The sequence below is a fragment of the Manduca sexta genome, chromosome 21 (genome assembly GCF_014839805.1).
Source record: "Manduca sexta isolate Smith_Timp_Sample1 chromosome 21, JHU_Msex_v1.0, whole genome shotgun sequence".
Lineage (NCBI taxonomy): Eukaryota > Metazoa > Arthropoda > Insecta > Lepidoptera > Sphingidae > Manduca > Manduca sexta.
The window spans coordinates 96,047-240,225 of NC_051135.1; the positions used below are offsets into that span (position 1 = coordinate 96,047).

General features: G+C 35.5%; 4 protein-coding genes and 1 long non-coding RNA gene across 7 annotated transcripts in view; 3 read left to right on the forward strand and 2 right to left on the reverse strand.

Moving 5' to 3' along the window:
* Window positions 1-8,740: 8,740 nt before the first annotated feature.
* On the forward strand, window positions 8,741-15,378 carry LOC115447639 (scolexin B-like). The gene is made up of 6 exons (XM_030174808.2): window positions 8,741-8,914; window positions 11,691-11,829; window positions 13,083-13,233; window positions 13,851-14,003; window positions 14,337-14,474; window positions 15,066-15,378. Exons 1-6 carry the CDS (start codon window positions 8,803-8,805, stop codon window positions 15,222-15,224), a joined length of 852 nt encoding a protein of 283 aa, XP_030030668.2. The 5' UTR covers window positions 8,741-8,802; the 3' UTR covers window positions 15,225-15,378.
* Window positions 15,379-23,704: 8,326 nt separating this feature from the next.
* On the reverse strand, window positions 23,705-35,048 carry LOC115447647 (scolexin B). Its single transcript, XM_030174819.2, has 6 exons — window positions 34,799-35,048; window positions 30,539-30,674; window positions 25,684-25,834; window positions 25,315-25,467; window positions 24,816-24,953; window positions 23,705-24,229 (listed from the first exon to the last, which is right to left on the reverse strand). The coding sequence occupies exons 1-6, from the start codon at window positions 34,908-34,910 to the stop codon at window positions 24,071-24,073; spliced, it is 849 nt and encodes a 282-aa protein (XP_030030679.2). The 5' UTR covers window positions 34,911-35,048; the 3' UTR covers window positions 23,705-24,070.
* A 4,665-nt stretch (window positions 35,049-39,713) lies between these two features.
* On the reverse strand, window positions 39,714-101,718 carry LOC115447709 (progestin and adipoQ receptor family member 4). Its single transcript, XM_037441065.1, has 6 exons — window positions 101,028-101,718; window positions 86,275-86,496; window positions 52,661-52,764; window positions 52,065-52,202; window positions 45,418-45,558; window positions 39,714-44,459 (listed from the first exon to the last, which is right to left on the reverse strand). Exons 1-6 carry the CDS (start codon window positions 101,395-101,397, stop codon window positions 44,394-44,396), a joined length of 1,041 nt encoding a protein of 346 aa, XP_037296962.1. The 5' UTR covers window positions 101,398-101,718; the 3' UTR covers window positions 39,714-44,393.
* A 3,012-nt stretch (window positions 101,719-104,730) lies between these two features.
* On the forward strand, window positions 104,731-109,743 carry LOC115447896. The gene is made up of 4 exons (XR_003939051.2): window positions 104,731-105,116; window positions 105,919-105,959; window positions 107,690-107,829; window positions 109,673-109,743. It is a non-coding gene; the product is annotated as an uncharacterized LOC115447896 (long non-coding RNA).
* Window positions 109,744-128,763: 19,020 nt separating this feature from the next.
* Window positions 128,764-144,179, forward strand: part of LOC115447863 (dual specificity protein kinase lkh1) — a 31,212-nt gene continuing 15,796 nt past the window's right edge. For 2 of the 3 annotated variants that reach the window (XM_030175124.2, XM_030175115.2), the window contains exon 1: window positions 138,730-141,079. In XM_030175124.2, the coding sequence (XP_030030984.2) occupies window positions 139,151-141,079 (1,929 nt within the window). In that variant the 5' untranslated portion in view covers window positions 138,730-139,150. The other variant, XM_030175140.2, reaches the window with a different exon arrangement.

Sequence of the window (144,179 nt, forward strand, 5' to 3'; positions counted from 1 at the left end):
GTTCTTGCAGAGGTATACGACACTTGACAGGTGGTAAAAATTTACTAATCTTAGGCGGCTTAAAATAAGTTTTAATGGAATCACGCTTCAGGATATAGCCAATCTGGTGATTATATTCATTCATTTTGATGCAATCTTGTATTCGTAAGCTCGTGAGGAGAAATTAAACATCAAATCTGACCATTTTTTCGTTGTCAGGTAATTGTAGGTGACAACCTAAATGAGCGTATACAAGTTCAGCTTGTAAATGTGGCAACAAACCATCCTTTAACTCACTTGAGGCAGCTCTCAGAGTTGTTATTCCTCTACCTCTTTTTACAATTTCCCCAAGACCAGAAACGATTTTTCCGGAAGATGAACCCAATTTTTCTCACATTATACAGATATGCTCACCAGTAATGCTGCTGGTCGTTGGTTGATCCGTTACTCGAAAACTAGAATAGAAAACAATTAAATATTCCCATGATGGATTTATTGCATTTTAGCTATGATTAATTGTCATTTACTTTAGTCAATCATATAGTAATGAAATTGAATTTATAATTATATTACTTTCCAAACAATATAATAAAAATCACTTTGTAAAATAACCTTTGTTTATGAAACTTGCGTAGAAATATGTAAGGGTTTTCAAGTTGCTCCGATTAAAAAACAGCTTTGATAATATTTTAAAATTTCAACAAAATCACAGAATTTTACTATTCATGCACACAATATCTACTGGACACCTCACTTATAACTGAACTAGCCAGAAAAAATGCATATAGTAGTGCGCAGTCTAAGCAGCACTTACCATGCTCCCCTACACGTTTAACTCCCTGCTCAAGGTCCCTACGACCCTTCAAATAAACCCCATACTATACGAAATGTTGGAAAGATGTTTGTCTTTATCTAATTAGGTAAAATTTTACGTATAACTAAAAAAATATATATAATTTCATACAAAATATTATGCTTTCATATTTTTTTTATATACATTGAAAAAATTTATTGCCCAATATAATATTGGTAGAAGTTGCAATTTAGAGCATAAAAAACAATATCCCGTAGGTTATATAAAAATTCGTTCAGCCCCTGAGAGATCCGAGGTCGAAACCCCCGGGCACTGCACTAAATGTGTTTTATTTTATATAAATAATAATGTTATTCTGTGACAATAAAGAAAATAATACTAATTACTTATTTCGTTTATTAACTCGTAAGAACAAATCCACATCCTTTCTTTATACAAAAACATGTTGCGCTGACCCCACATGGGTGTGACGTATTGGCAGATGGTAGAAGAAGTTACTTCCTTCCTTATTCTGATGTATAACCAATATTACTGTAAAGTTTCATCCAAATCCGTTCAGTAGTTTTTTCGTGAAAGAGGAACAAACAAACATAAATCTGTCCTTACAAACTTTAGAATACATATAAGTAGGAAGTATTATGAATTTTCGACGTCACCCAACGCGGGTGAACACAGCAGACATGCACTGCGCCTGCGCTTACGTATATCCCTCTCTTTTAACCATTTGTTTTTGTTGTAAGTAATTGGTATATATGTTCTGAGTTATTTATAAAATTAAGTAAAAAGATGTGTCATTAACACGAGTGTTTATTTCAAAGTAAATATTGTTGTAAATATGGTATATGTTCTTAGTAATTAAATAAAGTTAGTAAAAAGATGTTATTGACACGAGTGTTTATTTCGGACTAAAGAGAAGTAACTATGGCAAACAAAATACAATTAGTTCTACAATAGAACATATAAAAAATAATAAGTCACGACGAAGGTTACAATCTCCAACAGCCGCCCTTAATCGCAGTTGTGACAGAAACAAAACAAATAAAATAATTAAGTTTCTAAACCTAAGTTAACTACACATCGTTTGTGTGCTAGAGGTCCGAGGGCCTTCGTTAGTACATCAGCAGGCATATCGTTACTTTTTATATATTCTAACTTAACAATATTATTAGATACCTTTTCCCTAATAAAGTGAAACCTAGTATCTATATGCTTCGTCCTGCTGTGGTGTACAGGATTTCGAACAAGATTAATGGCACTTTGGCTGTCAGAAGCTAAGTTAACTGAACAAAGTATACCTGTTATCTCGTATATAAACCGACGTAAGTAACACGCTTCCTTCGTGGCAGACGCTAATGCCATATATTCTGACTCGGCCGAACTTAACGCAACAGTAGGTTGCTTCTTGGATTCCCAAGATACTGGACCTCCACTTAACTTGTAAACATAACCGGTGTATGACCTTCTGTCGATTGGACAGTTTGCCCAGTCTGCGTCACAAAAACCTTTAAATGGTTCTTCATTCTTATGACTTGACCGTCCGTTCTTCTTGCCATATTATTTTAAACTAATGGAGTATCCACGGTCTTACACTCCTTCATATTAAACTTTTCTAATATAGAAAGAATATAATTCAGAGATCTTTTAATGAAAAATATCTCGACAAATCTTCTCAAAAATTCAAATTCTTGACAGTGTCAAATGTCAAATTAGATTTAAAGAAGACTATTATGTCATCAACAAAATTCCCAATATTACAAGTTCTTTACCAAAAAGTTTAGTATACACACAAGGTTCGGAAGGAGTTCCTATGAAACCTATTTTAGAAAGCGTTTCATTTAACTTTTTATTCCAAGCTCGCGGTGCCTGTTTAAGACCGTAAAGAGATTTCTTCAATAAACAAACTTTGTTTTCTTTACCCTTTTGAATAAAACCAAGAGGTTGCTCCATGAAAACTTCTTCTTCTAAATCTCCGTTAAGGAAAGCTGTATCGACATCTAAGTGCTTCATTCTCAACTTCATATCTGCAGCTATCGCAAACAACGTGCGGAGGGAAGAATGACGAATCACTGGTGCGAACGTCTCCTTGTAGTCTACACTTTCAACTTGATGAAAACCTTTGACGACGAGTCTCGCTTTATACTTGGTAATATTACCATAAGCATCCCTTTTAATTTTGTAAATCCATTTACATGGTATAACCTTTTGTTAGGTCTATCTACTAAATTCCATGTATGGAGTTTCCTTAAGGAACTATACTCATCAACCATAGCATGTTGCCACTTATGAGCATCATCGGCATGAGTAGCTTCGTAATATGTCGTAGGTTCATTAGAATCTACCATTGACGTATTGTAAGCTTTATAAAAATTTGTTGCTTTTCTATCTCTGGAAGGGTATCTGCGCTCAGGGTGCGATTCCTGTTCCAAATTCGCTGTCACTTCTTCCACACTAGGCAGCCTTAAGTCAATGAGAGACTCTCGCTGTTCCAGAGTCACTGACTCTTTTGTACTTTCTAGATTTACTGGTAAAGTTGCTTCAGCCGCCGGGCTGATATTCTCATCACAGTCATAGAATTGACAGTCATGATCAAACTCAGACTCAATCTCTTATTGCTCATCAAATAACAATATAGATTCTGACTGTGCGACAGATTGCTTCTGCTTTAGCGCTGTAAAGCAATTTTCGAAAAGGTTGCATCTCTGGATATAATAACTTTTCGTGGGTTAGCAGGATCCCTAAAAATATAAGTGCCTGGATTTTCAGAATAACCGACGAAAATTGCTTCCTGTGCCTTGACATCTAATTTCTTCCTGTGACACGAAGGTATATGGACTAGAGCTCTACAACCAAATACTTTTAGATGGCTAAGATCACCTTTTCGTCCATACCATTTGTCATAAGGAATTTGTCCACCTAAGGCTCGATGAGGAGACCTATTCTTAAGGTAAATGGCAACTTGGAATGCATCTTCCCAGAATGCTTTCGGTAGTGAACTTTCAGCTAGCAACGTTCTTGCCTTTTCTGTAACCGAACGATGGGTGCGTTCCGCTACTCCAACTTGCTGAGGACTATAAGGCGTCGTTGTTTGATGTTCAATACCTTTTGAAGCAAGATAATCAACAAACTCTTTATTCACGAACTCCTTACCTCCATCAGTCCTAATTGCTTTAATTGTTTTATCTAACTGATTTTCAACAAAACATTGAAACACACAAAATATATCTTTGACTTCTGTTTTAGAAGAAATAAAATAAGTAAACACTTTTCGCGTACAATCGTCTACTATTGTCAACATATATCTATTTCCTTGAAAAGAAGTTGTAGACACCGGTCCCATCAAATCCATATGGATCAGTTCCAAAGGGGAAGTAGCCCTATTAAACGCTAACCTTTTGAAAGGTTTTCTTGCTTGTTTACCTTCCACGCAAGCGATACAACTAGTTTTATCTACTCCTGTATACTTTATACCTACCTTGTGATTTTTCAGTTGGTTCATGCCTATACGACACAAATGTCCTAACCTCTTATGCCATATTTGATAACTATCCTGACAACCAGAGTGCACATCTTGTGTCAAAAAAATTATCTGCCACATTCTCGGAAACATTTACAGTACCATCTAAAACGTACAGTCCACCACAGGGCGAGGCATGAGCAACAGATTCACCTGTAAAATTAAAAGTATCAGATTTATAAAAGTTACATCCATTTTATCAAAAACACAAATAAAACCCTTTTCAACAGTTTTATATACAGATAACAAACTAGCTTTCAAATCTGGTATATAAGCAACATCACTAATATTGTTGACCACGTTCTCGGGCGTGTTTATTGAAATATTTCCAATTCCGCAGCACTTAATCTGTTCTCCATTTGCGACAGTAACAGCACCTTGATTCTGTATCGAGATATTCTGAAACCAGTCCCGTCTAGAAGTCATGTGTCTAGTACAACCTGAATCTACATAAATTATGTCCTTTCTTGGGTTTCCAGAAGTATTAAGATTTGTAAATATCGTATCATTGGTATTTACCGCATTGCCTTTCTCCTTCTTGTTTCTCTGTGGACAGTCTGGTCTCTTATGTCCAGGTGTCTTGCACTCATAACAAACTATATTCTTCTTCATTGACTTAGGCTTCTTCTTCGCATGAAAAACAGAGTCTAATGACGTAGCCACATCTTTGGACATTTCATTAAGCAGTTTTGTTTTCACCAACTCTGTAGTCACGTCTACATTGCAATTTTCTAAAGCCATAATGAGAGGTTCATACCTTGGAGTTAGACCTCCCAAAAGTATTGCAGCAATAGACTTGTCCTCTATGACTACATCAATATCCGCAAGATCCTGTGCGGTTGACATAACTGCGTTAATATATAGTTCAATATTTTTGAACTCTGATAGACTCAACCTGTACAGTCTACGCTCCAAAAATAATCTTCGTCCTATTCCCTTATCTTCAAAGGCTTTTTGCAAACAAGTCCATGCCTCAGATGCAGTTTTCGCACATCTTATATGGGTTATCGCTGCACCTTCTACTGATAAGCATATCTTTGCTAATGCCTTTGCGTCTTTGCGTACCTTTGTAGAGGCATGGGTTGTGTCTCCATCTCGGTATCCACTAATTGTTTCCCATAAATCCTCATGGATAAGGTAATTTCGCATCTTGAACTTCCAAGTCGGATATCCATCTTTTATCCTCAAACAAGGAAATGGAAAAGATGTGATCGACGCAGGGGAATTTTCACACTCGAAACATCTCCAGATTCATGTGACATTTTCAGACTATTACTATTTCCTAGTCACACAAAAATATATACAACTTTATTTTACTAAATAACGTGAAAAAACTAAGAACTAAGCGTTCGTGCTGATAACGTGTTGTAAATATGGTATATGTTCTTAGTAATTAAATAAAGTTAGTAAAAAGATGTTATTGACATGAGTGTTTATTTCGGACTAAAGAGAAGTAACTATGGCAAACAAAATACAATTAGTTCTAAAAATAGAACATATAAAAAATAATAAGTCACGACGAAGGTTACAATCTCCAACAAATATGTAACTAGGCAAACAACAAAACAACAATATTCAAATATTTACAAAAATAAAACACATAAAAAAAATATTGGTCACAACAAAGGTTACATTCTACAACAGCCGCCATAAATCGAAGTTGTGGCCAAAAAAATAATTAAGTTTCTAAACCTAAGTTACCTGCACATCGCTTGTGTGCTAGAGGTCCAAGAGCCTTCGCAAGGAAATCCGCAGGCATATCGCTGCTTTTATATATTCCAACTTAACAACATTATTAGATACCTTCTCCCTAATAAAGTAAAACATGGTATCTATACGCTTCGTTCTGCTGTGGTGTACCGGATTTCGAACGAACTTCATGGCACTTTGGCTGTCAGAAGCTAAGTGTTAACTGAACAAAGTTTACCTGTTATCTCGAAAAAATCGACGTAAGTAACACGCTTCCTTCGTGGCAGACGCTAATGCCATGTATTCTGCTTCGGCCGAACTTAACGCAACAGTAGGTTGCTTCTTGGACTCCCATGAAACTGGACCTCCATTTAACTTGTTAATATAACCGGTGTATGACCTTCTGTCGATTAGACAGTTTGCCCAGTCTGCGCCACTAATGATGTAATACAATTAAAAGATATATTAATATTATTAAAATCTATTATTATAATAATATTTTAACGTATTGACTACAGTGCCAAAATAATGAAATTTATACGAAAGCAGAACGCCAGTGCGGCTGACACATAAGAGGTGGGATAAGTATGAAATAATCCGTGAGTATTTAAAAAAAAAAACACTTATGTTCTCCACCAATGCACATATATTATTGAGATAAAAATTCCACCGACTGCCTCGGTAGCGTAGTTAAACTGCAAGCGCGGTACGGCAGCGCTCTGAGGTCCTGGGTTCGAACTTGAAAACCAGGGTCGAGCAAAGTGGTATTTAGGTTTTTCTGCTCAGTATCAGTTCGGTGTCTGGAATTTGTGCCCGAAATGGCAATAGGCTCGCCCCCTATCACATAATAGATCAGATCACACTTGGCGAGAAGTGCGTGCCCTGGTTTCGCCTCTGCATACCCCTTCGGTGCCTAGCCATGCCCGGTGAGCATCTGCGTCATGCGAAATGTTGCCACGCCGTGGATGCAACCGCAATACCTATAGAGCCACAAACGTTTAATAATATGGTGTTCTACATTGTTATTCCGAGCAGTCGCGGAGTTTTTTTCGTCTAATGCACACACACACTAACAACGTTTATTGCCGAAGGTGTAGGCAGAGGCTCAACTGGTGACCCACTCACCGCCGTGTGTATTGCGTCCCATAGTGGCATAGGGGGCCAGCCTTTCGCCATATCGGGGATAAGGGCCATACAACTTAATTCTAAGATAATTTGTTGTTTTATTAGCCACGATTTTTTTAAGTTATAAATACCAGTTTACTTCACGTCATCAATTAATATTAACAAATTTCCTTAGGTACTATGGTACAGAAGATCGTTCATAAGTGCTAGGTGCCAGTGGCGAAGGGTTAAATTTCTTAAAAGGTAACCCGAGGCAAATCAGTGGCCCGAGTTAACATATCGCGGGCAATTTCTTGGAAACCAAAATCTAAATTTAATCTTAGTTTATATTCATAGATTGAAAAAAAAACCGTAAACAATTCGTCCATTAACCACAAATATGGGTATTAATTGTGATAAGAGCAACAAAAATATTAAAATTATAATCACAATACCTAACTGTGACTATCTGTTTATTCTCAGAATATAACTTTGTAAATGTAATTTCCCCAAAGACATAGGCATCACGTTCGTGAAACAGATCAACAGTTTAAGAGTACCTACTTGATATACTTATATCAATTTAAATTATCAACAAAGGTTATTTTGGTAGTGGAATTTCTAGGAAAATAAATACAAGGTGCGCCATCTAAAGTTATTTAAACGTTGTCTAAAATAACCAATCGATATCGATTATATTAACAAACAACAGGCTAATGGCCGATAGATTATTCTCCAAAAAGTTAATATTATGTTCTAAAATTATAATTTACTTGTTAAATATAAAAATTCCTACTTATGAAACTCGCGCAAAGCTATGCTTAGTTACATTTTGACTAATCTCCTCTTTAAACTAAGAACCAGTGATGTTTTGACAGCTATTTAAGCAATACCTAACCATGTTTCTTAATGCTAAAACAAGTTTATAAGTAAGACTGATATTGTATAATAACACCCAAAACGTAAAAGGGAAACCGATAGTAATCGGGTTGTATGGACGCTTCGCCACTAGTAGGTACCAATATCAAAGTATACCTACATATTGTATAGAATACAGATGCATACATCTAAATATAAAATACTACAGCTTTTTCCTCGAGGAATATAAGCCCCTCCTGCCTATGCATTCCTATTTTTTTATGTGAGCAAAAAAGAAGGTCCCTGATTGGAACAAATTTGTAGGGAACATGTTTAAAATAAAATGTTCTCAGGGACTCGAGTTCTCTGGGGTAACTCGGGTATATAAAACGTCGCTCATAGAATTTCCAGAACACTGGCCTTATTTGTGACCCGCCCTCTGTTTAAAACTTTGACACCCCTTGGCCGCTGATGCCCCTGAGTCGCGACCTATAAAGTTTAAGGCCTATTCACTTAAATCCAACACTAATATTGTCTGACGTAATTGTAAGAACAACTAAAAAGACAACACACAATACTTGGCGGATTTAATAACCGAATTGCCAGTTGCCCCTACACAAATTTGATATTGAGTAATTACCTAGTGATGGGTATAAAATAAACGTCCTGTATATCTGTGTATAATCTGCGGGTAGTACTCGTTAACGGCTGCGATTAACAATTACAGGAAAGAGATGATAAGAAAATTTACGAAAACATTACCTCTTTGTAGATTACCTCTAGGTCGCATAATCAATTTGTGGTTCATATATAGTGCAGTGGGGTGGTTTGTTGCGGTACTACAATGTTCAGCTCGAAGCAGTCGGTTGTGTTGGCGGTTGCGGCGGTGCTCTTCGGGTGCGCGTGCGCAGCGCCCAATCCTGGCGCCAACGACATACAACTTAATCAAAAATTAAGTGAGTCGATATAAACTTAATATATGTATAATATTATGTTTCACATAATTAATCTAGTGAATGACTTCTAAAACGATTAACTACTAAGTTTTGCAAGAAAATAACTTACAAAGTTTTTTTTAAACAAAGGCTTTTTCTTATTTGACTGTCACTTGCAAAATCAAAATAACAAATAATAAAATTTTGAGAATGTAGTTATGCAACGTCCCGAACCATCCATAGCTATCCGACGTCACGAAGTGCCCATTCTGGACTCAGAAGTTGACTCTGCATTTTCGGTCTCAATTCATAGAATAAGCCCACACAATGCCTTGTACTCATTAGCACCTTTGTAATGTGTAAGAATAATTATTAATTAAAATGTAGCCTTTGCATCGGCAACACGTTCTTTTATTTTAATTCACCCGAATAAAAGTTTGACTGGCGCAGCCGATAGGATCGTTTCGTATAGGCTGTACCGTCGTTCGTTGCGTCTAGGTGTCTATATCCACCTGCTAAACGCGAATACGCGGTGCGAATAGCTGAGGAACGATCCGTGAACCAAACACTTTGGTCGGAAGAATCGAGTATGTTCCACTTACTGTTGTTCCTTATTATTATCTCCTGTATTTTTCAATAAACAGGGTTTAACATTATATTAAATTCATCGTTATTTTTGAGATCGGACATCTCTCATAATAACGTGTCTGGTACTAATTCAGTAACATGACCAAGTATCTTATCTAATTCTAATACATAGAGTACAAATAGAGTTCTTAATTCCAATTTATTTTATTGCATAATTAAATTTACAGAAAATTGTGTTACATATTATATTTGATTAAAATAATTAAATATTGAAATATTTTTATTTCTTTTTGCAAAATTAAGTTTTTGTAGATTTTTATATTTTACACTTTTATATTATAATTTTAATTAATATTAATATATGTATGATTTAATATTTTAATGAACTGTGTTCTTGTGTTTGTATTTTGTGTTTTATCGTGTGCATAAGTGATTTATTTTTCATATTGGCATATCTAAATTTGTTGCGTACTCACTACTCAATTAAAATGAAGCATGCAAATAATGTTCCGCTACCGGAGTCCGAGGTTCAAATCGCGCAAGTCATTCCTATTCCAAAGGAAATGCTTCAACTTATGCCATTTTTTTAACGGTGATAGGCGTAAATTATATTTATTTTTTTAAGAAATGTAGAGACATATTTATTACTACATCAAAACTTACAAAAAATAAGACTTGATCATACTAATAACGAAGATGCACTTAAATATGATTGACTTATAATTGAACTTGACGAAAATGAAATAATTATATTCAAAAGTTCACTCTGATTTCGCAAATAATTGCCATTTTTATTATACAACTGATACTCTAAATACAAATTCTGTTTTACTAGAGGCATACGTGAATGTCCTTGAATCTGCGCTAAAAGAGTTAGCTTCTCGACAAAAATTTAGGAAATAAATGCTTTAACTTTTAGTAAGGTATCAGTGCTACATCAGGCTATAGTCTCATCTACAGAATTGACGTATCATTTAAGATCAATAGCAGAAAATAAATAACTCGGTCAAATTAGAAGAAACTATTGCTATTCAGTCGTAACTGTCCGACTGTTGGGCACGGGCCTCCTCTACTACGAGAGGGATTAGGCCTTAGTCCACCACGCTGGCCTAGTGCGAATTGGTAGACTTCACACACCCTCGAAAGTTCTATAGAGAACTTCTCAGGTATGCAGGTTTCCTCACGATGTTTTCCTTCACCGTTAAAGCAAGCGATAATTCACAAAGAATACACACATATTTTTTTAGAAAAATCAGAGGTGCGTGCCCTTGGGATTTGAACCTGCGGACATTCGTCTCGGCAGTCCGTTCCACAACCAACTAGGTTATCGCCGCTTATCTGACAGCTTATACCTACATATCTGAATGCAATTTGCAGACGAAATCGTAACACGCAGTTCTAGCATACAGTGGTTGGTATTGTACTAGGTACATAGGTACCTTGTTTTTTATTATTTATAATGTATAGTATACTCCTATATACGTACAAGTATTTTTTGCTACTATAAATGCGAAAATCTGCTACAAGGTCTACTACACTTATAGAAAAGGTTTTGTACCGGAAAAAACTACTTACTTACTTATTTCCAAACATATTACAATATTGAATAGAGTTGTAAGTTACATATGTCAATTATTTGGGAATCCATCTACCTATTAACTATTTACAGTGGCATAAAATGCATCAACGCAAAAATATTGTTTCCGTACTGCCTTTTGCCACCACTACATATCTCTCGTGTGTAGAGAAAATAAATATTAGCCAAGTAAAATATCCCGGAAACAAGGTTATAAGCATTCCTCATGTTATATTGTTTTAAAAACTTGTCACATTGCCTGTAGTTTTCAGTTATGAACTTATAGACAGATTAATGAAATGAAATTAGCGCAAAGAAATCCGTTAAGTTTTATTTCAACATCGAATTAATTATTATACTTATGCTGGGTTTCGTACTGTACAGACCACAACTCTACAGCGAAGTTGCTTTAAGCTAAATTTACACCTATATCAAAGAATATTCTGAGACGGTATTAATTACTTTAATTAAAATATTATATCTAACAACAAAGGAACATACGCGAAACATGCAAAGACAAAATGTTTAACGGTATAAAGTCACGCAAGTTTTATACTCCGGCTTGCGTAGTATACACTGCCGCTTCTAGGAAATTTGATATCACTTTCATTTTACATAAAACTTTGTTTGTAGGTATCGAAGCTAAGGGGGCAAAGCAGCCAATTGATACGAGGGCAGTCAACGAACGGTATCCATACGCAGTTCGGAGTTTCGGAGGCTTCTGCGGAGGAACCATTATCAGTCCCACCTGGATCCTGACCGCCGGCCACTGGTACGTTCTCTTCTAATTTCAAGCTCTCATTAGTCTTAGGTATAGGCAAACATTTTCCTACCTTGAAAACTACGCAATGTTGTGGTGAGATATGGATTCTATTTCTTGTACTGATGACATTTACTTTAAAAAGGAAAAACAAAACTGGTGTCCCTCAACCGGGTTTTTATCTTCATGGTCCGGCTATCGTTCATGTGTGGGATATGGACGTAATCTCTATCAGATATGCCCACACGTCATTAACCGAGAACGTGTCACTATAATAGTTTACACTATAATAGTGTAAATTTGGATCTCTTCTCGCAAGTTGTAACCAAGTTTTCCTCATAGATATATCAGTTGGCACTTGATTCCACAATTTGTTCGGCGTTTTTACACTAGTATTCTTCGTTTCAGGAACAACACACTAATGATAAGGATGGTAGCTCATTTTAATTGTAATAATTTCCTCTTTTTCCTAAACGCTGTGCATAGGCACAGCGTTGTTAATTGATGTTTACTATCGAGACGACGTCAATAACGTGGCCTTTAGCGTTTTCGTTTATTTACGCGGGAAAATTTAACATGTAATATTTACATGTATTTTAAGTAATTAATTATATTAATTTTGTCGAGTTCAACTTATAAACAATGCAAGTGAAATATTGTGTTATGATTTTGTGTTTCAACTTAGTTTTATATATTTTGATGAAAAGTAAATAATGTTTATTTGTACGTACTGTCCTACATGTATCTAAGTAATTATTTTGTTTAATTTTCGATTCATACGAAGATTATTACGACTGTTCTATACTAAATTCTTTTTAAAGTTGTAGGATTAGTTTTCAGTGGTCAAACAAGCGTCTCAAACGTCTGGTTAACGAGGAAACATCATTGACTTATTAACCAAGTACTATATATAAAAATCAGCTTTTATACTATAATGTAAATAAAATTATAATTTCATGAACATTAAGGGTGTCTAGCAAGGGATTGCCACTATGTTAAGTGTCTGTCAATGAATAACGTGATTTTTAATAATTTTCTGAAGGTAATACCAAAAAATCTCACTTTATAATTTGACGAAACTAGATCGGTATTTAACACACCTTTAGTACCAGCCAAAGCCACTGTAACTCAAACTTCATAATAGCCCATCGTTCTTACCTGTGTTGGGAGCATGCGCTGACAAACTTTCAGCTTTTATAAAATAACGAAGGTCGGGGTTCACGGGCTCTTGCTCTATATGAATAAGAATTATAATATAATTGCAGCTCGATACTCTATGCGGGGAGCGGCCTACCGGCCGGCACCAACATTACCGAGGTATCTAGCTTGTACCGCTTCCCCAAGCGGCTCGTCATACACCCGCTCTTCTCCATAGGACCCTTCTGGCTCAACGCTACGGAGTTCAACTTCAAACAGGTATGCTTATTTATCTCAATAAATAATATTTACTTAAATACTTGCCTGCTGCAAGAAATTAGTAAGTAGATGGATGGAACCAATTAAAAATTATCATTGATCAAGGCATTATGGTACCTACTGTTTGGCAAACTTAAAGAATTTAATTTAAAAACCGGATTTTCCTTTCCTGTTCATCGACGAACATGAGCGCAGAGGGAACCAGTGTCCTAGTCTGAAAAAAAATAACGGTTTCTGTTTACTTATTTCATACTGCACAGGTTTGATATTTGTGGTCGTTTTAAAAATTATAGTAGCAATAGGCTGACTCAAAATCTCGTGGGCACCACGTAATTTTGGAGTGGGCATGGACCCCAATCTATATAAGCCTATGTAAGACTGAGAGTGTTAACAAAGAATGATATATTTCTTTAAGTAAATTTTTACTTTAAATTACACTCTTAATATGAGGGAAACTAATGTTGAATAAATTAGTTTCCCTCATATTGAAAGTAGGTAGGAAATTAATGATTACCTATGATAATGAATATATTAAAAAAATAACCGCGCAGAAGCGCAGTTTTCAGTTGAACTTTTCATAAAATATATTAACACAAAGAAACCTAAATTAATTCTAGGTGGCTGCACGATGGGACTTCTTGTTGATAGAACTGGAGGAACCGCTGCCGTTGGACGGCAAGATCCTGGCGGCTGCGAAGCTCGACGACCAGCCCGACCTCCCCGCAGGCCTCGACGTGGGCTATCCGAGCTACAGCACCGACACCTACGCGGTTTGTTATTTCTTTATACTATTTGATGCCTGAATTTTTTATTTGTAATCTTACTTATATTTTGCTAATTTCATAATCATGTATTGACAAACGCTATTCTCGCCTCCTTATGCTGGCAACTAAGATTTGTAGACAGGGACCCACCATTTAGCCCAGAATTAGCATAGCTGTGTAATGGCCAAACCCATTAATAATTATAAGAATTTGGGCATGCTTTTTTTAGCAGTAACACATTTAGGCTCAGTAAAAATGTCATTAAGTACAAGAAATACACAATTATCTGCCCTTTTATTTCATAATCCCATTGTATACGAATATATAATATATTTCAAGGTCACGACACTAAGTGAGCTGCACGGAAAGGACCTTTCGGTTCAATCTAACGAGGTGTGCTCGAAGCTAGACCAGTTCAAGGCGGAGGACATGTTGTGCGCCAAGGGACGTCCACCGCGATACGACTTCGCCTGCATCGTGAGTACATACAAACGATACCTAGCTTTATTCGAACCACGGCACAATACGAACGCGTTCGATATTGACAAAACAAAGTCCTTAAGTACACAACAGTCACGCAGTACATTAGTACAATAGTCCCGATCCCACTTAAAATAGAAGACTTGCATCGTTATTATTGATAACGAAAATTAGGAATGCATTAAAGTCTTTCAAAATCCAGACCATGAACATTATTGTCGTATTGCACATTTGTTTCGGGGCGAGGATCTGGGCTTTTTAGCCGGCTAACAGAGGCTTCGTCGCTGAGGCTACGGTATAGGATTGCAGCGGTAGACTCTTAACAAAATAATGCTTTAGCTACAAAGTTACTATGATGTGTATTTTGTATCACCTTTCTCAGTAGGCACTCTTGCGTAAATTTTAGGATTTGATTTAGCAGATTTTCTTGTAAGCTTGTGTCTACATGATAATGGTACCAAGCGACAATTCATTAGACTTATAACATAAACATTGTTCAGTACACTAATTTAATGTCACCTTTAATTTAAAGACATTTATTTTTTCTGTTCAACTACACCCAATTAAATGAATCTTGTCAACTTGCAGGGCGACAATGGCAGTGGGTTAGTAGACAACAATGGTCGCCTGGTCGGCGTGATGTCGTGGGCCGAGAACGACGCTTTCGAGTGCCGCAACGGCAACCTGGTGGTCTTCTCGCGAGTGTCCAGCGTACGCGAGTGGATCCGACAAGTCACCAACATATAATAGACCATACCGTTGTCAATTTGGACTGTAGTGTATAGATAATAAATATAGATGCGCGTACTGGTGTGACGTACGGAAGTGGAGAGTTGGGTGCGACAGCTCACCGCTCACTCCACTCCCGGCCGCCGCGCGAGTAGCAGTGTCAGTGATTGCACCGGAATTGTTTTATTAAGTCCCTACAAAGTGAACACAACAAGTGGCGACCCTGTCAGGATCTAAAATTACAAGGGTACGGAAATTAATATGAGAGCTAAATCAATAAACAGGACATTGTTTTCTTGCGCTATCCGTAGCCACTATAAAATGTGGGGGGTGTGTGAATGTGCAACTCATATACCTGCCCTTTTTATAATATTGGTGACTAAGTATAGATATTTACTTCAATATTAAAATGATTCTGTAAAATTGATTGGTACCTATAATAGTAACGATAATTAAATGCTATAGATGTATCAGCAATTCCTCGTTGTTGTCAAAAAAAGTGCAGGATAAATTGGCAATATAAATAGTGAGTTATTACTGGTCATTCGGTTATCATTTTTGGTTTTGCTCAGGTAAGTATTGTTTTAATATTCGTTGGACAGACAGGTGCTTGCAGTTCTGGGTAAATTCGAACGATTAGATTACTCAACAAATATGAAGAAACGGACACCTACATATATTGCTTATTCTTTTTTATGTATATTAGTTATAAAGAAAAATAGTAATAGTCACAAAGCCTCTGTGTTTTCCTAATATTTCCTTACCAACGTGAATTGCTTACTTTTGATAACAACAACGGCGGTTAATGCTGGATGTCGAGAGGTATCCCGGTCAGACGGTACCGAAATAAAATAAAGATTTTATACGAAAACTTTCGAGAGACGAATACCAATTTGGGCTAGGAGCTAAAAATGTAACAATACTTACAAAGTTCCAAGAAGTAGTTCTGTGGGACTGAAACGGTACCTATACGATTCTTAGAGGTAGTTCTATGGCATTAGAACGATACCTACAAAATTCTTATAGGTAGTTCTATGGAATTAGAGCGGTACATATAAAGCCAAATAATTTGCTTACAGGTAGTTCCGAAATCATGTCACAAATACCGCCGATGGAGTCCTTAGACTGTTAAGGCTATCCAGCTTCGATTGGATTACGCTGGGAAAAGTGATAGCGAGGTTTAGATCTGTACCTCACGACCACAAGTGTCACAACAGCGAAGGCAAAAAGAATACCACATACCACGTTAACATTCTACGTGGTAGAATGTTAACGTGGTATGGTACGTAGGTGTGGAACCCACCGTAATTGAGAAAGTCCAGAGCTTTTTGGGTCTAGTAAACTATGTAGGTAAATGGATCTCTAATCTAGCGACATGGACTGAGCCATTGCGCGAGCAGTTGAAATTAAAACTAAGCAGAGGTGAGGATATCACGCCGCACAGGCGTGGTAACCAAAGGGAAGCATTTAAATTGTCAAAAAACGCCATGCCCCAAATAAGATCATTAGGGTAATACGATCCAGATGATAGGACTCAAGTTTTTGCTGATGCCAGTCCAGTCGGGTTAGGGCCCGTTTTCGTGCAACATGGCTCGTGTGGGCCACGAATAATTCACGGCATACGGCAACAAGAGCCTAGCGGACCGTGAAAAATGTTATTGTCAGACTGAGAAAGAGGCTTTTGCGCTATTCTGGGCGGTAGAACATTTCGATATATACTTATTTGGTTGGGAAAGATAGTTTCGAGTTAATTAGTGATCAAAAACCACTGACTATATTCGGCCCGAAATCGAAACCATGTGCCCGGATTGAACAATGGGTTTTACGCTTGCAGTCATATAGTTTTAGAATAGTGTACAGTCCGGGGAAAATATCGCCGATTCATTGTCTCGATTAAGTTGTGATACCCGACTACCACAGGCGTATGATGACGAAAATGATATCAATTTAGTAATTGATCAGTCGCGCCCTGTGGCAATTTCTTTAAGTGAACTTAAATAGGCTTGCGAGGGAGACCGTGAATTAGAATCAGTTAGAAATGGGGTTTATAATAATAATTGAAATCAAATTGTCAACAATTACAAGATCTTTGTGCATGAACTTTGTTTTCAAAATAATTTACTTTTACGTTGTAATAAAATTGTGATTCCTTTTATTTTAAGACCAAAAGTACTAGCAGCAGCTCATGAAGGTTACCTTGGTGTCGTTGCTATGAAAACGTGTCTACGTACGGATGTTTGGTGGCCAAAAATTTATACGGACGCAGAACGATATGTAAGATCTTGTAAAGGTTGTTGTACTCTGGTATCCGCACCTAATCCTCCCAACCCTATGCGCAGACGACAACTGCCAATTCAACCTTGGATTGATGTTGCCGTTGATTACCTCGGCCCGTTCCCGAGTAGCCATTACCTCATTGTAGTCATAGACTGTTTTAGTCGTTATATCGGCGTTCAAAATGACATTGAGCATTAGTCCGACAGTGGGTGTCATGGAGTATGAGACTTTCCCGCCCTCACACCCACCACTTCAACTCCTGTAAGCCAGGATCAGCAGGGGCACGCATTTTATGACACCGAGCAGTGAAGCTCGGCGAGCCTCAGGGAAAACTAATATGTCATTATCCCGCAACGAAATTAATCAAATAGAAGGATAGGGAGGAATTGGAAATATTAATTGTCCACTTCCTTCCATAGCAATGCGGGTGACAAAATAATGATCTGAGGAGGCGTTTTAACCTCACGAATAAGGACGTTTACAACTAGATAAGCTAGGTATAAATCACCACTGATAAAATTAAAAGAAAGGGTCCTATCACATGAGCTGTTAGATTTGATTAGAATAGGCACGGAAAAAAACGCCGGAAAGCACGGAAATTAAGTCTAGTCTCTACATGGTCCAAGTAACAAGCCCAGATGTTATTTGAATACTGTTTAACATGATGTTGCGCTCTTCATGCCAGAGACTACACTCCCAAAGTACGTGATGAGCAGACTGTTCAACCTCGTAACCAGGTGAGAGCAAGGGCACGCAGGAGAATCAACCACCCTAAATGGGAACAGTTTACCGTTAAAATTACCATGGCTGGTAAGAAATTGCGATACACACTGATCTATTCTTAGCCAAGTTTTAGTTAGGCGATCGCGAACGCACGGAACGTTAATTTATATAAATAACGCCCTTTCGAAGACAAGTCCACCTACATTGCCATTCATTTGATAACTCATTGTGTACATCAGCGTGCGGTTTAAATAGTCTATTGATTCTTAAGAGCTCGCGAGACGTAAGAAACTTTTTATCCATATCCTCTCTGGTTGAGTAATACACAGCGGCGCGACGCTGTACCTCCAAATCGACAGGGAGTACACCCCACGAGGACCTGCAAAGCTTCTGTACTAACAGTTCTATACGCCTTGCACAAGAATATCAACGCCAATCGTTGACTCTGGACCAGTTTCCTGCGCACAGCACCGATAATTGCCTCATCGGTCCATACAGGTGATCCGTATGTAATGCAAGCTAAGTAAGTCGCCCATAAATGATTTTGAGCGTAGTGAAAGACAGTCCCCACGTAGAAGTCGATATCCTTGTCAAGGCGTAAAAGTTACGTTTTGATTTTTCCCCACGTTTTTATATGCTCCAGAAAGGAAAAAAATCTTTCTAAAATCAAACCTAGATAACAAACCGATTCTTTCCTTTTTACAACAATATTATTGAATTTAATTAGTGGCGGTGATTTTAATATACCTTTTAAAAGCAGTTGGAACGTTTTGTGAGGTGCGAATGTAAGTAATGCGATTTCTTTCACCCCATTCAGATATTACGTATCCGCCAAACTTTCAAGCCCCGATCTACTATTAGACTCTATTAGTAAGAGACCGGCATCCGCATATCCGGTTAAAGTGCGTCCTACAGGTAAGGGAATTGAAAGAAAATCATCGAAGCTCAAATTCCATAAATAACGATTTACATGCGTGGCCGAGTTTCAGTTTGGATGTTCCGTACGAGAAGTATGAGTAAATTAGGGAATATATATTCCTATAGCATCCTCGTATTTTTAACTTAAGAAGTATTATAGGCCACCAAGCATTGTCGAAGGCATCGGAGATGTCTAGGAAGATACCGAGTACATATTTATGTTCCGATGTACTTACTGTTCTTCACTACTTACTGTTTCTTCTCTTACTTCTAACCGATATTGTTGCGTCTGTAATCAACCTACCTATGGTAAATCCGAATTGATTTTTGTGAAATACTGGTCCGCCCGGTGGCAGACGAGGGACTATGAGGCGTTCTAGATGTTTTCCTAAAGACTGTAATAACGTATTAGGCTATATGACTTGAGATCATCGGGAGCCTTGTCGTCACTTTTAGGTATTATTCGAATGAAACCGGAGCGCCATATTCGCTGGAATATACCTTCAGCAATACATCGGTTACGGACAGACAGTAACGACATTCCGGTTGATTTAGATGCTTGTTTAATCATCTTGTTAGACACTTTATCCTCGCCGGAGGCTTTGTTTAACGGCAGAGATGCAACAATGGTAATAATAATAAAAAATAATAATATCAGCCCTGTATTATATACTTGCCCACTGCTGAGCACGGGCTTCCTCTACTACTGAGAGGGTTTAGGCCTTAGCCCACCACGCTGGCCTAGGGCTGGTTGGTAGACTTCACACACCTTAGAAATTCCTATAGACAACTTCTCAGATGTGCAGGTTTCCTCACGATGTTTTCCTTCACCGTTAAAGCGAACGATAAATTCACAAAGAATACACACATGATTTTAGAAAAATCAGAAGTGTGTGCCCTTGGGATTTGAACCTGCGGACATTCGTCTTGGCAGTCCGTTCCACGCCCAACTAGGCTATCGCCGCTTACAATGGTAATAAATTCATCAAATGTCGTAAGGTTTGAGACTGGAGAGTTTGGCAAGTCCTCGGCCCACATTCTTATTTGGTTGTGATAATTGTTGTCATAATGTCATCGGGTATAAGCGAGAGTAACAGAGCTTCCTTAGTCTCAATACCAGTCGTATAGCTATTATTAAATTTAATATTATCATGTCGTGTGTGTCATGGAGTAGGCATTGCGATAGCAATATCATACTCATTTATAATTAACAGGACAGTCCGCATAACACAGAACATTACAAGGTATGGTCACGATGCTGTTATCTTTCGTTTCCTATCATCCTGGCTTATCCTTACTCATAAATGCGAAGGTGATTTAATCATAGTTGGTTTTGTTCTCATATTAAGACATAACCAACACGTACATACATTAAACATACCTATTTTTAACCGACTTCAAAAAAAAGAAGCTCTCAATTCGTCTGTATTTTTTTTATGTTTGTTACCTCAGAACTCTTGATTGGGTAAACCGATTTTGATGATTCTTATTTTATTTGAAGGCTGGTGCTTCCCGTGTGGTCTGATATAAATTTCATTGTTGTTGGACCCTTAATTTCGTGGAAAAGTTTTTTGACAAAAAGTTTTTTATTTTTTATTAGTGCGTCATAGCCGCACGTGTTATATTAACTTTTCGCCACTAAACCCCATACAGGCGAAAACATATCGTAGAGCATACAGAATGCTATTTTTCAATTACACATCATGTCGCGTTTATGAAAAGTGTTTACGTTTAGAGCTTGTTGTGACAACACGCGTGAATGGTGACTTATCGCAAGTGGCATAGGGAATCAACGTCATGTACTGCTTATTTTTTAATGACTTTTGTTGTATGTTTTAGAGGACGCAATTTTATTTTTTTTAAGTGTAGGGGGGGTCATTCTAAAGCTAAAACCAAGTTTGTGGGGTCGCCACCCTTGTCCCACGGCCGCCATCTTGAAAATAGGGGTTGAAATGGTTTTTACGATGTATCTCTTAAACTATTTATCTGACAAAAAAAATGTATAAACACTTTTGTTGCAAATTAAATTCTCTACAACTTTGGTTTAGTAACTTTTGTCGTAGAACTATAAATAAAAAGTTATAAGCGAAAATGTAAAGAAATTCAATGTTAAGCAATGTCCATTGCAACGTTATCAGAACGTGTGTTTATAAGGTTCATAATACTCTTTTTGTACTCATTAATACCCAAATACCCAAGGGACAATTAGGGAACAAAAGAACATCTGCCTGCTATTATTATTATTATTTCTAACCTCTCTTATTGTAAGAATAGCTGATAATATTGTGTTGAAGTTGTCGTTCAACTTATATCTTTTAGTTGTGCTACATATTTCTGTACGTGCGAATGTATTTTTATTCTGTTTTTAATTCTGCAGACGATTTCGAATGATTTTAGACACGATTTTAACTTTAGTGAAAACTACTTCTTTTTTTATTAGCATTTTGACTTTTAAAAGACTTTTAAAAGTCCAAATGCTAATGAAAAACTTACTTAGGACAACTTCAACACAATATTATCAGCTATTCTTACAATAAGAGAGGTTAGAAATAATAATAATAATAGCAGGCAGATGTTCTTTTGTTCCCTAATAGTCCCTTGGGTATTTGGGTATTAATGAGTACAAAAAAAGTATTATGAACCTTATAAACACACGTTCTGATGACGTTGCAATGGACATTGCTTAACATTGAAATTCTTAACATTTTCGCTTATAACTTTTTTATTTATAGTTTTACGACAAAAGTTTCTAAACCAAAGTTGTAGAGAATTTAATTTGCAACAAAAAATGTTTATACATTTTTTTTGTCACATAAATAGTTTAAGAGATACATCGTAAAAATCATTTCAACCCCTATTTTCAAGATGGCGGCCGTGGGACAAGGGTGGCGACCCCACAAACTTGGTTTTAGCTTTAGACTGACCCCCCCTACACTTCAAAAAAATAAAATTGCGTCCTCTAAAAAACGCAACCCCAAATGTAACTTTTCAATGGACTATAGGGAATCAACGTCATGTACTGCTTAATTTTTAATGACTTTTGTTGTATGTTTTGTTAGGTTACTGACTAATATTGGTCTTTGGTTGAACATAATCAGATAAAGATGATGTTAATAATGAATGATTTTCTTCTATTTTGCTGCTTTAATTTATTTAAGTTATTCTTCTATAAAAGTCAATAAATTTTCAGAAATATACACAATATTTTTTTGTTTTATATCATTAACTTTTAATTAGTATACCTATTATTTAATAAAAATAATTTTAACAAAAAATTAAACCGCCTTCAAAACCCACTCAAAACCAAAAAATAATTTCCCATAACAGGTACATATATATTGGATACCAATTTTGGAGTCGGTGCCTAATTAAAATTGTTGGTTAGCTATATTTGTTGCATAGTCCATCTATGAGCTAAATTTCTTTCAAATCAATTAAAAGGAGTAGGTTTGCGTTTGCTACTATCAAACATACACAGTGAAAGGTGTAATACCAAGCACATGTTTGGTGTTTCATCTTTTTATTTCCTTTTTTTTCGAGGCAGGGAGTGTAATACGCCCACATTTGACCAGCTATATATAACAGGGGAAGAATTTGAGTAGTGTACAGTTCACAAATTTAAATATATCCTTAATAGCTTCCATTTGCTGTGCTGCGGTGATGTGTTCATCTCCGGTGACGATCTGACTTGCTGACTTTGTACGCTGACAGCACATTTTTTTTCGCATGTTCGTTAATGTATTTATCTAGCTTAACTAGCAATTTTAATTAGGCACCGACTCCAAAATTGGTATCCAATATATATCTGTTATGGGAAATTATTTTTTGGTTTTGAGTGGGTTTTGAAGGCGGTTTAATTCTTTGTTAAAATTATTTTTATTTTTTGCTTTTTTGTGTTAGTAAAAAATAGACCGTCTCGATGGCGTAGTTGTGTTTCGCTCGCGATACGACTATCGCACTGAGGAGTTACACCCCTGAGTACCACTGAAAAGGGGAAAAGATGTGATGCTATATATATGTATGTAAGAAGAAGATTCAAGCAAACCTAACGCAAAAGCACAACTGATATATTTGGCTCACAGGACAACTATCGCGCTGTGGTGTGGTATATGTATGCATGTAAGAAGTAGAGTCAACTAAACTCAACCCAAAGACAACTGATATGTTTCACACACAGTACGACTATCGCGCTAAAATGTTACGCCTCTGCCTACCCCTGACACTCGGAAAGATGTTATGTTATGTATAAGTATGTGAGAAGTACACTCAACCAAACTCAATGCAAAAACATAACTAAAAACGTCATAGGAAAGCTAAATTCGCGATTTCGTTTTCTTGGACGACATAATTATTCTAGTTTATTTAGTTTTAAAGGCAAACTATTGAAGAGATGTTGAAAAAAATTTTATGGGAACAATTTGGAGAGATATTCTTTCGAATAAAAAAAAAAAATTCCAAATCGGTTCATAAATGAGCGAGTTCTGAGGTAACAAACATACAAAAAAAAATTATAAAAATAATTCACGTCGAATTGATAACCTCCTCCTTTTTTTGAAGTCGGTTAACAAAAAGACAACACAAGTGTTTATTTCATTTTTTATTCATTTTGATTTTGAATGGTTTATGATACTACGTTCTTTCTGTTCTGTTTGTACACATTTTATCACAACCGTATTAACACTAAAAATATATTTGTACTTTTATATACAAATTGTCTATAAATTACTGACATTGTTAAGTACGTAACAACACTGACGAGAAATCAATAAATGTTACTAAACTTAAAGGAAAACAAAGTATTGCTTGTGAAGTGATGAGATGACTAGTAATGGTAAACAACGTGGGCGAAACGAAACTGATCTCATTTACTTCTAAAACAATAAATAGATTTTGGTATCTCGTTCGCCCACTAGTTAACATCGATCGCCCAAAATGACGATGGTACATTATATGTTGGTGACTTGTCGGATCCACTCGCGTACGCTGGACACTCGCGAGAAGACCACCAGGTTGCCGTTGCGGCACTCGAAAGCGTCGTTCTCTACCCACGACGCCACACCGACTAGGCGACCATTGTTGTCTACTAGCCCACTGCCACTGTCGCCCTGCAATTTGACAACATTCATTTAATTGGGTGTAGTTGAACAGAAAAACAAAATGTCTTTAAATGAAAGTTGACATTAAATTAGTGTACCTAACAATGTTTGTGTTATAAGTCTAATGAAGTGTCGCTTGATACCATTATTGTGTAGCACAAGCTTACAAGGAAATCTGCTAAATAAAGCTTAAAATTTATTTAAGAGTCCTGCTCAGACTTTGGTGGTATAAAACAAATGACAGTAACTTTGTAGCAAAGCATTATTTTGTTAAGAGTCTACCGCTGCAATGCTATACCGTAGCCTCAGCGATGAAGCCTCTGTTAACCGGCTATAAAGTCCAGATCCTCGCCCCGAAACAAATGTGCAATACGACAATAATGTTCAGGGTCTGGATTTTGAAAGATCTAATTCATTTCTAATTTTTTTTATTAATAATAACGATGTAAGTCTTCTATTTTCAGGGGTATTGGGACTAGTGTGCTAATGTATTGCGTGATTGTTGAGTATATAGGATTATTTTCCCGTCAAAATCGAACGTGTTCGTATTGTACCGTGGCACGAATAAGGCGAGGCATCGTTTGTATGTACTCACGTTACAGGCGGAGTCGTATCGTGGCGGACGTCCCTTGGCGCACAACATGTCCTTCGCCTCGAACTGCTCTAGCTTCGAGCACACTTCGTTAGATTGAACCGAAAGCTCCATTGCATGCATCTCGCTTCGCATCGTGCCCTAGAAATATAAATTATGAAATAAAGGGTACCGATAATTGTGTATTTCTTGTACTTAATGTAATTTTTACTGAGCCTAAATGTGTCACTGCTAGAAAAAAGCATGCCCAATTTATATAATTGGGTTTTGCCATTAAATAGCTATGCTCATTTTAAGCTGAATGATACCTATCATTAGGGACCTCCCTGTCTACAAATTTTAGTTGCTAGCATTAGGAGGCGAGAATAGCCTTTATCCATGATTTAAGAATCGTGTATACTTCAATGTAAGAAACATTGAAGTATACACGAGTGCAAAGTGAGTAACGTAAGATTACAAATAAAGAATTCATGCAATAATTTGTATATAGAAATAAACCAACCCCATGGTGGTCGGTGCCGTAGCCCGCATAGCCCACGTCGAGGCCTGCGGGGAGGTCGGGCTGGTCGTCGAGCTTCGCAGCCGCCATGATCTTGCCGTCCAACGGCAGCGGTTCCTCCAGTTCCGCCAACAAGAAGTCCCATCGTGCAGCCACCTAGAAATTATTTAGGTTTCTTTATGTTAATATACTTATTTTATGAAAAGTTCAACTGAAAACTGGAATTTTGCGCAGGAATTTTATTAATCTATTATAAGTAACCACGATAGGGGTATTTTAAAGTAATATTTAACATTGGTTTTATTAAGATATTTACATGCTTGCAGCATGTAAATATTTAAGTGAATATTATTAATTAGAGATAAAGCATACCTGTTTGAGGTTGAACTCTTCGGCGTTGAGCCAGTATGGTCCTACGGAGAAGAGCGGATGTATGATGAGCCGCTTGGTGAAGCGGTACACGCCAGACACGTCGCTGTTGTTGGTGCCGGCCAGGACGCCGCGCCCGTCATTGAATAGTGTGCTGCAATTAAATAATAATTATTATTAGTATGATATATATAAGTTTATGCCTATGGTACAAAGAGTACACAGGTTAAGATAGTGCTACCAAGGTTAGTCGAACTTCGTTGATGACAAGCAGAGTTTTAAGTTCAGGTCTCGGTGTTCACACTCGTTTTGATTTCGAAAACTTGGTGTATGCTGATCACAGGATTTTTAGCTGATAAAGTACCTACACTATAAAATGTGGACATATCTATATAGGTTATAAAGTGTTTGAGAATAAGTACTCAGTACTTCAATTCCCATAATAAAGAAAGGCTATAGCCCCTGCGATAGGTCGTAATATCCCTATATTACGACGTTTTGATTCTTCGAAAACCTTCATCAGGAAGGTTTCTTTTTTCTATGCAAAAGGATTACGAAAGAAAAAATAACATGTTGAAGTAGGTACCTAAATATAATCAATACTAGACTTGAATAATATTGGAATAACATGTTTATTGCCTTGTGAGTTGTGATGTCACCTCGTACGATATGCAGGTTATCATAAATAAAATAAAGTAGGTGTAATGATTAATCCATAACAGTCATTTAAATCTGAATAAAATTAATTTTATGAATCATGGGTATTAAACATTATAAGTCTTGATATTACATGGGCAGTAGGTAACTAATTTCCTAGTGCCAATGGCAGCGAATATCACGTACAGACATTATACAAATTATATCTGATATATTTATTCGTCAGAATTTAATTTTGAAGTTTCCGGGCAATAAAGGCTAAAGCCACAGTTATAATATAGCACAACAATCAATATTTAATCAGCCGGACAATAGGTATAACTGTATGTTTGTCGAAGAGTAAAGATTGCTTTATTGTTAGTTTTCGGGTTGCGGTCGACACGGCATTTTGATTCTGTTCTATAATCAAGGTCAGCCCGATGACATCACTCCGTTGATGTGGGATTTTGAGTAGCATCCACAAGACTATTTGGTTTTTGTAGCTTACTTATTAAGTTTTTATTAATAGTTGCATATACCACCAAAGAGTAAAAATGAGACGCTTGTTTGACCAATGAAAACTAATCCTACATCTTTAAAAGAAATTTTAAATAGAATTGTCATAATAATTTCCGTGTGAATAGAAAACTAAACAAACTAATTACTTATATTACATACTATAAGGACAGTACGTAGAAGTAAACATAATTTACTTTTCATCAAAATATATAAAACAACGTTGCGTTGGACACAAAATCATAACATAATATTTCACTTGCATTGTTTATAAGTTGAACTTGAGCCAAATATAATAATTAAGTCATTGACGTAATTAATTACTTATATTATAAAGGTTATCAATCCGCGGTCACAGGTAATCGACGAGTGATAAGTAATCTTGATCTTGCAGTTAGGTCAAACTTTTTTAATTTGTTAAAAACAATACTTACGTAAACCTACCGACAGAAAATATTGTCGGGTCAGCAGTACAACTGTTTAAATGCTCTTAATAAATACCTCATACAAATACTAGTAAGTAACATTATATACAACCGCTTAAATTTTTTTGCCATTGAAATCATGTTAAAATCAATGGAACTGATTTTTATGATTATGACGAAGCAAACAGTGGGTTTTACAATTTGTAATGTCCTGTGTTCAGAACATTGATTGCGTACACACAACACTTTACGGCTATTAAAAACATGTTTTTGTTATACAACAACATATGCTCGAGGAAAACACCATAAGAGGGAATTATGCATGCACTGACGTAGTCACGGTGCCAGCACGAGATAATGTGTGAGCACCTGCGTTGATGTTTCACGTACGAGCATTGCGTATGAGTATAGTAATGGTATTTTTAAAAATACGAATAGTTTAATTTGAATATTAAATAGCATAAGCATGTTCCTAATAGCATTTACATTTACCAGCACTATATTAGTTATACTAAGGTAACTATTTGAAAATTCTTGGCATTTGCTTTTTAATTCGTAGGCTACCTTGAGAATGGCAAGCAATGAGGGCTAGTGTACCACCGTTTTCGATAGAACGGAAAGATGATAACAGACCTTCCTCGTTGATATGTTGCTGATAAAAAAAACATTACGCTTCTTCGAAAATCGGATAGAAAGACAAGCAAAGATGAACCGCCCAAAGTCTCGTCATTGTTCTATCAGAGATGATGACCAAGGTTCTACGCAGGATTATGCTACTTACATTATAAAATCGCCATGTTAGGCGATGCGGCATTGCTTAAAACGTCATAAATATGGCTTCACAACTCAGTTCAGATTATCTTAAAGATAAAACAAACCTGGTACTTAGGTAACTAAGATTGCTTTTCGAGTTTCGACCGATATGAATTTGAGCTGATTTACTGAGTTAGTCAATAGTAGTACAAGTGTTGGGTGTAGATGACATAAGAATCGCTTTATTTACACAACTAAGTTTATATCGGGTGTTTATTGTGGTTTGTGGTTTTAATTAGGTGCCAATTTCCTGTTGCCAAGGAATAATGTACTTACTTAATTATGTTTTTTCTTTGTATTTTGGATTTGTCATCATACGAGGTCGAACAATGGTTATGGTACTTATTTTGTGCTTATTGTTCTTTACTATCATGTTATCAATGATAACAATGAAAATTATAAATGAATAAAAAACATTTATATTTTTGTAAGTACAAGAAATGCAAAAGGCAAATAGCCGAGATTTAGAGACAGTGTACAATTTGTATGTACACGTATTAATTGGCAGATGTAACTTAACGTGTGCCAAGAAGGAAAAATGCAGCGTCCAGTTCCATGTTTCCTTATCGGAACTACGCGTTTGTATAAAACCGGTCATACTGGTGACATATTATAACGAATGTGATTTTTCCTTGTGACTCAGAGTGGACGGAGCTTTTGTTGCAACAAAGAACGCATTGTCTTAGTCGGAGAACGCGGCCCGAATGTTTCCGATGTCGCCACATACCAGTGACCCATATGGGCGAAGTCAATGACTCGCAGCCCACATAGATTACCTGTCTTAAATCGCGCACCGGTACTATTGTCTCCAAGGAGCCTAGATGTAAACACGCTTTCTCTTACATTGTTAGTGTAGCGGAATCTATTTAGATAAAAGGTATTCCCGTTTGCATTCCGAGAGTGACCTAAGAAGTGAGTTGAATGTCAAGAATGACTAGAAGTAGGTTAGGTTTATCTTAATCGAGTAAAACTAGAGCCACTCGTCAGTTATTGTCTTGAGAACCACATAGCGTCGTGTCATTTAAATAAGCAGTGACTGAGTAACAACTTACTGATAGCACCAGAACTACGGTAGCAAATGTAAGGTTTTTTTTTTAAAGAAAGCTATGGGTTATATTAGTAAGCGGCGATAGCCTAGTTGGTTGTGGAACGGTCTGTCGAGACGAATGTCCGCAGGTTCAAATCCCAAGGGCACACACCTCTGATTTTTCTAAAAAATTATGTGTGTATTCTTTGTGAATTATCACTTGCTTTAACGGTGAAGGAAAACATCGTGAGGAAACCTGCATACCTGAGAAGTTCTCTATAGGAATTTCGATGGTGTGTGAAGTCTACCAATCCGCACTAGGCCAGCGTGGTGGACTAAGGCCTAATCCCTCTCAGTAGTAGAGGAGGTCCGTGCTCAGCAGTGGGCAAGTATTTAATACAGGGCTGAAATTATTATATTATGGGTTATATTTAGACGATTACTATGCCAGGTGAAACAAAGGTCTGCTGTCATTTCAGAACCAGTACAGTTCAGTTTCTAGTGTTTTCAACCGAGTTGTCAATTTGTTTACGATTTATTATTCAATCGAGCGTAAAAACAAGTTTCTTAATACACTTGTGTGTTTTTGTTCTTACTTCCAATGCGACAACTGATTCAAGTAGGTATCTACAGCTCGTACAAAGGTATGCCAGATACGGGTCAGCGAACTACAATCATGGTTTACAACGTTCTCGAAATCACACTATTGATGTCCTTCTAAGAATCTAATTATAAAATCACTAGTCTCTGGTTTTTCAATCAATGATTTTTATATTTTAATAACCAGTAGGTTCCTAAATCAATTCTAATTTTAGACTTTGCGATAACTACAACTAGCTGTATATTGTTATATTACTTTATTTCTGTCATTCTTTTAAAAATAAGTGGTCGAATTGTTGATCAATTCTTACTATAGCTCAAGATGGAAAATTTTGCAATATGGCGTAAAACGAGCCCGATGTCGACGAGTTCTTGTGAAACCGACGTGCAGAATTTTATTCCTTGCAACCTCGCAAATTAAATGCAAATTACGGCTCTGACTGTCTCGTAATCCTTAAGGGTTTTCAACTCAGAACATTGTGTACTTTGATACCTATATAATGAAATTTTATTGATCGTTTTTATGGAGCACATAACGTATAAAATAGGTATGTATATATTTGTATGTGAACCGTTAAACTGTTATAGTGTCACGTTGTCAGTTAATGACGTGTGTGCATGTATATTTGATAGAGATTAGTTTATCCCACAGATGAACGATAGCCCAATCTGGAAAATAAAAATCCTGTTTGGGGACACCACTTTTGTTTTTTCTTTTTAAAGTAAATGTCAGTACAAGAAATGGAATAACAATTTTTACCACAACATGGCGCGGTGTTTTTCTTTTCTGGTCCGGCTATACCTAAGGCTAATGAGTACTTAAAATTAGAACAGAACGTACCAGTGACCGGCGGTCAGGATCCAGGTGGGACTGATAATGGTTCCTCCGCAGGTGCCTCCGAATAGAACTGCATGTGGATACCGTTCGTTGACTGCCCTCGTATCAATTGGCTGCTTTGCCCCCTTGGCATCAACACCTGCAAAAAAAGTCTTATATAAAATAAAAGTGATGTAGAATTTCCTAGAAGCGGAAGTGTATACAACGCAAGCCGGATTATAAAAAACTTGCGTGACTTTATACCGTTAATGTTCGCCAAAATATTTTGTGATTGCATGTTTCGCGTATGTTCCTTTGTTGTTAGATAGAATATTTTAATTAAAATAATTAATACCGTCTCAGATTATTCTTTGATATAAGTGTAAATTTAGCTTAGAATAACTTCGCTGTAGAGTTGTGGTCTGTACAGTACGATTTTGAAATAAAATTCGATGTTGAAATAAAATTTAAGGATTTTTTTCGCGAATGTTATTTATTAAATCTGTCTATAAATTCATAACTGAAAAATACAGGTAATGTGACAAGTTTTTAAAACAATATAACATCTTATGTTTCCGGGATATTTAACTTGGCTAATATTTATTTACACTACACACGATGAGATCACACATAGTGGTAGCAAGAGGCAGTAGGGAAACAATATTTTTGCGTTGATGCTTTTTATGACACTGTAAATAGTTAATAGATAGATGGATTCCGACATAATTGACATATATAATTATATATAATAAGTAAGTCAGTAGGTTTTTCCGGTACAAAACCTTTTCTATAAGTCTTAAACTTTGTAGCAGATTTTCGTATTTATAGTAGTAAAAAATACTTGTACGTATGTAGGAGTATACTACATATTATATATAATAAAAAGCAAGTTACCTATGTACCTAGTAAAATACCAACTACTATATGTTAGAACTGCGCTTTAGAATACTAAGTAAATATGTTAAGATTTCGTTTGCAAATTGGTTTTAAGTAGATATGTAATAATCGTAATAGAACATAGTAAATTATTTTTGTACAACAGAGAGCTTGTTTATATAATATGGTGCCACTAAAATAAAAATAAAGAATGCTGGTGGTGCGTTTATTTTTTTTGCGTAACATTACATGTGACCATACTTTTTAATTTACGTATTTGAAGAAACCTTTGCTTTATAACATTGCATTTGATTTTGTTCATTTTTTTTGTCTACGTATTTCTAAATAGGTAAATAACGTAATTTGTTGACACGTTGTGCATCGTTGTAGGTAAGTATCTAAAAGGTATTATAGTGACTGATTTCAACGAATGAAACCAACTGCATAATCGGTAGTTAATGATGCAGTAATTGCTTTACGATCATTGGGAAAAGGTTATCAACTTATCACAGTAAAAACCTACTGAGTTTTCCACACAATTATTGAAATTACCGTTGTAATGAGACTATTATTGTAATTTCCAGTCACGACATTGTCATTGACGCAGACACAGCTCTTCCGGTTTTTTTTCAGATAAGCCTATTCGTTTCCATACATGCAGATCATTTGATCCCACTACTGCATTCGTTTTATTTCCTAATTTTTAATGTCGTTTTGGTTGGTGCTAAATGTGTCATTTCTTCTAGATCGAGTAGTAGTTGGCCTTTGATATATCGGTGTTTCTCTACCTTGCTCACAATAAGTTTTGTAGTGCATGATTCAGATAGCATATTTGGCGTCCAAATATGCCTACACTTATCAAATCCAACATCAAATTAGTTCCGCAAAGCCTTACCTTCAATAAATGGATCGCGGTTGTCAAGACCAAATGTTATTTGTTTAAATAAATGGTACATTCGTTTCCAAAATAATAGTTTTAGAATAATTGAAATGTGATCTAATTTAAGGCTCAGTTAAGGTGTAAAATTGCCCAATACATGTGTTTATCGCAAGGCACAAGGTGAATCAGTGGCGTACCCGTATTGAAAAATATATAAAATTGTATTTATTCTTTGCTTTCATATTGAAGTTTATATGTTACAATTTAATTAAATAAATTAATCCCACAATACTTGATTATATCTAAAAGAAAGTGTTCTCAGATTTTTCTCATGATTTGCCGGTTGATGTAAAAAATTGTGGTACAATAGATCGAATCGCACAAGAGTCGCATAGGTGCGTCCGCGCTGAGTAATATTTGGCACTAATTAGTAATTATAAAGTTGTAGGTACTGAAAACGGCGCAATTGCATAAATCGTATATTTCATAATCAGGAATATGGATCTGTTGTCCTTATACAATAAAATACGACCCAAAACACCTTAGACTTGTCGCTATTCAACTATCACATACATAATTGCACTTTAATATGTATGCCTGGATTCAGTTAATTCCATAATAGATTCTATTTAAGGGTTTGTAAAGTTAATTAACTGTTTCGGTTATTTTAAACAACTAATATGACTTTGAAATGGCACCAACTATTGTTGAAATATTTAGCTAATACTTAACAAAAAATAATTGATATTGACTAAACAAAATGCAGACCTTTGGGTGCTATCACCTCCTCCCAACTTATTATTTTATTATTATTATTATATAATTCAGTATTTTATTTTGAAAACTATTGATCTGCTTCTAAACAGAAAAATTACCTTCTTCACAGAAATTTTGGACCTGTTCCTGAAGTTTGTCATTACCACGAATCCAACAGGATCATTATTACAGTTTTTCTGTTTTACACGAACAATTTATGCGATGACATTTTCTATCTTATAAGAAATTTTAAGTTTCCCGTCTACCTTTAAATAATATGTCAATATTTATTTACATTATGCGTCACGATGTACAATTCTAAACTCCTCGTCTTTAACTAACTTTTAAATGCCGCTCCGCCCGCGAGAAAGGTTTTTTTGCAGTAATATCTTCCCGGCATAAAAAGTAACTTATAACACTCATGAGTTATATCGCTTCCTATTCGTAAAAAAATCTAAATCGGCTTAGTAGTTCCTAGGATTAGCGCGGTCAAAGAGCCAGACGAACAAACAAACAAACTCTATAGCTTTATATAATAATATAGACATAAAAAAGGAACTTAAATACCGCTATGGGACCGATGATTCATTTTTTCCCTCCTGACTCAAACATTATTCATCTTGTGTTGACAAACACACAAAGCCTAACTGGTAAATTATTTTAAGTAATTAGTAATGAAGTGAGTAATTGATGTTTATTGTGTTTATTTTGTAAAACGCAATTCTCAAAATTGAATTATTCGTTAATTTGTTTATGCCAGTGACTGACGAATAAGAAAAAGCCTTTGTTTATTTACTTTGTAAGTTATGTTTTTGAAGAAACTTTACAGTTTTATGTTATATTTTTTATCCTCTACGCAAAATGGTAACATAAATTAAAAATATTTAGAATTGAATTAGCACTATTACAGTCTTAAAAATAAGATGCAAAAATATTTGTTTATGTATGGTGGTGGGTCATAAATGAGTATACTTCAAGAGATGAGGCAATTTTGACAATTATGATGCGTGATTATAATAACGTTTTTCCTGAGTTCAGGGTTAGGTTCGCCGAATGAATGGCTGGTAAACAAGTTGCGGCGATCACGACGTTTACGTTTTTTGTGGACTGTTAATAAATATCTATAAAGCTAGTCCTTTTGAATGTTGAAATGATGGTATCATTGTAACCTAACATCCGTTTTTAGAATTTATTAGGAATACCTTATAATAATTTATTGTAATATAATTTTGACAGGTATGAGATTAAATTTTATATGTTATAATGATGTTATAACACACTGTAATTTTTGCACGTCATTTGACTAAATATGGTAAGACACTATGTTATAAAACACGCTACCTAATAATGTACCCATATTTGCAAAATAAATAAATTGAATGATTGATTGATAGCGTTAAAACGGTAAGTTGGGTTAGGTGTACAAACATTAACTTAAAAATCAAGTTGCCAAATAAAGCAATTAGAATGGATACATTTCGTTAGTATGCACTTAACCTTCGGCAGGACCGAACTTATCTTTATTTACAATTTTTTAATGAAGTTCACCTGACAAGAATGTTAGATAAGAGTGTTCGTCATTGATAATAAAGAAGACATTTATATTTTATATAAAAACTTACCTTATATTTCCACAATATTTACAAAATACACGCGATTATTATAATAACTATTTACGTATTGATAAAGAAGTCAAATCGTTTTAGAAGTCACGCACTAGATCAATTATGTGAAACATGTATTATACATATAATAAGTTTATATCCACTCACTTAATTTTTGATTAAGTTGTATATCGTTGGCGCCGGGGTCGGGCGCTGCGCACGCGCACGCGACGAGCGCCGCCGCCACCGCTAACACAACCGACTGCTTCGAGCTGAACATTGTAGTACCGCAACAAACCACTCCACTGCACTATATATGAACCACAAATTGATGATGCGGCCATACTTAACTATAAGGACGTAATGTTTTCGTCAATTTTCTTATCACCTCTTTCCTATAATTGTTAATCGCAGCCGTTTAGCGAGTACTACCCGCAGATTATACACAGATATACAGGACGTTTATTAATACCCATCACTAGATAATTACTCAGTATCTAATTTGTGTAGTGGCAACTGGAAATGTTTATCATAATGTTTGTCGAAGATAATTTTAAGGAATGAGTACAAATTTTACGAGACACGTTCTAAATAGATAATGGTTAGAACTGGTGTGGTAACTTTTACATCCTATTGTCATTATAATGCAGTACGTCGGACCGTTACGGAATTGGATATCAGCGTCCATTTCTCTAATATGTTAGAACAATATATTATTTTTTATTTTTAATCATTATCTAAATTTTGACACACATGCTTTGGTTATGTAAGAAAATGATTATTAAATACCATTCTATATTCGATCTCATAGGTCGCATAAGATAAACAGGTCAATGTTGTAAGGTCGAAATACGGTCTTCAATGATATCTGTGAACTGATTCCGCATTCCCTATTCAGTACATTTAGGATTACTCTGCTTACAGGCATTCTAAATTCGATATAAATTAAATACTTTTCTCTCGTTATTCAGAATTAGTTAAATAATCTATTTCAAGTATCCGCGGTTTTTTATCTTTCACTTCTGGAGACATTTACTAGAACAAAATTCTCACTGTACGTACTTACTTGGATAAAAAAGAAGCTAAATGTCTATATAAGTATTGGTATTCAAGAAATGATTGATTGATTCTGATTTTTAATGACGAATCAAGCATGCTCTTGGTCTGATGGTAAGCGATACGAACGTTCGTAAGCAGTAGAAACACCATCCAAAATCTTGTATTACAAAGTATTGTTTGGTATTCCACTCCGCTCGCCATTCAGAGACATGAGATGTTAAGTCTTATTATGTCCAGAAGTTATACTGGCTACAGTGTTCATCACACCGTAAAACGACAGTGACTACACACTGCTACTTGGCAGAAATAGACATTGCGGTGGAATCTACCCAGGCGGACTCTGACATATGAGAGACCTCCCACCAGTGCCTTACCTAAAACAAGCTACCCTACCTGAAACAAGAATTTTGAAAGTATGTAGACTGCCTCCCCGCTCTAGGCCAGCGTGGTTGTCTAAGGTCGAAACCCTCTCAGTAGTAGTTTTTCAAGTTGCCATATTGTAATTTGTCTATATTTTTTAAACGAATCCAAAAATTCCAATAACTAATCAAGCAGAATGAAAAAAAAGGTATTCGTTTCTTACCAGGGATCTATAATAGAGTTAATAGGTTACCCGTTTCCTTAAGAACCTTTTTATTTGGTTTATCCTTTTAGGAGTTAACCCTTATATCCATAAGAGTTTATCTTATAAATAATTAAATAAGAGTAATGTATGAAAAGGTTTATTCCAATAGACTGCTATGTTATGTGTTAGGTGAGGTGTAAATTTGTAGATTTTTATCGCCTCCTTGATCTTGAGGCTCGTGGTTTGGGAAGTTCTAGGTTCGGTTTTGAAATCAGTCAATATTGTGTGTTGTGTTTTTACGTTATCGGAGATTGACGTCAGGCATTATCGATGTTGGATTTCAAGTCAATAGTTCGCGACTTAGAGGCATCAGCGGTATAGGGGTGACATATTGGAAAATAGGAAGGTGGGTCACACCAACTTTCTGAAAATTTTGTGCGCGACATTTTGTGTACCCTCTCTTAGGGCCTTTTATTTTTTTCCTGCACCCTGTTAAACAAAAAAACATGTTCCCTATAAATTTGTTCCAATCAGGGACCTTCTTTTTGCTCACAAAAAAATAGAAATGCATAAGCAGGAGTGGCCTATACTAAGGGAAGGTATAAATCTAGCACCGGGATTTCTGACCATTCGTGAAAATCTGTATTTTTCGGTATTCCGATTCCCTTGGTAGACTAACTTATATTTACGCAAGCTAGGGATATATTTTTACAATTTACTGGTAGTGCGGCGATGTGTCGTATAAATAAAAGATAATATTTTACATGCGGGTACAGTCTTGCGTCAACTGTTTCCCTCAAAATGGTGAACTTGAAAATTATGTGCCCACAGATAATTTCTTGTTTTACGATCTTTTTACATTACCTTATGGGAAATGGCTCTTTGTTATGTACTATTTATAGAAACAGTAAGCTATTAAGTAGTACTAAATGCACACCCAAGTTTCCTCATTGGAATAGGTATCTTTTCTTAGTTATATATAGAAAGTGGATTTTAGTTTTATAAAGTTCTAGTATTGATTTGTTCGCGCTTGGTAAAGGTCCCGTTTAATTGCATCCAAGACACAAGAAAGATAATATGCAATAACTAAGTCCATTTCTATTTGTCTATAATTTTAGAGTATTAATTTTTTTCCTCTAGAGCAGTCTTTCTCAAAGTAGAGGATTACGTCCTCTTGTGAGCACCGAAGGCTATCATGGAGGCGGAAAGGGTCGAAGAAATTTTTCGGCGATAAAGGAATACCACTTTTTCACTCAAAACGGTTCAGTAATTTGGCCGTGAAAGGATTACAAACAAGCTTGAACACACAAACTTTCACAGTTATCATATTAGTAAAGATAGGATATTTAACTTAGAAAAGGGTAAGTGACACGATAGATATATTTAAAATAGAGTATTTATGGAATAGTATAGGGCACTAGAAAATTACTGATTTGCAAAGTGGGCAGTAGACGAAATAAGTTTTGAGATCCTAAGCTCTAGAACAACGACAGACATGAGTCGTTTGATGCGAATAAATATAACTAACTTACTTATGTTACCGCGTTATAATAAGTTTTTCTAAGAATTTTTATATCCTTATACTTTTTTGTAAAAATAATTTTAGTCGTGGTTTAAGTTAACGTAAGACGTAAATTCTACGTAATCGATAATATTAAAAAAGTGAATCACGACATTTCTTGCAGATGTATATTATGTTAGGTTTGCATGTACTTATATTTCTTATATTCTCCTCGAGGAACAAGCTGTAGTATTTTATATTTAGATGTATGCATCTGTATTCTATGTAGGTATACTTTGATATTGGCACCTAATACTTATTAACGATCTTCTGCGCATTAAAAATTTATGATGATGAGTCATATAAGTCATTTTGTAAATTGATGACGTGGAGTAAACTGGTATTTTTAATCAAAAAACGTGGCTTTTAAAACAAGTTATCTTAGAATTGGGTTTTATTGCCCGTATGCCCGATATGGCGATAGGATGGCCCCTATGTCATTATGTCAGTGGAGCCTCTGCCTACACTTTCGGGGATAAACGGTGTTAGTATGTGTGCGTGCGTTCGTGAGTCTGTGTGTGTGAGACACAACGCTGGATAATCAAATAAACGAATTAATTGCCAAATTAAGTTGAAGATAACCTTAGTAAAAACATAATTTGCAGATTTTAGTAAGTTTATAAGTGAGTTGAATTGAAATCTCAGCATCCCCGTCCCCGGAACCCTGAATATGTTTCGAGAGCGGATACGGGGAAGATAAGAGTCATGAGTAAGACTCGCGCTACGGGTCGCCGCGCCGTACGAATGGCAATAGCGACGAGGGAGTGAAAGAAAGTAAAAGAAAGAAACAGTATAACGTGCACATAGTAATAAAAAGAGAATAAAAACATAAAATTAGAAAAATAGATAGAGTAAGACAGATGTACCGGGGAATTGGCAGGATTCGCCCCTGATATGGTTTTAAATTAATCGTGGACCCCCTTCTCGATAAAAGTTATTAAATAGCGTTTTACTAGCCAATATTTTGTAGGATAAACAAATATTTTGAAGGTCGATAAAACTCGGATAAGGTTAATCACCGTTTAAAATTTTTAATATAAAATACGTTTTATTCCAACTGCAATTCACAAAAAAGTTGTATGTCGTGGCATAAAAGTTTTTATTGAATCAGTACGTCATCCATATTGGTTGAAAATTTCCCGATCAGTTCCACTGATTAAGTTACGTTTGTTCTGTGTAAAAACCTTTGACGTATACGTGACCTTTGAATGTAGGTTCTTACTTCTTATGAGTTGATTTACTGTTTACAAATAGATATCCTTTGCAACAACACTGCACTGGTACATGATAACGGACTAGATTATTCCACGAAAAGGAAGTTTTGTCGAGTACTTACCTACCTACCTTCTTTTTTATATAAAACTAAATAAAATGATTAGTTAACCGCTTGCCACATGAAATGCAGTAGTAAAGTCACAATAAATTATTAATTAACTGTAGCTTTATATTGCAGTCGCAGAGTAATGTCATTGGTCGCAATCATCTACCTAATTGGAAGACAGTGCCTGAAAATTATTAGAAATTTATAATACGGTGTAATTAACTTAGATTTACTTGTAGTTGAGAGACCACATAGCGATAACTTTCGTGTCAAATTCTCTAGTTTATTTTAAATATTTTTGTTTGTTTCGGTTTAAAAACGTGTATTCATATCTTGAAGTTAACATGTTTACATTTACATTCGCATTCGCTTTGTCCTTTTTATGTACTCCTTAAAGTTTATTCAAACATGAGGGTTATTTTTTCACAGTTTTAAAGCTTCGTTTAGACTGCCACGAGCGGAAAATATTATACTTACAACTTGTAAATATCACATGTAGCCATGTATATGAAAAGATAAACAGTGCAGGGTACAGTTAGTAGCCAAGAGATGTATTCATGAAATAAAACAGCAAAAAATGATTTCAAATAAACTTTAATACTTTCTTTAACGTCCTACCGTTCAAGAAATCTTGATCAATGTTCGACAATTTTAAGATAAAGTGCAATATTGCGTAAAATGTTCGCTATGTTCCTTTGGTTGTCAATAAAAAACGAGTATAATTTATTTTACTTAAAACAATTGTGAACAGGCCTCTCTCATTTTAGGAGCTAAGTGGAATACAACGAATTTATAACTCCTTTTTTTGTCATATATCAGCCGATAAACAATTTACATACGTATGTATTGATTAGTAATCGAAAATTTTATGATATTGTTGTCTATTACATTGATATACTTATATATTTCTTTTTAGAAGTGAATTGGTGAGACACCTGTTCATTTGAACATGTACATTACATCCGTAATATTTGTATAGCTAATGCATTTATTCGTTAAATTGTTGTCTTTTTATTGACACCCTAAGAAATTAAAAAATAAAGTACTTACAATTTAAACGTTTCTAAATACTGTCATATTGCTCTCAATTAATCACGTTATGTTACGTAATTTTAACAATTGTATTCTTATTTATATTTGTTGGTTAGACTAAAGGCAGGTAACATGGCCGTGAATACTATTGTGAATTCCGTGTACTTTATATGCTTGCATCAGTAACTTACTGTATTAGTATTTATCCGCAATGCTTGTATATGTATGGTAATAAAAGTTATTTTTTTATAATAAATCTTATTTTTTGTCCTATTCCATCATTGAGTTAAGTCGGTTCTCTTGTTGCGTATAAATTAAATGAGCCGACGGTCAATTTCATAATTTCTGGCAGTCGTGGCCATGCGAATTGTCGAATCTCGATAAAATGTATATTTATTGTGATTTGGACCAATAGCCTCGACACAGGCAAGTTGTGCTCGAACCCGCGAGTGTGCAGCGGTCTTCGTGAACCGCGTTAGGGCCATCTTTCTTTGCCCATCACAAACATTTGACATGAAGCAATGTACTCATTATCTACTGACCTCAATAAAAGCTATGTGCAATCGCTACTGAAGTAGCTACGGCTATCTCCGCTTATACTGAACTTGTTTATTTGTATATTAAGTATAATAATTAACCTTACAGCGATATCTAAATTATACATCTATGAACTCGAATTGATGATCTACAACTATCTATAAAATTTGATTTTGGTAAATAAAAATTTTCCGTGTAAATAATTAACATCCATGCAAGTAAACAGTTACAAATAATTACCTACGTTATATCTGTCAACAAAGTAATCTGGCCGCTAAGTTAAAATAACATCTGTGTATATCAACTTCGACATATTCTCTGAATATAATCGATTCCTTAGTCGCGGTACACAGAAAAACAATCGTAAAATATGTTTATTATTTGTTATCATTTTATATATTGCGTTCGAAAAATATAAACTAAATGATCATGTTCTGTGAATAAGTTCAGCGAGGAATCCGCTGTCGGGCGAGAGAGCGCTACTGCGGCCGGCAGCCTCGCGTGAGTCCTGCCACAGTCATGTGGAAATACACGAAGAACACTTCGCTTTATCTAAAACACTACGCCGTACATAAAAAATCATTAAAACGATCGAACTTTGACAAAAGTAGATATTCAAATAGGTACATCAAAAAGATGCGATAAAAATGTTCAACAACTCACATAACAAAAATCCACGACCGTTTGCACTAACGTTTATGCGCCTACTTTTGTCAAATTTCTCAACGAATGTCGTGTATTATTGCTTGTAACTACTTATTATAACTATTGGAACTACGGCTGCGTTTAGACCGATCTCTACATCTAACTACGAACAGTGGAGAGGACGTGTACAAGAGAAATGAGTTTAACTCGCGACGCCGTCTTTGTATAAAAGCTGCAAAGCACACAACACCGAGAATATAAAAATATTCAACCGATTGGTCATTGAACGCTTCCATTCATAATCATTACTATTAGAACTTGATAACGACACTCATTCTAGCCGTTTCATAACAACATTTTTACGTGGAATATTTAATAAATTTAACCTTCCAAATCAATAAAGTTCGTAGTTGGTAATTGTAAACGTTATTGGTTACCAACTGCTCTAAGGTTGAGTGCCGACACAAAATGTGATCACTTGAGTTTTTGTTCCTTTATCGACCATTATATCGATATGACTGCTAATCACAAGCCTTTAGAGTATTATTTAGTTTACCTTATATCCAACAAAACACCTAACGACTAAAATAATACTTAATTGAGTGAATACGCGAGATCTATCTAATTTTCAAAGATGGCGGCGTAAATTGCTTTTGCTATTATCTCAACTAACTCTAATAAAGTTTAAAGATTCGTTTGCATTAAAGTAATGACGTATCTCGATAAGCTTATCGCACTAATTATTATTCCTATTAAATAACTGAATTCTATCTAATATTTATCGAACTAGTTATTGTTTGAGAATGGCTACTAATCGCCTGGAGCATTACATGTGCTGTATTCGTCACAAATCATAATTCGTGATGAAATTACCTAATTTACGTTAATGTAATGTCTAGGCCGTGATATTGTCAAGAAATCGTCTTTGTTAGGATTTCGGCAATTTTTAATGGCACTAATTTAAGTATTCCGTTGATTCATTAATTTTTGCTAATACTCTAGAATAATTTATTATTTGTGCACATTGCTCTCTTGGCTTTAAATATCCCTCTTGGTATTAAGTGATTAATCACTCTTAATGCTTCGTACGTGTTTTTTTCGTTCATGCATTATATGATGTGCCGCACGTAGCTATAATGTCGACAGGATAAATTGTTCAAAAACAACTTTATGTTAATCAGTTAAAAGGCGTCGTGACGCGTTCTGTGCATATTTTACTTAATCTAAGATTAGTGCCTCCAAAATTCATCTCTCGTGTGTTTTTATTATCATATTTCTTTTGGACGCAACAAACAAAATGAGCAACTCAGATGGGACTCCGTAGATCAAGGAATCATTTTCCATTGTATTTTTTATTAATGTAACGATGACTATTACTTGCCTACCTTTAATACCATCGTTCAATTGTTTTTCGGAAAAAATATTACAATTTACACCTAAAATGACGTGTGTCTAATTCTCAAAAAATGAGTTTAGCTCGCTAGTAATGTAGCTATTTATGGAGTAGTGACTTAATGCTGAATCTTATAGGAATGTGGCCAAGCTGCATGCAGACCATTATTTGTACTAAATTTACCAATTTATGCATTTAAATAAGTGATTAATTGGGTAAGTATAACTGACTAGGCGTTGAAGTAGTCTTAGTTATTATAATTGTGTCAATTTAACTGTATAACTTAAACCAATGACTGTTTACGTTTAATAATAATAAGACTGATTTCTCCGTATTCGCTAACGCTCAAAATCTCTGAGTCCTCATGCAATAGGATATGTTTGTCATACGTTAGCAATTTTTTTGTTTTCGCGGAGATAATGCCTTATGACTACCGCCTGGAGGTGGTCTGAGCTGATGTTCACCTTCTGGCGACCGGGCCGAGTCCCCAACGTTAGCAATACTACATTATCCTCATTTATCCACAAGACCAAACTGAAATATTAATTGACGTTTTGGCCTTGACATAGGATTTACACGAGTGACAACTTTAGAAATACGATCAAGATTATTGAGTCACAATTCATTGCGACCTAACAATTGTATTTCTTACTATCGAAGCCAATTTGCTCTAGTGTTGAAGTAACGGTCGCGTTGTGATTGCGATTCTTAATGTCGATTGCCGTCACCAACTGACAGTTTCAAAACTTGGATAGCTTCGGCAATAGTATTTGATATAGTGACCGTTGAATACTCATTTTACCAGTAATGACGAAATAAATTATGAAAACGGCTTCTAAATATCTGTAATAAACAATTTCTAATATTCTTTCAGAATCTTTTGTATGAATTTCAATCTCTGATATTTAACGTTTATATTTTACGCAAAAAACTTTGTTGACTAACGCCTCAAATGGCACCTTAATTTTCAAAATAACAATAAAAATAGGATTCCCGCATTTCTCGACCATTTCAATAGTTATTATTACCAAGATATACGCAAGTAGGTATTAATTCTATTGCTTTTTTCATAAACATTGTTATGTTATGCCTCACGCAATTACTGCAAACTTAATTGTCGACTTGCGTCAATATAAATGATAATTACTGTAATTAGATATTTAGAACTTATACAGTATATTGCTAAAGGAGTCACGGAGAGTCCGTCTCTTGTACTTGCGAAATTTCAATTGAGTTGGCATCATCGCGTTATCTTTTCTGTTATGAAGCCGTGGCGTGTCGTGGAAATATTACAAGCGAGATCATAAAACCTTATAAGGCTCACATCTGACGCGTCAGGATGACGAGCTCAGAATAATAAGCTTAATCATTTAATTGTTACTGTTTATTGGCAAGTACGTCGTTTATTATTAACTTGCTGTATTCATCTTTTGGCTAAGTATTGGAACTCACGTTGACGCAAATCCACAAACCGGCCTTATACCTTCCGACGACCTCGCATTATATTAAGCGTCTAATTCGTGACTAGTTATATCTGATGTAGTCCGGTGTTGCATTGTATGGTGTGACAGCAGTTTGTAGACGACAGTGAGCGGGCTGGTGAGAAGCTAGACCGGGAGGTGGTTAGAGGCGTGAGAGGAGCGGAGCGCGTCAGAGCTGGCGCAGCGGCGCGCGGCAGTCCACGCGCGACATCCACGCCAGGTCGCGGGTCGTCACCTGCAAACCACGAGCCCATCGATATCTATACACAAAAAATCTTTAACTTACGCCTACAGTAGGACACATAGAAAGATATATGTATCATCATCAGCCGCAGGATGTCCACTGCTGAACATGGGCCTCCTCAAAAATTTCGAGATCGACCTACTGGAACCGGCCTGCATTCATCGATCTCCTGCGACTTTTGTGTGGTTATCTGTCCACCTCGTAGATGGCCGTCCGACGCTGCGTTTGCCATTTCGTGGCTACCACTCTAGAACCTTCTTGCCCCATCGGCCGTCAAGTCTGCGAGCTATGCGCCCTGCCCACTGCGTACTACTAAAAGTATCTATTAATAATATTATATATTTAAATGATATTTTGCGATATCATTACTCCTCTGTTACCGGGGTCGAATCCCGGATCGGGCATAGTGATTCTTTTGCGTACTATCAACTCGAAGTCTGGAATTTGTGACCTTTCCTTACCATCGTGTTTGAAATCATGATATTAAGATGAATGTTCATGAACAACAGTGACACAACATACGGTTTTACATTAGATAAGTAAAAGGAACATTAGACTATCATCAGACACCGCGCGTAGTCCGGGTGGTGGCGTTACCGGGTTATTTCATATGATACAGTTTTTATAAGCAATTAAGTAACGAATCTACATAATTTTATACATATGAATAGTTAACGTGCCGGAAAACAACTACGCAACATTTTATTCCAGAAAAAACACTAGAACCATTTGAGTCTTATTCCAGTAAAAGAAATCACATTGAGAGCCACGGGTGAAAGATGAAGTAGAGTAAGGGTGAGAGAGTTTTTTGTTATCAAATTAGTTCACAAATTAAGTTTATAAATTCACAAACAATTATAGGTATAATTATCTTAAGTATTGTTCAGTAATAGGGTGACGTAGAGGGCGAGGTCAGAGAGCGAGAGTTAAAGTAGAGTGGAGCATGAACCTGGTGCATGGAGTAGACGGCGAGCACGACGAGCACGTGCATGATGTTGTGTGAGTTGAGGCAGCGGTCTACCGCGCCGGGGAACCACTTCTCCGGGATGTGCAGCGCGCCGATTACGCCGCCGCCCAGCGATACTGCGTCCTGGAATCACATAGTAGTACATAAGTGCTGCTTTCTAATCATACCTTACTTCTTCCTTACTTAACATTACAAATGCGAAAATTTGTGAAAATGTTTGTATGTTACAAGTAAACGTAGAAAGACTTGAACGGATTTGGAATTAATTTGGCGCACAGGTAGATCATGTCCTTGATTAGCATATATTTATTTAGCAGTATCCCGGTAATTTGTTTCCGCAGGAAATATTTAAAAATTTTAAACAGATGTATATATAGTGATTTAGCGGCTTTTGTATTGGAAAAGGCCTTAACGCGTGTGAAGCCGTGAGCAATAATTAGTGGAATATTAGTACTGCTTTCAATTGTTCATACATCTGCAAAAAATGGCAAAAAAGAACAGGAATTTTACTCTATTTTTAGTTTTTCGACATCGTGGTTCATACTAAATAAATCTTTGATATATTTTATTTTCTATTTTTCTCCTTAAAGACTATCAAATAAGACAACGCGGGTCAAGAAGACAATTTGAAGTTGGTTAGTAAAGCAAATCTGAGATTTTAGGCAGAGCGTGAGCGTGTTTATCAAATAGTTTTTACTTTTTGTATTGTATCCACTATTTTTATTATTTGACAGAGGCAAAAACACCAACAGATAAACGGTTGGAGTCATAATATAAAAGAAGAAGAAGAAATTTTTGGTACTGAGTACTGAAAAAACAAATACGTTGAACAGTATTTAATTGCATCGTTTAAAAATGCTTTATTCGATGTAAACGTATGGAGTGAGGTAATTATGCATTTGCGCAGGTCGCTGAAGCCTTATAATTATGGACTCATTTCTATGTTTTACCTACGCGGCACTACACTATAATCTGGCTTCGACTGAATCCTATTTAATGCGTACACTGTAAAACTCTAACTAATAATGCTTATCCTACTTTGCTACTTATATTATAGGTAAATGCGTAGCATTGAGAAGATGTTTTGACTTTTTGCCATGGATTGAACCGTTCTACATTAATGCCAACTACGTATTTAAATCTATGAATTTGGAATTTATAGACTCTAGTATACTAATGACCATATATAAGATATACAGTTCCATACAGGCTAGGCTACTAGTTCGGTAAAATGCACACCGGGTCTTTTAGTCCGTTAATAAACTTCCACGTGAGGGATACCTGAAGCAAAAGCTAGTTTTATAGATTTCCTTACAATCCGGTCAATTGTAGATATTAGTAGTCAGCAGTTCGTAGTGTGTATTACGTGATTTAGATCAGCACAATAGGCGGTAGAACTTTGACGTACTAAATACACCAATCATAATATAGTACTTATAGAATGTTCTGGAAATCTTTGGGGGAGACCGATGTTCAGCAGTAGACATCCTGCGACTGATTATATTTTTGATGATGATGATGAAGATAGTATTTGTGCGATCTATTGTCTCAAATGACTGAAGAGTATTGTCCTATGTGTCATATATTTCGTATATATATCTTAGAGGAATTACTCACGTGATAGCAACCGCTACGACGGCACATAGACAGCAGTCACCCCAAAGTTTTGGCGCTCAACTATGTTCGTTATATGATATATTTATTAACTTTTGCTCGCGGCTTCGCCCACGTTTTAGAGTTTTCTAGGATAAAAGTCCCGTCATATGTTTTTCTGGGATAAAAAGTAGCCTGTGTCCTTCCCAGGGTCAAACTATTTTCATATCAACCTTCATTTCGAAATCTGTTAGGTAGTTTTTGAGTTTATCGCGTTCAGACACGCAAACTGGCGGCGGCGGACTTTGTTTTATAATATATTAGCATTTGCTCGCGGCTTCGCCCGGCTCAAGGAGTTTTCTGGGATAAAATTCCCGCTATAAATTTTCCCGGGGGAGAAAGTAGCCTATTCCCATACGAAATTTCATAAAAATCCGTTCAATAGATTTTGAGGAAATCGATAACATGCAGATAGATAGAAATGGCTCACTATTTTGGTTATAGTGGCTTCGATATAAAAGGTAGATATGCTGTCGTGGACTTTTATTTAGAACTATTTAAGACAAACAATCCTACGGTACATCATTTTTGTCTAACTCGAACGGTTATTAGGCAGCAGACGCCAAGATAGCATTTTTTCCGACATGCTTGATATGTATCGTCATAATAATGACAAAATTACAAAAAATCATTTTAAATTGTAGCCAATGTGTTGTTTTGATGTATAACTAAAATTACTGTACGGTTTTATTCAAATCCGTTCAATAGTTTTTTCTTGAAAGAGGAACAAACATACATATATCCCTCCTCACAAGCTTTCGCATTTATAATATTAGTAGGATTTTAGAACTTTTTAAGAGGGACAATGCCGTATTATCTGATTGTAGTGTAACTTTAACCGTTTATGCAGCGCACGCAAAGGAAGCTCTAAAGGAATACAATTTCCCCGTAATTGCAACATTTTTCATAAATGCTCCGCTCCTATTGGTCAAAAAGTGATGTCATATAGCCTATAGCCTTCCTCGATAAATGGGTTCCTCACCACTAAAAGGGTTTTTAAATTTCAACCAGTAATTTCTTAGTGCGTTGAAACAAACAAACAAACTCTTCAGCTTTATATAATAGTATAGATAAATATAATATATGTGTATAGGTTAAATAAGTGGTCAATGCATAATAAAGCTTTCAAATTATTGTTCGTTGCTAGAAATACAATGTTGAGTTACACAATTTGCTGGTAATGTACATATTCAAGGAAGTACGTATGTCTAAGTCATTGTAAGGGTTATAATAATACACATTTATGTATCATTATTCTAAGCAATTCGTTTACTTAGATTCGTGCTTTCAACATTGATGAACCACCGTACGCATATAATTGAAGACAAGCAACCTCCAAGTTAGCGGTCTGGTCCCACAGGAAAACACTCGCAGTAAAAGGAATATACCTATTATTATATTATCGAACATTTTTGCTTCTTGGAATGTATTATAATTATAATTCGTGTTTTCCGCGTAAACAAGGATAAAATGTATTCATATACGACTTACTAAGACTAGTAACGACACGATCAAATCACGTGGTAGGAACATATGAAAAATTCAATTAACATTGAAGCAATTTGTTATTTCATTGAATAACGAAGTTAATGAGAAATGTATATTGCTTTATAATTTTAATTATTGAAATGTTAACGCGGTAAGTTTAAGCTTATTTCGCGTTAGACTTATTCGTGCAAAATGTTGTTTAAAAATGCAAACAGAACAATGCTCTTAAATATTTATTTAATCCTTCATAAGAGTTTAATTCGGTAGCTATTCCAGAATAGTAGCGACGAAATATAGCTCGCGAGAGAGCAGTGACCTAATAGCTTTACAAGAATGATTACTGCGCGCGGTGGGCTCAGATCAATTTATTATGCGTCCTAGAGGCTCCTTCGTGCCCGGGGCGGAGTCGGGAGCCCTGAAGCCCGGCGTCATTTGGCCGCCAGCCACCGCCCTATTGTATCTTTGAAAGGGACGAGGATTAATTTATGTTTACACAATGCCTACTCCCAGAGATGATATGTTTTAATTGTTGTTTTATATATGCACGTCGTATGAAATATGGCCTTTATTGCGCTCCATTTAAATCCTCTTGTTTTCGTAACGAGCTATGTTTTGAACAATAAGAGCATCTATTTTAGCGCAGTTCCAAGTAAATTATTGTCTTTATGAGACATTCTATTAAAATTGAATGTATTGTAGCTTTTATTTAATCGTACGATGAGGCAAATACTTTCAGATTTTAAGTGAAGTGTAGCTAATTGGTTTACGATTGACTGTCTAGTTAATATAGTTTATTGTTTCGTAGAATATTTGTCGTATCCACCGGCCGCCATTTATGCTATAGTGGTACATAGATTGTGTTATTTACTTATGCACCTATATTTTTACAAGGCATAGCTTCTTCTTTCATGAATATCCCTAATCGAGATAAAAGTTCGATTACATAATTATCCGGTTTAAAAGTAACCTAAATGTTAATTCAATGCTTGGTCCATATTTGTGCTATATTTGGGTTCAGTACCACAAAAACCCTCATAGAATGACTTTGTTGTATGTCAAGACCCTTTTTTCCAGAAACGCATGTAAGTATAAGTTGTAATTCATGTGAAATACACGGGTTTACAATCCCTTTCAACCGTGAAAGAAACAATATGACCGACTATGTTGCATATTTTGCGATTTCATAAAAGAATCAAACCCTATAGCGTGCGTTGACCTTCAATCATAAAATTTAATCTATCTATCTAATTTATGTAAAGAAAAAATATAATACCTAACAAAAACGCGAATTTACTATTACAAACTTATTATTTGTGTTTAGTGCAATAACCGTATCTAGAGATTGAAGGGTAAAGTTAAGTGTGTCTTAACCTAGTTTGTCTTTCGTTTGAGCAATAATGTTAGATGCTTTCTTAATGCGCCTATGAAGTTTATACGGGATCCTCGGTGGGCGAGTCCAACTCGTATTTTTCAGGTATTTTTTTAAAAACCTTTTTAAGTTTATGCGTTATTTATAATATTAAGTAGAATTGATAAGAAATAGGATAAGAAAAAGTGTTAAGTGTTATTATGGATAAGAAAATATTCACATAAAATGAATTTTCATTTCAATGTTTTTAATACCTCACTGTAAAGTTTAAATAGCTGAAAGTAATTTTGCAAGAAATTATTCAAGATTGCTTATTATGTTCATTACCAATATATTGAATTACCCCTGATAAAACGAAAACGCATCACGCAATTACCCCCTAAGAAGTAGGCAGACACAGATTCTTAAGACGTTAATAGAAATCCATAACCGTCAACTCAACAACATGAAAGACCACGCTTTGTTTGCTCTAGTTCTTACACTCATAGTATTAGTATAGTGTTTGTGGCATCACTTTCATTGGTGCGATAAATAAGGCCCATCTTCGCTTGTCGTTGGCTGTTTGCCAGTTGCCAAGTATTGCAGCGGTTATTAACTCCGGGGCCGGCTTATTTCATTCCCTTGATTAAACATGTGTTACGTGCTGTTGAGTACAACCATTGAATATTATTTGTCGAATACAATAAAGGCCTGGTTACTTTAAGGTTATAGCTTAAGGTCCATTTTCATACATTTTGTTTCACCTTTAATCTGGGTAACTAAACAAGTATTGACAAGTAAAGAATTTAAATTCACGTCTAGTTAGTGATCACTAGTTAGTAAAGAATTTAAATTCACGTCTAGTTAGTGATCACTAACTAGACGTGAATTTAAATTCTTTACTTGTCAATACTTGTTTAGTTACCCAGATTAAAGGTGAAACAAAATGTATGAAAATGGACCTTAAGCTATAACCTTAACAAGTATACTTTAATAAGTTCACTTGAGAGTATGGCGAGGTATACATGAGGGAATTCCTTTGGTCGCGTCCACGCGGGTCATGCACATTTGTCTCGGATCCGAATCAAATCTGCCTCGTCTTGTGTCACAGATTCTACGTTCGCTGTGCTATGGAGTGTGTATATAGAGTCTATGAAAACAAGTCTTTATTCAAAGTTTTATGTACGTGAACTTCAAAAAAATGTCGATGCGGGCTTCTTTATTTAAAGTTTTATTTACTACACTTTAAAAAAATGTCGATGCGGGCAATTTAAGTGTTTCATACTTAGTGCAAGTGTCAATTAGCAACAATAACTTCAAAGATATGACGTAGAATTAGGCATGATAATGCCACAGCGCGGTAGTCAGTAGTCAGTTTATCGTATAGGCTATTCCGAATGACGCATCGGACGAACCCACTGTCACTGATATTGGTAGGCTCTGACCTAACCTAACCTCTGAGTTAAGAAGTAATGCCATAGTACTAATTATCAGTTATTTATATTGAGTAGTTTTAATTTTATGGTTTTGTATAATTATTCTTAAAACAAATTTAAAGATACGTTTTTATTATGTTGATATTTCCATCTGGAAGTTGTTTCTTTTTTTGCCGCTATGCACCATAAATTATTAGATTAACACTTGCATGGCTGTGTACACCATCTCTTATATAAAAGTAATGTGCATATACAGAAAACTAAAACCACGATTTTTGGTGAAAATATTAGTTATTAATGGATGATTTTTGGCACAATGTCAGCAAAGGTGAAGACGAGTATGTGGTTTCATTTAATAATGCAATGTCAAAATGACCCTGTATATTAGTACAGTATGTTCACTAATCTGTTACTACTACCATCTAAGTAATCAGCTTTTTGTTACGTACTCATGAAGTTTTCATATACAAACTTATTATCGGTCATCTTAGGAGTTTAATTTATATCACGAAATCTGTAAGTAGGCTTCTGACCCCCATAGTAACAACATGCTTTACAATCAATCAATCCTCATTAGTTCAATGGACACAAACTCCGTCTTCTAATACACAAATGAACTTTATCTTTGCCTTTACTTTTGTAACAGCTGCCGAACACCGTTTATTTAATGGACACCTCATCATATCTTGCATAAAGCCACGTACCTGCAAAAACACGTGCAGGATAGCATGAGGGTCACCCCCTCCGAGACGGGCGGCCCTCGCCCCTGCTAGCAGCAGTCGCATGCAGAATGGCGCTGCGAAGCACAGTCTCCGCTCCCACGGCGACCAAGCTCGCATCGCCTGCAATCACGCCCTTACGTGTCAGTTAAAAGGGACTATTGCCATCCAGGTTTTATGATTTGTAACAATATTTCATTCGTTTGCCAGTCATTAGATCTATGCTGTTTCTCAATTATGTAGATAGGTATGTAAACTTAAATGCGGTACGTCTCTATTCCCTAAGGGTCAAGCCAAGAAGCCGCCACCCGAGTGGTACTGTGAGCGGTTTCGTGTCAGCAGCTGCGATTGAGCGAGTTAGATATAGGGGAAAAGGAAGGATGCGTGACACAATGCCGCTTGCCGTACTTTGCTGCGCTGAACATGCTTAGCTCGTTTTCGTGGCTTGGCCCTTTAGGGCTTAAAGATAGGGAGACACACGGTAGGTATACTTCTGGTTCATCAAACTCATCACAATAATACTTTACATATGGTACTTTTATATACGCAATGTATACAGTGCAGCATAAGAATTTACATACCTTATATAGACCTAACAAGCAGCCGAGGCTGTAGACGGTGAGCGCGGCGTACCGCAGCGGCGTCGGCGCGCAGTACACAGTCGCCGTAACCATCGGGATCGCACCTGATACAATAACCATTCAGTTGAGAACTCTGACAAGAAGTCTAGAAACTTCTTGTTGGTGGTAGGATATTTTCATCCCCTTGGATACCGACTACCATTAGTCGCTATCCAGGCGGATGTATGGATACAATGTGTAAAATCGACCATAGTGGCTCACGTAAGTGTTTCGCGTTCCGGGATCAGCCTGTGTAAAGATATTCTGTTTTAAAAAGTCCGGCATAAGAGAGCGATCGGCGAGGGCTATTCATCTCTAGTCAGTTAACACTATCAGTATCCTTCTTCACTTACCATCAGATGTAGTGGGGTAACTTTGTCACGTCTACTTAAAAATAATTAATTTTACCAATTTCACGTTTACCCTATAATAGGTAAGTATATTTCTTTCAACAGCAACTATATTTTATTAAAATCCTACTTACTAAAACAACACGTTCAAAATTATAAAAAAATCTTGACATACTTGACAATATGATGGACACAATGTTTTGGATCTGAGCGCCAAATCAATACGTGAGGTCCATAATGCCAGATAGGTTCAACGACACTTAAGTTATCATAACATTTAAATATTAAGTAGTAATAATAATTACATCAGTTAGTATCTTAGTACGTTAGCTATTTACGTATACAGTAATGTTTAAAAATCAGGAACTTTGTTTTTATACGTTAAGATCACTAATGTTTATTACGGCTCAATAACAATTATCATCAAACTCCTAATTCATCAGCATTTAAAACATATATATTCCAACATAAATCAACACCAACAACATATTTACCGCAATAGAAACAGTAACAAGTGATATAAACGGCGCGGAAGATATCACAGCAGCAACAGACGTTATAAACTAATCTGTTACTGCAGGGCGGGCGGTGCCGGGTGGCGAAACGCACACCGGTAATGCTGTTAGATCTACCGCCAGACAGGCTGGCTGTTGTAAACCTTACTTTAGCATAGAGACGAGGTTTAGATGATCGAATAAGGATTGCATCATTTAGCGTGTTTATAAGTTGATATTGTATGTACAGTGAACTGTACTAAACTCTTTTTTTGCCTACCACCGCGGACTGAAACATATAACTATAGAAGAGATGAATTGCCGACTTTAACTTTATAACGTAACAATGTAAATAAACGGTACTATTCCGCCTTCGGTGATTTTCCTCGACGGACTTTAATATCATCTTATGTTATTAAAATGTACAAACATAGTAAGCGATACGAGCACCATGTTTATATTTAAACAACGTAATAATAAAATTATCAGCGAATATTTGCCTTTAAACGTATTAGAGTAAAATTGTCTGTCGAATGACTATGTAAGTATTGGAATTATAATTAGCAAATATTCTTGAAGAAATAAAAGCTTAAGATAAACTCCAAAGTAATCCATGTAGAAAAACTACTAAAGTAGCTTTTTTATAAAAACAAAACTATAAAAAACGAAACAGCTTAGATACCCGCCCACGCTGTATAAAGTACATCAACAAACTAAAGTTGTAAAGGCGAAGAGAAACGATACATAAATAAAGCCAAGTTTAAACAGTACGAACCGTAATAAATAATCCGTCAGAGTTCGCTAACTGCTAGTGGATCCCCGCGCGGCATACAGTTAAAACGAAACTTTTCACAATCTCCACAAATTGAAGTAAACTATAAAACGAACTTGTCTAAAGTAACATTTCTCATGTTTTCATTTACAACGAGCACTCTCCATTCACTTTTATGTACTGCATTATACAGAATGCAATGGATGCAGCTATAAAAACGAGTGTCGAACAAAATGCAAAATAAATTCAGTTACCGTTATATTTGATTCTAAAAGATTTAAGTACGGCTTAAAATAGCGTTCATAAATTATGATTATTAGCGAGGCAGTCGCCTAATTTTACTATTTGCATAAATCCTTCGTGTTTTTTCTGCACATCTGTTTACTTTCCCTTCTATAATTTTTTATAAAAACATGCTAATTTCGTTGTTATTTTCGTCGGTACAGTTTATAATACTTATTATTATGTTTAACGTTTCCTCTTTATGTATCCACCGGTCACATACTTAAAGACTATACTCAAGTGGCTAAGTTAGAAGATGTAGAAAGACAATTACACATTACACGTATTGATATCTTATTGTACACCGTAAAGTCACATAGATAGGGACGCAACAACACCCTATCGGCAGTATTTGATACACAGAATCACAGCGCTCGTAACCTACAAATGAGGAAAGTTAATCGTCCGTCCTGCTTGTAATTTCTCTGCAGGTCCTGGGTCATTAGTAACAGCCAGCTGTCAATAAAATACACGTTGTCGACATGATGAATACGTTTTTAACGACTGACCTTACACTGCCCAGATTGCGTTTACTGATCCATTTTGGTTAGATTAACATTTTTTGTGTATATTGCAAGTAAGCGACCAGATCGATAAAATTACTTTATTAGACCAATACGGTCGTGTTGAAAGCGCTTTGCCGCACATTATTCCTTTCTGCAACACAAAGAGAAAAAATGTGTTAGCCGTGCGGTACTAAATCTTTAGTAATTCGTTTTTGCGTGACGTGCGGAGTCCACCCACAATCCATTCAGAAGTGTAATCTGTCTTTTATGTCCATTTCGCGTACCACTGGTATCTTCGGATCTGAGTTTTGTTTTCTTTTAGGTTTTGTTGCAAGATAATTCAATTCAATATTGATCAGCAGGAGATCACTTTTAACAGTTATTTATACAAGTAAATGAAATTCAATTTTACAAACAAGTTCTTGGAATAAGCCAACGTTAATAAATAAATTTAAAATAGCAATTGCGCGTGAATTTTTCCGTCGTCAGATAAAAGTTATCCATAACATAAATTATAACCTGACTGAATGTTAAAGTGAGATAAATTGACAACTTTATTACATATCACTGTCGTTATTAATTTGTCTGTGTTTTATTCCTACAAATAACTTTTATCTGATGATTGAAAAATCAGTTCTTAATATTATAATGCGATAAGTATAGCACAGTTTAGTGTGTACGGGGTGTACTTCACGGGCCGCGGCACAAATAATCCAAGATGTGATATATGAAAAAGAGACGTTTTTCAATCGGCAAATGCGTTCCACTTTTCCAGTTACAGCCCCCAAGAGTGTTGTTGCGAATAACAAACCCACTCGTCTGGGACTCGATGCTGTTTTGTCCACAACAGATTTTATTATTATCTTTAATGTTCAAATCAAAATAATCTTTACCCAGAACTACGATGGAACATAGGCCTATATTGGTCCCTTGTGGCATTTCTCTACTGGTATGAGTTATGATGTAGAGATGAAAGGAGGTCACCTTGCCCCAGCGTAAGCGACTGGCTTTACGCTATTATTCCTTCTTAAAAATAGTACTGAGGGTTTCTTATAGATCTAAGTGAAAATCAAAATTAAATGGAAATCTCATCAATAGTTAATCTCCTTAGTGGAATTAGGGCGAAGTGTGAATGCGGTGAAGTAATCGTATTAGAGCCTGTCTTATATCCATTGGCCCGTGGAGCTTACTGCTGTCTGTACCACGCACGGATCGTGAAAAATTTGTTTTATAATTTTTATGAGAAAAGCATTGACTGTACATCGTATTTTTTTTTAAATAATATCATTAACCTTCACAGTGTTTGTACGTGTATATGAAGAAAACCAAACCGCATGTCGCATTTGTAGTGGGCACATATTATTGTATTAAGTTCTATTATACCTTATGTTAACGGCCTATAAATTGAGATGTATTTGTTAAATATATTTGTGTTAATCTGGCATTCAATTGTTTCACTCGCCACCTAATACTCCGATATGACTCATTGATTATATTCATAGTCAAAAATAATTTAAAATCTTAAATTGGCAATTAAACTGATTTTGTTCTTTGTTTGGATACCTAAACTTTAAAATAAAATAATAGAACAGAACTATCTATTCTAAATGAGATAAGAAGACTTATTTGAGTGAATTCATTTAGCAAGCTCTCATCAGCAGATCTTTTTGTTTGTTTACAGTGGGATGTAGGTATGAAATAAAGTGAAAATAACAAAATACAAGTCTTAGTGTGATGTAGTGGAATATTAAAGCGCGAAGCTGGGGACGAGCCCGAGCACAGTAATTTAGCGCAGCGCGGCGCGGCGCGGCAGCGGCATCCACACGCTGTCTTCAAGTTATAAGAAATCAACGTCTTTTAATTAAATACAATCATAAATTATTAATAATTTTAAATTAAAAAAAATTAAAGACGTGTGTAAATGATTAAAAAGAGGTTCTAACGGAATATTATAAATGCGATGTTTAATAATAAGATATAAAATATGTTGTTGTTGTATTTCTTTGTTTTTATTAATTTAAAAGTCTTTATTGTATCTTTAAATAGAAATAATACCTAACTAAGAATTAATTACTCTTAATATTTAGCGAAAATATTTCCGGTAACACGATGATTGAAAAAATAATACATAACTATAAATGTAAAACAGAATTCTACACGAAAAGGAACATAATGAACACAACACGAGAATGTGCAGACATTGATGACCACTTCCATACATTTAGACAAATGTCTCCAGTCGTCGTTATTGAATGAAGTGATGCCCAATAGACAGCTTTTGGCAGAAATTGAATGTGGCTAGCCGGAGCGCAGTGGCACACTTCTGACGCTTTTGTTCAAATCGTCCTATTATTTTCAACAAATTTCGATGATAATAGTCTATTATGGAAACACAATAGTGTTCACGCTTCTAATTTTATAAATTGTTTCAATATATTATAAGCAATTTTATTTGTTAATTGGTATAAATATGTTACGCCATATGCAAGACTCAAATATTAAATTGAGTGGGAGAGAATGCCCATTACATTAAGTCCGCCTGTAATCCATGTGTACAAAGTGTAAATAAATAATTAAATGCAATTCGGAGATCGATTGCAAAACATAACGTATTAACCGTTAACCTAAGAAGATGCGAGGTATTTTATCAAATCCGTGTTATTTAACAAAATTTGTAAATGTTATAATGCGCTAGCCATCGAAACTTCAGTTTGTAAATTAATTAACTGTAAATATACATAAATCAGCTATTACCCACCAGCGATAGTTCACAATAATATTATCATAACGAAACATGATATAAAATATAAAACTGAGGAATTTATTGTGTAATATAATTTTAAGTAGATGCAGCGTTATGATCATTTGAATATCTTAATTCTTGCTAATAAATACGAAAGTTTATGAAATGATCAGATGTTTGGATGTTTCTTAGAAATAACACAATAACAACGGAACGGTTTGTATGAAATTTAACACATAGACAGATCATGTCCTAAATTGTTAATCAACACATAGGCTGTTTGTTGTCTCGGGAATTTGCTCCCCTGGAAAATAATTATGTTTTATAATCTGATGTATTATACATATATCGGTAGATGCTGGTGTTATTCTGGCGGCATTATGAATCGGTGCAGTGATTTTAAGACTTTTGTTGTGGGAGAGACATTTCACACGGCCGAAGCCGCTACCAACTCTTGGTAATAATATAAATCTAACCAGCTCAGCATCACTGTATTAAAGCATTATATTAATTAGGATAAAGTAAAATGTATTTCTAATACAATTGACTTAATATTTTACTAACATATTATATTACATGTAACTTATTTACCTCTCTATAAAAAAATAAACCTAGAAAGCATTCCTAATAACCATTAAAAGGGCTGACCCACGTGTTCGTACATGTTACATATTTTATCATACTCCAAGTGAGTATGCGACAAATGGAGTCTGCATGCAAATGACACCAAATATGTGTCAACTTACGAATATGTTGAAAGTGAAAATGTACGGAGCGAAGATGTATTACACTGAGCCCTTCGTGTGAAAGTAAACAATGCAGCCAGTGAATATTTAATGGCTTTGACACGCTGGACAGCGATCACGTTCCGAGAATTATGTAAAATTATGACGACAAAATATTGGTCATTGTAATAGCTTTTGCAGCGTAACCCTAAGTGCTACAGGCTATTATTTTTAATACAAGAGTTCAACACGAGTTAACAATAATGTATGAATAAATACATAGTCATTATAATAATGCGTTAATAAATGAAACCTCATACTCTTCTTTACCTTTGCTAACACCCTGCCATGAATCTTCTATGAATAGCAAATATTTTCACCAAAACCCTGGTTGTACTTTCTCATATTTTTTTAATTTTGTAGTTAAGTGAGAATATGGTGTGTGTGTATTTCTGACTGAAAGTGTGATGTTGCCGCTACGAGGAATTCTCTTAGAATAGTAGCAGTGGCATTATTTTGTTTGATACCTACACTTTTTTTATTTTGCATCTATAGTAGGAAAAACTTATTGCGAATTATATACTTTTGAATAGACATTATTATTTAATAACGCATGTCAAATTAACCCTGTATACAAAACAGTGGTTTGTATTTGTGACACGCAGTTTGTTTTAGCGCCGATCGTTTCTAATGTTAAATTTGTTACCGAAAAATCAATGACCTTAATGGCACAGAATAGTGATTCGTTTATTCACTAGTTCACTTCACAAAAAAAGCTTATTGTAGAGCGTCCTAGTTCGGTGAAAATAAAAAAATGTTTGCACTTTCTGTGTCGAAGTTGCTTCACGATAAATAAATATCGATACTTCGAGAAAGCAGCGCAAAGAATTTTTTAATTAACAGAGGAAAGACTTTAAATAACCTTCGGTATATTATAGCCAATGCATTTCTTTTTTTATACGTAATATTATTAAAGACAATTTATGGCAATAACTTGGACTGTGTGGATTTTACTATGCGGTACTATAATTTTCTTAAATTGTTAAATGATATAATTACTGTATCGAAGCATTGAGCATGTTTAAGATTAGTGCTTTAATGTTTAGTATAGCATTTGATGTAAAAACTGAAATATTCAGTTATAATGTAATTACTTAGAGAAGTTTTATAAGACTTATGCTGATGCAAATAGCTATCTCTTGTAAGTTATGCCGCGTTTTGATTTACAATACGCCGCGCTGTTAGGTCGTAGCGCGCACGCGGCGTTGCGCATCACAGGCACCCTCGCAACAAATTACGAACTCACCGACTTGTACTATTGTATTGAAATCGCCGACTGAAAATGAACACTTTCTTTCACTCTTAAAAGATAAAACATTTTTTACCAAGTATTCCTTATATTTTTACGGACACTGTAAATTGAAGTGACCGTTGATGTCTTTTGTTAAGAACAGCTGTGTTATTCGATTTGTAAATTGATGGATATCTGGGTGAACTGATATTATCACGTATTGCTTCGTATATTCCTTGAAATGGAATCTATTGCTTTATTGACCTTATTTTATTGGATCGATGAATGTGGAATTGAAATAAAAAAAAAAGGTAGAGTTGTAAACACGGTGAATAATTTACCATTAAAATATATGAACAAATTCAAAACTCGTATCACTTATACATATATAGGTGAATTTGAACTAAAGTTTTTTTCTTTATCTAATTCATATTAGATTAGACCTAAACAATTTTAAAGTCATTTTAGTCATGACAAAATATATATATAAAGATGATTTGAAGTTTGGCGTTTCTTAAACTTTTGTGATCGACTGTACGACATACATCGTGTATTAGCCGTTGTTGAAAACTAACATTGGTAAAGCCTTGATACCTCGACCGTTAATCGACATTCGACATATCACGAATCCGCAATTCAGTTTTAATGACTTACCGACGAACTTTCAGCCAGTTAACAATTCCGATTCATTAACGTCAGCGAGTGTCGATTGTAAAAAACACATTATTATAATAATTTGGATATTTATAACTTTTTAAAGAAGGTATATAAAAAAGAAGGAAAGATTTATTTGTTATAGAATCATAAAATAAATAGAATCCACTGTATAGGACAATACGTCATATAAAGCAAATAACCCTGGAATTTAGTCAATAAATAAATTCCGATGTTGTTACATGTTTTTTCCCATTTGTCCGAAAGTAATTTATTACCACAATCGCCATGACCGGCAGGTCGTGACGGATGGCCTTCCGATACGATACGCGATTGAAGTTCAATAATAACCGACTGAGGGAATTTGAAACCACGTCAGAAATAGCTTATGTCATAATTATTATGCTCAGAACAATGACTGGCCATAATTATTGGATAAGTTTGACATTTTATGACTCATCAGTAATAGTTAATTACCAAAAGGTGCTAACATACAATATCGGATTTCTTTATTCTATTTATTTACGAATTTGCGTACAGTATACCTAAACAGCTGTAAAAGGATAACCTTAATTACAATACAATAACCAAGTATCAGCTTCTGTTAGGTTTAAAGGAAGTGATACAAAATTAGTAAAAGTACTGCAGCTCTACTGCAGTTTTTTTTAAAAAATATTATGTTGACCTAGATACCTATTAAAATAAGAACAAAAATAAAGATTATATTAAGTTTGATAAAATTTGATAAATATTTACAATTCAAAATTAAAATCATTAATCAATCCCTTATTATATAATCCCCTTTCATCTTTTACCTAAGACATTTCAGTTCAACGAAATTTAAAAAAAAAATCAATATCACATTTCCGGGCTGTCAGTGAACGTCCTCCGGCGTCCTTATTTAGCACATTTTTCGCGTTTTCACAGTCGCAAGTCGCAGGGCAATATGTTGGCTCATGGCGGGCGGCCTTGGCCCTGCCACCGCGCCCTGGCGCAAACCTATTGTGTCTTGTATGCCACACTGACGACAGCTTGATTGCTTCGCTCACCGATATTGATCACAGCTTTTTTGATGAAAAATGTGATGGAAGCCTTGAACTGAATGTGAAGTGGTAATGTTTATATGAAAATAAAATAAAAAGTGGTAAAAAGTTTTTGATTAGTATTGCAGAGGTTTTGCAGCATAACGCAGAATATTTATGAACACATGTTTCAGGAAATATAAAGTTGAAAAACGTAATAATTTTCTATGAATTGATAAAACAAAACCATGCTCACATAAATACTATTAGTTTTCTAGTACTTGTACGGAGGTAGATGAGTTAGCAATGAAAAGTTCAACAACTCACGTCTCAACCATAAAACCGGGACGTAAACTTGATCTGGTTGTCAAACTTCACCACGGCTGGGTAATTTGTATTCCAGATTCCTTAAGTTGGCGATTTATACGGGTTTGAAGTAAAATAAAGTTTGTGAAAGATCTCGTCGCGCACGGCGGCTTATTTGTGACACAGAGACAGTAGGAAAAGCGCGAATACTTTTTTATAAACTTCATTAACACGGAATTTTACGTTATTCACGCCATTTATATACATTTTTATAAAAAAATAATAATTATTAAGCAATTGCTTCATGAGATCAAATAGTAGCCTGAAACTGGTGAAATTTGGGATTTGACTAATTCGTTTCTGTGTATTTCTCAGTCAACAATTCTAGTCTGGAATTGTGTCGTATAATGTAATAAGTTTGTTATCACGACATAAGACAGAATGTTCGACAAACATTAGATGCACTATTTCCATATTTTCTGAGCCCTTTTCAGAAAATGAAGTTAGAAGTTATGTTTATAATTCACTTCTTTATAAACACAAAAAATAGTCTCTATGTGTTGACTAAAAATATATCCATTTCGTGATGGTATTTTACTGATAAAATCTGTATAATACCTCGAAGAATGTCAATGACGAAATATTCCAATAATGACTAGTAAAGAGACATTTTTGAACAATTCCGTAGCGATTAAAACATGTTCGGTTGTACAATGGAACTTCTGCTATTCAGGTTTAATTCGGAGGCATTGTGGAAAGTGGGTCGAGTTGCGGCCGAGTTTTGTCGATAAACACAATTTTACATTTTGCTTTACAATATTGAAATAGATAAAATAAATTACTCCGTCTGTACCGTAACGAGTTGTTTAAATAAGTTGTAGCTCTAGTAGGTCATGGTTTTGGTTTTTTAAGAGTTTTGAATATAGAAGAAGCGTCACTTAAGAGCTGCACTGTGCACTGCATGAAGGACAGATGGAACTTATTTATATGTAATAATAGATATTAATAAATAATAAAATAAAATATAAAGCCTTTATTTCCTACAAATTACAAATTTCCTATTTTATTTACATTGTTTTTTTTTTAGTTACTAATTTATAATGTTTCAATAATATGTTTACATTAAATTTCTGCTTTACTTACTAACTAATCACTTATTTCAATAACTTAAATAATATAACCTAACACAATTTAGTTTGATATATCAATATCAGTAGGAACCCCATATTGGTTGAAGGCCTCCTCCAAAGATGCCCATTTCTGTCTGTCTTGTAATAATAGATATCAACCAATAATTATTTTGAGACTTCCTGGAAATTATAGTTTTACTTTCTTAAAATTTCATGTAAATATTATCGCAGTATCGTAAACATGTCTGTATGACTTGAGGAATGCCAAATCTCGGCCACTTTAGACCAAATAATAATAGTGTTCCCACGATATTATAATTGTCATAAACCTTATTATAATTTTCAACGAAAATGTTCAACTACTTATGGGAAAAAGGCTGCGTCACCCCGAGTGGAAGGACGAAGGAATTTGATTAATGATGATAATAATTACTTATCTCGAGCGCCAAATATTGTAATTTGTTATATATATATTTCAGGAAAAAACTGTAATGTTCACGAACGTTGGACATAATTAATAATATAGTTGATACAACAGTAGATAACATAGACAGTTGCCTAGTTATAAAAATATGATTTGGCTCAGAATTTGCTTATTTAAAAAAAGTATCATACACTAACTTTTCGCCTACATGCAAGAGTTTTTTTCAAGATAAAAAGATTATATCCTTCCTAGGGTCTCAAACTATCTTGCTTGGAGATTCGTCAGCGTAAAAGTTTTTAAATAAAGTTTAAAAAAGTATGTGAAAATGTATATATAATACTCATATGATATCACAATTATTTGCCGGAATTACGTAAGTTTTATGCATTCAAATATGCACGATTATCTGCAATTTGAATCAGCTTGTTGACTGACAGAGAAATATTTTTTACATTTACATAACAAATTCCTATAAATGTATTTTTACATTTCGTTCCACTGATTTACCTATACAAAGTAGTCTGGTTATTTTGGGAATATGGAAGCGTCACTGCGGCGTCGGTACAATATTAAGATTTTTATCTTGAGAAAAGGCGTGAATGCCGGAAAGTTATGTTATTGCCGAATTTATCGGTTCGGGGATTACAATTTGTTTCGAGTGGAACATAATTGCACTTTTTATGGAAAACCAAATCCAATTTATTTTATGTTTATCTTTCAACTTATATAATAAATATATATATAAATAAGTCCCGATAGCACTGTCAGTCGATCATATTCCTTATTTATTGTGAACTAAAAGCTAAATATCTATCATTCAACGTTTCGTGCACAAAAACAATCTTTTAATGACCACAATTTTCATCAAATTTGCGCAAAGTTAACATTTCCAATGTTGTTTTGCAAGATTATCTGACTTGTGGTCACGATGCAGATAATCGGATCAGACACGACCGACGTTGAACGCCAAACATTATGATTACAACAAAGGAAACCATAATACGAGTTGTATGAGAAAAGTTATCTCGTTTGTAACGATTGGCTTTCCACGGTCAGTGTCTGTTTGCGTAGGCTCTGATGCCCAGTGGCTGATCCGATTTATACTCAACTGATATTTATATTCAAAAGGTTTTACTTTTAACTAAAATTGTTTGAGAACATATGAACAATCTGTCATAGATAAATTCAATTTCTAACTTTGTAGAGTATGAAATGCAAACGAACCGCAATACATCCAATAAATATACATCGCCTATACACAATCTGTAACCATTTTATATGCATAGTCGACAACGTTACTAGCAGATGCTTAATCAGCCAATTTTGAACCATCGAATATCGATGCATATTCATTGCCTTCGATACCATTAAGAGCAAAGGCTTAATTACCCAATGTTGAGTTATCGATGCGACGCAGCCATTCCATTACGATGCACAATGATTGTGAGCTGAAGGCGAGCTAGTTACAGAAGTAGTTTCATTAAAGATTCACGGAAGCGTGCTTTGTGCCTTGCCGTTGGACAAAGATGTTTAGATGATAGTTTTGAGTTGTGCAGTGAACCAGAGATACATCAATGCGCAGACGGCCGCGATTATGACGTTACTCGTGTAGAAACGGGTGCGTTCTAGTTTCCGCATCTGAGGTGGTAGGTCGTGACTATTAAACGTGCTATTGTGTGTATCATATTTGATATAAAAATAAGCTATCATGTTTTCCGTTGAATAATAATGTCTTTAATGTCCAATTTGTATAATACACTTAGTTTTCATAATTAAGATACAGCAATTAAGGTCCCGGAGGGAGATATCGGTTACGTAATGGACGGTTGACAATAGCATTCGTACTTTACATGCAAACTGAATATCTATTCATCGTTAGCATGTCTGCTGGCTACCGGACTTATCGGATATCAATAAAATAGATTTAATTGGGACTGTAATGCAACGCAGGTATACTATACTTGATCATATAGTAACAGTTATATATATATATATATATATATATTTACCTTTTGCCTCACGTAGAACGAACAATTTATTCAAATACACGGTATATGGATTCTCTATAAATCTTGAATAGATAAAATGACATTGTTGTTCAGGAGACATGTCCTTGAGACGTATTCCTACAGGATGGAACGTTTTATCAAACAAACAACGGGACGCGAGCTCGACATTAAAACGTTGTCATTTTCAAAATATGGATTTGAACAATGGAGTTTAATATTGCGTTGCCTCAACTCAAACTGGGTCATTATAATATACAGACGTTAAAGAGTACTGGTTAACTAGATAGAGGTGCGACGAAACGTAACAATCTCATTAAATAGAGCTGATAATGAATTTAATCTGGAATAAGCCACTAAATCGTGAATCCCTCCGCTGTCGTCATAAATTATGCTTCGGTTAATCCCTCTGTTTTCAGTTTAACTCATTTTCTATGCCTTTTGGCACAGGTAATTAGCAAAACTTGTTGAAATTAACTTTATATAATTTATTTACTGAGTGACTTAGTTCTGCGTCATTCGTACGGGTTTTTGTTTCGGGCGTGACTTTGCTTTGTGTAATTATAGCTATTGTGTAGCGACACCTTGTGTTTGTTGTCGCGAGAAATGGGGAAAAAATAGCAGAAGTACACGATCTTTAACGTGTTGAGTTGTGATGCTGAGCGTTAAAGATCCTGTACCTCTACGTATATATAATCGTTATACAATGATTTATTAATTACTCGATAATGTAAAAAGTTAATTAGGGGTGTAAGTTAACGTACCTTTTTAAATTGTTTATAGCACCTCACACTTTCTAGTGGTTCCACTAATTCCATTCCAATAATTTGCACAAACACAATGTAATACAAATGTATGAATTTATCGGAACATAAATTATTTTAAACTAATTTACGTTAGTTTATGATATGCATGTAGTGGACAATCACAATCAAATTGGCCTTTGATGTTTAGATCAATTACTCTGTAGGCTACCGTTACGACTAAACTGGGCTGAATGTTATTGTACACAACAAATACCATAATAACTCAGTTTAGGGCATGAATTACCGTTAGGGCATGAGTTACAAATTATTTATATAATGTGTCTACTGATCCATATTTCTAGTATATTTAGCTGTTATTATTGATTACCTTGTGACTTGAAAACAATTATAGCTTACAGTGTCACAAATAGTAATACGTACCTTATAAAAACTGACATAAAATAGCAGTTTTATTGTAAATATTATTTGTGTCATAAAAATATAATGGCAGCTATTAATGTAACTTTCCATTGAAGATCAGTATCTGTTACAGGAAATCTTCCTATCTGTAATCTCCGCAGACATTTAAAAGTGGTTCCTAAGTCGTACACGAAACCGTTCTTTAGAAACCAACAAAACTTTTGTATTGAAGGGTTGGTTTGGCCCTTTTGTGAAGTTTCTCGCACTCGCTATTGGAAAACGATATTGTTTGTTAGTGATAAATCGGTAATAAAGTTCCAAGTTTCTGTAGTTCAATCAACGTCAAAGAAGCTACTTAGATACGCTAAGATTTTAAGTTATAAAAGTACAAAACTTGTTGCTAAAAAGAATCTTAAAAAACTAATCAAGTGGAAGCAATCAGTCAATGGCGTCGGAATTCGTCACCCGTCGACTCAAACACCAGTAACGTGGGCGTTGGTCATGATAGTCATATTGGTCCCTCATAGTTTTATTACTAAGTATCTCTATGAATGACAATTCATACTATTAACCGCATCTTATAAAGCATAGTATGAAGTATTAACTTGGATACGCGAGGGCACAGTTATATATCTAACGATGGCCTGACGCTAGCCGCTAAGATCCGAATCTATTTTAAATCTCTTCGCTCGATACAATAATTATCGGGCGGTGCAGGGCGACGCCGCTTTGAGCGTTTGGACGAATTAGACTGTTCTTCGCGCCAAACCATCTCTTGTGAACACTTATAAAGCAGGTATTACTACTTTAAGTAATATAATCAAGGGCCGTAGTCAAAATTATTTTATACAGCCTTTAACACTCATGATATTTATGAGAATGAAATATGCTAGCAATGGAAATAGCGTTAGGAGATGTAATTTCCATACTTTTATTTTGTTTCTCTTAGCTTTAACGATTGTAAAATGGCATGTTGCTAACTGCCTTAGAGATACTTTACCATAGATCATCATAGATGTGTATTTTAGTTATTCTGCTTATGTGAGGAATCAAAATGATTTGTAATGTTGTGGGTACTAATCAATTTGAATTTAAAAGGTACGACATAAGTCTAAAAATATATCGGCAATATTTAGAGATGTAATAGAGAAAATGAAGTTATAATTGATCTAGAGCCGAGTTGACTTGAGATATTACCGGGAATATAGTGAGCTGGGGAAGTTAACGTTGATTCAATTTAACTCAGTGTTTCTTTCATTGCCGATCACGTTAATATACTTAAAGGGTTTTACGTTTACTTTGTTGAATGAATAAAGATTATTTTATGGTGTTGTAGGGAAGTGAGTAATATTACATTGTTATTGAAATTGATATGATTCTTCTAATTCTTCGAGTAGATAGCTTAAAATATTTTTTATAAAATATTGAATTTCGCTCTCATGTGAATAATATTTCCAGCGTCGTAAAGGCCCATAAATGCTGGTGGCTAATTCATGGAATTGGGCCCCTTGCTAGCGTTAAATCAAGCAAATTTTTTTTTGTAAGTCAAAATAAGACTTTTTTGTTTGCAATACTACAGTCCGAAGTTCAAGGCTGTGCACTAGGGCCTTGAGGCAAGTCGGTTCTCTTCAACGCGGGTGGGCGATCCCTCGACCTGGGAGCTCCCTACAGCCGGGTATACTCGCTTTTCGCCATGTATGTTCCCTGCCATGATATACATATAACAAAACCACGTCAACATCAGTGAATAGTGATAACGTAAACCTCATAAAAGTCTATAAATCCCCTCTCAAACCTAACGTATGTAAATAAAATTCAAGATTCCAGTGTAGTCGTTAGTTCCGAGGCGTTCATTAATACAGCCAAAACGTTTATTTGGTGACAGTGGCACGTGGCTCAAAGCTATGAAAGTGAAGCATGCACTCCGTTAATAAGGTGACCCAGTTAGTGGTGCCGGCCTACTGACATTTGTGGACTGTAGCCAGCCGTCGTCTACTGGAATCACAGCTAATGGGGTGACCAGTACAAAAAGTTTGTTTTATGATTGTTTCATGCTAATGAATGGGGTGATGTTACTTAAAATAGACGTTGGAATGAAGTGTTAATTATTAAGTTTTTCCGTCAACTTTTGTTTTGATCTCTTGTAATTATTACTGCTTAATGTTGCTATATTTGTAAATGACATTAAATAATTACATTTCTAATTTAAACAGCGGTAACACAATTTCTAAATAAATAGCGTTAGAACTTGAAGCCTAGTTTACGCTGTTTCGAAACACCCATTAATTATATTCCACGCAATAAATTATCAAAGTTAGTGGGAACTTGCGGTAAGCATTAGTGCGCGCCGCGGGTTTGCCTACCTTTTGTTACGCGCGGGAGATAAGGGCGTGACCTGTCACTCTCCCCTGCATTAGATATTTACTTAGTATTTTGGTGACACCATTGTCTATTCATAAAGCAATTTCGGTGTCGTATTTTATTAATTAATTCTTCGAGTTCAACTTTCTTCTATAAAGTTTATATTTAATGGAATGTATTATTCAAAACATTGCAGAAAGATAATTTATGTATTTTATTCATTGCAGTAAATACGTATGTATATGTAATGAGATTAATTTCTTGTAATCAATTTGAAATTGACGATTTAAATAACTGAATTGGACTTGCACTTCCTCGCTGGCGTTGTATTGCGTGAGAAGTATAACTACTGCTTTGAGGTCCCGGGTCGGGCAAAGTGCCTAATATTGGGTTTTTCTACTCAGTATCAGCCCGGAGTCTGAAATTTGTGCCCAACAAGGGGATGGCCCATTATCACACCATGGGACGGAAGACATATGGTGTAAAGTGGGTGTCCTGGTAGCACTACCTACTATCTCTGCCTAACCCTTCCGGGAAATAAGCCTGATGTGTGTGTGTGTAAACTAAATGTTGACACATAAAAATTACCTAAAACGTGTAATATTATTCAAGTTATATGTAGTACGCGAACTGAAGTAACGAAAAGGTTATCTTAAAACAGTATGTGATATTTTTAAATTTTAAAGTGCGGTTACTCAGCAACATGAAACTGACAGTCTCATATCAGCTAATGTGTTACGTTTACCGGTCCTTAAGCACGTGGTGTTATCAAGTACCTAGTAAATAATATCCACCAAATTTCTGCAATGCAAGTATAAATGATGTTTACTTAAGCAAGCATGCCTATTGTTAGTAAGTCACATCGTTAATACCCAAAATCTTAAAAAACAAATAGAATAATGTGTAGCAGAAAATAAATGAATCTTGTTTAGCTATAAATCAATACAGTTTCCGATAATTTTGGACACACCCGAACTTTCTCTCAGGCTTCTATAGTTACGGCTGTCAATCAAACGAGGGGAAATTCTATAGGCAGTAGGCACTCTGTAGTTTAATACGAAACAGTGACTCGATATCATCTTTGTTAGGAAGTATAATAGTTATTTCCAAGAAAGATGTCTTTGTGTTTCTTAAATAATTATAAGTTTTTTAACACTATTAAGATGTAAATTTGAGGTGGATCGTCCATTTCCTTTTGTCCTGAGAAACAAAATTATAAATTATTATTATTATAATGCAGAGTTATTTGTGCGCTTTCTAAGTTTAATCTATACAAGGGTTATAAAGAGCATTAATATGATTCTGAACATTCTTTCATAAATAGGAAGCTATGTTGTCATCAACATACAACTAGTTCTCGGATTTTATTGAGTTTTTTTTTTGTTTTCGAAAACTTGGCAACCTTCATGGTTACGGGTGGGATTGTGGCCTCAAAGTCTTCAAAACGTCGAGAGAAAATTGTAATATAAAAACACGATAAAATCCGTAAAATACTTTTATTTCAATGTCTCACATTCGCGTAAAAATAAGAAATCATTAGACAAATTGGTTTTCTAAAACATCAAATATGTACAAAGTTCAAAATGCACATCATAAGCTGAAATACCTATAAAAGAGTTCAAACGTATCTATTGTTTTGATGTGGTGCCCTAGCTAATATTCAAATGGACATTCGATGTTTATGTTATTGGTTACATTCGATATAATAACTGATAACTTTGAAGCGCACAATAAACTATATTTAATGGATCATCATTTATTAATTACATTTACATAAAAATTTTAGAAGCATAAAACATAATGATTTATTGTGTTTACGCGTATGTTATACTTCAATGGCGAAGGGTCCATATAAGCCGAGTCCTGCCGGCCTCTCTCTTAGTAGAATTTCTGTAGAATCTTATCATCAGAACGATTTAAATCCGCATATATGCATATTAATAACTATATGTTGTGTCGGGTTCCTTTTCAGAAAATTTCACCTTTCGCCACTGTTAGACATTAAAATAAAACTATTTTGCGGATTTTATCGCGGTTTTTATATTATAATTTTCTCCCCATAAAGTGGTGCATGTATTTAGTTCTTTATTGTAAGCATAAGACAATAATAGCTCTTAGAATAAAATTACGATTCCTCATTTCATCATTAATTAATAGCAATCTTTATAATACAATGACGAAAAACATCTCCCTCAACAAAAGTAATGATATAACATAACATGGATAGAAATATATCAATAGTACTACTGGAAAATAGGTCTACATAACATATAACGTTGGTTGTAAGCTCAACTTCTTTACGTGTTGCGCCGGACTCAAAGGAAAGACGCTCTCAAGTCGCAGGTAGTGTGACCCAATTTACTTCAGTTTCGCGAGATTTTGCATGAAAAATAAGTTCTTACATTTTCACAGCTCTCTGCATGCTCTCAGACAATGCCCGTCATTTAGGAACGTGTGCTTTGAATACGCGAGATGATAAATTGATGTAAGTTTTGTATATACCTATAACATTTTGCAAAAGTTGTGCTGTAATTGATTTCGTCTTCGAGTTAGCTTACTAAAATAAAGATAATTTGGATTCGATTTCAATCAGATAAGGAAGGAATGAGATTTTTATTTTCCATGGCAAATTTAAAAAGCTACTGCGCTACATAATGTGGTTCTGTTTTAACTATTAGTTTCCTTTTTATCTATATTCTACATAATATGGTAAAAAATTGTTTGCCATTTGTGTAATGTGTAATTAAAAGGACGTAGAGAATAATAAATAAGTAACAAAATATAAATCAAATATGTGTAATATTAAAATGATATAAACGGATTAATTCCTAAAAGCAGAAGTAATAACCACAACTAATGGCGTCACAATAAATCTCATTAAATATTCACTTTTATAGCATAATAGATACTACATTTAGCTTTAGTGGTGGCGTTTAACCAACCGTTTAGCATAAAATACATTACGGTTGTCCACTAAATTAATGTAGCTAAGCTTCATGTCAACTCAATTAAACACTTATCAAGGACAGGTAATAATTGTTTTGTTTAATCGTAGATTTATTTAAGGTAGACTGTGTCTGTATTCCTAGACTGATAACACAGAATCCTGTAAACAATAAGTGAAAAAGCAGGTGCAAGTTGAGCCACACGCAGATTTTAATTCGAGCAATGCGTGACATAATTACTGACTTATCATATAACAGCATATTGGAATTTCAACTTAACGTATAAGTATCTGAGATATATTTTCCCCGTTTTTGCAACATTTTTCATTAATCCGCTTCTATTGGTCATAGCGTGTTATATAGCCTATAGCTTTTCTAGATTAATGGGCTATCCAAAACTATAATACTTTTTCAATTCGAACCAGTAGTTCCTGAGATTAGCGCTTTCCAATAAACTAACAAACCCTTTAGTTTTATATAATAATATAAATTACCTATTGCTGCCAAAGTAAAAGAAATAATACTTTATGTAGCGTCTGCGGGAGGAGTTACTTACATGGCAGATATAAATAATATATGTACATACAGAGAACAGACGGTCATTATATTAGACTCGATTTTTATACGACGACCAAAGACTAAATAAGTTACTTTCGTATACCCTTGAATATTTTCAGAGAGGTTAATAATCTAATTAAATTATCACTCGTATTATGGAAGCTCGACATTGCTCTTGACCTAGGTCCACAAGCCGTTTAGACGTGGCAGGCCAAACTAGTCAGAGCGGTAGTCTAGACCGAATATAAATACATGTAACTTTTTAGCGCTAAATTTAACAGCGGAACATCGTCGACCTAGGAACCTGGACGTCATTTCTAGTATGCACTTGTAGGTTTATCTTATGTATAACTTAAAGCGGAACCAATTTTAATTCAGGTCAACAAATACATATATATATAATGTAAGAGACGCGGGAGTTGTTTGGAAATATTGTCTTAATATTTATAACAATGATATATTTAGCTACACATCCACGATTTTAATCTTCACAATGGCACGGAGAAGCTTGTATATTAGGAATAAATAACAAAACAAACACTATACCGTGGAACAGAAGAAGTCTCAAAACACAAATTACTATGAGATATAAATTCTCCCCATGGGCGCCGAAGGAAAATAAAACGGAACTATTCTCACCAACAAAATATATATTTGCTTAGGCATTGCGCGGCAGCACATAGTTAGTTTTAATGAATTCCAGCTATTCACAATAAGGCTACATTCTTGTTTGTTTTACTAAGTTAATTTTAAAATTGAACTATTGTTTTTTGATGTTTTCGTAAAGTATTATCGCCTAATAGGCTGACAACTCATTTGCTGATTTGGCAGATATTTCCTATAAAATGAATATAAATGGAAGGGTAGATGTGTATAGACGAGCCCGAATACATTACGCGAACAGGTTTTATAGGTAAAAAATGATATTACGTATACATTGTATGTACATTGTGGATAGATTTCCATTGTTATGCGTTATTGTTCTCTAAGTGCCTTCAAACTCACGGCATTCAAGAGGAAGTTGCGACTATGAATAGGTACAAAATAGGGAAACACATTATATTATTATTTTGTCAATTATTGATAGTTTTGTTGTTTGTGATTTTCCAATATTAATATGGAACATACTATAAAATTCAAGAGTCGATATCCATGTTTAATTAACCACAAATAATGCGAAGTTGCATGCATAATTTTAATATTACACTAACCCACTTCGGATCATAACATGAAATGATATTTAATGCTTCACGTAAACAAGTTATTTTGCAGCGTAACTTAACACTTAACTTGTAATTCATTGGTGTTAACGTCAATGTTTACATGAACACGAGTTCTCATATTACTATTACTCGCTAATAATAATAATAATAAGATAAATGTAGGACACTTTCAATAGAAAATAACAGGTTACAACAAAATAATATAGCACTACCATCAAGAAACGTAGAAGCATTAGGAGAAGACGAATTTTACAAATATCTAGGGTTTGAGCAAGCAATCCAAATAGACCAAAAACAAACTAAAGCAGCGATTACCAAAAAATATAAACATAGGCTTAATAGTATCCTTCGGTCCAAGCTTAATTCACGCAACCTAATCAAGGCCATAAACACCTTTGCCGTCCCCATTCTGACCTACTCTTTTGGAGACATACGATGGACTCAAACAGACCTACACAAACTGCAAACAATAATAAACACTAAAATGACAGCCCACAGAAAACATCACCCAAGATCTTGTGTTCAAAGACTTACATTAGCTAGAAACGATGGCGGGAGAGGAATTATTGACATTACGAACCTACACAACAAACAAATAACCACCCTTAGAAAATATTTCCATTCTCGTGCAGAACATTCAACTTTGCATAAAATAGTTACACTAGCAGATAGGCGAATTACTCCATTAAACCTACATGACCCCATTCCGCAGCGCAATGAAAAGATTAAAGACCCGAAACAGAAGTTAGATGAGTGGAAACAAAAGAGCCTCCACGGCAGACACTAGCACGACCTCCAGCAGCCACATGTCGACAAGATAGCGTCGAACGCATGGTTGCAACGAGGCGAGCTGTTTCCCGAGACGGAAGGCTTTATGTTAGCCATACAAGACCAGACCATAGAAACTAGGAATTATCAAAAACACATTATCCGCCTCTCAAGCTTACCCACAGATAACTGCCGTCGTTGCCAGAGTAGTCCGGAAACTATCCAACACATTACTAGTGCCTGTAAATCTATAGCCCAAACAGATTATAAACACCGTCACGACCAAGTAGCTGCAATTATTCATCAACACCTAGCATATAAATTAAAGTTTATTTCCGAAAAAGTTCCCTATTACAAGTACTCCCCGAACAGTGTACTAGAAAACAACGAACTTAGGCTCTACTGGGACCGAACCATAATAACCGATAAAACTATTCATTTTAACCGCCCTGACATAACTATTTTTCATAAATCTATCAAAACTGTATACCTTATCGACATAGCTATCTGCAACACACACAACTTACAATCCACCTACACTTAAAAAAATTGCTAAATATACCGACTTGTCTATAGAATTACAAACACAATGGAACGCCACCACAGTCAAGACCATACCCATTATAATATCTTCTACAGGAGTAATCCCTAAAACCCTACACACCAGCCTTCGAACACTCGACCTTCACAAAAACACATACATTCTTCTGCAAAAAGCAACAATATTAAACACTTGCCGTATTGTTCGAAAATTTTTATCATTACCGACCCATTAAATTAATTTCTTGCACTTTTTCATTCAATTACACTTGGCTTCGGCCCGTGCCCTGCATACCTCCAAATAGGAGAGATAATTATATGTATATATAAAATAATAATAATATCAGCCCTGTATTATATACTTGCCCACTGCTGAGCACGGGCCTCCTCTACTACTGAGAGGGATTAGGCCTTAGTCCACCACGCTGGCCTAGTGCGGATTGGTAGACTTCACACACCTTCGAAATTCCTATAGAGAACTTCTCAGATGTGCAGGTTTCGTCACGATGTTTTCCTTCACCGTTAAAGCGAACGATAAATTCACAAAGAATACACACATGATTTTAGAAAAGTCAGAGGTGTGTGCCCTTAAGATTTGAACCTGCGGACATTCGTCTCGGCAGTCCGTTCCACACCCAACTAGGCTATCGTCGCTTGGACTCACTCGCTAACACACGATTAATTAGTAGGTAATGTACAATAAATTGCGGTTTCGATAGAGCATTGGCATTATTTTCCTAATAGCTGATATAAATAATGAACGATATCCTGTTATATATCTGTTAAAATGTACCTATATTAGTTTGATTAGCGCAATAGCGCGTCTTAAAAATCTATAGCACATTACAATAGTTCCAAAGTCGGGTCGAGTTGGAAAAACGAACTCCGTTACATATTATAGACAGGAAGATAGGAGGCTGCTTCAACTTATTTATACGATTAATCAAAATAAAAATTACTAATACTGAAAAGAAATACAGCAGTTAATTTATCGCGTTAATTGATGCCATAAGACGTCAGTGTGTCCGAAAAAGTTTCAAATCTTAGTAGCACGTGTGGGAAAGGAAAAAACCATGTCGCTGTGACAAATTTCCAACAAAATTGCGGTTAAAAGCTAGTGAAATAAAAGTGCGCACAAAATAATTAAAGTTGTGCCTTGTTTGCGATTGCAACTGTTGCATTATTTTAAAAGCTAGTGCCTATAAAAAGTAATGGTCGGCCACAAAGGCCGCGCGTGGCCGACATAAAAAAAGCATTTAATCGTTTCTAACTTCTGTGACGTCGCTTTGATTATGACTGTAAATGGCGCACAATTTTTTCTTTCACGTCAATTTAACTTCACTTGCAGGTTAATCTTTTTCTCGTTTCGATTTAACTTACTTGTGGGTTTTTATTTTTTTTTCGACACTGATTTGACTTGTCATTGACAGTTTTAAAAAATAATCACGTGTCACTTAAAAGTACTGAGCACCAGTCTATACAGAATTTCATTGCTATCCGTGTTATGTGGTTTAAGAATAACGCATTAAGGCGATACCTCAAGGTCCATTTTCATACATTTTGTTTCACCTTTAATCTGGGTCATAATTTCGTCATATTAAATTTTAAAGGCCGAAATATCCATGATTATTAATTATTTTTACGTTTTTCTTTCAACTGCGAGAACTAATCACTAACTAGACGTGAATTTAAATTCTCTACTTGCCAATACTTGTTTAGTTACCCAGATTAAAGGTGAAACAAAATGTATGAAAATGGACCTTGAGGTATCGCCTTAAGGGATATAATAACAAACAGTCTAATGATTATGATTGATTATGATGAATACGATTGATTGGTTGCAACTAAAATTTCGCCCTACTGAACAATAATTAATACAAGACACTTATTTCTAAAAACAACTGGAGTAAGCTTTCTTTACATTCTTAGTCATTCAAAGGATTCTGAATAGCTTACAGAGGGAGTAGAAGGATTAATTTTGTACGATAAAGCTTGTATTTTACGTTGATTGTACTTTATATTAATCCACTGAAGAAACGCCTTTATTGCTATCTAATTCTGTTCAATCCAATCTCAGCTTAGCCCTAACTCATTTTAACAGTTAAAAACTAACCTTATGTTTATACTCGTACGATCTACTTTTTATGCATAATTTTAGTGCTAGTGTCATAACGATACATAAACTCATTTTTTTATTACGCTGGTTTAGTACGACCATAAATTCAATGTGCACTCTGAACCGTAAAATTTGCTTCATTCAATTTATCGATTCGTGCCAGTACACATAAGGAACATTAATATCACGAGAGCGTGTCGCACGATTTAATTTTATAATGCTTTTGGCTGGCTGGTCCTATTTATCCTACTAACGTTACGAATTCGATTGCGAAGGTATTTGTATTTTTGATTAAAGTAAACGCAGAAACCGCAGACGATACTCCTAATTAATATTTTATGCTATTTATTCCAAAACGTGGGACTTTATTTTCAAGAACGGTCTTTCACACGGGCGCAGATGCTAACTAAATCGAGTTTGTAATAGGTACTTCGATTTGACCTGTTCATAAGTATAAATCGCAGACGGGAAAATCGTTCATTGTAGCATGTTAATTATTTATTAAAGGGACGGTTTTAAAGGTCATAAATCCTGTGAATTGCTTGGACATTTACTTGCAGCATTTACGTGGTAGGCATGTTATATACAGTTTTTTCTACATCACGAGTAGCCCTCCTGTACTGCGCTACCACTGTTTTCTATAAAACTGACGTGAAGTGGCAGCTTTGCTATTGCGTTTCGTATAGTCGATGCGATTCTTCATCTACTTTTTCGCAAACGTTTGAAAGTCCACTGCTGAATATAGACCTCACCTAAAAATTCGCATACCAACTTTGTATATGTGGCCGGCATAAAGCAAATATTGGAAGCTATATATATCACGCTTTTCTATTCTAACCCTATTTATTTATTTCTTTAACACTTTTTACATAGAGAAGTATATAGGCGAACTTAATGCCAAAGGTTTTTTTCTACCAGTCGACCTTAAGGTCGATAATACATCGACGTTTTCTCCTTGGTCCTAATTTTCGTTATTTTCGTGTTTATGAACTTTATCGATACCTTTCCATCAGACGATTCATTCATTATTCTACCTATTGTTATAAAATGCCATAGAATAAATCAATGGACCATGAACATTTTGTGGTCTAGGTGATAGGCTAACACCTATATATTACAACGTATCTATAAAAACAGTGAATTACATAATTTGAAGCTCTGGAAAACGAGTTAATCTTATAAAACATTAATGTATTTGCTCATACTATGAGCAGATTTCTTAGAATGAATAAAAATATTGTCCTAAATAAATGCGAGAGCAGTGACATAAATATATATTTAGGTTATCATTTCGTGGCGCAGATGTTAGCGTCCCTTGCCAATGCATAATTTTCCTTCCGGACCCGCGGCCGACTCAGAAAAAATGCACTCTATATGTTAATACAAGAAACGGACTGCCGGCAAAGAATGTTTTATTCGCGCATATTTAGGAATGTGTTTGTTACTGTCTTTCTATGTTACCATTTACTATTAGAAATGAAGTTATGTATTTAAATATTAATTTAGGTTATTTTGACCGAAAACAAAAAATAACTACATTCTCGAGCAACAACTACTTACATATTTTGTTCGCAAAGGGTTCAACGGTATTAGTTCCAAAATTATATTATGATGGCGGGCCTTGAGGCCATCAACAATCGACATTGTAAATTCAGACATTAATATTATTCAGGGTAATTAAAATTCTAGAATTAGAATTTACGATTCAGGAATTGCAACTAAAAAATTATAATAGTAGATCATATAATACACTGATACAACAGTATTACTTAGATGAAGGCGATAATTAACACTCAAAACATTCACCGACCCGCAGTAAAATTGTACAATAAAAAATGATCAATTGTCATTTGTAAAACTGCGGTAATGTCACGTATCTTTTACGTGTACAGCGAATGCATATTCTGTTATTTGACGTTAGCACAGGTGTAATGTTACGACCCGTATAGCGCGGAGAGTGCTACGTAATAAATGGCCTCGTGATTAATATTACACCGTATTTAAAGTAAACCACAAAAAGTATTTTAGGTGGCCTACGGTCTGATGGCCTCGGATATAAGGGTGACATGGCAATGTTTTGATTTTACTGCTTTTTAATGTTACTGCTTAAAACACATAATACGTGACGCGTGTCAACTTTGAAGAGGTATAATAGCTGGTAGAGCATTGGTTTTAGCCTAGCTTCATTTTTATTTTATCAAGGTACAGATTTTCCTTTTTTATAAAATTATTTTTGCTTCCGTAAAGGATAGTTGCTAATCTATTAACTTACATCAATGTTAATATTATAAATTCCAAAGTGAATCGGCCTATTTGTAAGTCTTTCACAGTTAAACTATTGAACAGATTTTGATGAATGAATATAATATAAACATAATGAAAAATGTCTTGTAAAGTGCAAACATATTAGTATTGAAACTATTTGAAAGTGAATATCAATTATCCCTTTAATACAATTTGACCAAATAAGTAACAAAATTTTTTGAACAGTCAACAGTTGCAATTTTTCCTAGGCACAAACTTATGTGTGATGAACTTATTATTGAAGAAATATGAAATGGATTCTATTTCAGTCAAAGATTCATGCTCTCAAAGCACATCAAACAGTTACTCTTATGTGATGAGGTTGATTCAAGTCGCGGGGGAATGCTAGATGTTAAAGAAAGTGCCGACGAGGGGAGGACCTGCGCGGATTGTGCACCCCATCGATGCAAGGAGCACGTCTCAAGTGTGTAGCCACGTACGTATTCATCCCGGATATTCAACTTTATTGAACACTAATTTTGAGCTTTAATTCTAGTAGAAATAGATCTTAAATTCGACTCCTCTTTCAAGATTAATTTAAAGCACCATATTATAATTATGGCATCGATTTTCACGTGGAAGGGTAACAGAATAAAAATTAAAAGAGAGTTTTTTTAGTTTATTTTGAAGCAGGCATTAGCGATCGTTTTGAGCGAAAAAACTCCTGTGACAAGCATTTTCAGCCTATGAAAAATACCGCAAATATGACTAGCGCTTTTCCTTCAACTGATAAATTGTAGTATAGCTTGTGTTTCGGCATGATTTATTTTAATTGTTTTAAAATTTTCTTATTATAATACTATTCTGTATTATTATTTTTACCATGATTATTCAATACTTTGTTGCGATTTTTTTTTCATAGGGGCAAGGCAAAGTGTCCTGACTGCACCTGATGGTAATGAAGTGGGGTCCAATAGAATGTCGACGGATGAGAAATGATTAATTACCACTCGGCAGTCAACACAATTATGCCGGCTTGTTGAAACCGGATATACAGAGGCTGATCCCGGAACGCAACACACTAACGTGGGCCACTATGGTGGGTTTTAACACCTTGTGCAGTGAATAATGTAGACCGGGATTTATACCACAATTACAGTATGAAAAAATATCATGAGTTAGAGTTTCATTTATAGAGGGCTTCGTAACGTCATCTCCGGCTGTATGTGTTTGATATAAGCTGTTTGTCCAGCGTCAAACTCGCGTATTCATTGCTTGGACGGTTTGAATATTAAATCAGCGCCCGCAGATATGTTTATATTTGAATATTTCATGATTTCTTTTATTTTATGGGTTTACCGAGGATATTGGATATATACAGATAATATTCATAAGCTATACAAATTCACCAACGCGAACTCCTTTTATATCCGAAGAAGTAGGCAGCAGTACTGCTGGTGTTTCACAACTTTGCCTAGCTAAAATTGATATTTATGCAGTTCCTACTTCAAATATGGCCCCTAGACGGCTAGCGCCTCTAGGCCACGTCCTATTTAAGATATAGACAAATCCAACACTACCATATCGGACACAACTCTTAATACAACTAACGAAAATATGTTGGAAATTCAGATCTATAATCTCACGGTTCAATGCCTACTGACGAGACAAAAGGAACGAGACGTACGATGATAACATTATATGCCTTTAATAAAGGTAGGCTTATCCGAAATTTAAGCTTTCGAATGTACATCAGAAATATATTTAACATGATTATATAATAATAATATCAGACCTATATTACATCCCAGACTCTACTAGATTTACTTTATTAGGATGATAGATTACACATTGAGCATAAGGTGTGTTCATTCATTAATTGAAATGATTGTTTAGTGACTGTTTATTTAGTTGATGTTGATGTTAGTCCGGAGACGTGAATCGATCTATCCGTATAATGCGACAACGACATATAGGCGTGGAGTCTGTTATCACAGTCGTAATCAATCACTTTTAGACACGCACCTCGCTTAAACAGGTCAATCACGCGACTATCAGTTTTCTCAACTTATCGAAACTTTCTGTGCGTGTTTTGCCCCAATATTATAAAGAAAATGGACCACCAGTTTTATTTTGTCATGTGTAGGTATAATGAACTGTACTTCTATTAAATTCTTATATCTCGGATTACTTTGTTGAGCCAGGAAAACATATGCTGAAGTTTCTCAGAAATGGTCTATTTATTTGTCTTTTGTATCACTTTGGGGCGAGTCAAAAAAAGTTCCCATGAAGTTTCTGTGTAAGAAATGACTGGTTTATTTAATCTCTAATCAGTTATTACTGTAGAACGCTCCAAAACAGACTGCAAGATCTAACGCGGTGATGTAATTTAAGGTTATGTTTTGATATCTCCGGCATCAATTATCTTGCGACATACGTTCTAATATGATTTTTAAGTCAAATATACATCAAGATTACTTAGTAAGTCAATGCTATCGAATGACAATTCATTAAGTCGCACTAAAAGTCGATGACTAAAATATCTAGCCCGGCTATTAAAAAATCCATTTTCGTACCTGAACTGGCGTGTAGGATTAACGCCAAGTCGCTTTCTCCGTATATGAAGAGGCCGTAAGCCCCGTATTAGTTCATAAATCAATCATGCTGTTCGTAGTGGCAGCATGACGCGGGGTAGCGACGTCGGCGGTGGAGTGTAGAAAAAAGAAAAAGCGTGGTATGTATTAGGCATTGTTATTTCTTTTTTATTTGCTTATATTTTCACATTGTTGCGTTTGATATTAATTGTACTTGCATTAATACAAAATTACAGCTATTATGTCAGTATTAAGAAGGGTATTACATGAATGTATCTACTTAAAATAATAAATAAAGTATTACTTATCATATTCTCGTTCGGTAATTTTAGGCTTTAGAGACTAATACTCTGCCTGGATTTCATTTACTATTTAGGTGGGCCCATAAGGCATTTAAATATTTCGTCCAAGTGACCCGCCGCATCGTTTAGAATATTCTAGAAATGAAATTAGTGTCAAAGAGTAAAACGTGAAAACGTTTTGACCTTAACCCGTTTGTGAAAAACATACTCGCATGTAAGTCATTAAAGTGGTTTTAAAAAGGCCTACATTTCTGTTTTCAAAATATAAAAAATTGAACCCGATTGCGCAAGGTACTCGTGTTTTATAAATAAACATGTTAAATATGCAAAATCCGCGTTTCCGAGTGGCAGAGTTGACACGTTTTATTCCAGCTTTTAACTCAACATGCAAGATTTAAAGCCATCCGTATTTCGATACCAGCGACAACTAGCAATGTATATATACTATAAATTGTTTCGACTTGATTTGAATATAAAATAAGAAGCATTTTGGAATATAAATATCGACTTTGTAATAAAAATATTTAATATTGTATGTTGCTTTTTAGCCAATATATTCCAGCTCATATCGATCATGACACTTGTTAGCAATAGAAGATAACATTCTAACGTTATAAAGCTGAAGAGTTTGTTGTTTCTTTGTGTGTTTGGACGCGCTAATCTCAGAACCTACTTGATCGATTTTGTTTTTTTTTTTCACTAATAGGAAACTACATTATTCCTGAATGCCATAGACTACTTTAAAGCTAGAGAAATATATCCATGAAAAAAAAATTCACGCGGGCGGAATTGTAGGCAAAAGCTATTAGTAGATTAAAATGATGAAGTATGGTCTTGACTATGTTGCAGAAACTATGAGGGAGTTGGCAATAATTGAGGATTTTTTATTGGGAATCGGAGAATGTAATTTATAAAATTGAGCCGTCTACATCAGTGAGTATTGCGTGGTAAAAGAGATTCAGTGGTGTCCTGAATAGCCATTACCTTCCCGGCTTTATCATACAAAATTCAATCGAAACTTAAGTAAGAAATTGGCAAGTAATATGAACGGCTTAATATGAAAAGTCAAATTTATACGTTAACATATTTTAGCAAAAGAACAAAGAAACCCCGCATTCGAAAGATATTGCGGCGGCGGATATTGTAAAAAAAATCATATGATAAAATATAGCGAAGAGGCGCTCAAAAGGCTTCCGGATTCTTTAAGTGGCTCTCAGATATTTAAGTTATTTTCTTTCACTTCTCTTTTAGCGTTGACAAATTTCATTACGCAACTTTTGTTTTAAAATTACTGACGAAAGTCTATTGTTTTAATGTAAATCATTGGTAATATTTTTTTAATACAATTTATCGAACGCGATTATATTTTCGAAGTTTTTAAAAAAGTTTCATGTGGAGACTTTTTATTCTAATGTGACAGTCTTTTCAAAACGATAGTGAATTGTACCCGACATGGTAGGTAGTTCGGTACAACCGCAATGTCTATTTCGATTATAAAGCGACATAGAGTCACAAGTTTTCTACAAAACTCTCACCTCGTACACATCATCAGTCAAAGTTTTATCTCAACCATTTAGTAAAGGAAACACACGTGCACGGACTAAACGTTTAAAAAGGTCAGAGCGATTTGCGGTGGTCATCCTTCCGTCCCTGGATCCTGGGACTTAACGTCGTCCCTGTCACGCCTCAGACCTGAGCAGGGTAAATACGCATAAGTAATCACTTAAGGTTTCCCTTTTTGGTAGTCACGATCCGCCTAACATACCAAAGTTTTCTACTTATTGTTGAGGTAAAATAAAGGCTTGCGGATTATTTAACTTATTGTTTTACAGTCAGTGGCGGCACTAAACGACCCGAGGCCCGGGCGGAACCAAAAAGTTCCCCTGTTTTAGTAGTTTCGTCGGTAAGATCGTAAAAGGTCCTTAAAGGTACCGCGCAAGGCCCCGGGCGGTGGCCCGGTCGCCCTTCCCTATGACCGACTCTGTTTACAGGTAAAAGTACGCATACCTGTACGATTAGCCAATTATAATGCACGTTTAACAAATATTTTTTTCACATGATACCATGAGTAACAGCAATATGTAAACAATATCTAGTAAGTACTTACTTAACACGCTTGTAACGTTATCAGAAGCAATTTAAGTCATTATGTAGTTACCAGCGCGCTCTTATAGATAACAATGTCTGTTTTTAGTTTCAATTCTATTCTTGTATTTTCATTTAATCTTGCTTACGGATGAGTTCCAAGTTATTTAAAAATAATGTAGTGATGCTAAATCTAACGGATCTATAGAACGTCGAAATCAACTAGTATTTTTTTTTTACTTTCGCCGTTTCAAAGACTGCAGTCTCAAGGTCATGATTCCTCCTATTGAACATAAAAAACAATAAAAAAATTCAATACTAGTTTTATTTTGGTGTCTTAAATTCGCGTAAACATAAAATATCATTAGACCGATAAAACGTGTGTTATAAACCGACTTTGACAAAAGGAAGAGGTTCTTAATTCGACTGTATTTTTTTTAGATATTATGTTTGTTACCAATTGTTATTATTAGCCACCGACTCCAAAATTAAATATTTTTTTGGTGTTTAGTGGTTTTTGAAGGCGGTATAATCTTTTGTTGAAAAGTATTTTATGTTCAATTTGTAATAATTTTTTAATGTGAATTACTTATGCTAGCAGCTACAATCCAGTTTGGGCTCGTGGCTATTAGTAAAGTAATACTCGACCTCTGTATTTCATTTAGTTATGTACACAAATTTTAAGTTCCTGTTCACCTCCCTTTGATATTGATTTTGTAAAAGGTGTAAATTACGCAGGCAATTATACAAGGCGAAATATTTGTGGCGGCTATCGAGAGACATAACGATAGACATTGCCGTGTTAGGATTAAAAAAAATATTTGGCGCTGCCTGGCAGTTCGAGACTGCGTGGGCGCGAGATTATGCGTGTGATGTGCGTAATGGAACAGCCGAAAACCCGATATCGCGCTCTTGGCAGATTTAATTATGCTCTAGACATATTAATATAATATATAAATATATAGGCAATATTCTGATTCATTATTCTCTATCCTCTCATATACTCATATAATATATTATTGTGAATATATGACATATTCATTTACGCAACTCACTAATCTAATCATTCAATGGACATACATTTTTGTAGCGAGCGCTGTCCGAATAATTTGACGAGTATAGCCAAAACAAAACAAATATGTTAGAGAGGCCAAAAACATTTTTACAGTTTTCTGTCTTACGCCGCATCAAAATATTCATAGCTTCGCTCTCTGTATTGCTTAAAACCTCTTGTGGTTATGACAACGTGACGCATTTAACGAATATAACCGACAAATAGCTCTTATTTCGACCCTCGTCCAATCCTCATACAATTTTATTACATTTGTATACGTTGCGTGGTTTATGTCTTCAAAGTAAATAAATAAAGTTATAATAAGATTCGCGGCATGCCCGTCGGGTAAATGTGGGCTTCACGAAGACAAAGGTTTCATGACAGGATAGGAATTATAATATTCCAAATGATATGGTTAAAAGTGGTTTTACAAATGTAGACATAAGGGATATTTTAATGTCCGTTCAGATAACTCAGTGGAAAACACGATTGTACTAAATGGTGATAGGTTATTCTTGGATACGACCCGTGACCTGTCTCAAGTTATGTTACGCAGGACAGATACTTTATAGTTATAATAATAGTTGCTACATTAACTTTTCGTCACCACATACTTGGAATTATCGTTGTTTTTCCGTAAGTTAAGCATAATTGTTTTGTGCAAATTAATTCTTATCTTAATTACTAAAGACATTGCTGAAGTATTCTTAGATTAATAAATATAAAATTAATTATATCAAATTGATACCTATAAATGACTAGTTTTCTGTTGTTTTCAAAAGGGCGGCATAATTGTATCAACTGGAGAGGGATAAACATTTCTCGTCAGTCAACATTTTATTTGTAAATCACTCCACCTTCCATCAGGTATAGTGGAATTGGTAATATAAAAAAAAAACATGATTAATACTTACCTATACTCTGGCTGACCCAGATACCGAGCATGTCAAGCTGCAGCAGCCGGTGGTAGAGGCTCTCCCCACGCGCGTGGTTCATAAATAGGTGGTAGAGGAAGGAGCCGCACCAAGGCGCCAGCGCGCCGAGCAGGTGGCACAGCGAGAGGAACCACGCGCCGCCGCCGCCCCATCGCGCAGCAAGCCATGGGAGCACCACCAGAATGTATAGTAAGGAGACACCTGGAACAAATTGTAGGTCTAGTCATCCTGCATTCTCAAGTCATTGGGTTTGCGGGATTCATAAGTTTAACCACGAATGTTCTAGGTTTAACTTTGTAACGGCCTCGGATCACATTATAAAGCATTGAAATATGAATTTTCTATAGATTCAAAAACGTCAAACAACTTTGATTCCATACAACCTCTCCGATGTTCGCCAGAATGATACAATGGTTTACTGTTTTTATGGCGCTAATCTGATCCCAGGCCGAGACTGTCGGAAAAAACTACTATAGTAGGTTTGCTTTACTTTAACACCAAATTCATTAAAGCCAATATTGTAGTCTCAATTATAAATTGTCAATATAATTTATAAGTGCTTTGAAGTATACCAACTAAGAACACAATACTTAAATCTAATTAGCAATTATTCTTGTACGATAGATCTCCTGTAGATGCACAACTAATCTAATAATAGTTGTCGATGTGCGTTGAAAGCAGGCTGCGCAATGATTGGCATTTCTGCAGACAATAACAATGCCTACATACGAACATATAAAACTAAGTGAACAATAAAACATTCACCGGACCATTGTTTTATTAGGGTTGTCAGTGCGTAAAACTTTATGTGGAAAAACAAATATATAAAGTGAAGATAGCTTATACCAGTCATGTAACTAATCATTTTAGAAGGCAGGAAAATGCTACTCGCCACTGAATATGGGTAAGCCTGGAGCTTACCATTGCTGAAGACTTGTTTAGTGAGGTCTTAACATACGCAATGCATAGATCTCGCATCAAGTAGAAGTTTAAAGAACTTTGTGAAAAAATTACTTAAATATAACGGATAAAGTGTTTACAACATTATTGCAAAAATAAGAAAAACCTGCAAAACTATTTCAAATAGACTACGAGATATACAAATTTCTTTAAATTTGCTACAACACACTGTAATTTTATTATAACGCTATTTTAAAAGAAACAAAATTGTGCTGAAATCTCGCAGCGGGTTCGGTTTTGCTGTGTTCATAATAAAATTCCTGTAGCGTAGGTGGACGTGAGCTGCTTGCAGATCGCACTAATGAAAGAACCATCACCGCACAATACGCTTTGTTATCATACTTTCATACAGATAATCTGATTATGGGTTACTGGAACTTGTTTTGTGTGCTGCGATTCTATTGAAATATCATTATCGGGCGGCTGTGGCGTACGGTTTCGTTCATCAGTCGACAAATAAGATTTTGAGATTTATTAAAGCGTTTGTTAGCCTAAAGGGTTTTACCTTTTGCAGTATAAGAAGATGAATAGGTTTATTAGAAAGGAAGATCTAATTATAAACCTACTTCAATAATATAGATTTAAAAATGCACACAGCAACTCCTTTCAATACCATTGTAATATCGATAATATTGTGTTTAGTAATGGCATTTCGGTAATTCCACCGGGTGTGGGCTGTTCTGTAAACTCGTTTGCCGTTCATTTTAGGGTCGTTTCCCGCCCTATTCTTTCTTATTATTACTACCCATCGTCGGGGATGATAATGTGGACTTTAGAGAGTTTTACTTCGTTTTATGATTTGTTAAATGTGCCTTAAAAAGTTTAGTAAGTAACATGAATCACGCACAGATGTTCCAGCTAATTTGCAATTTCTATGATAAATTAACTTGATCTTTCTTTTGATGAGCTAGTAAAAAACTGTGTTGAAGTTGAATGCTTTATGTTTTTCAAAATAAAGAATGTGAAATCGATTAATATTTCGAGGGAAAAAAGGATTTTCTAAAAAAAATACACTTTTTATTAGTGTTTCAAATCCATTTGGCACAGCACTAAGGCATATTCAATCACGATGTAAAATATCTAAACAAACATCTATAACAGATACAATTTTTATAATATTAGCGCGTACACCTATCAGAAGTAGTTGTAATACCGTTGCTAAGTAGGTACTGCCGTCGATAGAGACTTGTGGCAATATGCCGGCTCTCGAGTGACCGAACGAATTAATTCGTTTAGCGGCCCCCTCAGCACTGATGGACGTGCGTGTCCGTCAAACGAGTCAGCAAATTCAATATTCAACTGCGCGTCAGAATACCGGGTTATTGTGTATGGAATTGTGACATGTTGCATAATTATAACACGTGTTATTAGCAAGTTTATGGTTATTGTTTTATAGCAATAGAACGTGACATAGGTATCTACTATTCTATATTAGCGTTTGGTCGCTGCTATGCCACGTGATGTTTTTCTGGAATATATTGCCTATTATATCCTCTTCTGGGATAAATATTATTGTAAGGTCAATTGGGTATACAATTCCATCAGTTAGGCAGTTTAATCGTTTAATTTGTTATACAAATTCTGAACATAAAACATCATTTACATATTAATAGGGTATATTTTAAATAATTTATATTTGTATCACCAAGCAGTTATCACCTACATAAGCACTTATATCCGTAAAGGTAACATTTATATTTGGTCTTTAAAGCAGATGTCTTAAAATTTTACGGACGCGGTCGAGGTATATGACCTTTCAAGCAAAAGCATCCCTGCCAAATATCTTGAAAAGTAAATAGTGAAATGTAAAGTCGGGGCGGTTTTGTTTTATTTGCACGTGCCACGATAGGTGATAAAGGTCTGATAAGGCTGTGTTGCCTACATTATCCCTAATTGCGACCCCTCAAAACTTTTTATTTTTTGTGTTTACGATAGCCCGGTAATGAGTTTTGTTTTTGATGTTTATTGTTGTTTTGTTAGGTATATTTTTTTATTTACGTACGTTTTTAATTTCCAGATATATAATATAATATTTTAATTTACAATAACTGTTTATAATTTTTATAGTGTTCAACATTGGTGGAAACAAATGGCTGCCAAGATAATTATAATGTAGGAAACTTTCTTAATTTGGGGTCTAATGGCGACATTTTTCAGTTATTGTGGGATAAAATGTATTTTACTAGTGTAATGGTAGAAAAATATATTTACCGAAAAGATAGTTAGCACCGCTGTCGAGTAAGTGAACTGAGAATGATTTTTATTTCTTTTTTGCTGAATGCGCTTTTGCTGTTAGGCTTCGATGGTTTTACAGTTGAATGAACTATTTTTATTTCATATTTTATCGTGAAAAGTGCACTTGTTTATATCCTACCTATATTACATTGCTTTTTTTATTTATCATGCAATTTATACCAGAAAACATAGAGTCACATTACATTTCATTTCAATGTATGTAACCTGAAACGTAAATTGGTTTCCTATTATACACACAGAGCATAGTGTAAGAACTGAGCTCGTGTTTTTGTTCTATAATCTCAATTAAATTTGTTCCTATGTAATAATTTGAGTCATATTTCAGTTTTTAAGATAAATTGTACTTTGGTATTTATTGAATAAAAATATTTTATCCACGGACCACCATCCACTTAGCCTTTAAAACCAATGTGTAGCAATATGTGTATTTCCCTTAACACATTTTTTTAAAAGTAACATGCTTTATAATACAAATTCAGTTAAGTCATTGTAATATGAAACTGGCGAATTAGTTAATTATGTATATATATTTATAAAATATTCAAGTAAATAAATAGACTGAGAAACACAACGTAAATACAGGTATTTACGTTGAGTTTCTCAGTCTATATTATTCTATACACTTATACGTTTTATTACATACTAGCTGCCGCCCACAGCTTCGCCCGCGTGGATTTCGGACTTCAAAAATTGGAGGAGGTGCTCAATTTATCGGGATGTTTTTTAATGTATGGTGGTATGCAGGTGGTCCGATTGTCCGGTCAGGGTCTGATGATGGGATCCTGGTGAAATCAAAGGAAGCATATAGCATGATTCAGTATTCACGCGTGATGGCTTATTATTAGCTTATTTCATGTATAACTTTGGTGTTTCTATAGCGATTTCTATGATTCTTTTTGATGGAATATTTAATAATGTTAACTTTTTTAATTAGAGATGACTGAGAGTGTTATAAACGTAAGAGTAGACAAATATAATGAGAAAGCTTCGAACTGCTAAGCTATCGGGTGTTACACGTGTTATTGTGAGTCAATCATAAAAGATAGACATATGCTGTCGTGGGATATTTTTTATATAATTTTAAGGAAAACATTTCCGTCATACATGATTTCTGTGTAGCTTTAACCATTAAGGTTGCACACGCGACGGAAGCTAAGAAATGGAGTAACTTCTCCCGTTTTCCCAACATTTCCCTTCACTGCTCTGCTCCGATTAATTATAGCGTGATGAAAAGTATACTATAACCAGCTCAGGAGTTTGAAAAATAATTGTACCAAGTTTCGATAAAATCCGTCGAGTAGTTTTTGTTTCTATAACGGTTATACAGACAGACAGACAGACAGACAGACAGAAAAAAATTTTACTAATTGCATTTTTGGCATCAGTATCGATCCCTAATCACCCCCTGATAGTTATTTTGGAAATATATTTCTGAGAATTACAGAATTGACCACTCTACAGATTTATTATAAGTATAGATAGAAGAACATATAGAAGATATAGATTAAGATGTTGTTTTTCTTGACTACTGATTTTATATATTCAAGGATATGGGCATGTTTACGTTTTATGGAAAACGCTATATTCAAGATTTTTTCTTTTTGTATTGGATCATCCAGGTGACCCCATTGCACCTTGCACCTGATGGTAAGTGGAGTGGGGTCCAATAGAATGTCGACTGACGAGAGATGATTACCCCTCGGCAGTCGACATAATTATGCCGGCCTGTTGGAGCCGGATATGCACAGGCTGATTTCGGAACGCGATCACTTACGTAAGCCACTATGGCGGGTTTTAACACCGTTTCTAGAACTTTCTGCATAAATGTACTACAAAATGCAACTAATAAAACATCGCGGATACATAATTGCCAGCTAGTATAAATAATTTGTTCGCAAATATATCGATTGTACACCTACGGTGGTGTCCGTGATAATAAGTGAATATACATATATCAGCTTCAGTCTATAACCAGTAGTTAATATGTCTGCATATCACACGCTATTATAAGGCTTACAAACTATTATATTATCGTTTTATTATAGGGACGTTTCAAGTTAGTAATTTATGTAATAACGTTTAATAAAAATAAATCGCACTCTTGCTCGAAGAATCGATTTATGTTATAGAAAAATCTTTATTTTAATTTCACGCTTCATTGCTGGGCAATGGTATTCGAGGTATATTGAGATTAAATTATTAAATGTTCATTTTATTGCTTTAGTAAACTGCTTTTCAAGTAATATTATCTTTGCAAGATTTTCAAACAGATATGCTATAAAATTCATTTATTGAATCCAGTTCTATTTACCAACCTCAACGTTTATTTTACTTAATGATTAAAACGTGATTTTAATTTTAAAACACGGAATAGTTTTCGTGATTCGTGACGAATAGTTCGTAAAGAATTTACCGCCCTTTTGAACCCCTGACAGTACAAATGTGCATGTCGTTCGCTTTGTGTACATTACAGTGGCCGGTTAATTTGCATGGCTTATGACTATTATCATGTGACTCATTATCGTTAGTCATGATTACGAGCTTCCTATCATGCAAGCACGCGGAAACAAATAGTTCGTACAACAAAGTTATCGTATTATGTTACATGAACTATGTTTTGAAAACAGATTCACCTTTTCTGTAATACTAGTCGTTTAGCATAATAAATAACGTAAATATATTTATTGGAAACCGACGCTCCGAATTGTCAATATAACAACGAACGAGGCGGCCCACCAGTAAAACACATTGAAATTAAATATATATGTTTATTATATTCACATTCTTTGGTATGATTCTATAAAAGTGGAACTGTAATGTTGCAAATAAATAAATTAGTTATTTTATATTGTAATGAGTAAGTATAAATTGCATAAAGACGACGATGCCAGCACATGATGTTTTGTAACGTAGGCAAATAAAAACGGTAAACCTTTAACTTCAATGTAGATTTTAAGTAATAATTTTATAATCAAATAGGCGTTACATTTCATAAAAAAAAATTTTACTCTCAATATTTTATGCATGAACAGTGAACATGGCGTGCATCAAACACGATCGAAGGTAAATACGAGGCAGTTTGAGTGAACATTTCATTGCGGTTAAGATGGAAATAAAACGAGTCTGCAGCCTTCTAATTATTTTCTTCGCGTTGATTGACTGCGACTAATTGAATACCACGCGCCGATTTCATAATTGAGACGAAAAATAATATTCTATTAAAGTTTTTTTCTTAAAAGGAAATTCGTCGAATATTATAAGTGGATCTGATTTAGGGTCCTATTAAGCGTGATAAGTTTTTAATGATGATAATGATAGTTCTTAAAGATGTGCTAGATAAGTAATAATAGTAAATTTTTAAGTTATGTGTGTTTTAATGCGATGGGTACCTCCTATTATGTAATGTTTTATTAGATGTTTAAACCTACTTTTATAATTGTTTTGCCATAATTATACTATAAAATGAATAAGGATTTAAAAGAAAACTTTACTTTGATGAGTCTTACAAATTGTAAATGACTATTGACTATATAATTTGAAGTTAAAATAAACATAATTTTTATTACGGATATTAGATCACTATTGCAACAAAACTACGTAATATTACGTAGCATTATTCAGTGTAGTCATGTCTAGCATGTGTGAATGTAGAAGTTCTATCGACCTGCAGTTAAGGATCTTATGAATATTCCACGGGGCCAGCCAAGTTGGCGCCTACGGACTAATGCACTCCCTTCAACGGAGTAACAACTTTGCTTTGTTTGACCGCACTATTGAATTATTGATAGTTCGGACAACGTTGCATGGGGATGTGTATTGTGCAATATGCACATATTCGCTCCACCAGTTCCATCGATCGTCTGTGTAACGAAATGAAACTTCACTCGGATGGATTTAACCAAATTTCCTGTCACTGACGATTGCAGCGCAGTTGACGATCTTTTTAATTTCGAAACAGCTTTGGTTATTACATTTGGACGGTGCCGGTGCACAGATTACTCGTCTATAGATGGCACACTAAATGGATGTAACGATGCTATTTAGCCTTTTTACTCTGTTAACAAAAAGCAAATCTATTATTCTTAAATTTTCGCTTTGCCTTTTAAGTATGAAATAAATTAATCATACTTACTACATCGCCTTCCTCAAATTTTATTTATATTAATGTGAAATTCTTTTCGTTACTAGAATATTAAAATGCCTACATCCGAATCAAACTAATCTTATAAAAAGTAAGGCGGCAAACATAGCATCTGTTGTCAACTTCAACGCATTTTTTATGCAGAATTATAAATTCCTCATGCATGCAGGGGGAAGTGGGCAAGTGCGGGCCCGGGAGCCGGGACCTTTATGACCTACACTGAATAATGCAGGGGATCGGGCGATGCCCAGATTAATAAGTTAATGCTGGCTGTACATATTAAGTGGCTGCGGCAGCGAGCGGCTGAGACGCATATTACTTTAACCCATACCAGGAAGTTGTGTTCAGTGATGTTAACAACGTTATTTTGTTTTAACGTATTTAGGTGGAACGTTTATTGCGATGATAGCAGTCATGTATGGAAACCAGATGGTTTTCTGTTTTAAAAGCCTTACATAATGAATAGGTCTATCGTTGACCAGACGTCCTCTAAGCTTCTTGGTTGAAGGTTCCACCGCTTAGTTTGATTATGCGAAGTGTAATCTGTCGTATTCTGATCTAAATTATACAATTGTGTTGGCAGTGACATGAAGTATTTTTTTTTTATGTAAAATTATCAATGTTGTGATTTCTAGTTGTACTACCATCAAACGAATGGTCTGTTCGCTCATCATTCCGTTGCATACAAAAAGCACAACAAAAGACTCATAAAAACATCTTCTGACAAAATTGTCTCTCAACTAATAAAAGAAGAAACAAGCTTAAACATGGTATATTTATTTTTGAATCAGTAAAGCACTTTTTCCCGTCTTGTACACTTACCACCTTTAGTATTAGTTGTTCCATTAACCGGAACGAAAAAGAAATTTAAAGGAAAACGTCAAGAAAGCCTTCCAGCGGCGCTAATGTACGTTACGTTAAAAACCGTACATTTTCAATTACTGTTACTAAGGCGTAAACATGAATAGAGCCTCAGCCTAAAGGGAGTGATTGTGTAATATCTGGCCGGGCGCCAAGCGACCTTCCGTGCAAAATCACCGGTCACCTGTTTCAAGAAATAACAGAATGAATAACTAAATAGATTGCTAATGTCTTCCTCGGATTTATTGGTAGGTGTGCCAGCGTCATGTATTCAAAAAATATTTTTTTATTTCCGATACAGTAGAGAATCAGTATTATCAGTATCGTGTTTGGCAGGTCCAGTTGCATGCTAAAATAATCAATCACGTTTTGTTCTAACGTTCTTATGGATTAGTAACGCTTATTGGTATCATTTTAATTATTAAGCGATTTTATTCATTTTTTATAGGATAGATAATTTGCAGACTTCTAACGTGCTTTAACATTACGTAACTATTCGAAAAAATATTTATATTCTAAGTTTGTCAATGGATCTAATGATCTTCATTTGTTCTAAGGATTTAATGTAATGGACACGCGTTAGAATATATTTAGAATAAAGTTTTAGATGTATTTTTGCTAATGAAAGCAATTTTGAGGCGATAACAATAGTGCCAGTGGTTTTCAATAAGAGCCACGGCTAATCGATATTTTATTCAGGGCGCAAAATGAAAAATTTATAAATGAAAACACTTTTAATTAGCTTAATAAGATTTTATAGTTCAGATATCTGCGCCTTCAATTTCCACTCCTAGAAATAGTCTTCTTAGAAAATCGTCTAGTATTAAAATGTATCTACAGAAAAGGCAATTATTTTTTTTAAAAACATTTCATACACTAATAATAGAAGATTATTCTACAAGCAAGCATTCTTACGGTGTAGAAAAGCCAATGCTCATTTTCAAGTACACGCTATTGAATGGATGTAACGGGCTTGAGCTTATTGCATGGGACGGCATCTAAACCGTTGTGTCAACAACAATAATGGAGCTTGAACGACCGCACACCCCTTGATACAATACAACTCGTTAAAGAAGTTTATTGGCTCACAACCAAAAGATTGAGATCCATTGATTTTAATATTAGGTTACACGAGCCGCACGAATTGCTTGTAGGGTGTCTTAGTTGTTGAAGTATAATGAGACTTTTTAATGACTGTTTATTCGTAAAAGTTTGGTTAAACAAAATGCGAGACGATAAAGTGAATTACTTATAAATAGCAACAAAATGTATCACGTATTTATAATTTTTTTGTTCCACTTAAAACACTTATCCAGACACACAAATATGTACACCTTTGTTTTTTAAATGTTACGAAGATGATACAAAATAAAAACTCATAAGATAAAAGCATGTATAATTTGTTAACAATCTGTATTTCCTTTAATGTAATTTACCCATTAGGATAGGCACTATTTTAATACATTTTGGCTCCTTATCCTTAATTGAAAAGGTAACTTTATAGCTAGCGGCTTCTGAAGCCCGATACAGTCGGAAGCCAGATGTTTTCCTGCTCTTGAATGAATAATTTCGATATAAATTACTGATAACGGTGTAGTTCCGAGACAATTATTTCCAAAACAAGAAGCTAGTACCTCAATAGGTAATAATAAGTACCTACGTATTTATTATTTGAGTATTCGTATTGCGTAAGTATAGGAAAATTCGCTTGATAAATATCTTATATTCTGAGTAATGCTTTGTTAAAATACGGAGAAAGGTTTGAATATTCGCTATGTTTCGTGCATGATATAACATAGCGACCCAATTGGCTCAGTAGATGCCCATAAATTATAAACTAAGTATTAAGCGAACCTCCCCTTTTCATGTCCATCAGTAAGAGAGAGCTAGAGAGAGTGTACACAATTCAAAATCTAATGTGTCGTCTTTTGCGAGTGATCTAGCGTTGAAATAAAATAAAATTCATATTATAAATTTCTGCCGACGTATCGAAGACTTTGCAGCCGTCATGATCACAGGAAGGACCGAGGTTAGTTGTCAGAAAAGTCAAAGTTACAATATCTACCTATATTTTACAATTATATAAAAATTATGTAAAAATATTTTTTTAATGTCTAACATTCGCGATGTTAAAAACGTATATTTTTACTGATCTACCTTTTAATGAGTAGTACGAATTTAACGCATTTACCAGAAGATATATCTGATTGTGTGTGTGTGTGCCTATATCTGACAATATAATATCTATCTCAATGTAGCGCTTTTATTTATATTCATATTTTAATTACGGAACAAACCAAGCTTTGCATTGCACCCATAATTGGTGAATTGGTGAGAAATGATAATCAGACAATCTGTTTCAACAGAACAATGACAATTTAGGAGATGCGCCTACGTTGTAATGCGAAAGCTTACAATCGTAGATAAAGAAAACTAAAATGTGTGCATTGGAAGTCACCTCAAGGCGAGTTTATTGACAGTCTGGCGTCGGGATTTGCTCTGATCTCCTTATTTGATACATATGATTAGGGCAAAAACAAATGTTATGAAGATAACTTCAGAGGCTGGAATAACATTTGTTTTTACAACTTTATGTGTTTTTATAATGCTATCAAAGTAGATTTTATCCAACAACATAAAGGAAAACACGGTAGACTTAAGATAATATCTGTTGTCTATATACTGAATGAACAGGTGCGACTGGACTATTTCCTAATTATTTATAAAACCGGTTTATTGCATATATAAATTTAGGGTTATCTCAGGTCAAAAATACTAAACTCTCATTACTTTATTTGGAAGGGGCGATTTCTCTAAGATATCTTGCGTAATTTACATTCATCTTTTTTATCGTCCTTATGGAATAAAAGAATATTGTAACAACTATCATTTTAATCCTAGATTAAATTTAAATCCCTTCTCTGTCCTTAATTCCCCAGCAATAGATTATAAATCGATCTTTGGCGGATTTAAAATAAAACAATAGTTGATTATAAGTAATCAGTAATAACATTCTCTCACCTCTCAAGAGTACCTGGACTCAATTTTATTGTATTTTGTGAAGCCATTACAGAAAAGATCACCGCGTGTTTACTCTGTCCCGAGAGACCAGCATCGATTCGCAGTGTAGTACTTGGCTTAGCACCATTATTGCGTTCCTATATCACGTCTAAAGCCATCGAATGGGTTCTTTGGCATGCCACATAATGCCCCAACAGATCTTAGATAATATCAATATGTTACTTACATTTATTTATTTTTATTTACGTAACATACAATATGCTTTTAATGCCTTCCAGTCTGAATTTTGGTATCCAAAGATATATTATAAAAGTTACCTATATAAAAATTCTTTCCTACTGCCTGCAATAGTTATTATTAATTTTATTATATCACTTTTTACTAATATTAGTAACAGATATTTTAATTAGTAAAGAAAAATTCGGTTGAAATAGACAATATCTTTTTGTAGTCTATTAAAATGGTAATATTAAGTAGATAAAACGACGTGAAGGAATAATATCTCAGAAACTTTAATATTTATCTAGTTAATAATAGTATGATAAAATCTTATTACAATTTCGGGAAATTTTAATAAAATTCTTATTAACTTTGTAGCGTTCCTTTCTTAATTATAGAGTTTCATTTACGTTGTATTTTGGTGCGTTTACTTTGAGTTCAAGAATACTTTTTACTACTCTTCTTACTTTTAGGTAATTAACATTAATTAAGTATTTAAATAGCTTCTTTAATAGCTTGCAATTAAATATATATGTAGGTGTTCCATATTAAACAGACATTTAATTTCTAAATTTGTTCTGTTATATCTAACAGCCAAATATTTAAACATTGCTATTGTCTTACTGGATGTTGCAGTTAGGTTCGTTACGCATGACTGAATGATAAATAAATCAAAATAATGTATACAGACCACAGTTACTTTTTTTTGTTGATTCTATGCCGCAATATGACAGGAAGTAGGGTCTATTACCATATATGGCACAAATTCACTGCCCATACTTTGATAATATATTGCTTGGCTACAAACGGACCTGAAGACAATTACTGATGATGCTATGCAGCAGATGATGTCAATAACATATTTGATCTTTATTGGCTTATATTGTTAAAAAGACAATTAATAGTTAATAAGAAAACATAATAAAATTTACGTATAAAACTTACGTGGCCTTCAAAATACTTATTTATTGTAGCCGTATTGAAAGCTGCCTAGCAAAAGAGGTATTTATTATATTGCTTGAGTATGTTCTATTATAAGCTTGCGTCAGTTGGTTTAATCAAAGGGAGAATATAATTGATCTTTTATTGCATATTTAATAATGCTTTGTTTGATATAGTGACGCATTTTGTAAAATAATCTATTTATGCTGACATAGGAATATTTGAAGTACCCGAGTTTTATTAGTATTCTATTGATTGTTCAAATAAAATGAATCCGACTTAACAGCTCCATGTTTTTACGTCAATAAAAATCTGCTGCTTTACTATAGAGGAAAAATTTAGTTCAAGTCAATTATCTCAAAAGAGGTTTGGTAAAAAAAAGAATATCTACAATTAACATTATTAAAACCTCTAACCTGATTGTTCGATCATTCACTCGAAATCGAAAGAAAAGCCTTTTAGTAGGATAAGGATTTTGTAGTCTCTACTATGTTTATAGGTATCTCGCATCTAACTTTCTGCTGAAAGCACAACATGATTTATGCAAAAAGACTATTTGGAATTATGAGATTTATTTTTATTTACCTTTAAGCATGGTGAATAGGCGGACTTAGCGCTATAGAAATTCTCTACCAGTGAACCTAAGGCGATACAAAGTTACAAAAAGGTAGATACATAAAACATTAAGTAAGAACTATGATTTATCTTCTATTATAAGTATATAAAGGTAATGGGTGTAAATCGGTACCATTCTGAACTTTTTAATTTAACAGTAGTGTGATTGTTATTGCTTATTGGCCGTCGTAATGCTCCCTATAAGCCAATCTACTGATTATTTCGTTTTATTACAAGAGGAATAAAATACAATGATGGCATGCTATCTGCGTAAACACAGTTTTGTCGATGACTCGTTATACCATCCACGTAGATATTTAAATATGCGTTTATGAAACGTAAAAAGTTGGCAAATAAAATATATCTGAGCCCTCCAGCCGCGTTTTCTCCCCTTGTTAGGGAACTGGTCCGGAACTAGGTGTAATGTTCAAAGTATAATATGTGTGCGAACTGCGTCTGTCTAGTTGTAACCGCAACTTGTGAATGCCAGCTATATGTCTTACTTATGAATTTTGTTCTGTTCGTATTAAGTAAAAAATTTGATATGGAAATAAGATGTGTATTATTTATTAAAATTCTAGAGAGGCAAGCTTCCCAGTTTAGTTCGCTTATTTGAAAATAAATATATGTATAAAGTAATGGAAGTAAAATGTATTAAAGAAGAAAAAAGTTGACAACATTTAAAAGGATTATATATTTTATCCCTTTCTATACAGCATCGGTGGAAAATCACTTATTTATTCATTACACGAAAGTATAAATAAAGTTTATTATCATAACTTGAAATATTTACATATTTAATTATTGTGAGTAAAATTTGCATAAGTATTAACGAAGAAAAAAGTCTATTTTAATGTAGAAAACGTAATATCACGGATTACAATAAGCTAATCTTACATTGTTTGATATTTTAATTCAAAGAGCCAAAGTTCTTTAAATTCTCTACTATTCCCTATTTCATGAATAAAACGCCAAGGGTCACTCGATAAGCATTCAAAAAGGTACAAAAGTATTTGGCAGACATTTGTGAGTGCCGTTAGCTTTAGATTAAAAACTCAAACAATGTAATGAAAGTTACCGACAGCCTATCGAGGCAGCAATAGATCGATCTAACAAACCCCCGTGCTGCGGATTTATTACACAATGTAAAGCTATGGAATGTTGACTTCATTTATAGATATATTAAATGTATTATGGATTGTCTAATATGAAATGGTAACTAGTGTAGTGAATTTGCATATAAATACAAATAGTATAATGCTTCGAAATTTATTGTATAATATAATTTTAAAGGCAAACAGGGGCCTTATAAGTATACCAAAGTTCTTTTGAAAACCAATGCTCTTGACAGTTTCGTAATAATGTAAAAAATATACTTTTCAAAACTCATGTATCCAATTACTAATTGAACACTTAATTTTTATAATGTAATAAATGCAGATATTTCTGAATATCGTTACTTACCTTAATAGTCGCCTCTTAAAATACTAATGTACTTATATTTACATAATTTTATACTTTTGAGTAGGTATACTATACACCGTGGGTTGCGTAGCACCTGTAGTAATGCAGCTACGGGATGCGTAGCGTACTCTACGAGTTTCGAGCGCGGTATTTTGCAGTTGTAACCTAAATACTCGCAACGTCAGACCCTTCATTGATAAAATTGTCTATTCGTAATGTGAAATTGAATTAAATATATAAAATCTTACTATACCGTGTGTCAGAATATTGATGGTCTCGTTGTGGAAATAGAAGAGGCTGCGCACACAGTCACCCCAGCCCTGCAGCGGCCGGTAGCCGGTGAGCACGTACGGGTTGAACTGCAAGTGCTGTGGCATGTCCCGCCAATGCAGCAGCTCCACGCCACCGCTCGTGCTGCCCGCGGGTTTCTCGCGCGCTTCCTTCGACTTACCATCGCTCTCACTCGACTCACTTGCATTTAACTCAGAACGCTCTCGACACTCATTATCACAGCTACGTTCTAACGACTTCTTTCTCTTTTTAGGTCCCTTGCCATTAATCTCTTGAATTGACGCGTCGAACATGTTTGTACACGTGTCGGGAACGCTCCCTGCTTCCCTCATAACTTCGCGCTCTCGGCACACGGGCAGTGCGGAAGAACGAAAGATGTCTGCGGTGCCGTAGTGTCGACCGAGCCGCGTGTCCGCATGACCGAGCGAATGCAGCTTTTTTACGACTTTTTATAAATAATATCACAGTATTTGTGTTAGGGAGGGCCGCATACGTGACAAGGAGTATTATCGGGCCGGTGTTCTGTCAGCGTTCGTCGGCGTTGGTGGTGCGGCACGGCTGAGCGAGTGGCGTGGGTTGTGGCGCGGTGGCGGCCGGGGACAGCGCCGGCTGGGCGGAGCGGCCGCGGAAGCGCGCGACTGGCCTGGCGCCGCCGCACGCCCCGGCCGCGTATCTCGCACCCCCGCCCCGCGCTGATTTGCGCACTGCGCAAACCCGATCAGCTGATTCCCGCCAGAAGGTCGACCCGCTCCCTATTTCCAAGATTACACTTTCACTGATCCTTAGGGCGCATTCCGTGCCAAATAATATAGGCCATGCATGTTTACTCATTTGGATTTTGATTTATAAATAAACACGCCTTAGGTAAAATAATTACTAAGTACACCATTATAAGAACTTTTTAAAACTTTTTTTAGCAATACAGAATACTAACTGTACTCTGGAAGAAAATAAATTTCGGTTCCGGTTGATGTCTAGGAGTATATTTTACTACAATAATTTAAGAAATAAATAAGAATGTTATTGTGTTGAATGCACCTATTTTGAAACACTTAAAATATAAAGTTCGATTCTTATATTTCGATGTTCTCATTCAAAAGAAACAGATGGAAGAAAACGCCCTCTCTGGGTTAATTTTAGGATTAAGTAGTATTTCATTATAACTAAAAATGAAAAAAAAAATACAACAAATGAGTTTGTTCATTCGTTCGTATGTTATTATTTCATGTAAATAGTTAGCTAGTTTATGAGCCGGCCAGGAAAAATGTAAAAGGCTATCTTTTATATATCTTAATTAAATTAAATAAAGCCCTTTGGGTGGATATATACTAATTTCTATATTTAGTTAATAAGTACCATCATTAGTATAACGCAATAGACGTAAAGTGTTTTTCATCGGTCATATCCGCAAATGTAAACAAATATGAAGTATCTACCCACATTTAAAACAAATATTTAATAGTCTCAGGTATCAGCCTAATTTATCTAAGAAATGGAACAGAAAATCAGACAGCTGTATCTATTTAAGGTACACTTAACATAGTAAGTAACTGTTTTTAAATGTTAAACCATGGAATTATACTATATTGAAATTAGGGAACTGTAGGACGACAAACATTTTTTGACGTGGCCAAAATCGGAACTAAAGTCCTCCATCTTGCAAAATGCCACCATTGACTATAGAGGGTAAAAGCAAGGAGAAACCATCTCTAATGGGAGATAAATTGAAATGTGTTTAAGGGCCGTAGGTAAAATGCCCTTTTATAATCATTAACGCTAACAAAAAACAAAAAATTATGAGAATAACATAACCTATCAATGAGTAAATTGCTAAGATATGTCATTTTTATACATTATATCTAAATGCATCTTGACTGTGGCTATATCGGTAAGTAGCAAATAACAACTCAAAAATCCATCATATTACCCATTTGACCGCTAGCATAGTAAAAGGGTAAGACATGAATTTAGTACTTAGTTGTAAACGGAGTAAAGTGTACTAAGTTAAAAAATAATATCTATGATGATTTTACTTAAAATTTTTGATCAGCCCCGTGACAGCTGTTATTGAAATCGCGTCTACAAAGTTTAGTATTTTGGACGGTATAATGCAAGCGAAAATTATACTTCATAGGCGCAACTGTAGTAATAATAAAGCTCTGTAGCATATATTACAAGCTAAGATGTATTAAAATTACCTACTATAAAAAGACTATTATAGGTTATTCATTTAATCTTTAAAATTGACTCACCAGCTACCGTGGCGCCACTATATTTTGACGTTATTAAATGGTCATTTTTTTAATACATATAGATGATTCGCCTTGCCTCTTCCCTCTATAATTTCAATGAACTTTCTTAGTGGTGTTATTATATTTACATTTTGCACATTGAGGCGGTGACCTAGGCAAAATGGCGCGCTAACCGTGTTTCTTAAACTATTTTTTTTTTATTTAGAATACATGTAGAACAAAACATCATATGTGTACAATATGTTATCTTTACATTGGTTATTTAATTTTTTTATAATGTGGGGACATTGTTTAATTAATTTCATTCTGAAAATATCACGAAAATTGTGGATACATAAAGTACATGTCCTTTTAAAGTACCTACCCATCACATAAATTTTCAACCAATACTATTTCATAGATAATGTAATAAGGAACAATTAAGCAGTATTTGCAAAAGACGTAACATATTTTTTTAAAGCATTTATATTTGGATATTTCCTTCTGTAACTCGTGCACAGTAAATGTATGGAAGTAATGTTCAAAGCCATTTGCCCAAAGGGCCTGAAGGAATTGAAGTCTGTGTCTAATTTAATTAATATAAAATTACTCCACTCTTTTATATTATTAAATACTAGATTTGGCGTTCCGAACATTCATTGTGTTCCAGTGAATTGTACTGCAATCCGAACATCTGACTACTGTGGTTTCAATATTGACAGGTTTACTTACACTATATTTAAAGCGCTTTAGCACTGCATGTTAAAAAAGTTTGGTTAGACGACGATTGGTTTTTTAGCGCTGCAGCGAACTTTAGTTCTAACTCCAGATTTTGAACAAATAGTTTATGTAGATTTTTTTGCTATTTTATAGTTTTTGAAGACGGTTTCTTGTGTTAAAAAGTTTTTATCTTTTTTTTTAAGTTAGAAATAAAGTCAACAGAACCAATTCAAAAAAAATAATCTAACTCCTATTTAATTTTGAGGAGTTCCCTTCTGCATCTTCAAAATCCAAATATATTCTTAATAAAATACGCTCGAGATCTTAGAGGCTTCGATCAGTTTTCTTACCCCACGACATCTCGCAACATCCTCGCTCAAAATGTGGTTGGTTTCCATGAACGGCTTCAGCTATGGCAATAATAAATTATTGACTTTGATTTTCTGTAATGACCTTAAATCTGAACGAACTAGTCCATTATGTAACTCTTTTTTATGTTTGTAGTCGAGTCGACTACAAACATAAAAAAGAGTTACCTAAACGGTTTCTCTCTCTACAGAATAGTAAATTTTATTGTTAAACGAATAAAAAAAATATTCAAGAAAACTACGTGAATTTAAGAAATTTTCTTAAATACGAACGCAGCCATCAAATATTATTCGGTTGGCAGCCTTTACTAACTACGACACTGACGACACTAATATATTTCACTATGTTCGCCAGATGGGGACACTTTTGATTTCATACTTGTTTGACGCACTTTTTAAATATTTTTCGTATTTTAACCTATAGTCTTACTTTTAACTATTTATAAAATAATTTATATTTTTTTATATTAGTAAACTGAAGTTTTATGTAATATTCCTTTAACTTAGATTTACTTTATATTGTTTGTCAAGGAAAAAAGAAACGCCATGTTACGACTTTACGCCATTGCTCTGCGTCAACCAACCAACAAACTTCTGTCTTGATTCGGATCGATGTTCGGGCCTTTACTGCGAAGAAGCATTCTTCAAGGTTCAGCATCGCGAACTTGGAATTGTCTTACTAATTTCACGCAACTACTTTGGTGTAAATTGAAATATTTACGTGATTTGAGGGTAAGTTACAATAACTACGATTTTACTAGTGAAATGTTTATTGTAGGGCTCCATTGGTGTATTAGAAAAACCAACATGGCGTCAGCATGTATAATGTAAATAACTGTGACATTTCTTGTATTGGCTATACGAATATAAGTTATTTTCAGTTAATTAATTTTAAGTACAGTACAAGAGTAGTAACTTAATATTCTTTTATATTTTGAAATTCTGTATACCATTACATTCGCAGCATATTTCGTTACTCAAGTGTATATAAGCAGTAACATCGAGCATTTCAGCTGTTTTAAATTGTCTATGTGATAAAACGATGGTTCTAGATCTTAGGCACAAATCAGTGAACTGGTAACCTAAACAGAGTTCAGTTCGAGACACAAGGATAATGTTATCCACTCAAATGTTTTTATTAATTCTTAGACTAGGTTTGATTTAGTAGCTTGCAGGCTTGGTTATATTTTATCTTGTCAGTAAAAAAACATTTTCATTATCTTAAAATATGATTACAGTGGTATCACTCTTAAACTACAACTAAACAAAATTGTTTTTGCCTTGTATTGCCTCTAAACAATTTTGTAACGAATTATTCTGAATGGCCTCTTGCTAGGGGACAGCATGGTCTATAGAAACTTGAAGAAATCAGTGCTAAATTGAAGGTTAATTTTTCTTAAGCTTAATTTCATCATTACCATGTTAAAAATCAAGTTAATGCAAAAGCTTCAAAGATGTGCATGTTGGTTTGTAGTTTCTATCACTATGCACCTTTGACTTGTTGTCAATGGTCTAAATTATTTATGTTTTTCAGCTTAAACCGCTCGGATACGAGTTTTGGTATCTTTGTTTATGGTAAGTGGAAGTACTTGGTGTACTTTCCTTGATATGTGGCTGCCAAAAATAATATTTTGATATGTTTAGATCAATTGAAACCTGACGTCATGTTTGGTTTCATTACTTCTTCAATTATTATCATATTGGCTATATAATGATGCTTATTCAAAATTAATCTGGATTCTAATATTAGACAGACAGTTACATAAATTAACATGCTTCTAAATTATTTTTTACATCACTAAATTTTCCATTTATTTTTAAATTATCATAACTAACTATTACATAACAGATTAACTTTGGAAAACATCTTTTAATTGAAATATAAAATAAATTAATAGTTTTTTGTGTATTGAACAGGATAGTCATCGACAAAATAAGTGAAATCCTGCACATTGCATAAATAAAACATAGCATTACTGTTTGTAAAACATTATCAAAATTTATTTTATTTTTGACAGACACAAGTTTAGCATGACTGATTTAACAAGGAATGGCTTTTAATGCAAGATTAAAATTCATGAATATTTAATATCTACAATAGACAGCTTTATTATACATTCATGTTGTGATTATATTGTTAAATATTTACAAGGTCTACAGTATCTAGGCTGGTTCCCATTGCATTATTCACCCTAATTTATATGCATAAAAAATAAACAAAGACCTCTCTTCATTGTTTACTCTATAACAGAAATTCATTATGATGAGACTCTAACTTTCTAAATCCACATAAAAGTGACTGATTAATATCTATATTTATAGAAAACTTGACATATATACACATTGTCTATCAACTCTACACTTGTACACTAGTATTATAAATATTCTATACAGTTGAGTTAAAGGGAATCAACAGATTTAGTATATTTTTATTTTAAAATAAAGCTTTTCTGATGGAATAGTTATAAAATTCAAATGCATTCAGTATGCTAAAATACATTCAATTTTGCCCTTTAAGTTGTATAGTGTAGATATGTAGAGTTGATGATTTATAATAGCTATACTCAACCTTTTATTTACAGCCCATAAAGATGTCTGACTTATGGTCCTTCGAGCCATATTGTAAATTGACTTAATTGTCCAAAGCATAATTAAAAATTAATATGAAAGTAAAAAGTATTTACAGTTAATTGAATTAATTTATTCTTATAAGGTTAGTTCATGTGATCATGGGTAGTGTTTCTTTAATTTGCAACAGCTTGGCGTGGTGCAGGTTGAGTATAGCTGATTTATAATTTTCAGGCAGTTGTTAGTTAATAGATTAATAACTGTTACCTCACATTCAAGGCCTGCAGACTATGGCATATTACTATTACCCCATGTTTCCAATTTATGCAATGTTGACATTTCCAGCTTAGCTGTAGAGTAGCTTTGCCAGTCAGCTTAAATTGTGAATAAGCTTTGGAATACTTACTTTCAAATCCTTGACCAAGTGCCACAACTTTGTACCCAGTGTTTCTGAAGCTGTCTAAACAAAACACAGCTTCTGCTTTCATGTAAATAAAGTAAACAATGTATCACACTTGGTTAAATTGACCAAGGCAAAAATATTATTTAACCGCATATAATTACAATATTGCTTCAATACAACTTGGTATTAGTTCTGCAGCGATTACACTCAGAATACATACAATTATATAATGTATATACTGCTGAGCTAGAAATGCAAACATTTCTGCTTTGTTTAACGCTGGGTGGTTATTTCTTGTGGGAGCGTGCATAAATACGTAGCACTATGGTTACAGATGCCGCGTACCCGGAGGAAGCACTACTCGTCGCACTCGAGGTCGAGGTCAAGGTCATACGACGCAAAGCGCCGTCGCCTCGATGACGGCTCCGCTGAGGGGTCCTACAGGAAGAGAAGCCGCAGCAGAGATCGTGACAGGTAGGCTCTACCTTTAATAATCTTCAAATATAATTATACAAAATCTCCCTGCCGTGTCTTCCTGTTTGTCTGAATGCCATAAACTCGGAAACAACCAAACGGACTTTCATGCGGGTTACATCAATTTATGGAGTTATTCATGACGGAGACTTATGTCTATAGTTAATTAAAGTTTTATGTAATTGATAGAAATATCCCTTTGCGATATAACAAAACAATGTATGGCTGAAATTTAAAGATCTACAGAAAGGTCTGCTATGGCATGTCTACCTTCTAAGGATAGCTTAAATTATACATTTTAATGTTAAAAAAAAATACATTGTGACTTCGCGTTACTAAATTAATCTAAATATCTTCTTAAAAAAAAAAACACTTTATGCTAAATTACTCAAACTGAAGATGTAAAATAAGTGCAAATCTTGAACAAAATAAATATTAATAAAAAGTTATTTTAATTTTACACACCCTAATGTTACTACTACTACTTCAAGATAATTCGTCGCATCGGCAACCTCGCATTTTCAGTATACAAAACAATCACGCACTAAACTAAAAAAAAGTTAAAAAATGAGAAAAGTTAAACCATGATTTTGGGTTTAAATCTATACTATTATATAAAGCTGAAGACTTTGTTTGTTTGTTTGTTTGTTTGTTTGTTTGTTTGTTTGAACGCGCTAATCTCAGGAACTACCAGTCCAAATTGAAAAATTCTTTTTGCGTTGGATAGCCCTTTGTTCGTGGAGTGCTATAGGCTATATATCATCACGCTATACCCAATAGGAGCGGGGCAGTAATGGCTAATCTCAGGAACTACCGGTCCAAACTGAAAAATTATTTTTGTGTTGGATAGCCCTTTGTTCGTGGAGTGCTATAGGCTATATATCATCACGCTATGACTAATAGGAGCGGAGCAGTAATGACTAATCTCAGGAACTACCGGTTCGAACAGAAAAATTCTTTTGTTGTTGTATATCTGTTTATTAGTGTAGTGCTATAGGCTATATATCATCACGCTATGACTAATAGGAGCGGAGCAGTAATGGCTAATCTCAGGAACTACCGTGTTTGAACTGAAAAAAATCTTTTTTGTGTTGGATAGCCCTTTGTTCCTGGAGTGCTATAGGCTATATATCATGACGCTATGACCAATCGGAGCGGAGCAGTAATGAAACATGTTGCAAAAACGGTGAAAAATTATTAGTTTTGAGAGCTTCCGTTGCGTGCGCTGCGTAAACGATTAAAGTTATGCAACAATGATGTATGACGGGATTATTCCTCTTAAAAAGTTCTAAAAAATATATTATAAAACAAAAGTCCCCCGCTGCATCTGTCTGCCTGAACGTGTTAAACTCAAAAACTACCCAACGTATTAAGATGAAATTTGGTATGGAGACAGTTTGAGAGGCTCCCGGGAAACTACTACTTTTATAACGGAAAACTTTAGCCTGAAAAACTTTATAACGCGGGCGGAGCCGCGGGCAAAAGCTAGTATTTTATATTCATGGATGATTTCTGGCACAATGTTAACAGAGGTAAAGACGAGTATGTGGTCTGGTAACTGGGTAGGTTACTGGTTATTAACAAAGATTGTTTTAGCTAACAATTACTAATGAAATAAAACTGGATGTTTTATCGGTAGTCTTGTCACTTCCTATAAGACAATGGGGTTGAATGTCTTGTCAAACAATTGTAAAAGAAATAATTATACAAATGTTGTTCGGTTGTGTTCTATTTGTCAATGAAATTAAAATATTAAACAGACAAATTTTACGGATTTTTATAAGTAATTATGTAATATGTATTATATTTATATTTCATTCTGGACGTTTCGACACATTTACAGGGTCCGTGGTGGTTGGCTGGCTCAGGATACTTTGGTACACAGAAATAAAATATATGCTGTGAAAATCCGTGCAATTTGTTTGAATTTTTCTCAAAAAAAAAACTTTAGAATGGCTTATATGCTAAGGGCGTAGGCATACTGTTTTCAATATGGATAAACGATGATAATATTGGTAATAAAATGCAGAACAATTGTTAATCTTATTATACCTTAAAGATCAGTAATCAGAGGTTTATAGTATTTATATATCTATCTTTTTTACTTTCAGATAATTGTGCAATATAACCTTGAAAGTTGATTTCGTAACGTCATGCAGAAATTTATGTTTTTGTATTATAATTGGATGCAACGAATATTCAGATACTATTCAGTACTTGGCCTATTCGGCTACTATAATTCTATTCTGTCAAATACCGAATACTTGTAGACAGGTAAACGGTAAATAAAAAGATTTATTTATTTTATCACAACGTATTTATCTTATAATTATTAAAGTTATCGAACATAATCAACTTCCGTGTTATAAGAATATAAAAAAAGTATCAAAAATAAATGTGTGTGCTTCAGAATTGTCGAACACTTGTTAGTTTAGGGCTAGATAATTTATGATGCAGAAGATTATTTTTTCGGCATTTTAGGCAGTACCTAGTTTACTCTTTTTGGTGCCGCGCAGTGGGAAACAACGTCGATATAAGTTTCACCACACGCTGGCCGCATATGCCATTCTTTATAAGTCTACATATAACACTATATGCACATTTCTAAATCAAGGAAAAATATCAGTGCTAGGAACATCATATTATTTTGATTACTTCTGATGCATAATGTTATTATAGGTTAATATATTTTCTAGAATCCACTGAATACTTTCAATGTTTTCTACATGCACAGATGTAAGTATTGGGATACCAAATGTTGGGTTTATAAAATCGGCACTGATAGTTAAACGTACTAGTTTTTAGATAAATTTATATTTAAAAAAAAAACAATATGGTATTTGCACTTGGTCTGTTTGAAGCGGGCGACCATTCACTTTTCATCAAAATTACGATATGAGCAAAATTAACTTATTCTGGTGTATACTCCTATAATTAATTTCTTAATTGTCTCTGAAAACAACTAATACTGGAGAGTATTACGACGTCCATCTTGATATATTTCACTGACGTTTTCATCCAATCTACTTCATATGATTACGGTACTTATATTGCAAATATTGGTAATAGTAACCGAGTAATGGTAGCGATGTCTATTGCTTTACTAATGATTTACTTAACTGCAGTATAATCACAGTATTTTTTCTTGTTTTACTTTCACATGATTTATCATAGTCGACATGCTAGCTTTCCTTCCCTCTTCATGAGAAATGTTGATTTCGCTCGACAAATAACTTGACTAAGTATATTGTTTTCTTCTATGAATTGCTCTTTTTGTTATTGCTCTTTTTTACGTATTTGTCGCTTACATTTATAGAAGATGCAAGTGGGGATGATAAGAGTTTAAAATCCAATTCAATACTCACGTTTTTCAATATTATACTTGCCATTATTAGCAACGTTTAACACTTAAATACCCAGACAAAAACAAAAGTACTTTAACAATTACACGTATTATAAATGGTCAATTTTCCCATCTGTAGTTTGTAAGGAAGGAAAATAAATTGTTAACATGTATCCGACCCACTTTTAGTTATTTCTGTGTTGAATGTTATACAAAATGCAGTTTTATTTAAAATTAATAATACATATTAATATGTGTAACTAGGTGTTTCTTGTTCCTTTGCCCGCGTTAATAGCCTTCCACGCTACAAAAGCCCCTAAAACCATGTGCGATACCAGCGCCATATACTTAAAATCAGATGAAATAATTCCTAAATTTGCATTTATGATATCAAGATTAATTAATATATTAGCAAGATTCGTAATAATTTACTTGTTTCTAATTTTTAGTTTTCTATTTCTTAATCATCGTATACTATTTTTAAGTATATATTCTAGTAATTTTTATTACCTAGCAGTATGAGCTACATTAATGGTTTGTATGAGTTTCACGGAACACATTACGGTTCATTGACTGCCGTAGTTATTACTCGGTGTATGATTATATTATCAGTTTCGTTCATTTCCGTGGAAAATTACAATTGCATAGTGAAATTGAGTACAAAAATGGTTTCCTTTGCCATTGAGAAGAAAATATTTATATTAACTCTATTTAAAATGCAATAATAACGCCGAAAAACTTCTTCTTCTCTCTTCTTTTGTTGATTAAATTTATTTTGAAGGCATTTTACTAGAACTAGGCACCGACGAGAAAGAAAATCTTGCCGTGATAACATTTCAACTTGGGAATTTTATGTTGCTGTGATTGTATAAATACATATATGAGAGTCAAGGATCAGTCAGAACATTGACCCAATTGTGTTTTTGAATCTGTAACAGCATTATCTACATAGTAAGTACCTAAAAGTACGAAAGATTACATACAGTTTGTGAAAGTCTAATAGGATAATAATCAGCGACATCTAGTTTCTCAGTTACACATCCAACATTTAGCTTTGTAGCGACATCTAGCGTTAAGACTCATTTATTTTAAAACTGTAAGTTCTCGCGTAAGCTGTCAGATAGATGGCGTTACACGTGACATTACCGCCAAATCTCGAGATAAGTGCTGGGTTGGTTATTACTTATATTATTCCCCAGTTGTTATCAGCTCCAGTAAATTAGTTGTTGGTATGATGCACATTAATATTTCGTAATGATTTCATAGAATTTTCCTGCTTTAATTACGTGTTCAAGTCGGGAAGCGCTATCTAGTGATTACATACAGACCAGTATTCAAATATTTGTCATAATTGAAATTTAAATTGTTGTATATTTAGTAATATTGTGAACAGGAAACATAATGGATTATTGTGGTTATAACATGATTTAAGAAATATCCACTGAATTCAACATTACTCAGGCAACTGCTATTCAAAGGCATAAAAATAGTTTATGGCAATTATTGGTATTTCAGTATAACATTGCAAATTAATAATATTACCTATATGCAGTTTAAAATGCAGTGCCTCTACCATTTGTCATTTAATAATATAGGTATCAATGATATGCTTAGTATCCCCGATCATGCTTGTATTTTGTGATCATTTTGTATTATTATATCAAAGAGAAAATAAATCTTGTTTTTACCTCTTCACTTTACGTCGTCCAAATTTCACAAGGACCTACTTGCAGTTTGTTTAATGATATAATAATCAAAAATAAGTATGTCATTGAAAATAAAATAAAAAACTGATGGCACTAACCGATAACCTCATAAAAAAAAACTTAGTAACGGAAGTATTTAACGCTATAATCTTAATGTATCTACAATGCATATGGTCGATTCGTTCTCCAACACATTTATTGTATGATATAGTCGACAATTTCTTCATCATCAGAAAAAGTCACTCATGGTGGTGAAAATAAACGAACCAAGGTGATTTATATTTAAATACATAAAACAAACTAGCATATATTGACATTTAACCGAAACTTAGAACTTGAACAAAACCTCGGCGGGTTTAATAGTTAATTATTTAACCTATGTTATTTAGTGTTGACTCTTGGAAGTGCAAAAAAAACATCAAACCTTCTGTTAACAGTTAACTCGGAAATATATATATAATTATAAATGGCAAGCGGCCTTTAGTATCAAAATTATTTGTCCCAATTGGATATGTAAACAGACAGTTGCATGTTCACAGTTTAATAAATAACATAATGTATAGATGTAATCTTATTCTTTATGTGATTATCGACCATCGACTGACACGACTGACGCAAAAATTCGCAGAGAAATTTATTTCGACACAAAATAAAATGACAACAAATAAATAATTTTGTACAATCGCTTTAACAATAATTCACGTTTACACAATTCAACACTATTGAGCATAATTACTTTTTTGGTGATCGTCATGAGTTGTCGATCAATTACCGGATGGTTATGTAGGTGGCTGTCCCGCAAATTGGCAGCAAAAGCGGTGGTTCTGATCTCTGCACTTACCGTTGTCACAATGTCTGATTAACGCATCGACCTTCGCATCGTACCGCTCCGTGGGAACGCACTTGACTTTTTTCTCTATTTGGCGTCGCTAACATTGACATTCGTGTCAAATAATGTTTTTTTTTTTCTTGGCTTATTAACCCAGTTTATTTTCGTATTTAAAACAGAATGGCTACACTGAATGCGTTTTGTCGTAAATAAAATATACACTAAATGTTAAAAAATCATCGGATACGCATAATTGCGTAGGTAAACCGTGACATTACAATATGATATTGCGCTGGGGACTGCAAGTGGATGAAACTAATTGAAAACAAGTTTTCGTTTGCGGTTTCGCTCGTTTTTTCATATAATGACATCCTGTGGCGAGAGGGTCTTTGTTCGGTTTAAAAATAAACTACCCTGTTCTAGTTAAAAGTTTTCTGCATGCCAATAATTGGAAACAGTTTAGACGATTTATCCTTAATCAGATAGTAAGCCATTGGAATGCTTAAATACGTTTTAGGTGTAATAACTTATACAATAATCAGCTTTGTTGTCTCAATCCTTTGAAGCTAATTAGATTTTTAACCTTTTACTTACTTGAGGGTTGATTTTTAAATCATTAGATAAACCTTATTCCTTGAATAAAATAATAATGTATAAATTAAAAGTGATCCTAATATTCATTAAGTTGTTCAATTTATAATTTGGTCACGTTATAATAAATATTTTTATCCGACCATTGAAAAATCAACTCTAAATGATAACAAGATATTAGTTGCGATTCCTAACTGCATCACACATCTTCACTGTTTTCAACCTGGCGATACAGAAAATGAATGTGCATTGTTGCCTTGAGTAGAAATGAAGCCTTTGTGTGTTACGAAACTGTAAAAAGCATTATGACGGCAATGGATTTGTCAGAAAGCAACCTGGCGTCTTGACTCGATACGTTTTAAAACATCTTTCATAAATATAGAATGTATAAGTTTGAACATACAGCGTAAGTTTTAATGTTTCGCACAAAGGGCCTTCACGTGTAATTATTGAGTCGTCGACAAACTGTACATGTACCGAGTTGTGAAAATGATTTCTTTAATCGTATGCGTGAGTGTGACTCAAGGATGCCGCCGCTAATGCCAAACATTAATTTATAACAATCGATGCTCGTGCCTTCTAAAGGTGGTCGTTAGCTGTTATTGAACTTACATTTTTTTTCTTATTCGTACCTATATGATAATACTATGCGTGTGCATACGTTTTAATTTTCTTGTCTTTCGCAACGATTGTATGCCAAGGACCTTCGAAAGGCCACTTACTAAAACGGTAATCTTTATATTATCTGTAAGCAAACAGTGCATGATTTTAGCTTTATCTAACCGTGTACGCGTCAACATTCGAAAACAATTGGGAATTCCTTGTTCAACGTACATGGCGTTTGAATAAAGCGTTGGCCTCGCGGACACATAAAATAGTGTTCTGAAATCGCGATTGTTTTAGAACAGTGAGACAAGTTGCCAAATAAGGAAACGTCAAATTTCATTCTTGTTAAGTAAAAAGTGCAACATCTTTTGGGACAGCGTGGTGGTGATTGCGACGTGGGCACGGGCGGGCGCGCTCGAATTGTCGCAATAGCCGGTGGTTCTTGTATTATTCAGGTGACAAATGGTGGCGCGGCACCGCGAGCGGCGCGGGTTGGGGGCGACAGACGTTGTTCTTGACACAGTAAAACTAGAAGTGCAGTAGGTAGGTGCAGCTGCGACCCACGCTGAGCTTTTTGCGAACTGCTAATACGTCTGAACGGAACGTTTTTGAGCTTTGCAAACACTGAACATTTCAATGTTTCAATTTACGGATGTTATTGATTTGTTGTATTTAATATCGCACTTGATTCATGTTATTCGAAGTATGCGTGGGTATAACGTGGCTATAAATATATGTCATAAAGTAGTTTTAACAACAATATGTATTATTCAATTTATAGAATTTTGTTTTCACCGCGTTCCCAGCCCCGTACGGCATGCGGTGCACGAGAATTATCTGGCGTGATCTATGTCGATCTCGGCCAAGAAACGCTTTCCATGTTGCGAGGCGGAACGCCGCAGCTGCACCGCCGATTTATGCTTCGTATCGCGACGTCCGATATTATCCGTTCGGGGATTTATGACATTTGCTCTTGCTCGTTAGTCTTACAGCGGAACACTTTTATTATAACACAAAACACGTTTAGACAATAACATCACGATATTCTAATCATCGTGTTTTTACAATCGTAAGGGCAAAAAGCTTAATGATACTTTTCAAGGTGTTAAACATACGTTGTCACGCTGTTTAGTATTTAGATGGAGGCAATGTGCGTTGGGAACAATTGTTTCCTATTAATTTATGATGGCGCGAGGTCGCGACTCATCACATCCTGTATCAACATTAACCGATTGCACTGACCTTGCGATTCAGGCTTTTGAGGAAGAGTTGGCACGCACTAAAAAACCTATTACCTAACATAATTATTTTGATGTTTTATCTTCAGGTTCTCTAATAATGAAATAACACAGTTTGTCGAAGATTATTAGTTTATAACTTTTAAATTACCTAATCTGAATGTTATGATAGTTTAAAGTCGAGCTTTAGATATGTTTTACACACAGAACGGATATATTTTACAACGTATCTGTGCGACTGATTCGTGTATTTTTACAGTTGCGATTTTGGTTGTTCCACTGTACAGTCCAAAATCGTTTCGCCAGTTTTGCCGTGTTTAAAATCGGTTACGTAATGTAGACTGGAATTCTTTCTATAAGGTTAAACGGATCGAATCGTAAATGACCAGACTGACGAGAATAGATAACAATCACGAACATACGAGAATGTACATAAAAGCAGTTCCTTTCCGTCATGTCGGGAAGGCATTGCAACCGATTACGCCTCGGCCCTCGCGGGTCCTGTTAGAGAATTCGCAACCAGTTGTCTGCGTATTTATGACGAGTGCTATTTATTCCGACTGGCTCTGTACTCGCCGCTATTGTACGTGGAGCGAGGTATGTGACGGAATCAACAACCGTTTAGTGAGAGCTCTACGATTTATCACGACACTAAAATGTATCATTGACTGCGCAAAATTAAACGAGCCACTTGGAATAGTTTTCTTATTTTAGATTGTAATCCGGTGCCAAATTACATGTCGATTGAGCATACATTTCTCTGATCTTGTGCGATGTGGATTTTCTAATACGATCGATTGATGGAGTTATAAAACCATAAATTAAACGGAAAAAAGTGTCTGTATTTTGATCGTAAATGGACAATATATACAACAACATTTGATAAAGTGTGACATATTTTACGAGTCATTCATTCCTATAAATCACTCTTCTCGGTCCCTACATGGTCAGTTTGTAAATCATTCGGCCTGTAACAGCGACTTTAACTGGGACTGTTGGCTGTAACATAACGTTATGTGGACTACATTATGCATATAACATGTCTGTTCCAGTTATATTGCAACAATAGCGACGGCGTGTCGTTGTTTTGTTAATAAGAAAAATTGAGAGCGCAGAAACGAAACATTTAAAAGTTTGTCGGGCACATGCATTAGTCTACTCAAACAATTGCATTATTGTCACGTCCATGGAGGCATCGGACTCAATGACGTAAAGTGTAACACACATTAATGAATTCACAGAAATAATATGCGTTACTGTAGTTCACGGTAAACTAACCCATATCTGCTTGGTGTTTTGACGTATAGAATGTGATGGGTATACTGTGATTTTGTATGAAAGCTTACAAGGTAACATTAAATTACCTAATATGTGTTTTGGGCGCATCGTTTATACAACTTTTTGTTCCTTGTAAATAGTCAAAAAAATATTAAACGGTATTATGTTTGCGTTACGTACGATGATTCGCTAAAACTTATCATTTGAGCAAAATGCAAAGATGCGGTGAATCATCTGATGGTAGCTGCTGCGAAGGAGCCGTTAGTTGCGTTTAGGTGCGGACAGGAGCGCGAGTAAGCCGGTGCGGGATCGATTAGTGAACCGGTCCTCGCAGTACGTTGACTCCTGAGGGCCAGTGGCTGCGCCTACGGACGCGAATTGTGCAGTGTACAGTGTACACCTCTCGCCATTGCACCACGTCCGCGCGCCCCGCACTTCATCTGACACCGCCCCGTTTCAAAAACTACTGTTTTAATAGATTTGCTACCAACTACTATATCTTGGTATTTTGACCCCTATACTTGTACTGAATTGCTAGATTTTTTGCTCAAGAAAAAGTAAATTGTCTTTTTTGAGGTAGTATTTCAATTTTAAACTTAACGTTATCTTAATTTACCCATGAGAATGGAACATACGAACAGATTTGAGTATAAAAATTGCTAGAATAAAAGCTTTATTTTGGCATAGAAAAACTTATTGCGGAATATGTGTATTACAAGTTATTATATTATTTTATTGAACCTACTGTACAGAACACAGAGTGTACTTCGGAATGCTAGCTGTTTGAAATTGCTACGTTTAAAGTGGCTGTCGTTATAGCTCGTCAAGTTTCTCTTCGCGAACGACGAGCGGTGCTCGTGTTTCATACTTTTTAGTCACATAAGGCTGCTCGCTAGTAATTGGCAGCAGGCGCGCCAGACGGGCTCTGTGCATCGTTACAATTATAGGAAAACTCTTGGTTTTTACACATGCGACAGGTTTTAAACCAATAACCAGTGTCTATACACGGATAAGACCGCAATATTGAGAAAGCTTGATGACATCCAGTTTTCATCGTAACTTTCTTCACACATTATTGTTTGACACTGTGTTGTATTAATTTATCGCATCATTGAGGTTGCAAGTTAATAAATTGACATTTCCGCTGGTTGTTCAACAAGGGACGCGTGTAATGTTATCATTAACATCTGGTGTTCACCACGAGCCATTAGGTGCCTCGCCATCTATGGACCGGACTGCCTGCCACTAGTATTTATCTATTATGATTTTGAAATATATATGCTATTTTTCTGAGTTTAGTAACAAAAACATATAAATAGATATGAAACAAAATATGAACACTTAACAGGTTTAGACCGCAATTAACTAAAAATAGGCCTGATATCCTTGTAATGTCAGTTTAACCACATAGAATATTTACCTACATAAATAGAACTTGATGTAAATGATATTAAATAATGATGATTTTGTGCCCAAAAGCAATATAGTAAAACTGATATATTGACGAAGTCTAGCTTTCATTTACATTCGTTATAATAATATAATAATTCAGTTATGATTCCAATACCGAGTTAAAACGTGAATCTTTATGAAGGTACTCGAAGTAAATGCAAATATCCAAACCGCTTTTGACCAGTTGGCGAGTGATAATGAAATATCAAAAGGGACTTCGACTCGCATGTGGCACCATTGATAATGATGATTAATGTTTTACGATGCTCAAGATGTGAAATGTAAACAAGGAGCAGTGAAGGTGCTGATTAAATATGATAAAGCTGTCTGGCACCGCTGTGCAGTTGTAAGGGCCCGGCTCCGGAGTCCGGGGAACTGCAGGGCGGGGTCCGGGGAGGGGCGAGTGCGGGCGTCGAACCCGCGTGGGTCGGGGGTCAGCGGCGCGACAAACGTTCATTAGCGCATTCATGCGCCTGCGCAGCCCATAGTGCATCCGTGATATGCGCACGACATATACTGCGCATTTCTTTTATAAGTCTTTTAAAATGCACGTTATAATCGCAAACAAAATAAAAGGTTTATCCAAGCAGAAAAGACTAAAAACAACTTCCTGTTCAGCCATTTGCTGGTCGTTTGCTAAAGCTGACTCAATATTTTGGTTCATATTATAAAGATGCACCAAAATTATTCCATTGCAACAGTGGTTTGATAACCGGTTGATTCGTTTTAATTGGACATAAATATGCGGAGCTTTCGTATTAAAACTATGTACTTATATATGCAATAAATATGTATAGCCTCTCATGTATTGAATATTGGGTTTTAACTTTTAACATCATTGTTACAATATAGAATATGTATTTGCAAAACACGTTGCATGTTTGGCTATTTTCATCATTGTTTCATATTGTTATTGCATAATTTACATAATACTGCGCTGTTCATTATAAATCGTATTGTCAATGTAATATCGAATGCGGAATGAAGCATTTCTTCACAGACTTAATGCAAAAAAATCGTGACAAATGTCGATTGCCAAAACACGAATAACTTTTACCATAATTGTCTTCGTGGTTGTAAATTTAAATCAGATAGACATTTAGTAAATATGTCTGTTGTGTTTAATTTATCATGTTATGTTTAATTTGAGAAACGTTCAATGTTTGTCGACGTCCCCGAAACTTGTGTTGAACATAAACCAGAACGTGTTATCCGTGCGCCATTACAACTTGCTCCGTGTATTAGTGTCGAGTGAAAGTATATTCATTGTTGACATTTCTTTGTGTGGCAATTTTCCGTCCTCTCAAATCGATCCAGATAACTACCATTAATCTAATTCGAAATGCTAGACATATGAAATGAATTAGTATGAGTCAATCGAGAAAGTAAACCAGTAAGTATTGTTCCGAGTGGATGCGCGTTGTACTAAGTGCGTGGGTGCAGCGCAGGCAGCGGCGCGAATTAAAGCAGCTCTCTATTCATTACTCATCGTTATTGCTATCACCATTTCGGGAGACGAAAGCGAGTGTAGGTTTGTTTAACAGACGTCTTGTTATTGAGACTAATTATTATTTTAGTGGACATTTTAATTTATTTTTTCCTATAACCGTCCAGCGTGAGTGATATTTTCATAAATCGATTCCACGCCGGTTAAGCGCTTATCTGACCGTAAGGTGTTTACTGATGCAAAGGATCAAACGCATTAAACACATCGATCCTGTAAAAATAAAATGACCTTGTGGCTATATTTAAGGTAGAAGTAACGACTTGAATATCCAAAGGTCTCATGTAGTTATGTTATCTATTGTCATTGGATCAGGTCATGTTTGCATCTGCTTTACACTCGCGTATCAATGTGGTAATATATGAAATAGAAAACTTTGAAAGAGGAAAATGCTATGTGCGTTTACTTTTACTAATGGAAACAAAAAAGTGTGATAATGTGATTGTTCATTGTAGACAGACGTGCCTTGTAGAAAGTACTGAGAGTAGTGTACCGACTGCCGAGACGACGCATGCGAGAACAGTAATTACAATGCCGGCCCAGTTCCACTGCAGTTTATGGCAATTAAAACTTGTGGAAGAGTCGTGATCAATTGCTACGAGCTACCGATTTATTTATTCCTGCTGCGAGACAATAGTTGGATTCTTTAAATGTATTTTCTCGCTCTGGATTACCATAATTACTTTAGGTTTTTACTTTACAATGAATGGGACCTGTTTTAAAGGTTTTCTATCAGTATAAAACAAAAGTTAAAACAAATTGCAAACTGAATCGTAATTTTATAGTTTTATAGTAAACAGTTTAATATCTGTTGATGTTTGTAATTATATCCCTTGAGAGCGGCAAAAAGAGTAAAGAGTTACAGTAATAATTATAGGTTATTAATCATTGTAGTTACTTGTATCAAATATAATAGAATTTTACTATGAAATTCAGCGAACATGTGAATCAAAGCATCAAAGATTTTAAAGCCATCTGAAGAACGAATTTATTAAAAAAATTCTTTTAGCCTTTCTCTCTCGAAATTATAAACCGTGACATCTTTTCACTTTCACTATTACTATGCCAATCAAATTTTGAAACAATTCATAATTAGCGGACACTAATTAACTTGATTTTAAAGCAGTGTGGGTGTTAACAGTGCGCGTCACGTTCCGACTTTTCTAAACTATAAAACCTGTATTTTGTGGGATTGTACCCCGCCGGCGGTGGTAGGCGTTTAGTGAAAGCTTACTGGGAACTTGTTTACTGTTGCTTATTAAATTCACATAATTATAGTGTCCATTTCACGGAATCGTTATGATTTTATTAGTTTGTTGTAGTCGTCTGTTGCCATCGACTTTAAATTGGGCTGCTATAATATATTATCTATAAATTTATATCAAATACACAATTTAACGATGTCGGCGGCGGTGCTGTTGTATAAATTATTTTAGTTTTATGTGTCCATTAGTCACATGGGTTTTTATATTTCCTACTCAAGAGTTTAGATAATGATTTTTACGCATTACTCAAATTCGGAAATAATAGATAATAACGTCGGGCAACGCGCATGACGCTTCAACAAAATTGAACATTTTGCGAAATTCGGTTTCTTGCGTTAATTATAATTACTTCGTTTCCGTTATACATTTTGCATGTATGGAGGGATATATAAATAGTATATTGACGCTCTATTCTGTCTGCGATGTTAAATAAACCCTGCTCCATAATAATGTGTAAATGGCAATTGATGAGTGTTAACCGCTTAAGCCAATGTGCGTGAGTATGGAAGAGACTCCGATAAAACATCTCTATTGTATTCATATTAACGATTGTCGAACAGAGCGAATAATATATGCATATGTTGGTTGTTAAATAGTGTCTAAATCCGTTACCTGTGTGCGTTTCATGGAAATCGTACATAATGTTGTATTGTTTGATCGGGGCGTGTGGGCGCATGGTTTGGTACAACGGTATATGGGTCATGTACACATATTAAACACGTAATTAATTTTGTCGTATTAACGACACCCAGAGTGTATTGAAATGGTAATGCGTGTCACACAAATATTACACATGTGTTCCATTCAGTGACGACAAAAAATATATGAGAACACAACTGGCGTTTGAATGTAACTCGATATGAAAGATATAGGAAATTGGAGCAAGCGTGAACCTAGACCCGAGAACAGTTAGCTTTGCTTTACGTGATTCATCTTCGTCGAATGATTACGTTAACCCGAATTTGTCAAGAGCACTTACTGTCTTTAATGTCTTTATTTGCTTCCACTGAAATTGACTCCTTGTATGTTGACATAATTGTGGGCAATTCTCGAAGACGTGACAATCGCGTGCACAATATGTGACCTATCGCCATGATGACTTCGGCGCGCGTGTTTTAGTTCATGTCGTCGGCCGTGTGTTAACGTGAGATATGCTAGTGAAGAAACCACTTGCTCAACTAAACCATACGATTTTATTTCTTACATGGCTCTTTGTTCTCTAAGGTCGCTAGTTGAACACACTGACATTGACCGTCGCATTTTATAGTGGTCGGCGTATGATTACAACAAAACGTTGCCGCACACGTCTCGGAACACATTCAACCCATGCGAATGTTTTGCATCGGATTAAGCTTTATTGATAATTTATTCAAAGCTATGCGGTTACTCTGATACGTGGGGAGATTGTTTTATTGGCTGGTTCGCTAAATAAAGACAATCCGTGGCGCGTCATAGTTATGCAAATCAAATGTTCCTTTTTTGTATGAAAAATAAAAAAAAGAGGAAATGTAAGAAACGTCGATGTACTCATCGTGGTGTTTATGTACAAGGAGCTCGGACAGGCTCGGGTCACGACTGCGGAAGTTCGATACATATTTGAATGATTTTTGTGAAGGACGCTCCGATTGCCGACGCACCGTGTACGTACTTATTAAGTTACAGATAAGAGTCTTCGCTACAAGACAGTACGTAATGACAGGAGGCCTTGACTGCATCAATATCGGCTATCCTAAAGGGAAGACAAGTAGGTAAACGAGGTTTCCGTTTAAGGATCGGCAATGCATCGGCCGCCCACGTATTGTTCGGATATCGGCGAAGGCGTCGCACTAAAACATTGCCGACCATTCTGTAATTCGTTCGTTCACGGAAGTGTTTAACAGGCGGTCATTCGTTGTAAATCGATTTACTTTTAAGTCATAACTTATGTGGGAACGTTATAGATATAACTTCATCGCGAGCCGAACGTGTGGGTTTTAATGGCTGTATAATACGTGTTTATTTATAATTTAAATTAGAGCGTTTCCATTTTATTACGTTTTTTCGATGCACCAGAGAACAAAACTCTTGGTTTATATTGGGGCTTGGCATCATGATTACCATCTACTCGACTATTGTATTATTATAATGAGTGTGTTTAATGTTTTTGTGATCTAAATGGTTTGTTTGAAGGTTATATTGTTGCTAGTTACAAAGATATTAAGTAATTAGCTTTTTGTTAACAACTGGAAAAATAACCGATAGCTAGCTGCAATCGTAAAAGTATAAATATTTTAGCGACAGGCCCGTTGTTTTTTTAGTAATTCCTTGCAATCAAGTATTCACTAGCGCGAGTTGATCACTTTTGTTTTCAAACATATTCCGAGTTGTGGTGGGACCCGCTGTTGAGTCCGCGATTGTTATCCACCCGCGCCGTAACATATTGTGTCTGCAATCATCTGTCACATGACGTGACATGATTTCCCTTTTATCAAAAGAAATATTAATAAGCGAAAGTTCTCTTGAGAGCTCGAAGCCACCGCGAAGATTTATTTCTTGTATTTCATCGTAAATGACGTGTCGGAAAGTAACTTCAATCGTTTAACCTTCTCCTCGACAAAATACATGCTTCCGTGTTTCGAGTACGACAAAGTAATATATCTTTTTTCTACGTTGATTCACCACCGGGTGCTAATGACGGGTGACATAATTAATGCACAATTAAGTCTGACACCTAGGGCAATGTTATACAACTGTATCGAGCTTTACACTTGCAAATAACATTACCTTTTTGAACGAAGATCACACTCGTCATACGGTATAAATATTTATCAATAAAGATTTAATTGCCAATCAGGTAATGAGTTCATCATGATTATTGTGATTAATTTATTATAATCACATGTTACGATCGCATATCAAAATGTTTTTGTATGAGCAAGTGTGGCATTACCATTTCCTTTCTAATTTCGCTTCATAAGTGTGACGGCGACCCCGAATATAAATTATGGGAACAAGTAATTTCTTGTACGAAGGATGAAGAAGTATTGTGATTGGCAACACCTACGCGCCTCTTCGCCGAATCCAACTGTCATCAGCGGAAGAATACTTCGTGCTCTGATTGCACGGGTTACCAGTACAGTTTGTGGGCAACAAAACTTTCATATTGCTTATATTGTCGACTAACATTTCCCAGTATCCTTGTGATGTACAAAATATTTGGTTGGCTTTTCTACTGTCTTGTAAAAGCGAGTCTATCGCGTTTTACGTGCATAAATAAACCTTGCAAGGTTTGTTTGTCTTGCTGTAAGGATTTGTTTTGACAGTGGCCGTGTATATAGATTTTCGACCGAGGCTTGACGGCTTGTGCACGTTTTATTTGTTGTCTGGATCGAAGGCTGTACCGGCCAAGGATGAGTCACTAACACGTACAGGATCTTTGTTATGCTTCCGAGAACCTCGGCGGGCAATTCTTTGTGGGAAAGGTATTTTAATGCGGGTCGACGCACTGATTTCTCTTGTCCTGCTAACTGGACAATAAGATAAATAAATAGTGTTTACTGCATTAGATAACAATTGCAGCATTGTTTTAGTTCATGAGAATATTAGTGACTACACAGGATATGCGGTTCGTCTTTTAGATACGGGTCTGAGAGGTATGACGCATCATTTAGAAGTTCAAATCGATTCGTTTTTTTCGTCGTGGAAACGGGGTGTGTAATACACTGTTGCTTGTCGGTATATCGTCGTTGCTTCGAAATTTTATCTAAAATGTCACGTGTTACATTTTCCCACTAAGTAGTAAGTGATTCAACGTTTTAATGACGCCGTATATTTGGTACAATCAAACGATGACGAATCAAACAATTTTGTGTTACCTGGGTACGCGTTCGGTTGTATGACCGATTTTGACCTCGATAATTAACAAGGACCGTTAGACTTGACTCAGTTATTATTGCGTTACTTTTTGAAATGTCGAAGATGTTCGTATTTTGCAAATTCACTGCAATTACAGATATTAATCATATCGACACATGACATATTTGACAAATGTTTATGAACCTTAAAGTCATATTTCATAAGGTCTGTTGTTATTTGTGTGCGGATATCTGACGAATGGAAAATGTTTTTTTAAGCGTTCGTCGTGCTCGTTTGGACATGTTCCTAATGTATTCGGTGATGATGAATCCCAAAGCTATAGGAAGTCTATTTACGGAAGAGATTTTGATAAATAGTTTAGATTGTGTTGGACTCCAGTCTGCCGGATCAGGTTGTTGCCGGGGTACCATTTATGGCGTGGAATTAATTCGCCGCGCTCATTGCTAGTTCAGCGGCAACATTTAAAGTGCTCGAACCATACACATTATGTTCCTAGTTTTTTTGTTTCAAAATTCTGCCCAGTCAGATCGAATTCAAGCTATTCAATATAACCAATTTATATTTTCATGGTTTTATACCTCGCTCGATGCCGTGGAAATATCCGTTTATAATCACTGTTACATCCTTATTGTCGGTTTACAAATCAATATCTTATTGTATTTTGACGCGGAAAGGAATCTGCGACTGGTAATAAAGTGTACTAGACGGCGACCGATTTTTCTTTCGTTGGTTAGTCTTAGCGGCCTAGTAATGAACCATTTGGGTCATTGGACCTCGCCGTTTGTCGGTTACTCACCGCCTCCGGTGCGATTATTTTTTGCCGCCATTTACGCGCCACCAATTGTATAGACTGACGCAGTCGCCTACGGTCGCAGATCGAGAACTCTTTTTGTGATGTATTTATTTTCTATCTGTTTGCTATATTGAAAATGTACTGATACATGTATAACGGATTGTTCGCAATTAGGGTTCGTAAAAAAAGTTCGTGGGACGTTAACTTGTTAATGTTTTATTAGGAAACTGTCCATGAGTCAATAGAATTTTTTTTTATTGCAAAATAATGTTAATGATGTACAAATTTATTAGGAATTTCTTTTAATCATCATTAGTCACATACAATCGTATATACATATTTATAATAGAACAGTACTAATTAAAGTTTATTTGAATATTTCATTATCCATCAAACTCTTTCTTACAAATTACAAAATCTTTTGAACGGCGAGCTAGCAATCGACTATGGAAGGAGAAGTCTTTTACTTCTGATACATAAGATTAGAAGTTTCTTTATCGATAGCTTTATAAATGTGGCTTATGTTAAATTTAGAAATAATGTTTAAATTTCCTATTCGGATTTAAATTTCGGATAACAAGCCAGTTTAGTTTATAATATTATTATAGACATACCTATGTACTTAATTTAATTTGTTGTTGTATTGTACGCACAGCCTGTACAAATATACTGAAGTAAATAATTAATTAAGTTATCATGTTTAGACCACGAGCAAATATTTATACGTTTGTGCGTCAATATAAATGTGTGGCAAAGGGATACATTATGTTGAAGACACATTTTTCCTTGTAGACTTATTTTAATTGGTATGAAATGTGTACTTAAACGACATATCAATTATAGAATTCATCTGGAACGATATTTTAATTGTATGATTTGATGACGTTCGTAAATTGTTATAAAACCTTTGCATAGAGCCAATTAAGCGGGATGAGATAGTAGGTATCTTTTAAGTGACATTCACATAAAGATAACGGATATCTGAAAACTAAATAAGTGATATGCACTTTGATGCGATCTTGTTTATCTCCAACGATGTTGATTTATACGGAAAATGACACCCACCTCATAGTTAAAATCACTTACACCGCGTATTATTTTTATCTTAACGTTTTTGTAGGTCAAGCTAATGTTGCGCAGCTTAAAGCCCTAAGGGGAATAAAATCATACGAGCATATAATCGTTGGCAGTGACACACATCACCACTGAATAAGCAATAATGTTCCAGTCTAGGCCATGTTTGTTTCACACATAAATAAATACTAAATGAACCATGTCATAATATTGTACACGTACGTGAAATACACAATGCATCCATCGAAAGTATAGTATCGGTGCTTTTGGGGTAAACAAACGACGAGAACGTGGAACAGAAAGCAAGTTCATACGTAATTATCATTTGCTCGTATTACTTTAATGCTAGCGCGCGTAATTGTTAAGCGTATTTTTGTATTACAAACAGGATGCGCATATTTATTGTTTCATGTTCTTGTGGAATCCTTTTCTCGTCGTCCTGTGTAGTTGTTTTTAACCAATTTTAAAATATAGGCGCGGTTATAAATGGTCGCAGCGTCGACACGATATTAATTAAATTTTCAAACTTTCTCACGGTTTGTGTGCGAAGTGAAAATTCGCCTGCCATTTTTTATGAATTGAGCTTTTGAGGACCTACTTCTGTTACATTGTTTGTCCACATTTAATACATATTGATTCCAACAATATACATATTATAATGATAGTTACTTAAATGTTATATAAACTTTAACGTAAGTTTCTTTGTTTTATGTGCGAGTAACATTATAAATACAAAATATTGAAGTTTCCAATATATTATTGCTTGTATTTTTTTGTCAGTGGCCCAAATGCATACATAATAATATTCGTTTAATGCAGTGTTGTTTCGCAACTGAATTGACCTTCTGTGCCTCAACTGGTTGATGATTACTTTACATTCAACATGTTTTTATTATTATTTTGTAGTATATAGTTATATATTTATTTTTTAATGTAACTTTATACTGATGTTGCCTTTCTTTGTTGCAGGTAAAACACTCAAATATTATTTACAAAAAGTTGCGTTTTGGTGAGGTATTTAATAGAATAAGATTGCTAAGTAACATTATATTGAAAGAATTTTATCGGTGCAAAGCAAATGTTATATCTTAATGATTTATTTGGTATTTTTCTTTCATCATAATTATTAGATACTTATTACCTACTGATAAAAAATCTGAACTAATAATTGTCATTAAGCTAGTAAAGGCCACAGTGAAACGTGTAGCAATAATAATTAATTAGTGACACGTTATTTAGCTGTCTGTTGGTATATGGTACATAACTGCATTAAATTGTTGAGTAGTTTAAAACTTGTACAAGTAATGCACTCGGTGGGAGCGCGGACGCGAGCCGGCACTCGAACTCGCCGGTCGCCGGTACCAGCAATATCAGCTTTTGAGCGTCGCAATGAAGGTCAGTGCTCCTGCGATTCGGCCCGTAGTGCTCTCGAGTTAGAGTCACAAGTGGTGGACCGCAGGAGAGAGGCGGCGGCAGCGGCCGCGGTGGGGTCCTCGCGGCACTCGCGGCCCGCGCGCGCTGCCTCCCTTTAGTCAGTATAGTCGCAGCGGTGCACGCACACCGCACGCAGTTCTCGCGCGCGCAACGAGAAGGTATGCACGAAGCGGACGCCGCCACCCGCCGACCGCACTCATACATACACACGCACTGGCTTCCGGTGGCTGCTCTCTTTCCAATTCGTACGCTCGTACACGGCCCGATGCATGCACTGTGATACGATTATGACATTCGTCGCGTTTCCTCTTTGTTGCAACGACCGCTGGAGTGGTGTAGAGTGCAGCCGCCGGTAGCGCCCGCGTGCGATAGTGATCCGCGTCGAGTGCCCCGTCTTAAACGGCGGATTTCTCTTTAAAAGTGTCACGCGTCAATTACATAGTGGAAATGTGTTCAACTAAATCATTGTGTTCCCTCTTTGTTTTTCAAAGATGTCAAAACAATAACTCGGCTTAATTCGTTTATAAATAAAGCTCTTGTGTTTTATCTCATGTGGTGTATTAAACAATACATTATACATTAATGTATACATGGATCGAGTGTTGTTTACTGTAACGGAAAATTTAATTAATATTCTCCTTAGAGAACAACATCACTGACACTGTCAATGTACTACTCAGTCATAAACACCACATGAAAGTAGTTTTAATTGATTCAAACATGTCGTAAAGTTAATAGAATAAGGGAATCTTCTATTCATATAATGATGTATTAGAGTCTGTACAGATAGAGAGCAGACAGGCGAGGATGTGTCGGTCGCGGACCATATGGCAGCACTGCCACTGGCCATATTAGGGACGCCATCAAGGCGATACTTGTTGCACATATACGGCATAACTGCTCCACAATGCGAGCTAACGCTTAAGTGACATCTTATCACTGTCTACAAACTAATAGATTCATTTAAGTGTTCGCGGTATTAAATATTGAGCACTGTTGGACCATTATATCGGTCGATTTTGACATAATGATTTACAGTTGGTCATAGTTGCCGAGTCGAGAAGTAAGGCAGGCTGGCTGGCAGTAGTTTGCGAATGCGTTATGCAAGTTGGTGGCCTGTGGCCGGCGCACGGGGCGGTTCGTTGACCAGTGCGTTGTCCCGCCGCTCAGCCGCTCCGCCGCCCACCGCGAAGGTCGCGGCCCACAGCCCGCCGACACATCCATTCCGTGCACCTTTTATTTATCGCACACGAAAACATACTTTCCGACGATGCGCTGACACATTAACAATGTTTAGTTCTACACATTTCCCAATGCGAAACGTTATTACAGGTAGAGTCGATATGTGTTCAGTGTGCCCTGTGTAAAAAGTTTGTGAATTAAGTTTAATATTACTATTACAAGGAAATATTGATCTCAAAATGGTGACTTCGAGGATACCGGCTTATTCTCTGAGTTCGGAGTTTAATAGGGAATTTAGAAGTTTCCGCATCACGCGAGCCACGCCTAGATCTACCCTGTACGCGCCCGCCATAGTCCCGATACACGAGTACCCGAGGGTCAGCGTGCACGAGCGGCGGGAAGCGCTTAAGGCTGCGCTCGCTAAGGCCTGGTCTTCGAAAAGTAGTGAGAAGAAGAAGCACGACACGTGGACTGTCCCGTCGGAGCACAACAGGACTGGTATAACAGCCGTCGACTTCACTTCCAAAACCCACTACAAGAACGGCGACGTATCGCGTGTCGCGCTTGTAAAGCACGAATTTGAAAGCAAGGATGCTGAAAGGACAGATGCGGACAACAGAGCGGACAGCGGCCATCCTGCAAGCTTTAATTACAGTCGAATGAATGGGGACGGTATCGACATACAAGAGACTCTCAAAAAAGGCTGTGATAAAGGGTTACACAAAGACTTAAGTTATAGCGACTACCTTAACAATGTTCCTAAATGTAAAGCTAATTTCGAAACAAGTTTCCTCAAACAGAGCCACGAGGAACGATACAGTAAGCGAAACGGGTACGATGCTGTGTCAAAACGAGTCGACAGAGACATCAACTTGAACAACATCGAATACAGTAGCCTCAACGGCGACACGTACGATTCTTTGAAGTATTCGCGAACAGCGAACGTAACAGAATCAGTGCAGTATAAATGTTACGGTAAGACGGACACCGTTAAAAGCAAATTGCTCAGCACAGATAGCCCCAAAAGCGTGACGTCTTGCAACGAAGAGAAATTGAACGGGTACGGGTGCTCGGAGCGACGCAACGGCAAGGAGCAGGGGCGGCCGCTGACGAGCGGGCCCAAGGCGCTCGTGGAGCAGCGCCTCGCCGAGAGGCTCGAGGTCAAGGTGGCCGAGCTGCCGGCGCTGTACCGCGGCGTCGACTCCTGGACCCCCAAGTCGGCCGCCTTCCAGAAGAACATGCGCGACCATGAGTGGAGTGTATCGTACGTACCCCCGACAACCACACACGCTTTACCTATTAACAACCAACTGTCCTCTGTTCGCGCTGCGCTTTTACACGTTGTACGTTATATATTATATACCTATCCCGTCCGATATTGCAACATTTTAGCTTTACGGTTTAGGCGGTTTTTAACGTCGAACAGCATAAGCACTGAAGTTTGCTAAATACGTTGAAATCAAACTCGTCTAGAGCGTGTATAAATAGAAAAAAGCTAGTTTGCACTGGCCACCTCGAGTGCATCGACTTGCCATTTAGCCCGGTTCGAGTGCAATTTGAACAGGCTTTGTATTGTAAATACTTACTCTGTGTGTGTTATATGTATAATTCTATATTCTTATCTTGGTATAACCATAAGAGAATCATATAGGTACGGTAATAGACTAATTAGATCGTCAATATGCTTTGCACCGTTATTTCTTTCTCCGTTCCGTTTTAATAAACATGTCGGGTGAATAATTCCTATACAATAGAAAAAGTCATGAACTATTGGTTTTATTCAAATTTGTACAAAAATCGTCCATGACCGTAAAGTCGCCGGGACCGTTGTCTAGTATTATGTCGCTATTTGTCTGAAACATTATTTATTATGCGGTATGACAGTGTTGTCGAGTGCTTGAAGTATGGTTGTGTAAAACCATTGCACAAGTCTCCGTGAGTCACTGCCGTTGCGCTTTATTCTATCCAGCCGAGCCGGTTGCTAAATATTTCTGTTTATTGTCGCCATTTGCTCTATTTAAACATAAAAGTTTGTTATGGGAATTATTTGGTGGAAGATTCCAGTTATTGTTTTGGCTTACGGGTATAAAGTATACGGACATTTTATATCCTTTTGCTCAGCTATCAGAATAGCCACACGTCTTATTATCATTGTAAATACATTGTAAAGCGTCGTTATCTCACGTGAATTCAATGTGTTTGCTGTGATATAGCCAAGACACAGTCGTCGAAAATTCGTGGGCGCACAGCCGCAGCTCAAAAGATTCGTCTCGATAGTGTTCATAGTGAATGTTTCAAGGTCTTGTCCTGGTTAGTGCGCTCGCAAAGGATTTGTCAACTTTGTAGGCGTTTATGACGTAACTAAATTTTTTGTTATTATATTTTCACCAAAATACAAAATGAAAACAATAGATCGATTATGCAGCGTCGTATTATTTGTAATAGCCAATGATAACATTGCCGATTTCCAGTCCACACGGCATCAGCTATCCGAGTAGGTAAGAAAGACGATTCTTTGCCGTGTCATATCCGCAATACTAATGAGTCGGTAATCTTAGCACGCAGTTCACGTTTATGTGGCGAATATTCAAAAACACACGTTGAACGTTCAACTTTCACTGGCGACTGGCGGCGGCCGACTCGTCGTTACATCTCGAAACATTACCGGCTTCTTATTTGAACAAATATCTCATGTCGTTAACTTAAAAACAAATAAATTGTTAATATTAAACAACAGTTTTATCGTAACTTTCTCTTCGTTAAAGAGAAAATAATCGTCAATATCCTGAAATCGTTATATCACATTAGTGCAGATGAAATTCGTGATATAGTTGTCTACGACAAGAAATTATGATTTTTGCTTTCACACAAGTAAGTGTTGCTCCGCGCGTTCATTATATTACAATAATTATGTATCAATAAAATAAGTTTTTACTTGCTTAAATGTTAAAAAAGTGTATCGACATCAAAGCACCAATTCTCTTAAATGCCGATATTAACACATTTCCAATAAGTAAGAAAAGAACATTTAATTTATGGACAAAATTTAGAATGTAATGTTAATTTAATAGGAGATACCTAATGTTTTCATTCTGATGATATTATGTATATCTTTATTGAGTAAAACATGCGAGTTTGACTTTTACATTTAAAACAGCAAAACAAAAAAATCTACGAAAAACAGCTTCAAGACCAACCATTACCGCCCCATGCACTTTTTAAAAGTGCGTCATAACGCCGCTTCGGATATTGCCAGTGGGTTAAGGGCAATTTGAAGATAATGATTGTTATTGTTTAACGATAGTCAGCTGTTATAGATTTTTGTGCACCAAATATTCAATAGCAAAATTCGTTTATATTAAAAACTCTTATCTAAATAATAATGTCCCAGTACCTAAGATAATTTGCATCATTCCAGTCTGCACAATTTCAACACGACAAACCGCTTAGATTATATTATACATATTATCTCCAACGGTGATCTTTAAGTTCCTTAGAGAATTCGGAAATAGGTTTAAAGCAAATTACTTTGTTATATTAATCCTTTTGTTTCTATACTTTTTAATATTGTCAGAATTCTAATAAAAAGATGAACAACTAGATTCTCGCCAAAAAAAAGAATTTTTCATTGGAAATTTCTAATAGGGTATCGGACTCATTTTGGTCTTTACTGTTATCGAATATTTACATAATATAAATTATAACACAGAAGGAATTATTAAAATCCGGTAAAAAATCAACAAGTTACAAGACTTAGAATTTCGGTGGAAGGGGTAAATAACAAGAAATAGAAAAGAGACGATATATCCACATGTGACGTCATCGGGAATTACGACGCGTGCGAAAAAAAGAGACGAAGCGATATCCCTACATCGCGGCCACTTCTGCACATTACAATTTTTAAATATAAATTACTCGCTCATTTTTTAACCAATATTTATGCAGTTTTCACAGAAGTGCTTCTTTTTCGTATTATTAACCATTAAATATAGAATAATGTACAAAATTAAGCATAGGCCGGTCCCCTATTGAAATCACAAACTTATCGAAGCACGTAAAATTTAATTGTACTTAAAAAAATTCATGCCAAATCTTCACGACTTTGGTAGCCGGGAAGATCTCTAGTGGACAGGTTTTGATAATTTGTTAGTAAGATATGCTTAAAATACTTTACTGTCTTGTTGCTTTACACTAGAAGTAACTAAATTTAATGTAACGTTATAATAAATTCCAACCGAGAAAAAGAACTCTTATAAGAACTCTTTTTTATGCGAGGCCGATCCGTAACACTTAATTTGACGAGCTACGAAGACTTCAAAAAATGCTCAACATACGTGTTCATTGGGCTGCGTCTGCTCCTAAGGCTTCTTCGCCTGGGGACTTCCGCTTAATGCTTCATGGACAAACTATACTGATAAACAGCCTCCAAGACCCAGTGAGTACAGCGGTGACTGTGAAGCAAAAACACACAGGGGATTCCTGGTACTGGCACTAAATTAACTGGCACTTCATTTTGATTAAAAAAATATGTTATGGCCCTACGTGTTGTGGAACCCGCGAAATTATAAGTGGTAGAATCCGGTGGAAGACATTGACTACAACAAAAATTGTCTGGATCTGTCTCATCGGGGCGGCATTACTGTCTCATAAAAACCTATTCGAAATGACTGTTAGTTGTCACAGTTTTGTTAGGAGTGCGGGTTTTTCTTGGGCCCCAAAATCTCTTTTTTTTTCAATACCTTTTATTTTATTAAGCATTTTCATGATTCATATTAACTGTAATTTTTGAATTCTGGCCTAGAAGACATAGTTCAATAAGTTCTAGTCTAAAGTAAATAGTTTCATGAACTACAGAGTTCGAATAACATTAGCCAGGTTAACGACAGGCTTCGGGTATTGCTTTCGTGCCGTCTCGTGCACATTAGGATAATTATAATTAGGAAAATTCCTACAGTAATATCTGGCTCGATTAGGCACAGGAGGATAAAAACTATTTAGTCTGATCGAAAGCGCTTCGTGCGGTGCAATGCTTGTCATTGACCTGACGAAACTACGCGGGCACCGATTAGTCGCGGACTGCAGCGTTGACACGGCTCGCAGTAATCGCTCATCCGGCGCGGCCTTGTCTCTCACCCGACCAAACGGCTGCATACACGTTGCCGCCCGTTTGACCGCTATGTTGTTGCTGTAACCTGATCCTCACAAAAAAGGGCTTCGGCCCGATGACTAGGTACAAAAACTACATCGCTAGCATCAAACAAGAATTAAACGAGTCACGAACGGCCTTTCGTGGTATCTGTCTTTTGTGTTGAATCAGTCTACGATACGAACGAGAACCTTGCAACAAACTATTATTTTGGATCATGTAGGTCGCGGATACAAAAAATTCAACCGCGACTGAGTTGGTGTCCAGCGAATCCTTGACCGGGCGCCGATCGTGTCACGTTGCAAACTTCGGCTTTCGATTTCGTAACCGAACACGCAGTGTGCACCACCCGACCGATCGATCGATTATGGTCATTGTGCCAAAGGCGTTCTACTCTCGCTGTGATTTCAGGCCACGTTACCTATCTGACCTTAGGGCACCTTATTTCTGTTGATTTCCTTACTTGTATCACAGATCTTGTGAAGTGATATTATTATATTTTAAAGGGCGTTCTGTTAAACATTATTGACAGAGATCTGTGAACTACATCTAAAGAAATAGGTTAAAGAAAGTAATATTACGAAACATGATGAGGAAATACCAGCGAAACAGTAAACAGAAGAGATGATTCAATCCAGTACACGTGTTGGGTATTTCTAAATATAAAGAACCGTTGTGTGAATACCGTTTGTTGCTTGAAACGTTGGCTGCGTTGCGAATTGATATTTCCTTCATACTTTTTTCATTAACCTTATTTGTGTCATTTCCTTAATGGTATTACACGTTAATGCTAATTTTTTGATCAAGCTTGGACAAATAGACGGATTCGATGATTATTTTTTGCATTGCATAGAAAGCTTACAAAAACAAACTTTCTCGTACTTTTCTACCAATATTGACAGCCGTTATTATTACGAGATATTTGTGGTCCGACGGTCGCAAGTTGTAATAACGTACGTACGTATACGGTATAAGGTTGCTTTCACCGTAACCAGCAACACCGTGCATTTTTAATATTAAGCCACATCACATCTGAAAATAAACAATCAATTGAAATTTAACAATGAATCTTTAGTAGAGTTCATAAATTTTAGCTAGAAGATGACTTTATTGGCGGTGGGACGACCGGTCACACTAGTATTAAGATTTTTATGAAACAGCCGGTTAGTAGCGATACATTCACAGGCCTATAAGAAGCTCGGATTTGATAATTCCGATGTCGTCAGCCGTTGAAAGTGAATGTTCCGGTGTTTGTTATTCGCGACGGCGACGGACGTGTCGTGTGACGTGACAAGCTTTGTTGAACATCGCCACAACCACAGCCGCAACAGGCTTATTTAAAATCATATTGACACGAGCAATCAATTTAGATCTACCACCACTCAACAGGTAATAGACGTTATATAACGATACCATATTATTATGTTTGTATGTGACTTTCCTCGGGACGTTGTGGCTATATGTATGTATGAATGTACGTGACCGCGATGTTTTTGCGTTTATGTAGTTATTAAAACAATATTATGCCATTAACGAACTGTAAGTTACTGCACATAAATTTGTCAGTATGACGCGGACATAATTTAAAGGTTTGCCGCTAAGAGACAAGTATATTCAAGTTCAGCCTGTTGGCGCTAAACAATGTGACATTAAGCTTGACATATATCAACGACGCCCGCGCATGCGCCCGCGGCTCGTGTTTTGTTTAGAGCTCTACATTAGGAACCAAACCATAAAACTTATGTAAATTTCCATTGCCCAAATGGACACTGGCTTGAGAAATTACACATTTATTGCTTTGAAGACAATTCGTAACGTACAAACTACCGACTTAATTTTTTCATACAATAACCATTGAAACAATAACTGTAATGAAAGTTTAATATTTATCAACATGTATTTACTGATCTCGATCTTAGCATAATGCGCCTATTTGCAGCGCTAGTAAACATTTTGTGCTGTTATGTAAGCTTATCTAATTGGAATAATTGTAATTTCCTGTGTCCTATATTCACATTCAGTCAAAATGGCGCTGACAAGCAACTCTACAAAGTGCCAGTCATATGGTTAAAAGTTGTAAAACGTAGTTCCAAGATATTAAACCAGGCGTTCGTCTTAGACGTGTCCACGATACCATACCACACTGAGTTTGCTACAATAAAACCATTAATAATATTCTAAACCACGCTCAATACATGTTAACAGTTATAAAATAGGCAAATGTTAGATATGATTTATAACTATAAAATATAAACGTTCCATATTTAACACGGTATCATAACTGTCACAGACTTATCTCTACTGCGTCTAGGTAAACCAATTACGTTTCCTTAATTGTATTAGAGGCGACTGTGTCTCGTGTTGGCATTCTTGTCGAACTACAACTGTTTACGGTTTGTTGTAAGCAGCACGCACATGTGAACTCAATTACTCAAGTGTAATATTTAAATGAACATGTTTTTTGACCATGGAAGAGTGTAGCTTGACCAGAATTAATAGCAGCCTTACTCTGAGTCCTCAAGGTTTTCGAGTTTGTTGGTGAGCTTCCACGTAATTTCAAGTTATGCCAATTTTAAACTTAACCGTTTGTGAACCGGCTCATTATGGTTAGTCATGTTGAATTAATACGTATTTGCACAACAGACTTGTTACCATACGAATGACGATATTGCAATGAGTGACGTGGAGATTTTGATTGTTCATTTGTTAGGCTGCGACGGTAGAGGCTCTGAAACGATCATTTGATTGTACGTCGTTTTACTTCAGCAAGTATCTGGTGCGCAAGCGGCGTGTCGACGCTGGCAGTGCGTCCGCGACCGCAGCCCGCGCCGGATCCCCGCTGAGTGGTCAACTTGTGACATAACCGCCGCTCGACGCTCGGCGCTTGCCGCTGCACGTTACGTCTTCCTCGCTTTCTGTTGTAATACAGATTTAGTATTCGGCGACCGTATCTTATCTGTCAGTTTGCATACGTTTAACGCGTTCACAACACGTAATAGTACGCGCTACATGATATTCATTACGTTTATAATTTTAAATCTAATTCAATTAAATTAATATAAAGCTGATTGTGTCTACATAATATAAAATCAAGGCGCGGCATACTTCTCTACCACATAACTTTTTTTAATCGTTTAATATCTGCTACAATGTTTTATTGATGTTATACGTATAAACATTCATCCAAAACAGTAAATTAATAGGTCGCCATAACAGAAAGGACGGGTCTACCGCGCTGGTCAGCCGTACGGGCGCTATTAAGCGCCTGCTGCTCGCCTTCCTCAGACTATCTCGTTCAGCTTGTCGATCCTCATACCGGTTACGGTGAACGTTCGCCAACGTTAGTAAACTTCAGATGCAATATGTTTCTTAGCAATCTTGTGAGACCTCACCTAAACGTTTTTAGTATATGTTGCACCGCCTGCTCACTAACCCTACAGCCTGGTGATCGATGATTTCACAGCTCCGAGCATTCGTGGAGGCGGAGAAATGAACGTTCCAAACGGTCACATCACCGGCGTTCGCCTACATCACACAGGCGGAGGAGACATCATCGCGACGATTCTTCCCCGCGTTCACCCCCTGAACAGGTGAGTCTTACCGTTTTCTTTTTTCTATTAAGAAGATGTGCGAAAGAATGGTGCGACTATTAAAATCCAGCCTCCGCAACAATCACATACAAGTGTCCACCCGAAACCTGTCCGTCACTTCGTCAACTCTGTAGGTACATGTTGTAGACAATGTCCGGAACCAGAATAAAGCGTAAACGTCACTGTGCCTGTTTGGAATAATATGCGGGACGTGTTTGGCTGGCGAGTGCGCGTGCGCGTGCGCCTTCGCCCGTGAAGATGTGCGCGAGAGACGGCGACCTCCTCGCACTTGCGTCCGTTCTATTTGTGTTCGCCTTCGTCACTCGATGCGCCTTTAGTCAGTACCGAAGCTCAGCCGGCCGCCCGGCGTGTGTCCGCCGTCGCGCAACGAAATACTAATCCGCCGCGCAGGCCGCGGCGGCCAGCGCTGGAGCCATGGCTGCCCAGCCGCCGCGTCCACCCCCCAACAATTTACTCTTCTGTGGACCCCCGCCGATTTTACCACGTGTAGTTCTGTTGCCTAACAATGTTGTTTGCAATGTCGGAACCGTGGATGCTGTACCTGATACCGTTAACCAAACAAATGATGTGGATTCTTTACAAGAAATAAACAACGTGGGTGTGCCGCATTGTCAAAAATCATTCAACGATGACATTGAAAACAGCGAGTATAACAAAAACCACGATGTATATTATCAAATGCCTCCGGAAAATTATTTGAGAAGAACGCATAGTTTTGATATTTCTGACATCTATAGTGCTAATATTGAAAGCGAAATTGATTATCGAGCATTCCGACATCGGCGGTCGGAACCAGACTTATCAAAATATGGACTGTTCGTTGAACCTACAGTGACTATAGAATATGAAACTCAACCACCAACGTCGTTAGTGCTTAATAACCCGTTCTACGATGGCTCGTATGCTCTAGATCCAACACAGTTAAACCAGAATTTAATATCTTTACCAGATAATTATTTAGCTTTTGAGGATTCGTTCGTTCCTTCCTGGGACTATAAACCAGAATTATTAGTTAACAGAGAATTACCTCCAGAATTATATTATGATGGTATACCATTAATTCCGTCGAATGATCCATGGTCTGTATATTGTAATGATAATGCGGGCTACGAGTACTATACTCCGCATTTGGAAATACCGTTAAGCGATCAGGATGGTGTACATTACATGCCTCTACCTGATTTTGATTATATACCACAATACATGAATTTACCTACAGTTGAAGAACCAAATATTGGAACTTATTCCGAAGTTAATCACCAATCAGATATTACTACCTCTAACATTGACGAGAAAAATGATAATTTAGATCTTGTACATAAAAACGTTGAAGAAAATTTACCTCAAAATACATCGAATACGTGCAACGTTACGGCTGATACAGTTAGTGAAGATGAAAAAGGTAATGCCGTCGATTCATCAACTAACAGAGAGTCATCGACGCAGAGCGAAGCCTCGTTCAATGCTGATATTTCAAACGATGTGACATCTAGTTTAGCTTTTGTGCCTAGTAGTAAAAGTTCTCAAAGACCTGATGGTGAAGACGACACTAGTGATGATACCTCGCCGTGCTCCACTGATTATCACGAAGCTTCTGCATTGGACCTAGTGCAAAGTTTAGACGAACTGTCTTGCTGTGATAGTGGGGACTTTTCTCAAAGCAGGGACGAAGTGTCTCCAATTATATCAGAAAGTAATAAGCCAAACGTAGTTAAACATAGTGATACTGATCAAAACCAAAGTGCAAATAGTAACCAGGTTCCTAACGATGTGCCTAAAAGTCTACCTCTCAATGAGTTACCGGTCATTCCAATTAATGATAAAGTACCGGCGAATATACCTCCACCTCCTTTGTCAAATGAACTGTCTACTAAGGATAATTTTAATGAAAACGTTGTGCCTAAATCGTCTAGTCAATCTACAAATAAGCAAGTAGTTAGTGTGTCAGTATCAGAAGTAACCAAAAAAAGTAATGCGATGACATGTACAACAAATGAGCCAAACCCTGATAACAGCGTTAAGAACTGTGCCAACCCGGTGAAGATAACGCGCCAGCCCCCTCACCCTCCTGCTGTGCCCCCCTCTTGGTTACCTGCAAAACCGCCTGTTACTAGCAATCAGACAAATGCCGCGTTGTTGCCGCAGATTTGCGTTCAAAACACCGAAGGGGTGTCTACAAACTTTGAGAGCCCGAATCCTGTACCGCAGCCGCAAGTGAAGCAAGCTGAGCCGCCAGCGGTGGAATCTCAGCCTCAGCCCTCTTGCTCATTTACACAAACTCATGTGCCTTTGCCTTCTCACGCGTCTCAACTTAAACCTGAAAAACAACCAAAAGAAGTAGAGGTCAGCCAAAGCACATTCTCTTTATTAACACATTTCACTCCGCACTGAAGACACTAACGAATAATTTAACTACAGTTGAAATGTACATGATGTCGTGTGTTATGGACCGCCATAGAATTCGGAACAGCTGAAAAATTGAGGTGATATATTTGTTCAATTCTAGTAGGCAAGCACGAAGTGCTATTGTTTAACTTAAAAACACATTTCACGTAGTGTAAAATGTACTTATATTAAAAGTAACGCGCAACTCGCTGGCACCGAGTCTGTATCGAGAACGTTGCGTATCTATTTTAGCATGTATTATTAGGTCAAGGATTAAATTTATCGTCATCCTGTTTTACAACCAAAACCATTTTTAGGCCATTTTTGGAAGGATTCTATTTCTCTATAAAAATGTAACTCGTTTAAATATAAATTTTCAACATACTTAACAATAATAACAACATCTCACATTTTTCTGTTGCATGGTTTCTCTATGGTTTGTGGTTGTAATCATAATACAGCATGACTTATAATTTAATAATCAACCATTAATATCTAGGTGTAAATGTTTTCCTAAAAAAAGTGAACACTCCCAACAGACGTCATGCAGAAAAACCAAATTCCTAAAATTACTATTAAATTGACATGTGATACGCCTCCTAGTCATAATATAAAAAACATGGATAAGAGTTTTCACGAAGCGTCATACTACGATAATTCAATTTATCGAATAATCCGTGTTAATAAACGTAATGTTACTTGCGATACCATTCCGCAATAGCGATTTTTAACGTTTCCAACACCTAAACATTCGAATGTGTGATTAATAGACCAAAATAGTATGCGATACCGATGTCGATCGCTAGATGGCGCCACGTGGTTTATTCCAGTGTTAAAAACAGACTACGCATGCGCACGAAAATAGGAGTGCGACGATCACCTTCACCTAGGCAAAACCGCCGGCATACCGACTGTGTTATGATAACAGCCAGCAACGGTTCACGCGCCGCCCACTTGATTAAGGAAATAGAAAACAAACACGTAATTTATAGCAATTATTTGGGATCATTGCTTTTCCCGCGCGCTCTTTGTTCCAACAATGTTTACTCCACTGCGTACCTATTTATTTTAAGCCACTTATAATACCATTTCGTTTGTTTCAATACTATCCTAAATACCAGTGTCGAGACGCATAATGTTTTCAACATATTCGTACTGTGGTAATGAAATGCTTCAGATGCCATTAAATTGCGTTCAAAGGGAAAATACGTTCGTTATGAAGCTCACAGCTGATATCTATTTAGAATTCCGAGAGAAGCGTACGCGCGTTTCAATTGTTTTGAACTATACGAAACGAAACTCTTTAATAATTGTAACTCGTTGTAACCGGCGCGAGTCGGCTGCGGAGACGAAGCAAAACTATTGTTTTTATTAGATCGCATGTATCAACAATTGAGTATTAACTACTATGGACGCTCTGTTCACCTAGAAAATTATGAAGACTGTAGGCACACACATGCAGTATAGTTTTATCCGGGAATTGTTATTAAAGTACAAATAAATTGGAGTTGAAATATTCCTATGACCTTGGCACGTGAACCCCAGTGTAGAGTAAAAGACTTAAACGCACTATAGCTATCTAACCGCTAACAGTGTGATCAAAGGATAATTACAAAAATTTTTCATTCTAAGAATTAAGAATATTGTTTAATAATAAGAAAATATGTATTAGTTGTGTTATGAGAGCCCTTCTTAACGATTTTTAATCAGTTTATACTTCTGCTGAAGCCATTTGATAACAAATGTTACAACATAACTATCCGAAAAGTAAATATTGAACATTTTAGGTTGTTTTTCCATAATGTGATTTAAATTTACATATCATCTGTATTTTAACCCCTTTTTAATTTTATAAACGCATGTTGTTTAGCCCAAGGAATTGCTGCGTATTGAATGAACTAAATTAAAATCATTCATATTTTATAATTTTACCTCAAAATTCTAAATCTATCACCTCTCCTTTCCTGATGTCTATATGTGTGTTTAGTAAATTTAAGAACATATAGTATTTATTCGAAATGATATATAAAATACAGTTATCACAAAGCGTATTAATTAACATTTTCAAACATACATTTCCTATACTCTTCATTATGTTTGTTTTAACTACATATTATGTAACTCAAACAAACTGCTATGCAGTTAGATATATTGTTTAAATTTCTCCTATATGCTCGCGACATTCGAAAACAACGTTTGACATAGCCACGTCAAGCCATCACTTAGTCATTAAAATCTACGTCACATTATGATACACGATTATGAACGTTTCCATAGGAAGAATGAAAGCGGGTTTGATATTTATATTTTGTGACGGACGTTAAGGCGGAAATCATTTCAAATTCTATTAATAATGGTTCTTATTTCCTTTCAATTAAGCGAAATTTATAATTTATGTGGCAGCAGTGAACTAGATAATGTTAAATATGCGTTATTTACACCGAAACCATCATCATACCTTGTTCTTAATAAAATGGTGTTGTAAAGAATTAAAAAATCTCAGACAATAGTAAATCCAATCGTGAGTAACCTAGAATTCTAATGAAACCTGCGGCGGCCACCTGCTTTTCCTTGAAATTCCATTGTGTTTTAATTGCAGTAAAAATTGTTTTAATCAAAGCAAACTAAATTTTTTTATAAGTTTCGACGCAGACTTGGCGGTGCAATATTGATTTGGATAAAGCGATTTCATTACAGATAAAAATATAGACTATATTCGAGTAGATAACCTGACACATGACAAAAAAATTATGGCGTTTTTCGTAGTATTAACAAAATATAACTATTTAATTGTACCACCGATGGCGATAGTTAAACGTCAAGCTAATATCCATAGGATGCAATCCTATCTCCATATCGGAGAATTTCGAATGTAAATTAAGATACGTGTGTTTTCGGGATTAATTATTTTCATACTTTTATTGACGAATTCGGGAACAGAACACAGATCACATTGATATGTTTGGTGCAACTAGATCGAATGAACCAAGTTACGCTAATTTGTATCATGTACTGTCTAAAAATATTTGGGAATTGTTATAACTGGATTGTTTTATGT

What these genes read in the sequence shown, in the direction of transcription:
- LOC115447639 (XM_030174808.2), top strand. Translation starts at nt 8,803, where the DNA reads ATGTTCAGCTCGAAGCAGTCGGTTGTGTTGGCGGTTGCGGCGGTGCTC. An exon ending in ATCCTGACCGCCGGCCACTG is followed by an intron (nt 11,830 to 13,082) that starts GTACGTTCTCTT and finishes ATATAATTGCAG; the next exon opens with CTCGATACTCTATGCGGGGA. An exon ending in CGGAGTTCAACTTCAAACAG is followed by an intron (nt 13,234 to 13,850) that starts GTATGCTTATTT and finishes AATTAATTCTAG; the next exon opens with GTGGCTGCACGATGGGACTT.
- LOC115447647 (XM_030174819.2), bottom strand. Translation starts at nt 34,910, where the DNA reads ATGTTCAGCTCGAAGCAGTCGGTTGTGTTAGCGGTGGCGGCGGCGCTC. An exon ending in ACAACTTAATCAAAAATTAA is followed by an intron (nt 30,675 to 34,798) that starts GTGAGTGGATAT and finishes CTTTTTTTGCAG; the next exon opens with GTGTTGATGCCAAGGGGGCA. An exon ending in AAGAGTTCAACCTCAAACAG is followed by an intron (nt 25,468 to 25,683) that starts GTATGCTTTATC and finishes AATAATTTCTAG; the next exon opens with GTGGCTGCACGATGGGACTT.
- LOC115447709 (XM_037441065.1), bottom strand. Translation starts at nt 101,397, where the DNA reads ATGAGGGAAGCAGGGAGCGTTCCCGACACGTGTACAAACATGTTCGAC. An exon ending in TCCTGCACGTGTTTTTGCAG is followed by an intron (nt 45,559 to 52,064) that starts GTACGTGGCTTT and finishes ATGTGATTCCAG; the next exon opens with GACGCAGTATCGCTGGGCGG. An exon ending in CCGTCTACTCCATGCACCAG is followed by an intron (nt 44,460 to 45,417) that starts GTTCATGCTCCA and finishes CGTGGTTTGCAG; the next exon opens with GTGACGACCCGCGACCTGGC.